The following is a 144,179-nucleotide window of genomic DNA, read 5'->3' on the forward strand; positions in this document are numbered from 1 at the left end:
CAACACAGATGTCAAACTTCATTTAATCAAAAGTTCATAAAACAGCCACGTAAAGTGGTGCTTTAGAATTTATCTGGAAAAATTAATTTAGGGTAATTAAGTGTGATAAAGTTAGCAAAAATGCTAAAGGAAAACTTACATACCTATTGTGTTGGTTTGGCACAATCACTAATCTGATGCCTCTGCATTTTTGTCAACATTTTATGAAGAAGGAATGTGAGCTCAGTGTCTTCTTCGGAGGTTTTCATGCTGCTTCCTTCAGTGGTTCTTGGTGCAGCGCCACCACAGGCAAAGAGGAGAACAGGTTTTTCAAATGGTTTGGCTTCTTTGACACAGTGCAGTGTGAAAGAGAACAGCACCAGCTGAAAATGTAACACATGTTGGAAATTTTGTTGAAAATGTTAAAACAGTTCCAGTTAAAACAGTACCAGTATGTCGTGTGTATAGGACAACATTGCTGGACGTGGTTAAAGAGCTCTCTTCCCCTCACGTCCTTTACACTTGTCAATATTTTGACCTCCAAAAGCACATACAATTCCCATGATGCAACACAGCTGACATCCTGATTAGAATAAGATGTGAATTCAGCAGCTGATTGGGTGCATAATGATACGCAGTAGTCACTGTTCTGTATGGGAATGGGACAAGAGCAAAAATAAACAAATACTATATGCTACACAGCATCTTAGGACAGCTGTACAGCTGTACAGCATTCACATGTTCTTAAGTTGTAATAGCGGTTCCATAACAGTCGCACAGCTTAAAACTTTGCCATTCAATGGAACAGAAGACATCTCCCACTTCATATACATCCCACCTTCCTGTATGCACAGATACATTCAGGGACCAACACTTCCTCAAAAGGTGCAATGCCTCACTCTCCGTTTGAAGCTACCGACTTCGAATGCAGAACATCTTCCGTCAGATTAATTGTGCCCCATACACTTTTAATTAAATGTCTTTGTGTGGTTCAATGCTAGTGATGTGGGAGAAGGTGCTAAGTACAAGAAGTGTGTCCTTGTTCTGTCTTTGACGTTTAATCAAAACCAGCCGACAGGATCTGGTGGAGCAAACCCAGAGATTATTCAGTGATTCTCAGCAGACGATAGCCGGTAGCATCTTTTGTGATGGAAAAAGATGCAGTAACCTGCAGAAAACCCTAATAAAGGATGATGAAAAGCCCGTTATGTGTGTGAGACACTCAACTCGCTTGCTCTGAATGGGGGATTTTGTTTGATTATTTTTATTCACAGAATTAGAAAATTTCATTTTCTAAATTAAAAAAAAATGAAATTGAGGACGTCCTCGTGTTTCTGGAGGATGTGAAGCCTGGTTGCCTGGATCACAGGTGGGCATCGAACTCCCTTCACTCCGGTGTGTTGTAGGGAAAGACTTGGGCGCCCCCTATCGGCATACAAAAAATCTGCCTTTATTCATGTTCTACCATAATATACCTATTTCATATTTTCTCTCTTGAATCAGGAAAAATGTGGATTTTACGATTTGTCCTGGATAAAGAATTGAAATATATATTTTTTCTTTTTTTACTTCTGCAGATAGGATAACAATAGCAGTTTAGACGTTCATCCTCAAGTTGACTCTTGATTCTCAAAGTGGTGCTACAGCCTCTTCATGTTGCTACTATTAAGAAAACTCGATTTTCTTTAAATATTAAAACATATAAAAGGTTATTAAGTAATTATTTATGGAGAAATTTGCTACAGAAGGAGATTATATGCTAAATCAAACTCTGTTCTTCACTTAACCTGGAGAAAGCCTTTTCCAAGGAACTGATGGTTCGTTAAAATATGGTTATGGTTATTATTATATTATTATTCTTAAATTGAATCCATGTTTTTTTTTCCTTGGGACAGCTAATTAGTCTTATTTTGGCACAAGAGCCAATCTGTGAATTTCAATTAAGCTTCCTAGTGTTTCCAGCTCTGCTTGTAAATAAACTTATTCCAAAAAAGCATAAAAGCTAATTTATCATCATCAGTAGCCTCATCAGGGGCATCTGCATTTGCCAAGTTGCCATTATGAAAACATTTAATTATCAGAGAAACGCTGAGATGAAGTAACACAGAGGTCCAGCTGAAAATTCATCATTCTTCTTTGAAAACACTTCTGTCGCCATATGTTTCGTTCCACTGCAGTATCCTTAATCTCAGAAATGTCTCCATCTGTTTCAAGGTCGTTGATGTAGATGGTGCCGTGGTAACGGAGGAGGGAGAAGAAAAGACACAGCGTCACAACAGGGTTAGAGCAGTTTTGGGCTTTTCACTATAGTTTAGTTTTATTTCATCGTGATTTGTTATTTGTCTAATTCAGTTAGTTTTAATTAGATTTTAGTGTGTTTTAGTTAAATATTGTTTAGTTTTCATTAGTTATAGAAGTAGTTTTAGATTTTTCATACTAAAACTAACCAAAGTATTGTATAGTAATTATCCTTACATCGATTAGGTAATGAATTCTCAACAGAAGATACCATTTTCAAAAAAAATTATTCAGTTATTCTTGAACATCTAACTGGAGTTTTCTCCCAACTTTTCCTGTCGCCATTTTGCGGTCCTGCCACCAGGGGGAGTATGGAGTGCCGTAATTTAGCGACAGTTGATGTTTGGGAGGGAAAAAATCAGTTTCAGTCATTTCCCATCATTTCAAGACTAATGGATAGATTCATAAACATGAAAACAAAGTTTAATAATTTCAGTAGGTTTTAGTTAGCACTATGAGATGGTTCTAGTTAGCTATAGTTTAATTACTTTTATTTATTTTTCAGTTCAATTTCAGTTTTTGTTATTTTATAGTTTTTAGTTAACTATGATAACTTTATATTACCGGACCTGGCCAGTTCTTAGTGTCGCTCTATAAAAGGAGTATAAATTTGTCTTGTTTTGTCAGAAGTGAGCAGCTTTTACAAGCCGTTATCAAAGGTGCTTTAAATATTTTAGCTATCAGTCTTCAATATTAAAGTAGCATCCTGACTCTAAAATAAAAACCAGGTCTAAAATGTCATAAAAAATCTAGAATAAGACCTGAACCTGAGCTGCAACGGTGTGAAAACAGGAACAAACTGAAATGTCGTTTCAACTGTGTTACGTTTTATTTCCGTCCTTTTCTGTAACAGTGACACGCTGACATTTTGTTCAACATTTGCTTTGCTGTAGCCCTGGCATACACACACACACGCACTCACACAAACTTCCTTCACCAATGTATAAAACCAACTAGTTTCTCCAACGTCTGAATCCGATTTACAAAGTAACAAGTAATCTGATTCTTTGACCCAAACGGACACCAAGACGTCTCACACACTCACACTCACACGCACACACACACACACACACACACACACACTACTGCTAGACAGTTTAGGAGCTTTGCTGTGGATTACTGAATGACAGGACCAGTTCTACACTGCAGCACACAGTTTAAGTACAACTTTTATTAATACTGGAATCATCACAGTGCATTTTGTTACATTAGCAGTGACTGAACAGAAAAAAGGGTCACTTTTACAAAAAAAAGGAAGACAGGAAAAAAAAAAGTTATATCAGTGACAAAGAGAAAAACAACCTTAGTAATCAATGAACAATAAATTAAAAGGAACATCGGAGGAAACGCAGGGAGACAAAACCACAGCGACTACTGAGGGGTAAGAAGGAGGTTAAATGATCGGGTGGAAACATCGAGTAAGCAGGTTTTCACTTGGGTCACAGTGTTCAGCGTGAACTAAGCAGCCCCCGTCGAAAATGTCTCCATGGTGTCTTGGGCACAGATTTCTCTAAAGAGTTCAGATCTTCTTATCTTTCAAGAAGTAACAAGAGAGCAAGAGTGACTACTGAGACGTTGAGTAAAGACAGTAAGACATTCACTTTAGTTACAGCGACAGTGGCACCTGGAGGCCCATTTGGCTACTTGGTTGTGGATGTTTGATGGGAACTTGCAGAGCGTTACATCATGAGCCCCCTAGAGGACATCAGTGAACCCTTATGTGGCCACTGAGGATCTACCTTTGTCATGTTCACTTCAAATGAGTGTCTAGCGGTGTGTGTGTGTGTGTGTGTCTGTGGATGTGCGTTAGGTTTGTTGAATGTGGGACTTCAAGAAGGATTGACAGATTGTGTGTGGGAAGTGGAAGGGAAGAACAGTAGGGGTTTTAACCACGTGTCCTTGTGGAGCACGAAAACTCTTTCTCTCACACACACGCATACGCACACAGCATTTTATATAGCTTAGGCAGATGGCTTAAGAAGCAGGAAGTGTCCAACAATTTCATGATGCTTCTTTTAGTCTCACTCGGAACACAAAGCGACCTTGCGGGATTTTGGACGAGCGCTGTAACGTCTTCGTTTGGACTAGCCATGTAATGAGCAGCGTCGCTTCAAAATGTACTTCCACACGTTTGTGTATTCATGAAACGCACAAATTATCAGACACAAATGTTGTTCCGCCAGATCTTTTGCAGCTGAGTTCCTCACAGCGGAAATCTTTCAGCAACCTAAAAGTCTCTGATTCCATGAGGGAGGGGGAGGCTGGAGATGGAGGAAAGTGTTAATATAATGACAAATCTCAGCTACTGTTGCTTTAATCTAGAAAAATCTAATACAATCTGCTTCAGTTCAGTAGGGTCTACAGGGACAACACTGGATGAAGTTCACAGGGTGTAATCAGAAACGTTAGAGCTGAACAACAAGAGGCCTGTTGGAGTGTAGAAAGAGGAACTGCAACACCACAGGACCAGGCGCTCTGCAGTGTGTTAATTAACCCTCACAGCGATAACTTTCTCTTATTTAAATAAACAATACTATTGTGAAGTAGTCATGGCTGAAAATATGCTAAATGACAGACATAAAGGAAGAATTTTGAAATTTCAGAAATAACTTTTAAAATTTCTCCAGAAATCAGATCAGATCAGATGTCTGACCAAATTTGATTGTTTCTGGATTATGGGGCAACTCTACCCTCGTTAGGTAGAACCACATCTAGGAGATCATGGCAAACCTAACTATATCATAGTATATCAAAGTAGCAGTTTTTTGTTTTTTTTATTACGTTTTGGGTGTCACTTGTTCTTAAAGCAGCATTCTCTCTTTCAACATGTGGACGAGGCAGATAAAAGTAATTTCTTTCATTATTCAAACGTTTCAGGAGAGCGACAGTTTTTCTCATTTGCAGGTATTTACAGTGGCCAGGATCAATGAAATTTAACAATTCACTTTAAGTCCTGCAGTATGTTTTAGTGCTGGATTTGGTTGGAGATCGATTTAAAGTTTCCATGCCAACATGTGAAGTAAAGTAAAACCGGTGGTGGTTCCCCCAGTGATTGTAAATGTAATTTAATTAATTAAAATGACAAATTATCTGTCAAAAATAGATATTGTAATGCATGTTCAGGTTGAGGCTTCTCAGAGTTTAGCAGCATGCGTTGCTGCTTGCACTTTTGAGTTGTTTTCTTTTTTTTAGCACAGAAGCTCACCGGAAAAAACCCCCAAAAAAAACAATAAAAAATCATATTAAGTTGCTTTTGAGCTGCTGCCAAGAAACATCTCAAAAAGCCTGATCAAAATTAATTAAAATGTAATCTAGCATAGAGATGGAGCGTTAGGCGTCCATCTGCTTGCCTGGAAAACGGCTCCCATTAGCACATCCACCAGGGAGACGTTTACCCCCGTTAGCAATTCCAACTCACACAACAGCCCACCCAGGATGCGTTAGCCACCGCAGCACAGGCCCACCGTTTGCACCTGTGCACACATGCAAACCAACAGGAAGTTAACAGACATAGAGGGGATTGGGTGAGGAATGAATGAGGAGGGGAAAATAAACTGAGCACAGAGCGAATATCCGCAGTGGGCGTAGGTGGAAATTAAGACTTCATCAGAATTATTTTTCATTAGCTTTAATAGACTGAGAGGCGCAGAGAGACCGACTACAGTGTTTTGGGTCTCCCGTCATCCACCATGACAAGCACTGTTTTGTTTTGGTTTTTTTAGCTTGTCTGCTGCACTGCCTCTCCGGGTGCACCGAAGTACGGATGGAGACGAGGGCTCAGGAAATGAGAGATTACAGGATGAAAGGCCTCAACATGGCGGAAAAGAAACACATCTGCCTGCTTTAGCTTGCCAAAGAGTGCTAAGAGCAATTTGAGAGTGTATGCTGAGTGTATGAGGCCATGTGGGAGCATGCACGGTGGCACAATATTTCTTTATGTTCCTTCCTATGTACAAACACGCTGCAGCTTTGCCCGACTTCTGGTTGGCTTGCTGTTATTTACATAGCAACTCAGAAAATGACAAAACTGGAGCAAAAATCGATTCAGCATGTTGACATAGGCAGTTCAGCACAAAATAATCCATCACAGATTTCCTTGGATTCCCTAAATGGTAGGGGTGTAATGAGATCTTGTGGAATAAGAGCCTTGTGATATTAAACCAACATGTCTGTCATCAACGTCTGGCTGTGTAAATATTATCCAGTAAACCACATCTGGATAAGTAGGTTTATTTTATTATTATGTAAAAAGAGTGTTCTATTCTGTTTGAGACTTTTAATTTGAAGCAATGGAGGAAGTAGTGGACAAAGTGGAAAAAAAAAAAAACATAGCTGATTGGGTTGACCAGCCCACTTAGTTATATAAGCACTGCACTACTTTTAAATAATTCCTGACAGCATTTTGGATAATTCAAAAAAGAAAAAAAAAAAACACTAGAGAGAAAGTGACAGATTAAGTCGGCCTGCGAGCAAAATCTGATGGGGCGGGGGGGAAAGGGATAAATTAGCCACAAGGGAAACACAATGCCAGTGAATTCCCCAAATGAGCTTTCGCAGGTCAAGAAATCTTCAGCCAGTAGTTGGTAAATCCCCTGCTCTAATTTTTTTTACACTCATTGGATCAGGAAATTAATAATGTTACATTTCCGATCTAATAATGGAAGCGGGCCGAGCTGGAACCTCCCCGTTGTGCCAGATGTGGCGAAGCTGCATGAAGTTAGGTTAGCTTACTCCGTCCCACTAGTCCACTGAATGTTCATTGTGTCTTCATGTTTTCTGAAACTATTATTCTGCCTAATGAATCCAGGCTGTGTGCACTCAGCTCTACTTTAAATTTTATTCTTCAGATTATTTAAAGCACTAATTTGTCAATTAGGTGGAAAAAAAAGAACAGCTTTAAAATGAGATCACCTCGCCTCATTTAGTATTTCAGGGAAAAGGTGAGAGCTCCTGTTGTTAAACCAGATCCTTAAGAGAAATAACAAAAAACTAAACAGTTTTGCGAATGAGTTATTTGTAAGTTCATATAACAAATTATGTAACACTTTATTTTTTTATGTAGATTCTTTTTCTCCCCAAATGGTTTTAAAAATAAGCCTTCAAAGAACAACAGGTGGAAACATTTAGCAGATGCTGCAGGAGCTTTAAGAAACGTTCAAATCAAAGCTATACACTGTGGAAGAACTTTAAGAGGGTAGTGATAATTATACAAAGAAAAGTGGTGTTTTAATGGATCAAACCCACAGTGAAACACCATTGTAAATGGAAATTCAGGCAGAATGAACTTAAATTGCTGGCCTCTGATTTCCACTGGGTACTTGTTGAAGTTTAACTCTGAAGCTCAGGGACTGATGTGGCCTTTTATCGCTGTAGTACATCCATCAATAAGCATGTAGATGTGTAGCGACAGATAATCTAAAAACATTTTAAAAAATCATAATTTTGCCTAAAAAGAAACATTTCGTAGGAATGGAATTAATCTGCTCTTGCCTTTATTCTCTCATTTAGTCGCCTCACAGCAGCAAAGTGGGTTAAAAACAGCCATACTGTGACAAAGATTAAAATAAAAGCAACGGGGGAAAACAAACCTTCTGGAAGCATTATTTTCATTTCCAAAATAAAATGGAACCTAATGAATGCTTAGGATAAAAAATAAATGAGTGCTCATATTAATGCTCATGTCCAGATCACTGCTGGAGACGTGTACAGACATGGTGATGAAAAGTTTATTAGCCTAGAGATCGACAGCCAGCCAAGGACACGTCCAAACACACACTCAGTCTCTGCGCCTTACATCCATATGTCACACAGCTTAGTTAGTTTGTGTTACAACTGGACTTTTCTCCTCTTATTTTTACAATAATTAAAGCAAAATCTAGTATTCCAACAGTAACAGTAGAAGGCAAAAACATTTTTTTTTTTTTAAAGTAAACTAATGAGATATTTTCTAACAACCCTTTACACCAGATCTGTGCTCCGGATTCATAGCACATACAGTTACATACATATCGTATGAACAGGCAGTGAAATGCTCATTCCACACATCTTTCCCTCTTCCTGTCGACTTTAAGAGACTCGTCCGTATCCTCCCAAACAGGCTCTACCTATTCTCAAATCTAAAAGATCAACCTTTCATAATGTTTTGTCCTGAGCTTAACCTAAGGATTGGCACAAAACTAAGTTGATCTGTGCTGGGTGCCTTGTTTGTCTGCTTTTTTCTTTCTTTACGTTTTTTCTTTTTCATTGAGCACTGAGAATTTATAAGCGAGTATCTCAATGCGAACGCTTTCTCATATCTCATCTGGAAAATATTTTGGCCAACATTCTTACACTCTTAATTATAAAAAATAGCCAAGTAAACAGTTTTTCAGTACTTTGGCTTTGATAAAAGGCTCATTCTTTACAGTGAACCCCAAAAGTATTCACACCCCTGTTTAATTTAGATCTTTTTTTTTTTTCATTTAATCAAAAGTTTTCTTCTGATAGGAAATTTAACAGACAGTTGTGAGCATGGCTATCTAAAAAGCTAGGAGCACTAACCCTAAGCGCTAATCATAACTTGCAGTTCCGCTAAGACTACAGCACTCACTACACCAACACAGTAGCAGAGGCTAATGCTAACGTGCTAACTTCAATTCAAATGACATCAGTCTTTGACAGACTACAACCCTGGAGCACCAATTTAATTTTAAAAAACAGCTTGGGGGAAACTAAATGCGATAAATGTTTTCAAAGTTAGCTGAAGTGCTAAACAAAAAAAAAATTGCTGTTATTAGCGCATTAGCGTAAGTGTGCCCACCACTGTTTACAGGTGTCTGAAAAGAAAAAACAATGTGAAAGAAGTATCATTTTTGAATAACTAATCTATTTTTATATATTTTATTGAAAAATGACAGTAAAAAATATTCATACTCTTATTAATTGCCAGTGGGAAAAAAAAATTAAAATTACAGAAGTCCAACCATTTTTATGACTGCTGACCAGCTTTCTTCACGCTTCCAATTGTACATTCACAATTTATCCTTGGAAATGAGATTCAAGTGCTTGATATTGGAAGGCCTCTTAATCATCACCCTAATCTTTTGCTCCCTCCACAGAATATATATCAGATTCAAGTTGAAACTCTGGCAGGGCCACAATAAAATGTTAATATTACTTCCAGTCAGAACAAAAGTTAATTTTAAAAGATTGCTTTTCCATCTAATTTGGTGATGTACCTGTCCCAAAGTACCAACTAACAAATAACACTATGGCTAACATGTTTAGAAGAGAGCTCTAATGCCATAGACATTTGATGCCTTTGTGTCTATAACAGTGTCCATGTTGAATATCTTTCTACATGGTAATCATACCACTTTTTTTTTAATAAATGTAAATATATTTAATTATACAAAACTGTTATCTTTTGAGACGTTTCTGTCTAACTTTCTATCAGAAACAAACTCTTTGGTTGAATGAAACTAATGTGAAGTCTGAATCTGCCAAGGGTGTGAATAATTAGAGGTTCGTCCTTACTTCAGACAGAAGTACGGCATTTTTAAGAGTTACTGTGTAATTACACTGCAGTGTTTAGCATTGAGGAACGTAAGTGACCCAGGTTCTGTTTTAAGATAGGGCTGGTTGAAAGCTTAAGTGTTTCATTCACTATTAAAAAATATATATACAGTTTCCCACAAATGAGCTGATATTTTTGTGTTGTGTTTATGAGCTCATTCAGCATTCTGGAGATCAGGTCCTGCAGCTTCCCTATGGTGTCAATATCATGAGATCAACTGAATTTTGAATGTTTAGCTTTTTCCAGGTTTTATTTCCACCCAATTACAATTAAGTTTGGCTGTTTCTTTTTTACTTGCACTCAAATGAAAAACATAAAGTGATGTGCCTTTCCTGAGATGGTGCTTTAATTGTTCCACTCGATGTGCTTTACAGTTTCGAAAGGTATTTTTCCATTTTAAAAGTCGTCAGATTTACATCTAGTTTTAAGGTAAAAGACAAAAAAAAAACTAAACTGATTAAAAAAAATCTCATCTGGATGTTTTAGGCCTAGAAACATATTTCCAAGAAAAAAAAAATCATCTCACTCAGCAAAACATTGTATTTTTTCCCACAGTATGTCTTCGATCCTTAAAATACCCGTTCAGGCAAACTCTTCAATGTCATTCCCATCCCGCCTCCCGCCTTAAAACCTGATCCATCTTAAGAAAATATTCATACATTTTCTCATTTAACCAATCACTCCAGTGCTAGCAGTCCTCTTCACATCCTCTTTACCTCTCTCTGCCTTCTTCTACTTTAATGTATTAAATCATCTCCTTAGGACACAGTCATTGCTTTCACTCCTCTTCCCCCTCCATCACTCCTCCACACATACAGCATGACTACAGCAACATCTACTGGCTATTGTACACTCTACTCTCATCAAAGTGCTTACAGTTTTTCTTTTTTCAAATTTTTTGTAATCCACTTCATTTAATAGAAAGAAACTGGGACAGAGAGAGAGAAAGAGAGAGAGGCGTATGAAAAACGCATGAATTCACAGTCGATGTGTAATTTAGCATTCCTGATGATTGCCTGAATGGGACAAAGGAGAATCTACAATCCTCCGAATCCAATCGCTTCCTCGAAATGAGAAAAAAAACACATTTATTGCTCCATTTCTGATTTCACTTTTTTTTGTTTGTTTTTGTTATTTTTTTTTTCTCTCTGCTTCTAGAAAATATATATGAATATATCTATAGGCCTGGAATAGGTCTCAGAACTTCCCGTACAGTGGTAACAAGGTAAACGACGTCACGATATAAACGAGAAAATACGCACACGACACAGGAGAAAAAGAAAAAAAATAAAGAAAAAAGCCCTGCCCTTGTTGGGTAACCGGCTGTCCCGCAGCAGAGCTCTACCCACCCCCTCTCTCACACACGCACACACACACATAATCAACCACATATACCCACACGCTCCATTTTTACATTTTCCGAGAAGCATACGAATGTACGCAGAAAGAGAGAGAGAGAGGGGAAGGGCAACAAGTACGGCTCAATGCCAACATTTTTTTTTTTTACATCATCGTGAACCAGATTGGCCCTCTGGTTTGTTAGCTCCCCGTACTCTTGCCAAGCAGTTCGATGGCCTTTTCGGCACAGCACGTCGTTGCCTAGACGACCTGGCTTCAGTTGAAGCCGGTCACAAGGCGATCTGAGTACCCCACCTCTCTGTCTCTCTCTGGTTCTCATCAGCCCCCTTCCGTCTGTCTTTAAAGTTGGATCGGTCAGCTGGGTTAGTTGGACAACAGGACAGGGAGACGGGTTCGGTGGTAAACAGAACAGAACCCAGTGCTCTTCTTTCTTTGCCTCCATTTATTTTCAAAATCACTTTTCCTATGAGTCACTCCGTCCCTGTCTGACGGTGTATAGAAGACAAACATGCGTCCAACACACAATAGTTATAGCGGCCTGCTAGGTCAACATGAAGTATTTCACTTGTACTCGTCAGCATCGGTTATGATTACTTATGTTATTGTTATATTAGACTGTATATCATTTACTCTAAAGGTGTCTTTAAACATTTTCTGCATGGATTTTTTTTTTACTTTATTCATCCTCTGTTATGATATAGCTTTTCCAACATGGTTATGTTTTCGTGTATTCACTAGGTGGTTGGGTACTACCACACCAACATTTGACCTATCGACTGACAACCCTTCGCATTTCTCTGCTGATCACAATATACGGGGAGCCGAGCGATCGTTGGAGACCGTTTTGCGAAGGCGAACTCCTCTCCTGATCGTGGTCAGCATGTCGCCGGACCCCTCAGCCCCTTCCGTCTGAGTTTCGCTCAGGCCACCTGGCATTGGGGTCGGGTCATCTGGGAGAGCGGGGAAAGGGAACTGACCCTCACCGAGGGCGTGCGCGCTCGCTACCAACTCGCCGATCTTCTCCACCAAACTGTGCCGGTTGGCCGCGATCATCTGCTCCTCCTCTGATCCGGCTGCTGAACCCGACACCATGCAGTGCTGCTGGGCGTAGACCTCCAGCGCTGCCCCAGAGCCCCAGGCGGTGTTGGGCAGGCTGAGGCGCTTCGGTGACGCCTTCACATAATCGAGCCCTCCTTGGCCGTCCTCGGCTCCGGTGAAGAACACACACTCTTCACTTCCCACTCTGACGGGGACGCCGCCTGCTTGCCCTCCCCCCGCATAGCCACCTGCACCAGGTGAGTGTGAGTCTGCGGGAACAGTGGGTGTTTTGACAGGCACAATGGGAGGTCGGATAGGGATGGGCCCCGCACTGGACAGTGTACGCCGCACCCCCGGTTTGGTTGATGGGGTTCGACGGATAGTAGCGGTGCCTGGAGTCCCTGATCCTCCTCCTCCACCAGCTCCACCTGGCTGTCCTGGTATCCCATGAACTCCTGGACCAAGGACCCCACTGGGCAGACCAGCTGTACTGGCTGGCCTTTTGGTCTGTATCATGCGCCTGTAGTTCTGGGCAATGTTGGAATGGCGAGGAATTGTAGAAGACTTGTCAAACTCTGCCTGTCCATCCGGGCCTTCGGTGTCTCCATTTACAGAGTAGCAGTCGTAATCTGAACCTGTTATTGGTACGGGTGAGACAGAAAAAGAGAAAACTGTGAAATTTTAGGTTATTCAGTATCTCTGGTCCCCCGCAATCGGTGCTCTTCCAGACCCGTGACACGTTAAGTTTCAAATTTGACAGAAGAAATTTTACTTTGTAATTTAACACCTTGAAATTGGGCCTCTGTCTCTTTAAAAGCTCCTGCTCTTTCTGAAATTCTGCCTTCAGGAAGTCATCACATCATGGCTTCTCTATTAATTCTTTAACATTTTTTTTTTTACTAGCATTTCACTGAGAAGTAGCTCCGATAATGAGCTCAGCAGATGTGCAGTTTGCTAATTGCTGCTGGCTAGTCTGAAGGAGCTGAGTGGGGGAGACCCAGGGAAGGGATGCTCTGTGAGGCTGAAGTTTGAAAACTGCAGCTCTGAGGAGGAGCTTTGTCCTCGAAGGCAGAGCTTGGTCCACTCAGGTGTTTTGCAAAGTTGAATGGTTGCCATGGAGATTAAAGGATTTCCCAAACAAGCATGAAAGAATAAACGCTCCAAGGTAACGCTCCAGACATGTTTTTGATGAGGAAATAACAATATAACTTGATGTACATGAAACATTATAACATTGATTTAACATAATACTGCCCCTTAAAACTTTTCTACATTTTATCCTTCTACAGCCATGTATTTCTGTTGTTCTTGACATTTTATGTAAACAAACACAAACTACTGCATAACAATGAAGGTGAAACAGAAGGACAGTGATGCTAACTTTTTAACGTTTTATAAATAAAAATCTAATAAAATATTACGTTTGTCTTCAGCCCCTTTGAGTCAGTGAAACAATCACAATTATAGCAGAAAGTCTTAGTTTTATTTTGGCACGTTGTTCCCAAACTCAGTCCAGATTGAATGAACATTATCTAGTCACATAAATTTAGTCTCAGATTTGAATCTAGCAGTTAATTGGCTGGAATCTATTGTACATCTTCCTATAACTTTAAGGTCTTTATCATTTTGTCACATGGAGCAAAAAACGCTTAAAGAAGAAGAAAAAGTGTTTCAGCTGGAAGAACTTGCGTCACTTTTTGGGTCATACTTGGTGTATTTAGTTAAAAAGAAAATCTGGATACACCAAAGTCTGCTTTTGAGTAAAAGTGAGTCAATAGATTTCTGCTTAGTATGGGATTAAAAAGATGAATGTTTTTTAATGTAAGAAGCTTTTAATTTGTTTGTAATCATTTTTGAAAATTAAAAAGAAAAAAAAAATCCATCAGTTTTAACCACCTGTGATGCCAGACCAGTTTTTCAAATTTTCAAGATCAGTGCAGGGTTGTATTAATACTGAGAATAATTTAAACACAGGTAGAATCCACCATTCAGGTGACTTCATTGCTTTTATTGATTGTTTTTTTTTAGGGATATTGGTTAAAAGAGGGGCACCATTACTCCAAATACATATCACATTTTTCAGATTTATGCTTATTAAAACTATTGAACTTTTTAGTTTAAAAATGAAAAATGTAAAAAAAAATGTTTTAAATGAATAAAACATCCAAGGCCAACTCATGCCTTTGAGATCCACTACACACAAAGATATGAAACAAAAAAATATACTGGAGTAAAAATTCTGAATCACACAGAGGGAGCCGTTAAAACAAAGAGGAAACACACCCATATGGGAATACTATTCAGTTTTATCTCAGTGCATTTGTTTCTTAGTTGCCGTCAAGCGAACCGTCAGGATCCATCAGTCAAGAAATATGCCCACTGCCTGGACTATTAAATGAATAATTCAATTTATCTATTGTTTGTAACAGAGGCGAGGGATTCAAGTGAAAGTTACTCCATAAAATACATTTAAACAACAACAAAAAAAAAACAGCTCAGCATTTCTTGATAACATCCACAGAATAGTTAAGACTGTTGACCGGTCTTGAACGCTGCAGCAGACGAGAGGCTCACCTTGTGAAGGGATGGTGTCCTCGGAGCAGGACGGGGTTGTGGTCTCCGTGCTGTAGCCGCTGGAGTACTGCAGGGAGTCCCGGCTGCTCTTCTGCTGCTCCACGCTCAGGCCCCGGGTCAGCACCATGGCCAGGTCACTGGCTGCCGGGGAAACCTCCTCGCCGTGCTGATGATGACACACAGGAAAATTAGGGCTGCCATGTTTTTATCGATACGTTATGGATGCTTTGGTGCAACCTGAGCCTTTAACACTGTGGGGATGTGGACAATGTAACAAGAGAATGAAAGAATTTGAGTGGAACTTGACAATTTTATTTCATTATTGCAATTTTATTGTGTTTTATTGATGGATGTCACTACTTTTAATGTATTCTTTTTATTCCAACTGATTTCATCATTTATTTTCCTACAAAATAAGATGCTGTTGGTGTGCAGCATTTGTTTGTAAAGTTCTATTTGAATACATTGAGACTTGCAAAAATGATATAAAGACAAATGAGAATCATTCCTATGAACGGTTTTGATAATGTGGGTGAGTAAGCTGTAAATGAAGCTCAGTCACTTCCTTCATTTTAAAACTATTTACACTAAGATCAGAACCATAACGTGCTAATTTTGATTAATTAATTACATAGATTTTAATACATTAATGTTTTTCCAGTATCAATCATGTTTTTTTTCTGTCAGGAACCTTTGTACTCTTGCATTTCTGGTACGCTCATGAATCCATCGCAAAAGCTATATCCACAAACAACAGCGTTGGACAACAAAGCGGCTTCTCTTGGTTCATTTTAGCTTCAAAAAACTGATCAGACTGCATGCTTACAATGCATTTAGACACAATAAAGTTGCATAATTTTTTTTTATTATTACATCCTAAAAAGAATTTATATTTTGAGTCGTTTGGCTCACTCTCTCCATGTCGTCCAGGGTTACCTTGGCAGCGATGCTAGCAGGTGTCATCCGCGGCCTCTGGCCCTCTTCTGGGTGTGACGCTGCGGCGTATCCATGGGAACCCGGCGAGCCCTCGCTCTCTCTCAGCCTATCCACCGGCTCCTTTCTCCTCTGGACCGGAGCGGCGGCCGCGGGCTGCTCGTACTGACCTGCTTTGGACCAGTCCTGAACAGTTGAGGGGAATTAGTAAACAGCAGGCAGACGGCAGAGTTACAGTAGCAAAAGAGACCTGTCTGCTACCCAGCATTTTGATACGCTTGCCTGAATGCAGAGAACATGGCCGAGTCTTGGTGTGTGTGCGTGTGTGTGTTTTGGAGCTTTTAAAGGTCATATGAAGACAGTTTTTTTTTGTTTTTGTTTTTTTGCAGAGTCATCAGTAGGTATGTCACACAACCAGGGAGGCAGGTAAGGGTAAATAAAAAAATAAATAAATAAAAGAAGCTTGCATGCACACACAGCAGCCCGTGATGAATGTTTTTAGAGAAGCAAAGCAATGAGTGAAAAACAAACCAGGTGAGGAAAATAATAAAGTCATCTGAACCCTGCAGAACATATCCATCTGGAACGGAGGGAAAAGGTGGAACTGGAGGAAAAACAAAAAAAACAAGGGCAAGTGCATGGGCAACAAACCTTCCACATGGGAACCTTTGATGTGGGAGAGGAGGAGCTGGATCCAGAGGGACGGATATAGGGTGGGGACGCAGGAACGGGAAGAATGACAGAGAGAGGCCTGGTGGAGCCAGAGTGAGAGAGAGCGGGGCGGAAGGTAACGAAGGACGAGCCAAACTGCGGGATGAGAGACACGGTCATGTCACCAGAGAATGGAAAAGCGGCAGGCAGACATGGCGAGGCAGCCAGCTGTGGAGAACATGAGAATGTAAAGCCGCAGTCACAGACACCCAGCCTGAATCTGAGAAGGGGAAAAGATAACCAGAGGTGATCCTAGCTGAGGGAGAAAGCGTGTAGAAGAAAGCTGCTTCACATGGCATGACTGTGTTAGGTGGTGATGGGATGTGTTAAACAGTTCAACTGTTATAACTTTGTTTTCAGCATAACAGTAAAACTAAAATAAAATTGCGTGGCGTGCATTTGTATTGACCCTTTGCATGTGATGTCACTCTCTTCGAAACCCCGCCCACTCAGCCATGATGGCTGTCTAAACAACCAATGTGCTCCTGTAAAGTTTGTCGAAAAATTTACACAACAGGTAACAAAATTGTGACGTGACAATTTAGAGGTTTTTGAAACGGGTCAATTTGCAGACACCAGCGGAACATTCATTTATTCCTGAGAAGACAACTGGATTTTTTTTTTTTTTTTTGCTCTTGGACTGTTTCTACAGGCAGGAGACATCCAAAGGTACAGAAACATGTAAAAACATTAACACTAAATGCAAAATGCTGCTATGTTTTGTACAGTTATGTCTGAGTGTGTTCTTTCATCAAATGGCATGTTTTGAATCCATTGTTCAGTTCGATTATCATAGTTGAAGATTAGTTCAATAATTCTTCCATCACAATTAATCGTTTCAGCTCTTGAGGTCCGTTTTCGCCTGCTGAAGTTGAAGGAGTTCCTCTGCTGTGAATGTTTCTGTGATTTATTTATTTAAGCTAGAAAAGGCTAGATTAATCAAATTAAACCATCACAGATTAAAGCCTTTACTCGGCTCTATCATTTGTCACATTCGCACCAAATAACCGATGCTGTTTGATGCGAATGCAGAAAGATGAAATGTTGAAGGAGATCTGAGAATTTCCCAGACATGAGTCACATTTCTTTCTTTTATTTTATTTCATCAAGCACAACTACACATGTCCAGATGGAGAATGTCACCGTCAAAGATCCCCTCATCATTTAAACAAGAGAAGCCCATCATCTGATGTAAAAGAAAAAAAAAAAGAGAGATCCAAAGTTTGTATGATTGTTTTTGCGACTCCCACAGTGTATGCTACACGGTTTCTGTCACGATATCCAGGAAGGAGAGCAAACAATCATGTTTGTCAGTCGAATTAAAGCGGGATCATGGAGGAAACCTCTCATGAAGGAGAGCTGTTGTGAAGAAAGCTTTTGCTTTGAATCCTAGACTTTTTTTCCTTTCCACCAGTAAATTATCAGCACAACTTTCTTCTACTGCACTTTAAATAATGTGCTTAAAAAAATCAAGTGGCTCTAAAATATGAAAGGGGGCCTTATCACCAGCTGAAGTGCAAAACACACCTAAATCATTATCAGTTGTTAACACAGAAGGTGGTTTTATTCCAAGCGAAGCAAAACAACAGCGACATTTAAAAGTGAACATATATTACATTCATTTCAACCCAGCACTTACGTCTGAGGGGCTTTTTTCCCCTTACCACTCTAAAATAAAATCTCTGCAGGAGAAAGCATTAAGCTCTGGGGAAGTCAGTGTCAGGTTTGTGTTACCTTTCAGAAGTCTGCCTCAAGCTGGTTTCACATAACAATAAAACCGGAGAGCTTCCTGCCACCGCTGTGAGTGAAACGTGCCATTTTAACAGCGTGCGCTGCGTGGCTCTAACAGCAACTTTCAGAACAGCCACAATTATCACAGTTGATTCAGCGCTGACAACCCGGCTTTGTTCTCCTGAAAACACGGATGTGACTGAATGAGGAGATGTTTTAGGTGAGAAAAGGAAACGGATAACTCTGACAAAGTTTATTTACAGCAGCCAGTGATGCGGTGGATTTCTGAAAAGCCCGAGGGTACGGTGACCCAGAAAGGTCAACAAAATGCAACAGCAAAAGCCACCGCTTTTAAAATGAATTAGGTTTGTCTCTAGGTTTGTCAAAGTAATTGATAACTTGATATAATTGAGCAAATGGGTAAATTATACTCAAAGTTAAGATTGTTATCGTTTGCTTTAAATCTTTCAAATTGCTGAAATTCGCTGTTTTAATTTTGTTTGTGTGTTTTAAGGAATTTCATTATGTTTTTTTTTTGTAAGTGTGATTTTAATTCTAAAATGTGAATCATAAATATCTGTCCTGAAGACTTTATCTCAAACAATTTAAGATTCCTACATAACATTTGCCTTTTGGAAGCTAAATGCTGCATTGCATCCTCATGGAAGAAAGAGACAGTATGAGGAATTTCACAATGGATTAAACAAATTACTTTCTACTTTGCCCTGGAGAAAATTAGGTATTTACTCTGAACAAGCTTGATTAACTTTTTTAAATCTGGACTGTCTTTTACATGTGGCCGGACCAAAATGATACCCAACTCAACAAGTGGAAAGAGGATTTGTGACAAGACAAACTCCCAATCTTTATCCTGATTGATCTGTTGGTGGGTCTGCTGGGTTCACTGACTAACCCCCCCCCACCCACTCTGCTCCTTTGTGTCTTTTTCGTTTTGTTTTGTCTGAGGTTATTTTTTATGTATGTGTAAATGAGTGGACATGTTCTTGTTAAAATCAATATAGATATGTTTAAAAAGTTAGATCTTACTGTAATGTTTGTGGTGTGGACCTCAGGTAGAATAGTAGAGTCGATGCTTAAATAAACAAATAAAAACTAGAAAAAAATAATTATTAAACTAATTTGTGTCAAAATCGATACAAATGGATCTAGTCACATTTGCCCAAGTTGTCTCATCTCTCCCAACAGCAGCGCTGCATTAACACTTAGCACTTATCTTTGAATTTTAAACTGTGCTAATGTAGCGAGTACAGCGACCCACATTAGCCCACAAGACTCGCATATCTGGTGTTTGTCAAACGATTTCAATACTGTTTGGAAGAACTTCACTTGTGAGGCAGGTAGGGAAAAAAAGGAAATCCAGATGCCAGCTGTGCTAATGCTACAAGCTAATGCTATGACACAGATGTTTTGAGAGCAAATTTGGTAAGTAAAGCTCCTCTATCTGAAACAGTTTATCCCAGAAGATTTGTCCCGACTTCTAAAGAAGTTTATTTAGTTTGTGTGTAACAATGTGGTATGTTAAAAAAGAAGAAAAACAGCCACATTGCACAGCATGGCTACAATACTTACAGTGGTGGGGGAGCTGCATTCACTGACTGACTGGCATGTTTCTGAAGCCTCTGATGATGCAGAGCTGGAGGATTTCTACAATAGAAAGAAAAACATTTTCTTATCTAGTTTATCAGTTCTCAAAACTTGCAGTGCCATCATTTTTTTTTAATTATTCTTGTTCTTTCAAATTCAATGGTTAAATTTTAATTTATTTTAACATTTCTTATCCATGCATATATATATGGGGACAGATATAGATATACAAGTATTCAAAATATCAGGGTATTTATAAATACCCTGATATTTGGATACTTGTCCATTAGCAAGTTGCAGAAAAACACCAAACAGTGTGTAGCCATGAACGAAGTCCTAGCATAGCACTGCTTTGTGTCTGACCTCATTTCTTCCCAGAAAAAGTCAAATCTGTTGGTTTCCTGGTATGGGACTCAGACAGAATAACAACCTTTGGTCACACTGACAAGAAGCATGTCTGTAGGAGTCAAGGTGAATTTTCACACTTAAAGACATTAGCAATTTTGCGCACATTTGTAAAGGAAACGCAGCTAATACTCTTAACCACACTGAGAACCGGTTGTGGAATAGAGGGATAAAGCTAACGTTACTCTTATGTCAGAAGCATAACACCAGTGAAACTGCATGGACTATTCCTCATTCTTCCAAGAACAGAATTATGGCAGTGTGATTTTTTTCTACAACTTACTAAAGGACAATTATTGATAGGGAGTATTAAGTTAAGTTTTTAAATGTGCATCTGAACAAAATTATATTGAATTCAGACTGTTCCTGTGTGCTGTCGTTGGTGAATGCACCAGAATTTCATACCTGACTGGTGATGTCAGAGGGCATTGGCGAGGGAGGCTTGGAATAGATGTTTGCATCTTGGGACACGAAGCCCGAGTCGTGGGAGGAAACACTGCTGAGGCGGTGAGCTGCAATGCCCCCTGGTGGTGGAGGCTGTTGAGGCATGCTGCTGCGGTGGCGATAGGAGGAGGAGGAGGAGGGTGAGTGTGGCTGGGAACCTCCTCCACCACTACCCACACCTGCACCTCCCCCCGACGAACGGGAGGCGCTGCTGTGGGCGCTGTTGACGCTGCTGCATGGTGAGAGTTCAGGGAGAGGTGAGGAGGGAGAGGGGGGGCAGGGCAGAGCGATGAAGGGGTGAGGAGTGTTACAATGCCAGATGCAAAAGCGGTTATGATCAGAGGAACGTGGTGGAAGGTAAAATTAGTTGTTTGTTAAAGTTTGGGAGAGTGAACAAAGAATTGGAGGAGGCGAGGAGAGAGTTTGCGATTGGTTGATGGGAATGGGTCCAGGAGTTTTTGTGAGTTGGTCGGGTTGGTGTAAAGTCACACAGCAGTCACAGTTAGAAGCAGATTCCCCAGAAAGTGAAGGGAACCGGGTGTGAAGCGTCCAGCAGCAGTGAAAGAGGGCAAATCACAAACCGGGTACAAGACAGAAGGTAGACAAGCAAAGATGGGAAAAGAGCACAGAGGAGGGTGGTGGGGTGCAGAGAAGGAAAAGGAGGAGGGGGAGGGGGTAAACAGAGAGTGTGTGAACTCAGGAAGATTCAGGGAATACAGAAACACTACAGGTGGAAGGGTGTGAATGTGTGATTTCCACATAACAGACTGATGCCCTAGATGTAACATACACACGCACACACACACCCACACACACCCAGGCTGAGAGATTATTGTTTTCACAATCAAAATCCTCAGACATCGGTTTCTGCTACGTGGGCCATATGCAGTGCTTTCATACGCCTTGACCGTTTTCAGATTTGGTCCATATCTAAAAACTGTGGACATTTAGAAACATGAAGGTGTTCTGATTAGACTGTCACATAATTTCCCTGTTAAATAAACTGCAGTCTGTCTGTGGTGAGGCACAAAGGCGCATAAATACTTTTGCAAGGCATTGCATTATTTACATCCAAGTAAAGCTGATGTTAAATTGGACTTTTGTGTTTTAATCTGCCTTTTCATGAGCTGTTTTACAAGCTTAAACTGTAGGAATGTTGGAGTTTAACAAAGATGGCGGCACAAACACTAACAATGTTCTGATAGACACAGACAGTACAAGTGAGACACCGACATCCAGGGAGGCTCCTCTTTCCAAAACTCAAGAGTTCTGAACACAGCACTGAAATACAGCTACGTCCTGGTTTTTTATGTCTGGCGTGTACGCATGTGTGTGTGTGTGTGTGTGTGTGTGTGTGCATGGGTGCGTGTGTGTGTATTTGCACCTGCACATGCTGCTCTTGCGTGAGCCAGAGCTGCTCGGGGACGATGGGGGGGTCTGGTAGGACCAGCTGTAATCGGAGCCCTTCAGATCCTTGATCACCTGCGAGAAAGAAAGCAGCGACTGTCAGTCCGTTTCACACACTCTTCCTGCGTTTTCTACCAACCAGGTGTTGCTGCAGTTCACCTGTTCACTGGCAGGGGGGAGCTTGTGGGGGTCAGTGGTCAGCACGGTGAGGTCGTCGATGATGGCCTGGAGGTGGGTGATCTCTCCCAGCATGGCGATCTCTCCGTTCTGGCCAACAGGACACAAACGAGGAGTGTGATGTTTGTGACCGTCAGAATCCAGCCTCACACACCGTTCAGTGAGGTCATGTCCCTTATGATCGACTGCAGCTCCAAACATTTCTGACTGAATCGTCGGTTTTCATTACCTGTGAGCTGTTACCAACAAAAGACTAAATATTTCCCTTAATGTGACGAATGATTGATTATGACTCTACATAATAGTTGAACGATGGAGTTTTGGGGTCACCACAGATGAAAACAAAAAAGCAGGGACTGCTGACATGGTTATTGTCAGCAGCAAACACCATCACTGCTCAGGTTTGGTGCTTTAATGTTTATTATCCACTGAAAAGGTTTGTGTTACTCCCACGCATTTTCACAGGATGGTAAAAGTTAGCATATATTTATGCAAACTTTCGCGCCACATTCATTTTTATATACATGCCGAAAATATGGTGCTGCATGTATTTTGTGCATACGCACGCTTTATATACGAGGCTCCAGAATATTTGTGCGCCGCACTTTTGAAAATTTCTCAACTTTTACTATGAAAGCTGTGCGCTGTTTTATACACGAGCCCCAGGATGCCAATCTAATACATCTACCACTGAAACCTGAGCGGACAGCTGTCACTATGTGGCTCAAATTTCCGACTTTGCAATGTCAGGGATTAGTCTTAATATTGTAAATGTATGAAAAACCATATTTTCCCTCTCAAATTTAACTTTTTAGTGTCTAAAAAGAAATGAAAACTACTCTGTAAACAGAAGGCAAACCCTGAATCTGAGATTTTATTATGTAAATAATGACATCAGGTTATTAAATAATTTAGATTTAACGTCAAACATTTAGTATTGAATAGCTCTGTGATTCTTTTTCCAGATGATTTGTTGTTTTTATTCATGAATAATAAGTGCAAAAATGTTTTATAAATGAAAAAAAAACCTTGAAGCTGAAATAGTCAAAAAACAAAAATCTGCTAGATCTCATTTGCATATTTGCAGAAAAATATCGACTTGTTTGCAGAGAAAGAAAAGTTCATTGGCAGCAGCAAAGCAGATTAACAAACATCGTTTCCCTCTTGATTTAGTGCTGATATGAAACGACTGAATAACTGTTACAATTATTCAGCTTTATTTTTCCTGATTAATTAGGAACCCTGGCTGAGTTTAATTTAATTTAATTTAATTTAGTACATGAACAAGGAACGTAAAAAAAATTATCTAGATATTGTATGACTAAAATCTGTGTATTAATTAATTTAATGCCTTAAACCATTTGAGCAGAAGAGGGCGCTGTTGGTATAAAATCTCCAGAATCCAGCAGTTTCTCGGAAAGGTTTTGCCTTCTACAGGTTTGTGTTCTTGTCCATCTATTTACACTTCTCTCCTGTTTTTCTTAAAGAAATGCTACTTTTATTTCCACTTACAAGTTTTAAATAATTTTCGATAATAAGCTAGAGATCTTTTCATAGTCAGTGTGTGCGCCAACTTTGCACCAAATTTAGTTGAACTATAATAATAATCTGGTGACCGTCGCATCCTTTGTTTTTCTACCAGGCCAACACTGAACGGTAAACCAGGGTCCGATCGGGCCGGCTTCCTCCTCACCACCACAGGCTGAAGGAAGCCGATGAAGGTGCAGAAGCGCCCCCTCTCCTCCACCAGGGCGCGGCGCACCGCCTGCTTCTCTGTCTCCTCCATCAGCAGACACATGTCGGTCACATCCTGCATGGCGCTGTCCAGCTGCGGCTGCAGGTCGCCTCGCCCTGCCAGTAAACACAGAACGCACTTTTCAGTGAGGTGGGTTGACACAGATCAGCACAGGAGAGCTGGAGAGGAGGACTGAGGAATGAAAGAAGGAAGGTGAGAGATTACATCTACAGCGACTTGCAAAAATATCCACTTCTATATTGTTTGAATTTTTTTTTGTTGTTGTTGGACTTTGAATAGGCCATTTCATTGCAGCTCTGGGTGTATCTTCAATGTTGTTGTACTTCTGGAAGGCTAAGCCTCAAGTGTTCTGCTGCTCTTCCTGAGCAGTTTTTCTGTCAAAAAGCATCCCCACATCATGGTGCTGCCACCACCGTGTTTCACAGAAGGATTAATGTTTTATGTTATTATCATATTCAGCCAGATTTGTGGAGTGCATGACCACTAGCTGCCATGTGGGCAGATTCTCCCACCTGAACTGTGTGCAGTAATATGTGCATCTTTACTGCTTCTCTGATAAATATAGTTTCATTAGCTAACCCTACATTTTTATTACATCAGAAAATCATTTTAAAGTATGAATACTTTGCAAGTCGCTGCAGCTCCAGGTTGTTGCCTCTTTGTACTCCAGTATTAAAACATAAATAAAAGCTAATCTTAGTGGAGGAGAACTTTACTCTGATGTGTTACAGCATCAGCACTGGTCCAATGCCAGTGTAGCATGGCTGCCGTTTGAAAAGTTACACTGCCAAAAATCAGCTATAATTTGGGTCATTTAGCCTTTCATAAGAAAAAAAGATATTTTCACCATGTTATTCATTCATTTAAAAATGACCCGGGTTAAAACTAAATATTTAATTAGAAACTGCAGACTTAGTTTACAAACTAAATATTTAGTTAACAAACAGAATAGTTAGCTTCAATCGGAATATTTAGCTAGCAATCTGAATAATAAGCATTAACTAAATATTTAGCTGGCGAACTATGGATTTAGCTTGATAACTATATACAGTATTTAGTTAGCGAGCTAAAGTTTAGCTTGCTAACTAAATATTTAGCTTTGATCTAAATACTTAGCAACCTAAATATTTATCTTTCTAACTATTTATTTATAAATGATATTATATATATATATATATATATATATATATATATATATATATATATATATATATATATATATAAATAACACCATCTTATTCCGTTAAGGCAGGACAAATAACCCAAATCGTAATTTTTTGCCGTATCTTTACAAACAACGCCCCGTAGTGTAGAGCCAAAACATAACAGAAAATCCAGATGCTGTTTGCTGGCTAGAAGAGTAAAAGTGAAATGCAATGCATAGAAAGTAAGACATGAAATGAGCCTCTGTAGTGTTACAGCATGCAACACAAATCAGTGCAGATGTCAGTACTATCAGGGATGTAATGAAAGAGAGAGTAGCAAAGGAGTGGCAGCATGACAGCAGAAAGCCTGCAGTGTCACTACAAAGCTCTAATAACACGAGATACAAAAGTCACGAAGGAGTCAAGGAGGAAGTTCCGTTACATCAGGCAACAAAGACGAGCTGCTATAGAGGATGAACTCTAATCCATCCTCAGGGGACCGAAACTTCGAAGAAAGTTGTTTAGAGACTGCAGTGCTCTAGAAACTTTTTCCATTTGAAGGTCAGGGCAACCAAAGTGTGAGAGGACACAGTAATCTGTGTTAATGCTAATGTTTATCAGCTAAGCTAAATTACAGAAATAGTGTGGTCTGGAGGACCAATCGCATTCATTTTCAGTTTAAAGTCTTACTTTTTCTCTTCATAGCTACGTTTGTTCATCTCTACAACATTTACTCATGATGTAAAGAACCCATCAGAATTTAGTTTTCTCTAAGTTAGCTTTGTTCTTAAGGAAAAGGAAAACAATGTATTTTGTTTGTAGCCCAGGAACATGATGCAACAAAAAAATGTTCTTACATTTTTTTTTGTGGTGATCTAAGTAAGAAAAAAGGCTGTTTTCTCTTATCAGTTATAAATAAAGATAATTTGATGAAATGACACCAGACTGTTGGCTAATTTCTTCCACTTAAACTCTGAGGTTTGAGCAGAAGGTTTATTCTGACTCCTTTGAGCCACAAAAGTTTCATCGCTCATCTAAAGTGACAAAGTCAAATCAAACCCTCTGCTCTCACGTCTAAAACAACGACAGACAGGATGACAAAGAGACTGATGCCGCAGAGCAGCGGTGAGTGACAGACCGATACTTACCCTGCATCTCTATTACAGGGAGACAAAATGCCACAGGGACGGAGGGACAGAGAGACGGTGGCAGGTAAGAGTGGGGAGGGGTGGGGCAGCAAAAATAGAAGCAAAATTGGGGGGAAAAAGAAGAAAAAGGGAGACAGAGAGAGAAAGAGGGACAGAGCATAAATAGCAGAACTTATTGTTAAGGTTAGTACAAAGAAGCCATCAGGACAGCCGCAGTGCAGCAGGTTAGAGCAAAACAACGCAGCAACAACCAAAAATGAATCCAGAACCAAATATATCACCAGGCTTCAGCTGGGACAAAACTCACACATGACTGTTCAGTTATCAGGTTACACAGGTCTGGTTCTGTGTAGAACCATTATCAACAATGATGTTTGTATTTCATAGTGACATTTATATTATGGAATATTTATTAGTTAATTATTTATTAATAACAGTATTTTTCTGTTTTTTTGTTGTTGTTTATTTAGCTCTCGCTATGATATTTTGAATCTATGAATTTATCTCAGACATTCCACCAAGAGAAAAACAAAACAAACGCAATTATTATTACCTTTAATTTGATATGTTTTTTTTTTCTTTTTCTCTCTTGGTGGAATGTCCGAAATAAATTCATACATTTAAAATACTAAATCAATATAGAGAGCTGTTTTGTTCAAAAATAAAAAAATAATGCTGTTATCAATGAAAAAAATATAAATACTCCATAAAAATATAAAAGTCATCATGAAATACAAACAACATAAATATATCATATAGAAATATTTATTGTTTCTTAAATTCCATTGAAGAAACGTCACAGATTAAATACTAGGAGTTGCAATATTATCAGTAGTCACCAGATGGCAGCATAAACCAACTAATGATTTTATTTCTATAGTTCAAACTCACAATCACTTCAGTTGGAAATTTTGGTTTCTGCTTCCTGTTTTTTGATAACAAGAGCAGCTTAAAGAGACAGTGCTATGTGTTTTATGGGCTCATAGTCCAATTTATAGAGCAAACAACATCTATAATTATTAAATATAACAAATGAAATTTGACTTTGTAACTTAACATCTTGAAATTGGGCCTCTGTCTTTTTAAAAACTCCTGCTCTTTCTGAAACTCTGCCTCCATGAAGTCATCCCAACATGGCTCCACTGTTAACCCATTTTAACAACATTTTCACAAGTGTTACACTAAAAAGTAGCTCATATAATGAGCTCAACAGATGTGCAGTTCCACCAGGTGTTGGTAATTGCTGCTGGCTAGTCTGAAGGAGCTGAGTGGGGGAGAGCTGCCCTGTAAGGGTGACGCTCAGAGGAGGAGCTGCGGCTCAAAGATGGGGCTATTTCCATTGTACAACTGAATGGTTGCCATGGAGATTAAGGGATTTCTCAAACATGGATGAAGGAATCAAAGCAACACTCCACGCTTGTTTTTGATGAGGGAATATCATTTTAACATGACGCAGAGGTCAAAAAAGCCGATATCACCTGATGCTGCCCCTTTAATATTGAGTCAGTTAAAATAAATGTATTCCTTTATTTTGATAAAGCTCTGGTGAATAGTGGTAGGATCCCAGAAAAAGCAATGCTGAAAAAAAAACAAAAAAAAACAAAGAAACTTGCTTTTCCAAAGTTCCACATAAAGATCATGACCGAGATCAGATCCAGAGCATCACTTCTGGTTACCTTTACGAGCCTTCTTCTGCAGCTTGATGGTGTCAGATGACTTCTTCTTGATCTCGTGGCGTGACCTTTTGTACTCTTGAAAGAGGAGAAACAGAGATGCTTTTACATGGGAATGCAAAGCCTCAGGGTGAAATTAACTTTCCTCGCGCTTCACATGTTAGCTTTAGCAGAACTGAGTCTGTGAACTGATCCGACACAAGCCTGTTGTCTTTTCACTGCCTGAAAGGAAAAAAATTACAGTTGGACACATGCTAAAGATTCTCATTTAAGTCTACTCATAATCAAACTATTTGACAGAAACCATAAATGTTAGAAGGGGATATTTGTTAGTTTGAGAAAGAGAGAAAGATAAAAATTTGGTGTCAGAATCCATAGTTGGAAATCAAGGTTAGAACAAGTGTGGTTGTAGTTAGACCATCTCTTTAGACATTCTACAGAAATGTTGATTGCACAACTTACAAAAATGTGATCTATCCATATATAAATAATATTAACCTGGCTGAACTGACATAGTTCTTGTTAATGATGGTCTGCCACGGCATTTTCCGTATTTAGGAGGGGAAAATAATAAGAAAGATCAGCATTGGACATACTGACTCATTACCAACTCTTACTAATTAGAGGAATTTTCTGACAAACAAAATAATTCGAAGAAATTAAATTATCTTTTTTAGGCTGATGTTCAGTATTCTCACAAAACCATGTAAAAAGAAAAGAAGCTGTGAAACTGATGTAATTAAACATTAGTGAACCTGCTGTAAGTAATATTTGAAGAACCCTAAAGGAAACCAGGATCTGCTTGTAAGACAGGTTCCACAACAACTCATGGTGAGTGAAATCTGTTCACATAGATGGACCAAAGTTACTACACCAATGATTTCTTATCGTCATGTGAGGGCTCTCTTATGTTTTGAAAATTGGCTGACAATTTAAAAATCTTGCTGTTTGTACCAGGCTTAAGTCCCAAACCAACAGATAAGGCTTCATGAATTAGCACATTCAGCTGGTTTCATGTTTCACCTTTGGCGTGGTCCTTATCCAGCTGGTTGGCAGTCTTCTTCCAGTCTTCAATCTTATCCTGGAGAGGAGTGATCAGACTCTCCATCAGAGCACTAGAAGAGACGCAGACATGGACAGATGGAAGGCATCAATCACTAGTGGCATCAGTAAAACAGAAGAAGAGAAATTCTTCACAATTGTCTAAATGTGTTGAGTCGGACAACAGTCTATGTGGTTTATCACTCCTTGTAGGGTAGCAGCATTGGTAACAAGATTTTAACTCTTCAAGTTTCATTTTTCATTTTTGTTTCATTTTTTTGTCAAAGTTAGGCAATTACTATGATATTACTTTATTAGTCTGGCTCAGATAATTAATAAAACACATGTTTGAGAGGAAATGTGAAATCGTACGAGTAATATGGGTTATGGGTATGAGTGTCTTTGCAAGGCACCTTTAGGTAATCGGGATTGCAACAATATTTTGGACTGACTTAGCCGAACTTTTTTTTCCTGCACAACCATATCGACAGTTAATGACCACAGTCATTAATGTAATAGCTTTTTGTTGTGGAAAAGTCATTAAGAAGTATGGAGAATGAACACAGAGGAAAGTGGTGGGTAGGAGTAGACTCTCGGAGAGGCTTCCTGAGTGGTGTATGATGCATACCAGTGGTTGTACTCAAATACAATCCTTGAAATGTGGAGGGGGTAAGCAATGCAGCAGACACCATTCATTCAGCAAGACAAGACAACAGCATGAGACGTTTTTGTTCCGACAGATGAACTGTGTATGACCAGTGACGCCGGGAACAGAAGGAAACAAGACGTCTTACTTCGTGAATTGGCGAAGTTTGGCCTCAATGCTGCGATGTCTCATGCACATCCTGGTAAGAGCTGAACCGATGTCTCTGGTCGCCCCTGGATGGAAAAGACAAGAAGGAATCAGAACAGGACACACACACACACACACACACACACAGACAGACACACACAAATGCAGAAAAAGTATTCTACTGTTCGTTTACCACAAAAGGCCTGTTTTAGTTCCACCGACCACAAATCTCAGGTCAAACCTTGCATTAAATTGTTAGCACGCTGTGTGAAGACAAGACTCATAAAGTCATCGCACATTTCAAACAGACTGACAGCTAAAGAGCTTTTGTTTCCTTTTACACTCAGCATTTATACAAGAGAGAGATCGGCCATCGTGGAGACGCTACACACACTCCCGGCTTCGCCCAAATAAAGCAGTGTCCCGTGAGGGGGCTGCTGCGCCCAGAGACCCGCTTTCATGTGTGGCTAACCTGCTACTGTAAACACAAGTCTATTTTAGGAGAATAGGTCTATATGGAAAAAAGCTGAGCAGAGAGTTTGATTCAATGGATGGCAGACACCGCTGACTTCCAAACAAGGTGCTCAGAGCTGCAGCAGCCACAGTAAAGTTGGACATGTTACTTTTTTTTTCAGATTATTTCTGAGGAGAGCTAAGGCTAAGAGTTGTACTGCACACAGCTCAAGAACAATAAAATGATCCAAACTTTAGGTGAAACATGCAGTGGAAAGTTCTGATTAAAGCAACAAGCAGGTTTCCTCCAGGTGTTACATGCTACATTAAAACTGGAAAATGACTCAATTTCTGATGACGATGCAATAATAATACGATCAAGCATCTTATAAACTGTCAAGTTTGTTTTTACTATGAGACTTAATTCAAAGTTTTAGTGGAGTTAATTGCAGTGTCTGTAATTAATTAACTGCATTTTGATCAAACTGTATGTATGAACAAAATTTTAAATTCAAAACCCCTTTTTGATGCTAAATTATTGAATAAATAGCAGCAAAGATATTTATTGTATTTAATCAGTACCAGAAACAGAATGCAAAGGTTCCGTCTATGGACTTTCATTATATATATATATATATATATATATATATATATATATATATATATATATATATATATATATATATATATATAAACTGTCATATATATATATATATATATATATAAACTGTCATATATATATATATATATATATATATATATATATATATATATATATATATATATATATATATATATGTATATGGCCTACTTACATATTTGTAACATGCGGTACCTTTCACCCTGATGATCCTAAAAAAGTGTAAAATGCTAATATTGTTTGACATGTATGAGCCTCATGCCAGCAGTGTCAGTGGGAGTGCAGACAGAAGCATTTGGATCTGAGCAGCACCACAGAGCCACTAGAATGGCTCAGTGACTTTAAATAAACCTGGGGAAACTTGATCTCAAGCAAGGAAATAAGAGATAAGAAAAAGCTACAACCGGAATTTCAGATTTTCTTCTTGCACAAAAAAGGGGAGAAAACCTGCTTCTTGAAAAGCAAAGTCTAAGCTGTGAAACCTTTTTAAAGTCAAGGGTTCCAGAGCAAAACTAGAAGTTTACACCTAATCTGTTTACCAACTGTTGACTGCAATAGTCTCAAACCTTCTGTAGTTTATTAACTCATAACAGTCACAAATGTCACTAATTTGATGCATTTAATGGTTCATGTATTTTTTCTTTTCTTTAAAATCAAGAATTTGGTCCAGCAAGTTTGAATTTATAGTAGATTGTTTTCTGTGACACTGAGGGTCCAAATATATAAAAACATTTACCAACAGAGTTGGTTGTTGGATGACTTTTAACTCAACATGGTGGCGACCTATTTACTTTAGTGATCAGGACTGACAGCACTCATTGGTTTGATCAATATCAGAACAATAAGAAAGTACAAGACATTCAGATAAGGTCAGAGAAGAGGAGACACTGAGTTCATCCAACCAAACTAACTCTTAATTTCAAACAACTGAACATGAGTACAAGTTGTTACAGATCCACTGAGGCTGAAACACAGTGTGAACTGGAAACTGCTGGAACCCCGGTCGGTACAACCAGTTTTTCATGATTCTGCGATTGTGGAAATTCACACAAAATCAACAAATCTGCCCATTTTTTGAGCTAATCAATGCATAATCATGAATTTATTGCAAATTTTTCACAGAAATGCTAACTCCTACCTGCAGGTGGCAGTATTACTTCTTCTACATTGCTATCTGAGCCTTTCTTGATGTCGAGTTACTGTCCGTGATTGATATAAAAGATGTTTTTTATGTCCAGTCTGTCTCCTTGTGCTTTTGTTTAGTTTTTCATGTAGATTTCAGACAGAATTTAATTATTAAAAAAATCACAAAATATTTCTGAAGCAGCACCACAAAACCAGCGACTCTGATCGGAAGAAATCACAAAAACAGTCGTAAACTCCTGGAGGGACTGACCGGTGCTGCTGTCTGCCGGTTCTACAGAACCACACACTGAGCAAGTGGTGACCAAGAAAGATGCGCCGGCTCTAAAATCAACACCCTCAACGAGCTCGACTGTAATTTGCTGCTGGATGACAAGTTATTGTCAGCACACTCAGAGCCCCAACAGAGATTTAATAATGGTGGGTGAGAAATTGCCCACATAATTCATGCAAAGCATCATGGGTTATGGGAACAGAACTCATTCATCAGACTTCTAGTGCCGTTTACCATTCAGGATAAGAGATGTAAATGACTGGAGCAGAAAAAATGGACAATAAGAGCTGGAGGTAAGACGGACTGTAGATGTTAGCTTCTGCAGTAGTGCTAAGATGGTTTTCACTGTACATAATAAAATATATTTGGTGTTTGAATAATTAAAATTGGCAAATCAAAGTGGTTTCAGAAGGGGTCTGTCGGTGGCTGTCCTCCCTAAAACCAATGGTTCACTGTATCGTAAATAACCATGAGCATAATGTTATCTGCAGTCTACCACAGACATGAAATAAAGTCCTACAAAAATATTAATGCATTCATATTTATTAAATGGGCCATCATCATCATCAACAGTGGTGTCCAAAGCAAAGGCCGAAAGGTTTTCTTTCCCTTGTTTAACACACCGGAATCAAATGATGGTTCATTAGCAGAACCTTCATATGACAGGACACCAGCTCTTAAAGGTACAGTACGTAAACCAGATGAAAATTAGCCTCTCCAGCTAACTCTGGCATATTTACATGACATATTCCTGTTGATTAATATGCATAGTCCCCTTAATAAAATTTAAAAAAAATCACAAATTCAAATTCACAAGTTATTGTTTTAATTTGAAACACACTGTCTGGTATTTCATGAGTGCCTTGCTCATTAGCACCTCAAAAATCTCCACTACAGTCATTGATCTGCCACAGCAGCTGGTCTGCTCATTCTAACCAGTAGCCATCTGATTAAAACAACCACAAAATATGCTCTCACTTAAGCTACCACATACCCTGAGATGCCACACACACACACACACACACACACACACACACACACGGAACTATTTGAGAGAAATCCTTCTTTCATAATTAACAAATTCTTCCTTCTTTCTTCTTGTTCTACCCGGCAACCATTCCTCCAGCAGAACCAGCCCGGCCTGAACACACACACACATTTGTAGACACAGACATGCTAGGAGGTATTCACCATGCACACCAATCAATTGCACACGCAACTTCAGCAGCATTTTGAGCTGTGTGTGTGCGTATGTGTGTGCGTGTGTGTGTTTGGAGAACCTGATTCACTGTGATTCCAGATCAGTAAGAGGGTGTGTGAAGAAGAAGGATGACGTGGGAAAGAAAAGAAACAGGAAGAGTCTGAGAAGGGATGAGAAAGCATGAGGACGAGCGGAGTCGTCTTGCACATTTTAATGAGCTCACTGCTGGAGCGAGAGCCATGGGACCTGAGTTACAGCCAAGTGTGTGTGTGTGTGTGTGTGTGTGTGTGTGTGTGTGTGTGTGTGTGTGTGTGTGTGTGGGGGTGTGTGTGTGTGTGTGTATGCGTGTGTGTGTGTGTTTGATCTCTGCATTTATGATGGTTCTCTTCCTGTTTCCCTGTTATTACCAGGCCTCTCAGACTCCATAGGAGATAAACAACTAGATGAGAACACACTATTCCCATCTGGTGCTACTGTGTGTGTGTGTGTGTGTGTGTGTATGTGTGTGTGTGTGTGCGTTTGTTTGTAATACCTTGTGGGGACGATTTTCCTGACATATGCTACGTTGTGGGGACCAGTCGCTCCTCGTGGGGACCTGAGCCTGGTCCCCACGAGGGGAAACCCTGTTTTTGGGTCAGGGGTCAGAGTTAGGGCTAAGGTATGAATTGAGTTTTGGTTAGGGTTAGGTATGTGATGGTTAGGGTTAGGAAAAGGGTAAAGGTAGGGTTTAGGCTGTAGAAATGAGTAGAAATGAATGGAAATCAATGGAAAGTCCCCACAAAGATAGCAAAACAAACATGTGTGTGTGTGTGTGTGTGTGTGTGTGTGTGTGTGTGTGTGTGTGTGGGTGTGTGTGTGTGTGTGTGTGTGTGTGTGTATGGAAATCAGTGCTGGAGGAGCATGAAAACAAACTACCATGACAAAAAAAAACAAAAAAAAAAAACTTAGGGAGCCGGGATTTAAACATCCTGCAAGTTTCTAACATCACAAAGTTTCAGGAGACGAGAAGAAAATAAAGCTCAGAGGATTCCAACCTGAAGATGAGGAATCACCGCATAGAGGCACAAGAATCTGAATGAGTTTTATTCAGAAAAGGTAAAACATTACAAAGGACTCCAGTCAGACAAATTAGTCTTGAAAGAAGCTTAAATGAGAAATATGTCATAGTCTTAAAAATCACTGTTTGATTTTTAAGACTAAAAATCTTAAAATTGATAATGATTTCAGAAGGTCTGAAATCCTTATCAGAGGCTCAGTGATTTTAAGACACTGAGCCTTACGTCCTTCTTCACTAAATTCAAATTAAAATGAAGTGGAGTCAGATGTTAGTGGTCGTAGGATTTCTTTTTAGCTTTGATATAAAACCACGAACCATTTCTCCCTCTAGTGCTAGACTGTCATGTTTGTTTTGGCAGTATTTTCCCAGAATGCCCTGCGCAATAGTCCACCACAGCGTGTGTTTGCTGTGCTCCCTTCATCGCCTTTGACAAACTGCTAACAGAAATTTTCATGGCCTTATAAGACCAGATAGAGAGTGCACAAACTTCACTGAGCTGATAGAGTTAAGGCAACTCCTTAGCAATTGTAGAATAATCTGACATTTAGCAAAAAAAAAAAAAAAAAATCTAAATGCATGATGAAAAACGGACAAAATTTTTTTTTACATGTTTTTAAATTTCCATCCTCCTTTGAATTAATTGTCAACGTTTTTATGCTGCCAAGAATCACAAGGAAACGTTTGAAACTGCTGAATGTCAGTCAGACAGTGACAATCCGCAGAGTGTCCACTAGAATGCTGTCACATTCTAGACATTCTGAAACTAAAGTACATATCAAACTAAAACACACACACCGACATAAAGCCTCATAAAATTTATGTTTTCCTTTTCAGGAAAACATGTCCTGTTTTCCTTTTCATTTTTCCCCTTTTCCTGCTTTTCAGTGTTTCCTGTCTGAATTTAACCCACCCACACAAAGCACTAAGTCATGTAATGGGCTATGATTTATAAGTCGTGTTAACAGAGGCAATAGAAGAATGAACTATAAAACCATACAGAACACAGAAATCAAGATTATTTCACCGATATACAGTAAATAAGCAATAACTTTCTATATTTTAGAAAATGTCATCTGCACAATGAAAGTGAGGAATAAAAATAAGAAGGAAAATTAAAAATCCATCATCTGTTTTGAACAGATGATGGATCTGTCTAGTATCCTTGTCGATACTAGACAAGGAAGCCTTGTCTAGTATCGACAAGGTACCAATACTAGACAAGGAAGTCTTGTCTAGTATCGACAAGGTACCGATACTAGACAAGGAAGTCTTGTCTAGTATCGGCATGTCGAGTCACTGAGAGGCTGAAGAGATCTGATCACACCGGAGTCTGACTTGGCAAACTAACCATTCATCCTCATCACCTAGCAACTGAATTAACTGACAGATTTGTTACAGTTTCCATGACAGCGCAAATCTTGCCCTGTTGCTAAGGCATGAATCGGGATGTTAGTTGCTAAGGTCAAACGGTTGGGTGTTACGGAAACAAATGTCTGTGTTGCAGTGGCACAGAGGAAGCGCTAGAACACAGAGCAGACAGGAGAAGATACACGCACACATGCAAACACATCTTCCTATCTTCTCAAGGACTTTACATTGACTTGCCTTCATATTTCATTTGTTTTTACCCTAATCTTAATCCTAACCCTAAAATCAGTTCACACCTGATAATGTTACAACACAATGCTGGGCACATGTGATGATCTTGTCAAATTTTTATAATCCTAATTCTCACATATAAAAGCTTTTATATTTTTTTGTTTTATTTTTGGCAAACTGTAGCTCCCAAAATGTTAAAAAGAGTTCATGGAAGCTGTGAAAATAAGAAGAGGGGAAATTAAGCCCTAATTGTTGTCAAATTGACAGATTTGAAATCAGTCTGAGTATCCTAGTTTCAAATGCCGTCTTCCATGCAGCAGAGCATGAACAGATTCATTGGAAATTAGAAAGATGTAACTGACAGATGAGTGGTTTAATTTGCCTGTCATTAGTATTTATTAACAGGGTCACTGCACACGCAAGCACACACAAAAAGTTAAGATAGCAGTTTGGGAGGGAAAACATGAACATTCTGCTTCTATACGTTTGGTACCATGTGATGAAGAAAGGGTTAAAGCCTGAGAAGGTGAGGCTGCAGTTACCAAGGTTACAGACGACTGCAGCAACCACCATGACGCCTACATCTGTGCTGTGACACAGCAACAATGCAACTCTGGGACCATAGTGAAGGCAGAAAGATGGAGGGAAAGAAACATGTAAAATGATGAGACGAGGGACTAAAGGCAAGAGGACGGACAGAAGCCAGGATCCCACAGGGATTAAACAGAATCATTCACAAGGTCTATGTATTTCTTCCACCACCAAAATTGAGACGGTGTTTTCTACACAACCACTCCGGCCAGATCAGACCGCGTCTAACGCAGTGACGTGCAAAACGTACAGTCTGAACTGTGGTCCAACGAGACCACATGCAGAAAACCTCCAAGAGCGCTCGCTGAAGCGAAGGGTTATGGTATGAGACATTATCCTGAAGCAGTAGGTCACACCAGGTAGAGGGTTGGGAGAAGTCTCTCTGAGGATGAAAGTCGTGATATCTGAAGATGCATTTTGGTTAGATATGATAATAAATCACATCATCAATTCGTCGGACCCCTACAGCAGTGCAGCATGGTTTAAACACGCTTCAGTGTTGGGACTGGAATCAGGGGAAGTATTTTTAGAAAGAAGGCCAAGCGCCACACTGATCTCATCACTTTTTATGCAACACAGCTGCAGTTTGCATGAAGTTGAGGTGTGCAGACTTAACAGCAGCTGTAGCATGGTGTGGACTTAAAATTGCTGAGCTCAGATTTTAACTGGTCCTTTTGAGGAAAACTTCAACAGCAGAACAACAGCATGAAATCCTTCACGCGATTTATTTTTATTTTATTATTTCTTTTATTTAACCAGGTAAAACCCCAATGAGAGCCAGATCTCATTTTCTATGTTAACTATGTTTGGAACTTTCGATGTTGAAAATTTATAGCAACGTTCGGACATCAAATGACACAAAGTGATACGTTGTGTGGGGAAAATATAAAATCATCAGATAAGCACAATCAAGATTCTGTGGTTACCAGTTTACCCAGTTCAACTGTTTATGTATGAAGTAGAAAAAGTGTAAAAATGTACAAAATTTTTCCCATTTATCCAGGCCCTGTCTCAGCTTGGAGCCATACTTCTCTCACTATGAAACCTAGAAACGAAGGAGCTTTTGGGAACAACCATCCAAACAACAACAAACATCAAAACACAACTTGAAAGCTAAAAAAAAAAGCCTAACACAAACGGAGAGTTCCCTGGTTGGACGTCAAGAAACTTCACGTGAATGCATAACAGACAGACATGCATCAGCCTGCGGTGCACAGAACGCCCTGGTCTCCAGTGTTATGGACATCTTGCATCAGTCTAAATGAAAATGCTACACAGCCCCCACATTTAAGGGAGTGTTGAAATGGTTCCCTTTGTGTGATAAAAGAAATGTACAAAACTTTAAATTTTTCAAAGACCAGAAGATACCGGCAGCAGCATGTGACTGCTTCAGGACTGCAGACACAAGTTGGCAAACATCAGCATTGAAGAACTTTCTTTAACACTTTAGGCAAAATATCACTGCCAGACATTTTCTTTCCCATCAAACACACACGACCAGATTTACACAAGTGTCGTGAAAACCAGAACTCTGGAACCACACACACCTGCCAGTCTGGAAAACTCAGGTCCATTTGCGAACAAAATTGTAACATTTGTTACATTTCAGCTGTTGTTGTTCTCCTTCCCACTGCAACTAAGTCAAAAGATCCAAACCCTTTGCACTAAGAACCACTGAACAAAACAACACAAAAACTTCTTTAAGACGACACTGGGTGCAACTTCCTTCTTTATGAAATGTGAATGAAATGGAGTGGCTTCAGATATTAGCTCCTGTAGCAGTTTTTAATAAAAAGATCATGAGCCATTTCTCACACTAGTGCTATAATGGTGTGTTTGTTTTGGTTGTATTTACCCAGAATGCCCTGCACTGTCATCCACTTCCTGCTTTTGGTGCGGACTCCGGCCGTCACTTATGCATTTGAACCGTACCAGAGTTCACGACCACCGAACCCAGACCGAGGTTTGTAGGCGGACCAGAGTTTGAATTTATCACACCTGTCCAAACTAACTGGACTATCTAGGAAAACGGACTAGAGTTCGATTAAAGCGGACTAACATCCATGATACTGTAGAGCTGTGGGTCTGCTGGGCTGGTGGATTAGACTAATTTCTGATGGATCTGGGAAAGAACGCATGTTCTCTGGCTTTGATTCCAGAGGCTTTAAATCTCTCTTTCTCACACAGGCTACTCACCAAAACTCATGTAAGGACAGACAAATGAGACAAACTGAAACAGATACACAGTCACTCCCCGGAGACCACAGCGAGGAGGAACTACAGTACAGGCCTCCAGACAGGACATTTTTACTGAAAAGTGGTGGGCTGTTGCCAAAGGACAGATTCTGTTACTAAAAATATCAACACAGAGAGCAAACAGCCAGGCCAGCTGGCTCTGACATCATTCAAGAAACCACAGCAAAAAAGGCCTTCAAACAGAACAATAACATTAGTAGTTAGCAAACTAGTTTTCTTGCTAACCCGCTAAATATGAACTTTATATTCAGGTATTTATTCTTCTAATCTGATTAAGGTCCAGACATTGTTCTCAAGAGAGAAATCTCAACACATTTCCTGGTCAGTCCAGAGTTCCTCAAGTGAATTCTGGGTCTGCCCTGGGTGTTTATCTGGTGAGATATGACTGGAAAACATCCAAAGGGAGTCATTGGTGAGGCATCAGAATCAGATGCTCAAACCACCTCAACTGACACCTCGCATATAGCCAGAGGAAGCTCATTTCAGCCACTTTTACCCAGGGTCTCTTGGCTGCTACCCACACGCCATCATCACAGGTAAGGGTTGGAACATCCACAGGCGAAAACGTCTTCCTCACTCCGAAAGACCAAAGCAAATCCCCCACTGCAGACGAGACCCCAATCTGTCAGTCGATCTCCTCTTCCCACACGTGATCACATGTGAAGAAGACGGGAGAAACAAACAAAAGGCTCCACAGACAAAAACCTGTCTGTCTATCCATCGATCTATCTGGTACATGTCTAGTACAAGTAGTCAAAAAAGCAGATAATTGGGATCATTAAACATCTTTTTGCAAAACGTCACAACCGAGTTCCTAAAATGAGAGGAAAACCTTTCATTGTGAGGTCAACCCATTAACAGATTTTCACCGGAGCCGGTGTTTGATGTTGGCGTATGTGAAGGTGTTTCTCTGCGCGTCGCCTGTTGAGTGGTTGATTTTACGAGCTGTCTGCGTATGGTGGCCTCTCGAGGCTCCATGACACACGATCTAAAGGAGCTCTCTGCTGCTCTGCCTACTCTAACAAATGCATTTTACATTAGGTTGGAGTGGAAGCTTTTGTTCCTCACATACTTTTATTATTTAGTTGGTCCTGTGCTGGTATTTTGTACCACATAAATGAATTCTCGTCAGATGGAAAGCTAATAAGGTTATTCTCTCGTTTGCATTAAAACAAAGGATGAGAGGGTAAGTTTTGTATAAGTGACAATTAAAGTGTTTAGAATTCTTATCCATGAATTTCTAAAATATCTGCCCAATGAGTGAGGCAGTTTAGTCCAAAAATATTATCTTTCAGGAATGGTTAAGTCAAAATCCAGGGAATGCAAGAAAAAAAAAATCCCCAATGTCCCCAACAAAGAATTAGACTATAGATTGTAAATGCATGTCACACTTTGCAAATTTTTGCAAAATTTTGAAAACCATGAATAATTTTCCTTCCATTTCACAATCATGCACTGCTTTGTGTTGGTATGCCACTTTAATTTTCAATTAATCAAAGTTTGTAGTTGTAACATGACAACATGTGAAAAAGTGTAAAGTGTATGAATATTGTGTCAGAGGATTGTCGCTAATAAATTTATGGTGTTTCCAAGAATTAAGAATAACAGCCAAAAAAAAATTGTCTGTTGTTTTTCAACTGTTTTAGGGTCATTTTGATTTGCTGAATCCAAAAATCACATTGGTTTTGCTCAATCAGGTTAACTCTCTCTGAATTATGGAGCAACATGAGCATCAAAATGCGGGACTTGTTCTCACATCTGGATCAGTTTCCTGAGAATCTGATCAATGAGTGAAGAGCAGGAGGAGAGATTCCATCAGGACAGGAAAGAGACGGAGGATTTCACACAATGAAGACGTAATGTTCAATTCACATGTACTTACCTTATCAGTGTTTATTATTCAACTTACAGAAATCTTCAAGTTTGTAACATTTAATTAATAAATTCTGTTAGAAAACAATTATTTTTCTCCTAAAACCTTTCTGTGGATGGGAAATATTAATGGAAATAAACTGATAATGTCACTAAAATGTCATCAATTTAGTAAGAAGATCAAATTTCTCTAAATCAAATTAGAATTAAAAACCTGACCTGACTGAGAAAAATGGATGTCATTTTTGGATTCAGGTGTGCAAAATAGTCCTAATTCAGCTGAAAAAACATATTTTTTTGTAACCCAGTGCGATCAGTGTACATATATATTTTTATTATGGTTTGTTCTGCCTGGTAGCCTGTTTTTCTTGACTAAAAATGTGTACATACTAGTGCACTTAAAAGTTGAAATGTCAAAGTTTGACCTAAAAGAGCTCTTGCTGCTCTTTTTGTTTTTTTTTAATCGCAGAGTAAAACATGCCACCTTACAAGCCAGCAGTTCAGCAGTAAAACAATGCTATTAAAACACTCCTAACTACCTGGTGTTTTCCAGCTGAACCCATAAGTTTGACACGTTGACCTGCCGATGTGTGTTCTTGGAAGGAGACCCTTTATAGAGTGCAAAAGCAATAAAAATACAGTCCGAAAATCCACCCTGGAGGTCTGGTAGCCCTGCAAAGCTGTCATTCAGGAAATATTATCTTTGTTTTTATGGTGTCTGATTTGTGCCAAGGCTGGTGTTAACAGGTATTTCTGAACACACAGTGTGAACGGAGGGGCGGCTCACAAACCCCTGCAGGGCTACCTGCTCTTTCTGATTTCCTCACAGAATCATTTGCATGTATTACCCACACAAAGGCACGAAAAACATAATTAACATACATGGCTGCACCCTAATTGGGAAAAGAGCTTGAAATTCACATCCCATCCCATGCCAGCCTTCGGTCCACATCTTACACACTGCTGCATTAAAAAGCATCTGTGAGCAAACAGAAACTCACCTTCATATTGGCATTTTGCACCTGCATAACATTTTAAAGTCATGGTGCATGACTTGTTCGTTCTACAGATGGGGCATGCTGTAACATGCATCAATGCGTTCAGTATATGAGCTATTCTCTGAGGTGTGGTCACTGAGTGTGGGTGTGTCAGAATGACAGAAAGAGGATTAGACTATTAAGTATGCCTGTGAATGAATATTAATCCCTGCTGGAATAGGAATGCCTCTTTAATCTTGGACTAATGCAATACTTACATCATATAAAACACTAGTAAATGTAAATTCAGTCAGCAGTTACACTCACATATCATTTCTGTAATATACCGTTTGGTATTCTAGGGATGCAATATACAACAATAAACACGTGAAATTGTTATTATGTTTAAGGTTTTATGGGCGATGTCTCATAAAAGCTATTAAGCTAGGTGTCCCTATATGTCTCACTGTTTATAATAATGTGCAACAACCACTTGGAGCCGTACCATGGAGTGCTGAGTCACACACTGCAGAGGTCTAAATTTAGTCTGGGCAATAATACAGAGAGGACTGAATTTGAATAGCACAAGCAGAGCAAGAAGACAACATGTCAAGACTCTAAGATGGCTCTATTTTTTTTTTTGAAACTTTATAAGTCACAGGTTACAGTTTCACCAAATGTTTCCATGTGAGATTTTACCATAAATTATGTTTTTATGAAATGTGTACAGCGTTATTAAGATAAAAAGAAAAAGACAACATTGCTCAAATAAAACTCAGGTTGTTTTAGAAGCATAAAAAAATGAATAGATAGATTAATATTATAAACGGCTGTCTGTTTCTTAACATGACAGATGGCATATGTTGGTGTACGCCAAAAGTTTTTATGTGTGCCTAAACATGAAGACATGTACCACATACTGTAGAAGACTAAATCCTCTGTTACCTTTTCCATTCACTCATTTAATAGGTTTGATACATATAACATAAACCTAGTGATAATTTCATGAGGCTGAAATAGGAAGGATTACCATAAGTTTGAGCCACTTCAGGCATTCAGTTAAGTGAATCTTCATCAGTGCTGACAGAGCATCTGCATGGCTTACCATGACATTAACAAATGATACATACGGCTCATTAATAGAATACTTAATATGAGTAATATTTGTGTCAGTTCTCTGGGGGTTGCTAATGTGCAGTATGTATGGCATCTCTATTTTGTGAGGTCAGTTTTTCACATTTACAAAACTCTGTGGCACTGTAGTTAGCTAGAAGATAAATAGTGGATTCTATAGAATCAAATAACAGCTGATTTTGCCATTTACCTTAATATGCCAATAAAATGCTTGGCAGATACGTCAGTATTGATATCAGGAACCATTTGCCATTAGCCAATATCTAGTTCAAAGTCATCTATGCACTAGATATTATCCTCACCTTATGAGGCTGTTTCATTATGGGCAAACGGTTTGAGTCTGAGCCTGGAGACTTTTTAAATAAAATATGATGTTTTCAACGTTAATGTGTGGGTCCTTGCCTGGTACTCCGGTTACGTAGAACAGTCCAAAAATTCGGGCCAGGACATTAACACGTTAATTTAAATTAATAGATTTTAACACATTGAAAATCATAAGAGGATTATCAATTTTTGGCAGTGCTGGAACATTTGTATTCGCATGTTTCTGCTATGCCAGTAAATTTGACACATAAGTGACATCAGCAAACAGTGACAAAGGAAAACAGACCTGCTTCTCTTGGCCCACTTGAGGTTAATTTGTGCTTCAATAAAACAATCTGATGGAAAGCCTATCAGTGAAGTTATTTGAGTCTAAAGTAGCATCTCAATGCTAAACATGTAGCAACAGCACAGCGCTAACATTTCTGAAGAAGTTCCATTAATACCCAGAAACACTGATTCCTGAAACACTGAAAAGCTGAATGGGTAAAAAACACTGCACCAATCTGATGCCTGAACAACATGAAAAGCAGATTACAAACAATAAATATCTCTGTTTCTAAGTTTATATTTCTAGTTATTCAATAAGTTAAATGCAAAAAAGGTTTTTAAATTGAAAAGGTTGCCTATTTAGTTGACATATAGTTTCAGACAAAAGATACCCTTAATTATGATTAATTAATTACAGACCCTGGAACTAATTGGTTGAGGAATTTCAATATAGTCCCACCAGCACCAAAAGATGAGGTGTGACTACATGGTTGTCTGTGTGTCTCCTGGATTGCAATGGACTGGTTTTTTCCTCCATCATACATTCAGGTCCGTGCAATCATCAAAAACCATTTGAAACCTACAACAAATATGGACTGAAACAAAGTCAGTGATTTTACTAATGTTTTAAACTGTTTTAAGTATTGGCCGGATTTCAATGTTTCATGTCGTCTTAAGCTCATTAAAGGGACATTCCTTCAGGTATTACTGAGGAGAGGAAACCCTGTCAGCATAAGCACACTTAACTTACATAAACTTTGGAAAAACACAAAGTCCCCCTGTAGGTTTCCCTCACAGATAACCCAATTAGTAGTAGGTTGTGTTATGTTCTTCAGATATGACACTCTCTTTTTGACAGAATATAATTCTTCTCCCCTTCATTACCTGAAACACACACATACACACACACACACACACACACGTACACGCATGCATGCAAGCACACACACACACACACACACACACACACACACACACACACACACACGCACACACACACACACACACACACACACTGCCGTCCACAATGAATACAAGGTCAGGGACAAAACTGCGAGTATACAGCTGAGGCAGCAGCAGCCACATTGGTTCTCACGCCTGACTGATGGCTGTTAAAGCTACGGGATTAACACCAAACTCTCACTCACATGCAGCACACACATTAATACACACACACACACACACATATGCACATCAACAGGCAAAATCCAGGAAGATATGCTTTGGTATTTTTGCACAAATAAGACATTTGCTTAAACTTTCATGACAAAAACAAGCAAAAAATCCAACATAATGCAACAAAAGACACTTCACACCAATACCTTCAGAACTCACACACACATGCAAGCACTCTTTCCCACATGCATCGTACTCCTCAAGCCGGCCTCTTGTCCGATTAAACAGGATTGGCCCCAGAGCAGCTACATTCAATCAGCTCAACTTCCCATGCTGACTGAAAGAGTGCACTGCATGTGTGTGTGTGTGTGTGTGTGTGTGTGTGTGTGTGTGTGTGTGTGTGTGTGTCAGTGTGTGTGTGTCCAACAGAGCATAGCTTGTGCTGTTGACCTCGGGGACAATGCTGCTCTGTGACATGAGGAAATGTCCACATAGAGCTGCCAGAGATCGAGTTTGGGACGGAGGACAGAAAAGGCTGGAGGACAAGAAAATGGGATGGGATTTGATGGGAAACACACGTCAGGACGTAGGAGACCAATGGCGTGCCGGGGAAAAGAGAGGAGGACAGAGGATAGAGCGAGAGACGGCGGTAGAGACAGGATAGAGGCGGAGAGAAGGGAGGGAAGTAGATGCACTCTGTTGCCGAGGCTTAATTAGAGACAATGATGTTGTTTGGTAACCCTCTCCACAACAAGAGACCTATCAGCCATGGCCTACTTACAGAGGAAGAGAGGTGAGAAGGAGAAAAAAAAACTAAGAAAGTATAAGCAAAATGATGTAAGAAAGAGACATTTAGGTGGTCGCTGAGTGTGATAAAGAAATGTGGCATATTTCTGTATGACTTTTCACAAATAAACTGGGACAAAAGAAGCTAAGTAATAAAACTGGTCTAAGGTTGCATTCACTGTTTATTCCGCTTTAATAAAACTCAAAGTTTGTTTGCCTAGAAAGTCCGGACAGGTGTGACTGTGCAAGCGATCACACTGATGAAGACCATAAAAAGCAAACTCTGGTTTGCAGACAAACCTGGGCTCAGTTTGTGAACTCTGGTCCAGTTTGAATGCAAATACGAACACCAAGCAGACCAGAGACCTCTTGAAACACCTGATGCTCAAAACACATTTGGTGTCAATGCACCGTCAAGCGTCTGCATTCAAAGTGCACATGCGTCAAACTTGAAGCATCCGACATGTTTTTGACACATGTAGTGCGTCTGGTGTGAACACACCATTAGGGACATCGCACATCCACGTAAGAATTAAAAACCATTTGTACAGTTTTCTATATGTGGTAATATTACCACATGGATCTGTGGTGTGTTTTCTTAGCAATGTTGGCAATGTTTTGAGGAACAGCACCAAAGTTTTAGGACAAATGGGTTTGACTTGATTGAAGATTTGATGCAGGAAATTTAAGCTGATTTCTGTTTGCTGCCTTCTAACTGGTTCTGATGTAATATCACTACTTGTACTGTCTTATATTTGTTTGCACACAATTTCAGTAAAGTCCAGTGGTTGCATTTGGGCTAAAGTAGAAAACAAAGCAAATGGAAGTGATTGTCTGTCGGCAATGATGCAGTGCAACTGGGACTTTATTTGAAATCATATGAGTCAAAGCCAACACACTTTTTCCATGAAGATATTCAAACAATATCTAAGGATGACTTCAGGATGGGAAGGTTAAAATGTTTCAAATTGTAACTGAGTCCAGATCTAAGTTTTTTAAAAATCTGTGGGATCATTTGTATGGCTCTGTGGACAACAGATGTCCTCTCAGACCTTTACGAGGTAGAGTGGACATATATAACCAAATCAATTAATATATGGGATGTTAATATACTTATAGCACACATAATCGAATCCTGAAGTTGAAACCTTTGGTACTTTTGAAAATTATTAGTGTTTGTGAGTTCACTGTGTGTGCAACAAGGTTACTGGATGACATCATTTATCATGGTCTCATTTTATTACATTAAAAAAAAACCTGGGATTGGTGAAGGACAGAAAACTGCATCTGGTTCAGCATATGCAAGCTTTAGAAAAACATCAGAGACTGATCTGTGATACTTTACAAATCACAGAACACTTTATTGTGGTTGTATTTAAAATGGACTCCATTACCCATGTGGGGTTAAAATAATGTCAGGACATGACTAATCCTCACTGTAACCAAATTATGTAGGCCAGAGTACAGAACCCTGCCTCGGGCAATTCTGTTGCATGATCAGCTGGATAAGATCAGAATCGGCAGTTGACCGTGAAAGGCATGCAATCTGTGAAAGGCAATTAAGCCATCTTCCTCAGATTTCTCCTTTCCTCTTGGCAACAACACGGCTATTTTTTTCTCTGCCACCACTTCCGTCCCTTTTTCTCACACACTCCTCTTTCTCTCCTCTCTGTTGCCAGGCAACCGCGCTGGTAAATGTGATTCAGCTCGACTGCGATTGGGCGAATTGTGGATTTGTTGCAGGAGTCAGGAAGAGAAAACGGGGAGATAACATGCATCGCACGCCGGAGTCGCAACTTTGAAGAGTCTCCGCTGTTCCAGCTAACATAAAAACGGCTTGCTGTGCTTTGTGGAAAGTCGACACTTTTTCAAGGACTTTGCAGAGAGCCAACATGTTGATGTGAAGCTGAGGTGGGTGGGGGTCTCTGTGAAGTAGCTGGTGGTGCTTGAAGGAGATAACATGCTGATTTCTCCATAAGGAAAACTTTTGTCTCTGTGTATATTTACCTTTGTATCAAGACGTCCCCATTTTGCCTCCCAAACAGAAATCATCAGTCAACCCTGACTTCAATGTCTGCCCCAAATAAACCGCAAAAACACAGAAATATATAACAGAGCCTGAACAAAAAGTCCTTTATTTCAGTGCCTTTGCAGAGTGCATTTGCGTCTCACTTTGTTCTGTTACCACAATGAACTCATCGAAGAATCGCATTTGGATTTTATGGAGTGACAGAAAAATGACGCATAGATTTCAAGTCATTTAAAAAAAATAATAAAAGACGTGTGTTTAGTTGAGCTCAGTTTATGCTGACACTTCTAAATAAAAACATAGACCTACCTAAACACATGGTCATCCAACAACGCTGAGAGACCATGCTTTAGTCAAAGAGGCAACCAGCTAGCTCTGGAGGAGCTGCAGACATTGGTCAGACACTGAGGTCTGAAAGTACTGCATCTTTTTTGTTGTTTTGACCATTTCTCATTTTCTGAAATAAATACTAAATTTTTGTTTGGAATTTCGTAGACATGTTGTCAGTAGTTCATAGAATAAAACTACAATGTTCATTTTACTTAAACATTTGTCTATAAAAAGTCAATTTGGAGAAACTGATCATTTTGGTCTCTTCATTTTTTTCCACAGCTGTAAATACATGCGTCGTCTATTCTTATACAGCAGTACATTGACAAATATAAGTACTAAAACTCCAAATATATGGGAATACAGCACTTAATGTATTTCATGCTATTTTCCAATATACTTTGTTATATTGTTGTTTCAGAAAGGTATACTCATTTGCATCGTATAAAATAATCATTTACTGTGACTGACATCATCTAGCAGTTTAGCTCCACTGTCCTATTCAGCATTTCTTGATACACAACCATGACAGTTTTAGATTCTTCATTACCAAAAATTAAATAACTTCCTTCTCATTGTATTTTAAGTATGAATGGAGTTCCATACATCAGTAAGCTGTTTACCCATCAATAAACTGGTTCCAAGTGAAATTGCTGCTTTGGTGAAGCGGCTGTAAACTCTTGTGAATGTGGCCCAGGTTTCTGGCAGACTCTGTGTCACACCAGTAGCCACACCAGTCGTATTAGTGGTTGTGTTTCTCCAAATCAAGACCACATTGGCCATAAACTCCTCTACTTCCTGCCCCCGGCTCTCTTCCTTTGGCTTCAATCAAGATGATAAAAGTGCTAGAAATGACTTTTCCAGTCTGTTTTCTCTCCAAACCTTAGTTTGTTTCTGCTCCTGTCTCATTTTGTAGAAAGCAGGGTTATTTTCATCTGCAGTTGGGAGATCAGTTTCCATCATAATGCACAAAGAGCAACAGAAGTTTGCGTCTGTGCATGAGGGCATCCAGACATGAGCCCTCTGTGCATTAATGAGATTTATGATGCTCATAATGAAAACTTGTATCTGGGTGCAGGCAGACAGCCGGGCAATAAAACCACCAGGCATTCTGTACCATCAGATAATCATCTCCATCAGTGCTGTGTCCTTCACAAACTAACACAGAAACATGCAGAAATGCAAGAACACACGCTTGTGCTTCATTGCTCTGTGTACGGCTAAAAGTGTACCATGGGAGTCTGTGAACTGGTCCAGTTTTACTGCTGCTGCTGCAGATCGGAGAAACACACAAAACAAAACATCTATCTAGAGAGCTAGCTATCTATTTATATAGCTAGACAGATATTTTGTTAAATAGCTAGCAAGGAGAAGACCTTGAACACCAGAAAAAATTAGACCTAGGTCTGCCATGCCACACCTGGTATGAACAGGAGCAGGACGTACAAAGAGACCCTACACTGTAAAAAAAAACGGCCTCATTTTACGGTAAAAAACTGGCAGCTGAGTTGCCAGAAGTTTACCGTCTTTATACAGTAAAATTCTGGCAACCAAAACTGCCAGTTTTTTACTGTATTTCTAAAATACGGTAAAATTCTGGCAACCAAAGCTGCCAGTTTTTTACCGTATTTCTAAAATACGGTAAAATACTGGCAACCAAAGCTGCCAGTTTTATACCGTATTCTGTAAATGCAGGATTTTACCGTATTTTTAAAATACGGTAAAATTCTGGCAACCAAAGCTGCCAGTTTTTTACCGTATTTTGTAAATGCAGGATTTTACCGTATTTTTAAAATACGGTAAAATTCTGGCAACCACAGCTGCCAGTTTTTTACCGTATTTACCAAATGCAGGATTTTACCGTATTTTTAAAATACGGTAAAATTCTGGCAACCACAGCTGCCAGTTTTTTACCGTATTTTGTAAATGCAGGATTTTACCGTATTTTTAAAATACGGTAAAATTCTGGCAACCACAGCTGCCAGTTTTTTACCGTATTTTGTAAATGCAGGATTTTACCGTATTTTAAAAATACGGTAAAATTCTGGCAACCACAGCTGCCAGTTTTTTACCGTATTTTGTAAATGCAGGATTTTACCGTATTTTTAAAATACGGTAAAATTCTGGCAACCACAGCTGCCAGTTTTTTACCGTATTTTGTAAATGCAGGATTTTACCGTATTTTTAAAATACGGTAAAATACCGTACTTCCTAAAATATGTTAAAAAAAATAAAATGTGGTTTTGCCGTAGTAAATACGGTCATGCTGCCTGAGGCATAATATCTACATGAGTGAAAAACACATCCAGACTGTATGATATATTGACATTTTATTGTAAACCCTCCCCCCCCCCAAAAGAAAAAACGTATGGTAAATTACTGGTCACTGTTCCTACCAGAATTTTACCATACAAATTATAGTACAACACACAAGGAAGTGTAACTTGTCAAGCATTTCTATACAGAAAGTTATAAAGAAAATAATTTCAAATTAAACAAAAATACAGATTACGAGTAATCCACTTAAAGAAACAATTTCTATTTAAAAAGTTAGTTAAAAAAAGAACTGATTCTATTTTCTGTCCAGTTTCCTCACGGTATTACTGAGATCTGGAAAACAAAACAAACAAAAAAAAACAGTATGTGTCCACATAAGAGATAACATATTGTAGAAGAAAAAATGGTGATAAAAGGATTCTTGTTCTGGGTTGAGAGTCACAAGTCGCTGAGATCAGACTTTGCTCAGGATGGTTGTAGTCTTCCCAGTCACAGGTTGAAATTGAGACTCACATGTTGTCAATCGGGTGTTTCCTCTCTGCTGGAAAACAAACAAAGAAAAAGTTAGAAAGATGCACTACGTGAACATCTTATTCGCTTAAATGTTTGTTTCACCTTTGTTGACTTGCATATGGACACAGGTACTTCAACCAGGTGGTGCGATCATTTCTGACTGAAAATTCAGTAGTTAAACCTTTCTTTGTTGTCAACAGGTGTGATCCTCTCTGCAACCAGACAAAATACACAAACAAAAAACATAAATAAAAACAAATATAACTGTTTTAGGCAATTTATGAAATAGATACTCACCATTTATCTGAGGATCACGAAGGCCAATAGGTTGTCTTCAACCATTTATGTAAGTTACATTTCCTGCAAGCTAGCAGAAACAAAGCTGTAAATGTGAACACTTTTCATACAGGCAAACAAATAGATACAGCTGAGACAATTTATGCTACATTAGTTTTCCTCAGTCACTTTGGTGCATTTCTCAAGTCATTGTTGGCATTTACAAAACAGTAAGCGCATTTCTCAAAACAATTTGTAGAAACAGGAAAAATAGCATTTGTTTGCTTTCAAAATCCTTAGTTCAGCTCTTAAAATTCTGTCTGTTAACATATCAGTGACTCAAAATAATAAGTTATAGTTTCTCTATGTACAGATAAGACAGTCAAATTGATTAGTCATGGGAAGAGACTACAAAAGGATCATTTACGCCAGTGTTTATCAACCCTGGTCCTCACCGCCCCCCTGGTCTGCATGTTTTAGATGTGCCTCTACTCCAGAACAGCTGATTCAAATGATTGGATGACAATCAAGTACTGCAGAAGCCTGTTAATCATCCAGAGATACAATTCAGGTGTGTGGCAGAAGGGAAATACCTAAACCTGCAGGACAGGGTGGCGCTGAAGACCAGGATTGAGAAACACTGATTTACGCTTTTGCTATAATTTATTCATGGACCATGCCTTGGTGATTCAGAAAGAAAAAGACAGAAATGCAGAGAACAAAAAAAGTAGAAAAGGAGCCACAGGACAATCTCCTCATGGAAAACTGTACAGTGCTGTAGAAATTACATTACATTTTAATTTCCATAGTCACTTTGTTCCTTAACTCCACTGAGGAATCTTTTTTCCTCAGTGGAGTTAAGGAATGAACAGTAGGGTGGGAGGACCTCCATCAGCATCATGTTGTGGGTCGCAGCCATGTCCTGATGTTGGACTGATGGAAACTGGCAGATGTCCTCAGCCTCTTCTGACTCTTCTTCTGCTTTCCTCCCAACTATTTCCTCCTCAGCCTCACTCCTCTTCTTCTCTCTGGCTGTTCACTCTGTCCAGATACTTGTTCATCAGTTCTCAGACATGTAACATTGTGTTGTGTTCTGGCTATATAGAGCATAATGTTGCCAACTGATGGTTCACAAGATGCACCTCCAATCTGTTTCAGAAAACTGGTTGATCATTGGTTGAGCTAATGGTTCATACACTGACCTGTTAGAGAAACTCAGGACTCACTTGGGAGCAATTTGAAAAATTCAGGACAGATTTAGAAAATAATAGAATATAAATTAATTAATATATGATTCACATTATGACAACTTTAAGACTTATGCATGTTAAGACTTACACAATGAACTGATGCTATTTTGGAAGTTGAGAATTCAACACAGACACGTTGTTGTCCTGTTGTCCTCATTTTCTGTATACACCCTTTATCCTCCGGGTCAAAATGACCCGTCTTCACTAAACCCCCAATATAAGCAGCTTAATTGAATTTTAAGCACCAAATTCTATCTTGTATATTGTCACTCACCACAAAATGTGTGAATACTTGACTTTTCCCTCTCCACTTGAATTTCTATAGCTTAAGAAAAAAAATGTGCAAAATGAGTTTCGAATGCATTTTTATTCATCAAAGTGACTAATTTTCTTTTACTTTTCTCCAGAGAACAAGAGGATGTACAATACAAAAATATGAAAAATAACATAACCCATTCAACTAATTGGCACATGTAGGGCAGTATGCAAGTGCACAGCCTTTGCAGATATATTTCTTACACCTGCAGCACACAGTATGTGTTTTACAGTCTGAGGGCAGAACTGACATCTCTTCCTCTTACTTGGCTTAGCTGGGGAAGTGGCTGTGGTAGATGGATCCTCAGGTTGATCAGGAGCTGCTGCACTCTGAATAGCTTTCACAACTGCTGCTGAGGCTTCTGTGCGGGGGACATGCTTCCTTCTTTCAATGAGTGGAGTTACAAGTGCCTTTCCTAGCTGCTCCAGGAACACCCTCCTCTTGTTGTGCTTATGAGACATCCAGGTTGGGTTGATCTCTATCCAAATCACAAAGGCATTGTAGGAGGACACATCAATGATGTTGTGGAAGATGACCAGGGGCCAGCGGGCAGTCATTCTTCTGCAGCTATATGCTCCAATCTTAGGTTTCTTCCTAGGTTGTCCACACCTCCTTTGTTTCGGTTGTATTCCAGGATGATGATTGGCTTCCTGTCCTCACGGTCACTAATGTCGCCGTCTTTGTGCAGTGTGCTCAGAAGAACTACATTCTTGTTTTTCTTTGGGAGGTAGGAAACTAGAGTGGTGGTGGGTGTGAAGGCAAACTTTGAGGAGAAGACCTCTCTCTCCTTTGACCCAAGCAGTGCAGGTGGGAGCTCAGGCTTGTTCTTTCGAACTGTACCAACCATGGTGATCTTCCTCTTCAGGAGCTGCTGTCCGAGTTCATAAGAGGTGAAGAAATTGTCACATATCACATTGTGACCCCTCTGTCCCTCTGTCACATCAAGCACAACTCGCAACCCCTGGTTCTTCTCTGGGCATCCACTGGTTGACTTCCCAGTATAGACTTGCATTTTCCAAGCATAGCTTGATTCGGAAGCCACCCATGACTTGATCCCATATTTTGCTGGCTTGCTGGGCATATACTGCCGGAAAGGACAACAACCTTTGGACAAAAGACATTAGCATCAGTGATTAGTATCAGTGTCACAGAAAACAGTCAAAGAAATCAATAGTGAAAATCACTTTTATTACAAATATGAAAATAGATTACCTCTAAATGGAACCAGTTGCTCATCTACTGTTACATCAGGCCCTGGATTGTAGAGGTAGGGCAACCGCTCCACCCACTTGTCCCATACCTCTCTTATGGCTGCAAGTTTGTCTGTCATACGTCTTGCTGGTCTTGATTCACGGTCATCAAATCGTATCAGTCTTGAGTAGGTGTGAAAGAGTTTGAGTGGCATTGTGGCTTGGAAAATTGGCCTTCCACTCTCTGCTTACTTCTGCTACTGATTGATCTGAGACACAACTAAAACTTTGTAACATTTTGTGGTTTGTAAATAACTCTGTGACCTTGATTTCAACTCCATTTGCCTCACGCGTCATTTTGACCTGAAGACCATCTTTGTACCTTTTTTGTACAGCTTACATGGAAATGAGAATAAAAGCAACACTGAACTTTTTCTATTGTCTGGGCCAATCTAGGAAAAGTCTTAAAATCTCAAGTTAAAAAAATTACATTTAGTGGATTTATGGGGGGGGGGTTTAACACAGTGGTGGGTCATTTTGACCCGAGGACAACAGGAGGGTTAACATATTTTGATCAAGACGATAAAAGCAAATTACAACGGGGGGGAAAGCATAGAAGTGTACATAACCAGCTACATGATGTACAAAAGCAAAACTTGCAAAACTAATTTTTTTGATGTGCAGAAGTGACACAGTAATTTGAAGATTGAACAGGTAGTTTTAGGAATTTCAATTCTGTTCTGAGAGATGCACCCAAACTGAGAAAAGCTGTAAAATATTAATATTTAAATTCTCTTATCTTAAAATCCATCAACTGTCATGGACCCAGTGACTTTAGTGCAAGTATTTTGGGGGTGAGAGTCAAGAGGTCAAAGGAAAATATTAAATATTATCTCTGATGCCAAGCTTTATACTTCTAAGTATTACCAAAGTATTGAAACAAAAGCTAACATGTTCTTCAGAGATTTAACTTGCATGCATGAACATTTCACACTCAAAGTAATTCAAATTAATTATTGAACCAAACTTGGAAAAAGTTGCTTCTGCCATTAACAATAACTTTAAGCACATGTAGTCTAAAGTAGACCAGAAATATAATCTATGCAGCCGTTCCTACAGAAACATTAATGGAAGTGTTGCATCTGTGAAGATTAAATGTTCCGTATAGTAAAAATATATAGCTGCAGTGCATGTACATAAACAGCATGGCTCAGAAACTACACATTTCTTTGTCAGTTGGTTAAAGTTAGCTAACTTCAGTTAAAACCGTGAAAGGGACTCACCTGTGATGTGTTGCCCTTCTCCTCCTGAACGTGCAAAAATAGCAGAAATTTGATTTCAAAGACAGTAGCAGCATTTTGACAAGGACCAGGCCTACTGGGCTCTCAGCACCCTAGTTAGCAACCTTAGTTAGCACAGTGACTTTACTGTGTTGAATCTTGCTGCTGATGCTGAAGGTTCAAGCAGCAATGCAAACTAGATAATTATTTGTTTACATGACTGTTTACTAACAGTCTCCATTTACTGTAAACCCTGCTATTTATCACAATAACAAAATGAAAAACTCTCTAGACCAGGGGTCCCCAAACTACGGCCTGCGTCATTTGGTCTGGCAATGCCGGATCTGGCCCGCCTCCTCATACCAGAGAGCATTCAGTGTATTTTTTTCATATATTGTATTTTCCGGTTTGTGGATTTTTCTTCAACCACCAGGGGCTCTTGAGCAGATGTGAAACTAACTTTCCCTCAAATATATACTAGTCAGTACCAGTCACCGTTTCACTCACGGTTTTTTCCATTTCCATTCTGGGTAAAAATCTACGAATGTGTCGTAGTCAGCAATCCCCCCCCCGTCGACAGTTTCAAAGACAGAACAGCACCCCCCCGCCGACAATAATTTTCTAAGGTATCTTTCTCCAAAAACTAAGACCGGCCCCCGAGCAGAGAAAGGAACAGCTATGTGGCCCTCGCAGGAAAAAGTTTGGGGACCCCTGCTCTAGACTATTCTCTACTAATAGCACAATATTTAAAACCAAGTGTGGGATTTGTGAAACTTCAATGATGGGTGACTTTACAACTTGTATGATTTTGGATAACACTAGAATTGTTCTTTATTGAAGTTTCACAAATCAGATAAAGGTTTTACAAATCCCACACTTGGTTTTAAATATTCTGATATGAGTTGAGAATAATCTAGTCCAGATTTGAAGAGTCTAGGTGTTGTAGTTTTTAGCTAGAGTAAATTAAAGATGCTGATTGTAGTGAAAAATTAGGTGGAATTGCCCTTTAGCCATTTCCCAAATTGGAAGCAGCAATTGGAAACCAACTTCAGCTTCAATGAAGCAAGAGGGGCTAACATACAGTTCTCTTAATGTTAATGATCAAATGCTCTCATAAATGATAGTGGCGTTGGCTGTAGGAGTTTGCTTTGCAATCGGTGGGTTGCCAGATCGATGCCTGGTCTACTGTTGAGATTTCAGTTTGGTGTATTAAAGCCGTGGAAATTATTCAATTTCACCTACGGTACCGTATTTTCCGGTCTATACGACGCTACTTTTTTCCTAAGCTTTGAACTATGCGGATTGTAGCCCGGTGAGGCTTTTCTGTGTATTTTTCTTCAACCACCAGGGGGCTCTCTAGCAGGAAGTGAATCATTAGAAGTCAAAATTGTAAATCAAAGAAGAACTCGTTGATTTTCATTTAGAACAACCACATGCTAGCAGCAGGCACGACGGAGAAATGTTTTCAAACTCATATGATGCAGCTTTTAAGTTGAGGACTGTCGATCTGGCACTACAGAGGGAAATAAAGCCGCTGCACTTAAGCTTTGTGTGAACGAAACCATGGTTCGACTTTGGAGACGTAGTGCTGCGTCCTTAATATATCCAGCAGATTTCATAGGACGCAGTTCTCTGCTGGGACCTTACGGAAAACCGAGAGCAGCTTCCAGTTTTTTTTTGTTTTGTTTTTTTTTTTTTTCAAAAAAAAAATTGAAGGTGTTAGTATGGTGAGCTCTATAGTCTGCAAAATACGGTAATTGGTTTAAAAAGATTTTTTGAAAAAGAATTAATTATCTGCAAATAATGCCATCTTCGAGTGTCTGCTGTAGTAGTGACTAGCGGCGTAATGATGTAATTTTCTTACCACTAGATGGCAGTAGGTACAAAGCATTTTACATTAAAACAAGAGAATTAGTGATGCATGAATGTTACAGGTAGCGGTGAGAGCATCGTATCTAGCTGTGACGACAGTGACGAAAAGACGGTGAAGCTCAACAGTAGTTGGAAAGAACATGGGTCCATTTCCCACAACATGTCTGTGTGAAGTGAGCTTCTCAAGCCTGGATACTATAAAAACTGAAACCAGAGAGAGACTGAGAGCTGTTGAGGAAGAGCTTTGTCTTTCTTCAATTTCTGCCAGGAAATCAGCTGTTTTCATCCAAACATTCACAGGTTTCACACTAGATGGGTAAAATATACAGATATTAACATTTTGTACATGCAAATCTTCATATTGTAACAGTGAAATCTTTCCCAAATATTATTGCTTCTTTCAGAATAAGAATTATTTTCTGTAATCTGGCTAAAATAATGCTTGTGGGTTAGTTTGTAAAACACTGAAGTTTTCTACAACTTCTTTAAATTTAACACCACAGTGTTGTGGCTGTTCAGGTGTATTTTTGAAGTGGACATGTTACGTGCAATTTGAAATAAGAAATGTAAAATGTAATAAAAATACATTTTTGTGTTTATTTGATTCCTATTCAAGACACTTTGATAAGAATGACTATATATGTAATATAGGCGACTACAGAGTATCTTTGTTTACAATTTTGGTTGGTGGTGTGCCTCGAGATTTTTTCAATTAAAAAAGTGTACCTTGGCTCAAAAGAGGTTGAAAAACACTGTATTAAAGGCATTATTAAAAAAGAAACCAAAATATCACACCAGCATTCTGTTCTTTGTAAAAAATTCTTTTGCAGTCTAGTTTACGCTTTTACATTGTAGATCTAAATATCAGCTAAATTTGTAATTTTGGCTGATTACTACTGTTAAGTTTAGGGTAATTAACTGCTGGCAATATTACAATTTTTTTATGAACTTTACAATTACTTATATTTTTACACTATATTTCTGTATTTTCTACATTCGTGACTGTCAAAATTACTTAGGATATATATTTATTCAGTTATGATAATGCCATGTATTTTCTACGGCAGTATAATGCTGTGAATATTACGGTCAGTAACTGCTGGTATTTTACCATTTTTTACCGTAAATTTACTGACTTTCTTTGCAGTTTCGACTTACGGTAGTTCTATGTAATTTCTACGGTAATGCAATGTTTTTGGATACGACGGTCAAAAACTGTTGGTCTTTTACCATTTCTTACCGTAAATTTACTGACTTTCTTTGCAGTTTCGACTTACGGTGGTTCCATGTAATTTCTACGGTAATGAAATGTTTTTGGATATGACGGTCAAAAACTGTTGGTTTTTTACCTTTTTTTACCGTAAATTTACTGACTTTTTTTACAGTGTAGAAACGTTCCAGTGTCGCAGTTAGACCAAAGTTATCGGATATATTGGGATTCTGATCACAATATATTGTGCATTTCATGTCATTACATATAAATGTATACTAAAAATACAAAACCTATGTCAAAATCAACAAAAAAGGACTTCATAAGAAGAAAAATCCAAATTCCAAGTTTTAGATTTATCAAATAAAACAAATAAAATGGAATTAAATCAAAATATGCTCAATAAAGTATTAGCTTAAAAATATTATTTCCAAAAGGTATTGTTGGACCTTTTGTGCTTTTTTTCTTCTAAAAGGAGTTTTTAGTGGAATTTTACAGGAAGGTTTGTCTTGTTTTTGTACATGACAAGAGCTTGGTATTTAACAGGGGTGTGTGGACTTTAGAGATGACTGTGTGAGTGAAGAGGAAGAGGGTGGTGACAGAAGCTCACAGATAGAATCAGGGAAAGAATGCAAGAAAATCTCCCAGTGAAATCATTAAAATATGTGTAATCTTCTGACATATGAAATGTTGGTCTCCTCCGTTTGTTGCGGAGTTAAGTAGCAGCAGAATGGAGAATTTCTCGCCATTCTAGTTTTCATTCCGTCGCTGTTGCTTTTTGCTCTCCCATCAGACAGAGAGAAGAAAAGTGGATGGTTCATCTGAGAGTGGCCTCCGCTTCACCCCCCAGTGGGGAATTCACAAACACTTGCACACCTCCTCCCGCTGGATTTCACCAACATGTTAAATCTCCCTCTAACCCACACACACCATCACAAACCCAAACGCAGCGCAAACTGCAGCTCCTGTCCTCCAGGCTGTCTTTGTTCGACTCGTCAACCTGGGATCTACACGGAAGCTAAAAAACACCCATAAATCCCACATGCTGTATTTTGTGACATTTTTCCATTCCACTAATTAAAAATACATCCGGGGGCTCTCTGTCCTCAGTTCCTCGTGGTTGTGTTTGTTTTTTCTTCTCCTTGTTCTCATCTTATTACTGACAATCCAACAAACACTTCTCTGGGAAAGTTTTCTGACCGTTTCCCTCCAGGCCTCCTTATTTAGCCCTTCTCATGCAGCCTGTCACACCAGCCTAATTGATCTGACTCTGCATCCCAGTATGAACAGATTAGCCCCAAATTCAACTCAGTTCTATTCAACTCAAGTCCAAAATACTTCATGTTTTTGATTTTAAAATTAGTCACATCCTAGAACCAAAGTCTTGGGTACAAGAGCAGAGCGTAGGATCGTCAGTACGCTTTGGGCTGGATTCAGATCCGCTGTAAGAAGAAGTGCTTTCATACAGCGCAAGGACAGAGAATCTCATAATTACTCCTGTCTTCTGCTTCCTTTCATTTAGCAGATCCATCAGAGAGCCTCACATGGTGAAAAAGAGCATCAGACAGATGCTAGCTCATGGAATGACTCATCAGTACCGGAAACTCAGGACGCCTCTGGTGAGCAGCGTGCGTCAGTAGAACTGCATCATTTGCGTTATATTTTCATGCATTTGCAGCAATGGAAGCACATTTGGTATAAGCTGACAAAGCTTAGAGACTTCCTGTCTGGCCAGTAAAAGCAGCATGAGCCTCTTCCTGCATCCTCAGTTGTAGGAGCCCACCTGGTGTGGTACACACACACACACACACACACACACCTTCATCCCACACACTGTATCACATCTGCACCTAATAAATAACAACAGCAGGAGGATTTCCCTGTGTTGCATCCTGGTGGAATACTAAACATGTCAACAGCAAAGGAAAACTTAAACCAGTTTAAAATGGCAAAATGCAGAATCCTTTAAAGTTCGGTTAGGCTGAAGTTTGAACTTTAGCAACTTATTGTGGCTAAAGGTTACTGTAAGATTACAAATATGATTTTGGATGACTTCATGCTCCCAACATTGTGGGAACATGGCAACCTGTTGTTCCATCATGACTATCCAACAGTCCATAGTAATATCCATAAAGACAAGAATAAGCAAGTTTTCTTGGGAATTGTATTGAGTCCTGTCCTCAATCCAAGGATATATTTTGTCATCATCTTGAATGTGAACAACATAAATGAGATAGCTGTAGATGTATAGGAAAAGGGAAAATGACAGACACTATTTCCATCCCAGGAGAAGAGGTAGAAGTGATGGAGGAAGATGAACACATTGTGTTCACTGTGAGGATGCAACAGTGAAGAGGGGAAAGAGCAGAGTACTTTTTGAGGACCCTTTGGTCCTTCAGACTTTGCACCAAGATACAGGTCTTCTGTAAGTCTGCAGTGGAGAGTGTAATCTCCTCTACCATCATCTGTCATCATTGCCAGGCTGGAAGGCAAACATAGCTCCTCAGGTGAGCTTTGGATCTGCCCTGGGGTGTCCTACCATCAGGGCAATAGTAAAAAAACCTCCAAATGAGGCCAACTGGCCAGGTGCCTCATCTGATTCCTCTCAACATGGGGGAGTAGAAGCTCTAGTCCTTAATCTATCTCTAAAGACTCCGTCATACTTCATCTCAAGTGCTGAGGTCGGTTGTCTTTGACATAGATGTATCATTGGATTTGCACAGAGGCACCAGACTGCCAAGCGTTTCTCGATTGATTTTTACACAGAAAGCACATGGGCAAAAACCATGAGTGAAACGGTCACTGGGACTGACTAGTATATATTCCATTGAGGGATTTTAGCTATAATATATTAATTTCTAAAGGCTCGTTTTGAAGTATAAGCTGCTACTTGCAGGCATTGCTTCAAAGAATTCAACCTGGAATGCAGCGTTCATAACAGACACGTGTTCATCTGCTCTACCGCTAGCAAACAACCGTACTGATTAAATAACAAAAGTCAAGCAGTTCCCTAAAAGTCCAACAGATGGCAGCAATGCGCCATGCAAAACAAAACACCCACAGTTTACAGGACACACTTCCTGCTAAAGAGCCCCCTGGTGGTTGAAGAAAAATCCACATATAAACCGGAAAATGCAATAAATTAAAAAAAAAAAATCTGAATGCTCTCTGGTGTTGTTCAGGGGGCCGGACCAAATGTGGAAGTGGGCCGGATCCAGCCCGCGGGCCATAGTTTGGGGACCCCTGCTTTAGCTACAGATATCCTATGAGGAATTTCAGTCAGTGAATGACCAGCTTTGTTCCTATCGTGTCTTTAACCACTCTTGTAGTTTTCTTTCTAACTTTGTAACCTTGTGTTCCTCTAGGCTGCTGTAAACCCTTTCACCAGTTTACTGAGCATGCTTCCAGGACCAACGACAAAAGTGGAGGAAAAAATGGACAGAAAACCAACAGTTATAGTATTTTGCACACATAGATGTTCTTCTTTAACAAACAAACCTACCTCTAGTGTTGGTAGCCATGTCTGCCACTTTCTGAAAGGCATCCAGGAAGGCCACAGCAGCCAGAACAGTGGTTCTATGTGGATAAAAACAAATTTTCATTAATTATATCAGATCAAAAATCAATACAGGAAATATCAGACAAATATCAGACTAATAGAGTAGTCATAAAGTTTACTATTTATATCTATTGAGGTCTTTACCCAATAAGTCATTGTCTTCCAAAGGAGCTTGCTTTGGAATATGGCAACACAAGCTCCTTCAACTTGCTTTGCCATATTCCAACCATATTCCATATTATATTTCCATATTCCATAAACTTCATGGTGTTTAATTGGCGGTCTTAGTCACAAACATAGAGAAACAATGTACAGCAGTGATGTCTTCAGCCCCGCGAATCAATACTTTAGGAAAACTTTGTAGAAAAGCTTTTGGGATGAACTCTTTAGCAGCTTTGCACGTCTTCTTTCACAATAGCTCAAGCTCAGTCATAATAGATGTGACAAATCTTTGACAATTAATTTTACTGTCTAGTCACACAATTCTCACCTGGGTTAAGGTCTGGACTTTGATGGGCTTGTTCTGACCAGCATAGCTCCATCCATTAGTTCCATCATTTTTTTTCCATGTGTCCTAACTACTGACCAGAGAAACATTCTCAAATCATGATCAGTACTTCTTATGGCTTTTATCCAAGAATACCTTGAGCCATTTTTTATTTGCAACAAAGGCAGGATTTGCTAACGGTCCTGCTACTGACAGGCTCTTCCAACCAAGCTTGAGATTTCTGCAGCTTCTCCAAAGTCAGCATCATCTCTTCACTTTACAGTCATGTGCTACTTTGTAATTCTGTGTTCTGTAATTCAAACAGAACACACTGAAGTTTGTGGTTGTAATTTGACAAAGTGTGAAGAAGTTTAATGTATGTAACTACTTTTGCAGGGTGTTGTGTGTTTTATTTAGAGAGTGGATCTCTTGGTTTCTGCAGAGCTTACCGGAGCTGGGAATGCAGCTTGGTGGCCTTGGCGCTGAAGTCCTCCCACACAGGATAGGAGCACTGGCAACACAAATAGTCAGATGAGTTATTACTGACAAACATTTATTTAAAAAGTTCCTGTACATTTATTTTCTCTGCAGTTATGATACAGAGGGCGCCAGAGTAATAATAATAATAATAAAAAAAAAACATATTCAGTTACAATGGATGATTTTCTTTTGGACTTTATAAGCAAGTATATTATGTAAAAGGTTTCCAATTGACTGGATCTGGTTGGAAACATTCATCCCCAAAGTACCACTAAAGCGCTGAAACATATTTCAAACAAAACTGGACAACTGCAGTTTTCAGATATGAATTATATTCTGTGCTATCCTTTGACCTAATGCAACACAAGAACATTTAACAATCACCTTTTTAAACATTAAATTCAACATACAAAAACATTTCTCATGAATTACTGTTTATGTCGAGAATTGACAAGTTGCTATATTTATTCAATTATTTTTAAATTTGCAGAAGAAAACTGTAATAATGAGTTAACATCAGTGATAAGCTAACATCAATTTCTAAACCAAACAGGAAGTGCTTTTTACTTTGTAAAACCATATGCGTGTTTGGTATTATGTAGTTTGTATTTAGGAATTATAAAACCATTAGAACATTCATCGAAAAATCAGGATGTAGGACGTGTAATTCCAAATAAATTCCTAAAATATGACCTTTTCCTTCCTTGTTCAAACAGATAATTCAAACGTACACGTCTGTGTTTCTATTCAGTCAGAAATGGCTAACACGATAATTTCTCATCGCTCTATTCTGTTGCATCTTGCTCTACTTATCTGCCTTGTTTTCTACTTCATTTACTCAATTCCCTGTTTTACATCCTCAAAAGCATTACCACAGACTCACATATAAACACACAAACACACACACAAACACACAAATCCTTGGACTTCCATCAAACTGAGGACTCTGTATTGGCTTTCATTCATTTAGTAACTGAATTTATGCCCAGACATTTTCCATAACCATTACTAGTCTGTTGCTAACCTTAACCAAAATGTAACTTCTAAATCAACAGAAGTTCAAAAATAAAGGAGGTCCAAGAAAAGATCCTCACTTTGCACGAACGACCTTTCTTTGTTGGTAAAAATGGTGAAAGTGGTCCTCTATGAAGCATATACAAGTACACACACACACACACACACACACAAGTGCACGCACAAAAACATATGCCAGTGGTACACTGTACCCACCCCCAGCTTTCACCCTTCATTCACCTCTTCCTTTATCTCCCCAAACCCCTCCGCTCCTTCGGGTGCAGTCATCTAATCCATCTACCACACAACACGCGTGTGCGCTCTCACATGCCTATAAACACATGCATACACACACACACACACACACACACACACACACGCACACACACACACACACACAGTGTTCGACGGCCACTGGCACTAAGCGGCATCAAAGGGCTCGACGAGAACATTCCTGGATCGTTAACACAATCTGGAGCTGAAGGTGTGTCTCTAATGGATGCATCCCCCATTCTCCCAGCACTTCTTTAATCCACCCCCCCTCCTCTCCCTCTCTCCCTCTCAGCTCCTGAACATATTACATTATACTTGCTCTAGGTTAACCTGCAACCTTGTTAAGTGCTTGCAAATTGTGTGCGAGGGGAGAGGGGTGGAAGGAGAGGGGTGTCTATGTTCAGTGTGAGGTTCAAATGTCTGTAGGGGATATAGAGGATCTGCAGACAGAAACAAGTCAAACACTGGACTGATTGGAAATGTGAAGGTTGAGTGGAGACAGTAGGAAGGAAAGGTGTATCTATGCATGCGCATGTGTGTGTGTGTGTGTGTGTGTGTGCGTGTGTGTGTTGGGGGTGGGGTTTCCGGTCTGGATGTCAGACTCTTCGTACAAACAGCAACGGCTGCACACTCTTTGATCCGGTGTGTTTGATGTGGCTTAATTTGGTCTGAAATCACAGTCGTATGTCCCTGTGGTACTGTACTGGAAGGCACCAACCCCCCCCCACCCCCCCATCTACCATCTACACCACACACACACACATGCAGATTCATCCACAACACTCCCTTTGCAGGGTGTTTAAAGCAGCCAGTGGGGCTTAAGCAGTGGGGATGGGAGATAACACAGAGTGAGTCTTTCCAGCTTTGCACTTCATTTGCATATTTCTAGCAGCTCCAGCCGACTACAGCGCATGGCGACCGAGTAATGTGTGAGTGTTCTGGGTTTATCTGTCCCCCCTCTGACTTAAATCTGCAAGCTCAGTTCATTCTGTTATTATCTGGAGCTGGTAACGGGATCCGTTCTGAACGATGCGCCAAACCAAATAATAGGATGTGTCCCGATAGTTTTCTCAGTCTCCCAAAAACAACTTGATTTATGCACTGCATAGATTCCAAATATCAGGGAAAAAAAATGTCAAAAATATTCAGAGGTATTGTTATAAAAGTTGAATAAGTGCTCTTCAAATCACCAGGGTTACCAGATCAGACTGACCGTTTCCAATCCAAACACAACGTAAAACCTGCCCTGCTCCAAAAGAACAGGCAAGTGCCAGTCTGTAATGAGACTCGTGTTAACAGACATGTATAGTTCACACACACACACACACACACACACACACACACACACACACACACACACACACACACACACACACACACACACACACCTACACACACACACACACACACACACACACATGCATAAACATATATATATAGTCTGTGACCAGAGCCAGAACCAGCACTCTCTCTCACACATAACTGGGGAACTTAGAGCCTCATGGTAGCCAAGAGGCAAACAGCATCAGCATGTTAGAGAGTGAGAGGGAGACAGAGAGTGTGTGAAAAGCTTTGGGATTGTCAACTATTACATCACCACTTCCTGTGTCACAAAAAAAACCCACTCAGCACAGCATGGAAGATTACCTCCTGAGAACACACACACAGATGTGTACTCCGTACTTGGAGTATGTTCCCTTTTTGACATACAGCTAAAACTTATCCTACAATAATCCCCCAGCACAACGACTCTTCCCAAATTATTGTTTGTTTCACAATAAAGAACTCTTGCCAAAAGTATTAAGTTTTCTGTAACCACTCCATCACTGTGTGTGTGTGTTGGTGTTGGGGTGTTTTATGGTATACCCTAGACTCTAGGGTATACCATAAAACATCTGCCACTCCATCACACAGGACAAATCACAACTTTTCTCCCTTTTCTTTTGTTGTCTTTGCCACATTTCTATTTCACCCTCACAGAATCTATTTGTCTTGTGTTATTTGAATTATGTTTTTTTTTTTCCATTTCTTGACCATCAGCTAATCATTTCCTTCAATGAGACAGCTCATTCTATCTGTGCTTCCATTGTCTATTAACTGGTAGTTATCCACAAAGGCCTGAAAAACAAACAAAAACAAAAACATTTTTGATATTGTTCATTCCCTTCTCTCCATGACTGTCTGATGTAGTAACCATTAATTTGCACACCGAAATAACATTGCTCCGGGGATATGCTGTAAGATTTATCCCGCTGTGACTTTTCTTAGCCAATGAAGACATAAATATAGCACAAATAAGGAGAAACTAGGGAAACAAACAATTGTTAATAGGCTTTGTCTCTCTGCTTTGGGATTGATATGCTCAAAAGATTTGACATGGTTGGTAAAACTGCTTCAAGGACAATGGAGACTGTGCAGGGAGTTAAACTGCTCTACTAATGTATGGGGAAAATGTATCAGCAATTTGAGTAGGGAAAGACTGATTTACTTTGAGGTGTCATTTGATCAGTGAACATAATTTTTAGCTGACGTAGCACAGACCCATTTAGCATCCAAACAGAAGACCACCTTTGACTAAATCCACCAAAGGATTACAAGTGACCAACCTAAAATCAGATTCCACCGATCTTCAGTTAATGTTGAACAGTAGTGGGAATCAGGAACCACAAAGAATGCTCCAGAAATTTGAAATCTGGACACATTGCATGAGATTTACAAGATCAAACTGAATTTATATTGCTACTTCCTTGTCGAAATAGTGTTATTAAAACTGGTCCTGTTCTAATGGATGTTACTAGTAGCTAAACTGGGTTTGCGCTGAGCTTATGAGTTTTTCTTCTACCCAGCACTCTTCCCTCTGCATTCTCCAATGCAGAAATCCTTCACTTTATCCCTACTATGACTTTAGCCTTGTGTTCTGTCAACGGTGCTGTGGCCTAGTTCTCATAGCATCAGTCCGCCCAGTCTGGCCAGCCTTCCATTGAGAGCCCCACTCCACCACTCACTACAGTGGACGGAGAGCTTACTGTCTCCTCTCATTCTTTTGTTCCCTTTGTTTCCCCCACAGCAAGACAGAAAAACAGAGGAAATCCAGCAAGAGAGACAGAGACAGAGGCAGAGGGGGAAAAGGTGGAGACGGGCAGAGAGGGATGTAGGGATTAGCTCTTTTTTTTTTTGTCAAATAACCAAACCAATTTATACATTAAAAGACATTTGCAAGAGTCCAACAAAGAGGCTAATTTCAAAGTGCTTCATATGCATAATGGACTGCTGGGGAACATTCTCAAAGAGGATGAAACATAATTTTATGAAGGTTTTCCATGGCTGTGTCCCTGTACTCCCCTCAGGTCTCTCAGATGTACCGTTTTGTTACTGTTCTCCCATCACACCAGCTTAGACTTCCTTAAGGGCCTCCTTTCATTTAGATGATAGTCTGATATTTTTCTTTTTCTCATGATTCAGTTATTTATGTACTTCTGTTTGATTATCATAAACCATTACTGCAATTGCACACTTATTAGAGACCATCCATCAATCCATCCGTAGGACACTGTCCTGTGGACCAAAGGTGAACGTCCCACCAACGCTTTCCATTCTATTGTTTTCAATAACATGAAAAACAAAACACAATTTCTCTTCCTCCGAATGTGTGAACTCGTATAGTCATTCCTCTCTTCCATGACTACTATGTTTACTGTTGCTGTTCAAAACCACACAAAACACCAACTTAAGCTAGAATGCCCATTTTTTACATATTTGGGTAACACCACCATTATTCAAAACTTTTAAATCAATTTCAATTTTATTGCAGTTAATCTCACATTAAAATAAAAATCAGAAAAACATGATTTGTTTGGTTTTTGTTAGGTATAGATTTGTTTAGTCCATTATGCTACCGCAACAAAAAAAGTTTTTTTTTACACCTCTCCACCAGGGTTGCCAGTATGGAGATTGTTGTGTTTGGTATCGACTGTGAACACTGGAAATTACTTCATGTATTTCTTTTGTTCGTAATTTCCTCCGCTTTAGTAAAGACCTTCCTCAACCTCAGAGGCTGGAGATTTATTCCAAAGAGAAAAAAAAACACAAATCAGCACAAAGCAGAGATGAGACAATAAGAAAGAGGCTCTCCCCGTTGCATAATTGATGAAGTGGAGCCGTTAATTCCAACCTAAACACGGCGATGAGACGAAAGAGGAAACCATCTGTGTGTCACCACTCTTAGCTGCCATATCAGTAAAACATCTGCAAGCTGTGGGACAACAGAACAGATGAATGTCATGTAATACATACTGCCGTCCACAGGAAACCATCAATGTGCTCCATCTTAGTAGCAGCATTAGCTACCAGCGCTCCACAGTAAAAGGGCTACTGATCCTAGACTATAGGCTTAGGCTACTGGTAAGCATTGCTTATATGACAGCTGGAGAACAAATCCAGAAAATATCACTTTTTTTCATCACACATAACTGCCATGACAATGACATACAGTAAATCCAAACACAGGGAAAGAAGCATGGCGTCATCACTGCATGGAAAAGTGTCATAACCTCACTGACTTCACTCTTCATGACCTAAACAATCTTGTACAAGATCCAGCTGTGGATCTTCGGTGTGAATTCAATCACTACACCACAATTCTCTTAGTACTTTCCCCTCCAGACTGCCCCTTTCTACACTATGTAAACCAGTAAAGTTGAAAGTCACTCCTCAACAGCCAGAGTACTGCATGTCTTCAGTGTTGCCCTGATTTCAAATACCTGGACCAGAGGAATGGCTCATTAGCTGGTCTCTGCAGAGCTAAGTGACATATCGAGGAAGTAATTCAGCCATCTGGATCATCTGTAATGGTGCAGAGACACATCCAAACACTAAAGGATACTGTCACTTGAGGACTAAAGCAGGACATCCCTGATATATGCCAAAAGCACATTCCAACAACAATGCTACATTTATGCTACCATAGGAAATGCTCACAATGAGCCCCACACCCAACCTGGCACAACTCTTTCAAGCCCCTTCTCCATAGCAGTGTCTTTAACCAGTTCTTACCAGTCCGTCCCGGCCAGATTTTTAGAACCCAGTACAAGCTGGGTATTGCGCGCAAATGACTTGATTGGCAGCAGACTGCATTTGTTGATTGCCCCATGGATTTACGTGAAGGCGTGAGTGAAGGTGGTGCTTGCAAACTACTCTAACAACAACATCTCAATCACCATTTTCAATCCACTTTGAGACCATAATTGTTAGCTAGAAGGTGTACTGCAAATCGATAACTCCATGGACAAACCTTGAGGTCCAAACTTTTTTTTTTTTTTTGACATGGAAGAACACGTACATTGTCAACTGGACGGGGACAAACAAATACTGGGACATTTTCTAGAAAGGGCACTTCATCATCAACATTACATCATGTGAACAGCTCCTGTATACACGTCACACTCATATTCATGCTCACATAGTGAGGAACACTCTGCCAATGGAGAAGCACCCAACTTGACTAAAACCTAATCAAACATTACCTGACTAGAGTGAGATTTGACAATGGAGAAAGAGCTTTAGAGTTATGCTTTGATTTGTTTTTAATAGTTTATGTACATTGTGATATTTCATTATTTTAGCAGGTTGGTCTATGCATGTTGTTTTATATGTGTTATGTGAATAAATTTGACCTTGACTTAAAAGGTAACTGCATGTTCAAGTTCCAGCAAGCCATGCTGGTGTGCCAGTCTCCAGCTGATGGTACCGCTGCTCCCTGCCACCAGGGTCATATGGACCGCAATACGCTGTGATCACAATAATAAACGAGGTTCGGTGAACACTAGAAACCTCTGTGAAACTCTCACATTGTTGTAATGCGTCATACAAACACTGACCATATTCTAATTGACTTTTGATGTTTATAGTGCAGTCTTTGTTTCGTAGGAAGGCTCCTGAAAAGCAGAGTTTGGACAAGATGCTGCTACTGAAGTCCGTTTTATTAAACCACCCGGCAACACGGTACTGTCTGTGAACCATTTCACATCTGATATCTAGAGCATGAAGAGACAAACTTTATTTCTGGGATGAACGTAAGAATATTGAATTGCAGCACTCAGCGTTATTCTCTATGTCAGCCTGTTCATAATGATCAGTGTGTTTTACAGTGAACAGCTGAGCCTGATGAGAATGCTTTGACAGGCCCGACAAAGGGCTCACTGACTGAGGCTGCCTTGGCCGACTCCCAAGCAGCCTCCATGCCTCCAAACCAGTCCTCCCCATTCATCTCCCTGGACTCTAACGAGCCTCGGGGCCCTAGCGACCTCCGAGATTTTAACAAGCTCTAATGAGGGAAATGCTCCTTCGCATGTCCTATGACTCTGTTGTGTTGTCCCGCTGGCATTTGGGGGTTGAGAAAAAGGGTTCAAAACGGTGTGATTTCTAATGGAAGCATTTACAGGTTCAGTCAGGCTCAAACGGTACAACGTTATTAATGTCCTTGTGACTTTATTTGTCTGCTGCTTCATGAGAAAGTTTGTTTGTGTCTTTAAGCTTCATATAAAACTGCTTTGTGTTTTCGTCACAAGTTGTCAGCCTGTGGTCTGAAAGCATTGTCATGTAACCCACCATTGTTTTAGTTAAGATCACATAAGGTTGGGCAGAAAGTCTAACATGGTCACGTTCATACGCTGCGTCACCAGCCCATGTTATCTTAGACTTGTAGTCTGCCTATGGTTGGAACTTGGCAACAGCAGGAGAGGAAGTGAAGGAAGCCATTCAGTCCGTGTTGCTCACGCTTCCAAAAACAGAGCAATCAAAGTTGAAGCAAGAGGAGTGTTTAAGACATTTCATTGCTGGAAAAGCTTCATAGCATTGCTTCCTTCGCGATCGAGTTGGCATAACGTTTGGCCGAGGCGGTCTTCACGTTTCGGCCAAACGTTAGCGGTTGGGTAGAATCAGGCTAAATGCGAGACATTCCAGAGTGCTTTACACATGTCTTAAACAAAGACCTTCAAGCTTTAAAAGACTGTTGTTACATGGAGTTTCTTCCAGAGCTAGAAACTAAATTCTACCTGCTTAATTTAGTTGTAATATTTTGAACAGAAATGCATTTTGACCTAAAGCTATTTTGTGGTTCTTAACCAATAGCAAATTTTGCATCGATTTAAGAATTGGTGTAGTATAATCTGTTTCTTATTGCTGGTCAGTACTGTGGCAGCAGCATTTTGGATGAGCCTGAATGATTTGTTTTACAGCACATGTGTCAAACTCCAGGCCTGGGGGCCAAATCTGACCCGCTGTAGCTTTTTATGTGGCCCTTCAGACTCCAAATTACATCAGTGATTTTCACAAATCTGCAAAATTCACAAAAAAATCAACAAATTCTGATTTTACTGCAAATTCTCTCAAAGTTGGTCAAAAACATTGAGTTTAAGTGACTGTAGCCTCACCTGAGGTCAAGTGACATCAGGTGAGGTTTTTATTACTTGTATCCATAATTGATACAAGTAATAAAAAGTCAACTTTAACATCATACATTAGTGCAAATTTCATAAAAATTCCTTATAAACATTTCTATATTGGCACCATAAAATCTGCAATTTTGTTTAAAAAAAACCCCACTAAAGCAATCACAAAATCCTGGAGGAACAGTTATTTATTGATATTTTAACAATTTAATTGGTTTTTATCAATAATGACACAACCGGCCCAGGTTTTTGATATGGTCCAAAATGAAAAGTACCTCTGTTTCACAGAGACACTTCGATAATGTAACCTACTGAAATTCTAAGCATTTACTTAGTTTCTCTCTTCTGTCTTGAAATGAAATCCTTTATTCTGGTAATGTGTTTCACCAAGAAAGTGAACCACACCAACTGAAAATGGAACAAATGTGGCTCTTTGGCCCTCAGTGGAATCGAGGTTACCGGTGTGAAAACACTCAGTAACAGACTTTGTGTGGTGTCTTATGTTTAGATTTGACTGCAAAACAACAACCAAGGTTTCTTACGTGCTCTGTGGTCTGTAAAATCAATAGTCAAACCCATAATACACAGATAAGTCTATCTAGGGCCGGATTGGTCGGACCCAGGACTGGGTCAGCAGTAGAACCCTTTGGGTTATTTTTAACCTGGTATTTATTAGGTTCTCATTTTGAATTTGCCTTGTGCCTTGGCATTACTAAAAAGTGAAATACCTGACACATATGTTAGATTTCACTAAACCAAAACTAAGAGATGATAAGAATATAACTTTTTTATATCAAAGTCTGTATAAACATCAGCTCAGAATAAAACATAACTTACATTTTGTGCTTAACAATTACAGAGATCCATAAATTAGTGAAGATTGCAGCGACGTTCAGCATGAAGAGACTTTGCTGGAAGGATCTGAAGTTAATCTGTTTCAATCACACTAGCTGTAATTACTTTGTGGGTTTTAACATGCGATTTAAAAAAAATGGCTTCTCAGTTAGGATTGAAACACAAGAATTTGGCGATAGGCACCTCATTACATTTTGCTTATTATGAATTAAACCTACATACATTCTCTTATATAGTCAGTTTTTTTCCTTATAAGAAACTTTGTCTTGTCACATCAAGTCAAGTTTTTGTGGTCTGCTCCCTTCAGGCTGCTGATCTTTAGAACATGTCTGTCTGTCCTGAGAACCAACAGCTGGATGGACAAACAGGAGCAACATGAACACTTCTGAGCTCCCTTCACTTTCCGTTGACACCCAACGGAAAGCGAAACCTTAAAACCTGCTACTTGGTGGGAATTACCCTGGACCACACACACACCAAAAACACACCAGTGATGGGACTAATGCCACGCTTTCACAGAGCATCTTCAGTCCTGCAGTTCGACACAGAGTCATGGGACATCATGTTACTGGCTTCTGAAAGGACGGAACACAATGGTCAGCCTCAGACAGAATACTGACCCCTTTGCTTCCAGGTCTTTTGCTCTGTTGAATTTCTGTCTGTCTGGTTTAGCTCTTTAATGAGGAGGACCAGTCTGAAACAACGACTGCTGCCAAACTTCATAAATTTGCTTCCCTGGTTCAACTGAGAGCTTTGGGAGTCATGGAAGGCAAAAACCATCAGGGTGATACCCTTTCTTTCGCAAGTTTTTATGCAAGTTTGACAAAACAAATTCATCTGTTTATACCCTATCTGCAGCCCCTTCCTACCTCAACTCATATTAAGTATGAGCAGAAATGCCTCTAGAATCAGATTTTTAGGCATCCAGACCTGCAAAAAAATCAACTAATAATCAAACTATCAGTTTTTCAGAGTTCATCACTGAGGATAGAACAGTGGAGAAATTGAATGTATGAAATGCAAGTAAGCGATAAATGAAAACCACACAATTAACATTAATATCATATATATGATGTAAGAAAAACTGTCAAGTTATGAAAAACACAGTTTAACTTAATCCACTGCATCTCAGGTAAGTTTTGCTTCACAGTTCCAAATTTATTTAAATTGTATAAAGAACTATAAACAATAAACAATGACGTTCAGTTCTTATTATTCAATTTCACTGTTACTTATTTTTGGAGATGTTGGTTTACGCCCTTTTCCCGTTTGCTTTGGACTGAACCTCATTTGGCTTAGTGGACTCTTATGAATATGAGAGATTATGATTCCTGATCAAATCATCAAATAACTATAGGCGACCCACTGCAAGTAGAGATTATCTGTAAAGGTCACAGCAGGTAAACATACCTTCCTGTTGGATAAAGTTTGTTATTTCAATTTATTACACATAGGTTTTCTGTATAAATGCCTTAAAAGCAACACCACAAGAAGTGCTGAGTAACTTTTTTTGAAACAACCAGGGACACTTTCAATATCTGTATCAATAACACCTTCCACCAGGTGTTTGCTAATTGCTGCTGGCTAGTCTGAAGGAGCTGAGAGGGGGAATCATGTGAGAGCTGGTGGCTTGGAAACTTTAGCTCCGAGGAGGAGCTTTGCAACAGGCCAGATCCCCTCTGGCCTTTTGCACAGTTGAATGGTTCCCATGTAGATTAAAGAACTTTTCAAACATGCATGGAAGAATCAAAGCAACACCCCAAGTATGTTTTTGGTGAGGGAATAAGATTATAACATAATGTAAAGCTCAAAAAAGTCAATTTTACATAACTCTGTAAATCTGGGATCAATACAGAGACATGGATTCAGCAGCAACCTTCAAAAATCATTGTCAGTTTACACTGACAATGATTACACTTTTGATATTACCTGAAATGACATTCAACAAAAAGGAAGACAGAATTCTAAACTCAGCAGACCAAATCAGTTCCCATCTCGGGGATAAATCTCCTCTCTTCTGTTTTTCAGATTCAGAACTCTTCTGATAATGGAAATGTTTAATTATTGCTCTAAAACAAAGTCTCTTCTGAGTTTAAAGTGTCTATATTTTAGCATATTTGTGCCAATATCAACATGATAATCTCTTGTGTCCGCTGCAGACAGCTGACCCTGCGCAGGGTATAAGGTGAAGGGTCAAGTGCACTTGACCCTTCACCTTATAACCCCAGTGACGTGGATGTAATACTAGAAGATGTAGAAGATATGCACAACAACCAGCAACCACAGATAACTAAAAAAATACCCCCAAAAAATAAAACAAAATGCTAGTCCATACCAGAGACTGTAAAGCATTGACTCTCTGGTTTAGTTTCAGAAAGCAGGTCACACAGAACGCATACAGCAGAGTTAGGTGGAGGTCCTGCTGAGGCACGGAAGAGGAAGGGAGGAGTAGGGATAGAAAGAGGAAGATAAGGAGAAAGAGGAAGAAAAAGTGCATTCTAATCATCATAAATCTACTCTGCTGACAGCAGGATACACACAATATGAAGCTGTTTGACCCAAACAAGAATCTTCATGTAGCCTTGGTCATTTACACATCCATTATTTGACTGATTGTTCTACATTTCCAGACTTTCGTTTTTCAAAAAGTAACTCTGCATTGTTGTGTCGTAACTAGTTACATTTACTTCAGTAATACAAAATAAATAAAAATAAGTAAATAAGTATTAAAATAAGTATTTTTACTACACCGTACTTTTTACCTTTACTTCAGTAGTTTTATGTAGTATCTCTACTCTTACTTGAGTCAAATGTCTGGATTCTCTACCCACCATGAGTAACTTCACCGAATGAAGAACAAAAATGTTTTAACCAAAAATTCACCAGACACAGACACACACCTGCAGTTTTTGTTTAAGTTTTATTAGTTTTATATTGAAAGAAACTGATTTGGATTTTCTTTTGCATAAATTTGACAATTTGTGTTACGTATATAAATTACTGTAATTTTAGTTCTTAAACCACCAAAATTTCCACCTAGCTTTATATTTTGTTCCGTCTGATTATGTAATTTTTAAATATTAAATGATTGATAATTTAATCAGTCTACTTGAGTAAACATTTTACCAAATACCTGCAGCATCAGTGACTAGTTGGTAGTAAACAAGCTAACTCTTGTTAGCATTAACAGCTATTAACACATTTCTTCAGATTTTGTAAGCTCAAACACTTTGTCAACATATTTTCTAAAAAGGAGAATGAACAGGACTCTGTGTGGTACATTTTAAATACAATGCACATAAGCTTAGTTTTTATTATGGTGTCCATCACTAAGTTTTATATTCAAAGGAGCCATGCTGGGTCTAGAGGAAACTCCTGACTTAGAGGAGCCTTGTTGTTATATTTTACCGAAGTTAATTCTGAAAATATCTGTTTCTGACAACAAAAAAAAAAGTGTGGGGCTTATGTGAACCAAATTATTCATGTAATGCAAATGGATGAGAACATGAAATACCTAGAGGTAGAAAAAAAAAGTTCAAATCTAGTTGCAGACATATGTGAAAAGATTTGTCAAGATGGCAACTGGGATGGCAAATTTTTTGCAACATGCAGTCCAGTTACTTCTATGAAGTATGTGTAACTTATTGTGTGCTTATGTTTTGTTTAGGGAATGTGTATTGAAATAGAAGGATGAAGTTTAGATTTCAAATCCTAAACATTGCTGTATTGTTTCACTTATTTATTTATTTATTTAATTTTATAAGCTGAATGGTTCATTCATGTCTGGACATTTTAAATAAACATGTTCGGGTCTGTAATTAAGCCGAGAGCCAGAGTCAGTGAATAATCTTCTTCATTTTGAATGCCAAAACATTACGCCAACATCTGATTGCACATTTGTTTGCACTTTTACGGTGATTTTTAGAGAAAGAATCAAGCAAAAATGGAGCTGCTGACATTCACTTGTTGATGTTTTTTCAGAAATGTTTCCCAATTCAGCAGCTGGTTAGTCAAAGTATTCTGACATCAGCAGTCAAAAACGTGCCCTTTGTTCAGAAAACCGGTAAAGAGTTTTTAGAATCCTTCATTGCATCGGCTGAAACCTTTCTTCTGTAGTGAGCTGTAATCACTGATTATAAGCACATTGTTTCCAGCTGAGGCAAGAAGACTGAGAAAGGCTGATGACTCAACGATTCTCAGACGCTCACCGATGCTGTTCCCTTCCTGGGACCCGAGGAATTCAGCCATTCCAAATTAGGGCAGTAGTTTCTTATTTAGCCCTAAGACAACTGACCCACATCTTTGAGTCTGAGCAGCAGAACATAAACAGGGAGGCTATTAAAGCTCACATGAATAATAGATGAAACAAAGACTGAGAAACGGAGAAACAGAGAGAAACTGTTCAAGTGAAAGGCTTTGAATAAAGACCATATAATTGGGGCATGCCATTAGCAATGCATAAGGAGAGCAGTGACTGACCTGCGAAGCAGGTCAGTCACTGCCTCCATGCATTGCATGGCAGGCACCTATTGTTCTACACCCAATAGAACGCCTGGATATTATTATTATTATAACAACTTCTTCCATTACCGTTAATGCGGCTCGTACCGCTGCGTGCCCACCCACAAAAGTGGTATCAAAACGTGTGTCTCGATCCCGGCATTGGAGCTATTACTTTTATTGGGGATCGGAGTTACGACGGCGACGTAAAAAGCGAAAAACGAGCGAAATTTCCAACTGCCGAAACCTTAGAGTGTAACTGAAACCAACTGCCGCTTTTTAGAGTGAGAAAAAGAGTGGAATTTTGACCCCAAAATAATTTTGAAATTGCTCTCATGGGTGCAAAAATTGCTCTATTGGTATGAAAGTCGGTCATGACATTGATACGAATGCCTGCTCTGGTAAAATGTTTTCAAAATTTCCCTAGGGCTTACGGTTTTCTGTCCAGGTGCTTCAGAGCAAAGTTTTGGGACAGGATAACTGACGTTCCTCCCCAGTGTTTTACATACATTTCTGAAAAATCTCTGAGCTCAGCGCACACCATTTTTCTCTCATCACTGCAATTACTGTGATTGAGCTACAGATATGAATCGCGGTAATAGATGAGATGAGAAATAGCCCTCTCATATGCTTCAAACGGTTTTTAGATCGGACTTACGGAACCCGAACGGGAAGCAGTCGTTCGGACTGCTTTTTCCATTAAAACTGACTGGGTGTCTCATAAAGATAGATAAGTCTGACACACACAGGGCACTTTCATCACTATAGCAACAGAATGCAGAGAGGGAGAACTGCTGGGGTTTGGACTACAAAGACTCTGTAGTTCTAAATATGGCGGAACACTTTAATACTGAGGGCAGAGCAGAAGGTCAGAACTACAACATGGCGGAACACTCAATGATTACAGAGGAGGGCTGAGCTGGCAGTTAGAACTACTTCCTGTTTTGGGCATTATACAGGTGGATTAACCAAACCACTGTTACACATTGGATTAGTGTGGTTATGAAAATTAAGTTTACTGAAAGTTTCAAAATAAAACTCTGAAAATTGCACTGACAAAAGTGCATCGCCGTAGGCGATGCAAAAATGAAAATCTTTTTTTTATGTTTTTTTTCTCAGGATAGTGAACTGCCTTGCGCAGCAAGGCAGTTCATTAACATTAGCATTTCATGGTTGTCTCAAAGATTGAAATCCTTCCCCAGCTTTCTGTCTCACACACACAGCAGTTGGCTGAGGGCCAATCGCTATAGCAACAGAATCCAGAGAAAGGCAAATCTGCTGGTTTGGACTACAAACCAGCAGCCATAACTGCCATAACTGTAGTTCTATCTATGGCCAAGACTCAGTTAAAACAGAGGCCTGAGCAGCATGTCAGAACTACAACATGGCGGAACACTCAGTTATTACAGAGGAGGAGTTGGCTGGTATTATAAACAACTTGTGCTTTGAGCATTATATAACTGATTTAACCTGATCACTATTACACATGAAATTAGTGTGGCAATTTCAAATGAAGCTTATTGAAAATTTTCAAAATAAAAGCCTTGACAATTTTTACATCATGTAATTGCTCTTTTTACATACATTTCTGCAAAAAGTTCTGAGCTCAGCGCACACCATTTTTCTCTCATCACTGCAATTACTGTGAATGAGCTACAGATATGAATCGCGGTACTAAATGAGACGACAAATAGCCCTCTCATACGCTTCAAACGGTTTTCGAATACGTATCACGGTTCCCGAATGGAAAGGAGTTGTTCGGACAGCTTTTTGGAGTGAAACTGGCTGGCTCAAACACATAGAATTGTTTCTCCCCCTGTCTGGAGAAACACAGGGGGAGGCTTGATCACTATAGCAACAGAACACAGACAAAAGCCAAACTGCTCCTTAGGACTACAAAAACACCATCTTTGTAGTTCTAAACACGATGGAACACTTTACTACAGAGGCCTGAGCAGAAGGTCGGAAGGTCAACATGGTGGAACCCTCAATCATTACAAAGGAGGGCTGAGCTGGCAGTTAAGAAGTACATAATGGTGGAACTCTGACTTATTACAGAAAGAAGGTGAGCAGAATGTTATAACTACAGACAGGGCAGAATGTTCTGGGCATTATATATGAACTGGTTTAACCCAACCACTGTTAGACATGGGATTAGTGTGGCCATTTAAAATGAAGCTTACTGAAAATTTCAAAATAAAAGCCTGACTATTCCTCTCAGGCCTTTATTATGTTTTTCTCTCAGGTTAGTGCAGAGAGAACTACAGATTTAAATCGCGGTTCCATCGGAGACAAGAAATTGCCCTCTTATATGCTTCAAAAAGTTTTCGGATTGCTCTTATGGATGCTGAACAGTAAGCCGCTTTGATCAGAAAAACTAACTGCTTCAAAGAGTTGCTGCACTCCTCTCATGCTAGTGCAACGCCCTAGGCGTTGCAATAATATTAAGCTTTTTTCGCATTTTTTTTCCTCAGGATAGTGAACTGCCTTGCGCAGCAAGGCAGTTCATTAACATTAGCACAAGATTGTGCACAACATTAGCACAAACTTTAGCATTTTACTGCCCCCACTAGTGCACTGCCTTGCGCAGCAAGGCAGTGCACATCCTAACATCCTAACATCCTACATGAATATTAGTCTTCACGCTAATATTAGCATTTTGGCTTATGCATTAATTTCAACATACTGAATGGTACAGGTGCAGTTTAGTCAACATGTTTCTGACTCACCACAGGTTATTGACTACATTGAAGCTTTCTTTAGCATTAATGCTAATTTTTTGCATCAGAACGCTTGATTAAAAACCGACGGGCACACTTTGGCATGCCCCTTAAAATTTCTGCGGAATTTTCTAGTTATGTAGATACTATACTACACTCTTCTATGCCATACTATACACTATGCTATTTTACACTACACAATAATATACAACACAACATTATGCTATACTATATTATACCAATATATAACACTATATCATACTATAATATACTATTTGTTTCTACATTATGTTGTATTGCATTATACTGCTATTTTACACCTCTACTACTACAGAATACACTGTGCTGATTTTACACTGTACTATACTACAGTATATTACATATTTCTATGCTGCATTACATTGCACTTTATTGCACAAACATATGACACTACACTATACTAAAATATACTATACCATACAATTCTACACTATACTATGTAACACTTTAGCATAGTGTGATATAGCACACAATACTATAGTGTATAGTATAGTATAACACTATACTATAGTGTGTTATAGTACACTGCGCTATAGTTTACTATACTAAAGCATAGTACTATAACACAGTATAGTGTTATGTACTCTAGTGTATATGCCACTATACTTTAGTGTTATATAAAGTATAATATATAACACAATACTGTAATGCACTATTATATTACACTATGCTATTCTATGCTAGAGTACACTATGTTATATTGCACTATTATATCCTATGTTACACTATACAATACTATAAATGGTAAATGTACTTGTATTGCACTTTATCAAGTCCAGAGAACCCAAAGCTTTTCACACTACATTCATTCAGTCATTCACGCACAACAACATGCAACCAAGCAGAGTCCATAGCCACATTCCCAGTCCTCTACATGCTGTACCTGCACTACTAGAGCAACTTAGTGCAAAATCATGTTTTACATGTTTTCTCATTATTATAGGAAACATTTATAAAAACAAAGAAAATACCTTTTTTGAAACAGACCAAAATCAAAAATTGTATACATCATGGTACAGACACCGATGCTCTGTCAGTGCAGAGGTCTCGCTACACTATTTAAAGTAACTACCCTATGGTAAACACCTGTCTGGATCTCTAAGGTATTCAGGAAAAATGTTTAAGGGCACCCAGAAATAAAAAGTTAAAGTAACTATTGTTGTTTTATAAAGGTTTAAGTGGCACTAGTGACCTTCATTCACCAGCAGGTGGAAAGGAAAAATAGGAGGGAGAGAAGGGTAAGACGTGCAGTAAATACCCCTGGGCCAATCAAACAGAGAAACTATGTTGACACCAGCCTCTGTGGTACACCTGCTCTGTCACTGAGCCAAGAGACGCCCCGTAAAATGATTCTATTTCAGTCATTTTTCATATACATATTCAATTCTCAAACATACGCTGCTAAATAATCAAATGGTGTAAGACACCATCCTTCCAGTGTTTTCTGTTTAAGTGCTGTGTGGAAGAATAGTTTAGCATTTTCAGAAATTTGCTCAGAACTTTGTGAATATCTTGCTGATGTCAATAAAAACAACAAAACACAATTTCACAATTCCGGTGTTTCCATTAAATAAGAAACACGTATAAAATCACATGTGAATAAGTTTATAGTGATGTTATTAAAAAAGTGCCTCACTATGATCCTTCAACTACTTCCTGTCATATTCTTCTTCGTGGTTTGTGCCAGTGGTAACATCAGCAAGGATTTGAACAAGTTTTTCCATTGCAGTTTTGGAAAATAAACAAGTTCCAATGCGACCAAAAAAAAAAAAAAAAAAAACATGCCATCCTAGCACCAAAACTCTCTATTGAAAAAATAATTTATTTGTTTGCCCATTGAGCAAACTTAGTTTTGAAATGTAAAACTGTGCAGCTATATGATCAATGATCAATGAAAACACAGCTACCGACTCTTTGTTCTTCATTGCAGAGTGTACGGCTATTTGGAGACAAAGGAAGATCTGAGCAACAAAATGCCTGGAAGCACCTGGATCCTTTTTTTTTTTTTTTTTTACAGATTTATCAAACTGCTTCAATCGAAAGCCTGAATTAAGTTTGAAAATGTCGCAAGAAAGACAATAAAAATTAAATGCAAATAAGGTACGTCTCCATGTACTGATTGGAACAAATCAATTAGGCTATACAAAACCTAAGTTGGTCAGATGTTGATGCTATATATGGATGTAATCAGCTGTCAAACTAGCATGGTTCACACATCTCTGAAAAGTGGACAGATTCCTCCCCTCCGAACTGAAGGTTTGGACTTTTGGTGCCTCTGATAAGGCACAGAGCCACCAGTGGATGGGAGCCTTCTCCACATCAGCTCTTATCCTGGAAATCTGTTTCCATCTCTATATTAGCGCATCAACTCTTCATCGCCATAAGCCACCCCAAACAAACGCAAAAACGCTTTAGCAAAACTGAGAAGGTTAATTAGAGTTTTGCTTTTTTTTTTTTTTTTTTTTTTATCAAATATGTGATATTTCAAAATGTGCATAAAAACGTGAATGGAAATGGGGCTTATGAGGTTTCTTCTGTTTGCAGGTTCTGTAGGAAGGGATGACTGTACTCTGCTGGAGGCTGATGGTTTTTATGTTCACATCTCAGTCACAGATTTCTATTAGTAAATACAATACTTTAATGTTTTTAAGAACTCTGAATAACTTTGATCTACAGATTGAATAGATTCATTTCAAACCATCTTTGGTATTCATAAATCACTGATTCTGTTTGTGAATACCCCCACCAAAAAAAGATCAAGTTGAGTGGGTTTGTTGTTTTTTGGGCTTTGGGAGATATTAGAGATGAGCTTGACTAGACCACTTAAACCTGAATTATTTTTGTTCTGAACTATGGCTGGCAGATATGGACTCAAAGTTTTATTGCAACATTTTTTGGTCATATTGCGATAACGATAAAGTGATGATAAGAACTATTTACAATTTTTTAACATAACTGATCAGCACAGAACTCATAGCCCCACAAATACAGACACTGCACTCTTGAAAAACCTCACATTTGAAATATTCTTCTCTAGGAAACCAGTCACATAGAAACGAGTGGTTTGTATCAATAATCTGCACAAAACAATCAGCTGTGGGTGTTGATAGTTCCCTTTTCTACCATTAATCTGCCCCCAGTCAGAGAACCGGGGTGGTGCTGGACCCAGTGGCCTGCTGCACATAGAGACTCACAGACAGACAACAGGAGAAGCAGCAGACTGGGATCACGTCTGGCGGCTGCGCTTCCTCTCGCCTTCTGTGCGTTCCTGCAGGGAAATCAGTGACGCTGCACTCTCACTGAGACGACACACACACCCACACACACAGTCTCTCCTCTCCTAACGCTGATGTCCGAAGATGATGTGCATGTATGGTTAACACGTGTGCGCCATGCAGAGGAGGAATCTGATCCTCAGAGCCTCTGAGGTAAATGGACTAATAGGCTCCTAAGGAGACCCAGTGGCTGGACGCATGTGGGCCCCACCGAGAAAAAAATAAAAAAGTTAGACATCATCACAAGATGTCAGACACTGGGCCCAAATATATATATATATATATATATATATATATATATATATATATATATATATATATATATATATATATATACACACACACACATATTATCTGGGGCTTCTGGGTAGAATGGAGGTGTTTAAGGATCACGTCTGAAAACGTTTGCGTTTGCATTTACATGCGCAGGCAGTTCTCTATAGGGGAGTGCGAGTGTGTGTCCGTGGGGGTGCGGGGTTACACCACCATCACTTTGCTAAAACCAATCCGTCATGATGTCATATATATATATATATATATATATATATATATATATATATATATATATATATATATATATATATATATATATACATACATATATACCATGTGTGTGTGTGTGTGTGCGTGTGTGTGTGTGTGTGTGTGTGTTTGCGTGTGTGTGTGTGTGTGAGTGTGTGTGTGTGACAGAGTGTGAAACGTCGGCTGCATTCAGATGGGGATGTAGATTCCACCAGGCGCATCATCCGGAGCGCAGATCCGGTGACAGAGGTCTAAAATAAAAGCGGCGTATATATTTACCTTCATGTCGTTCACTATCGCCTGGAATAGACCCCCGAGGGCCCCGCATTCCTTCTCCACTGTCTCCATGTTTGCCAAATCCACCATTCGGGGGGAATCTGAACGGGCGCACAGCAGCTGCGCGCTCCCAACACCCAGCGGGAGAAAAAAAAAGGGGGTGGGGGGGACAAAAATATCCTTCTCTCCCCCCCCCTTTAAAAAAAAAAAAAAAAAAATGTTATTCCACCAAAACGCGGGGCCGGGATCTCCGGGTTTCTCCTTCACCTTCACACCGACTGACCGGTAACAACGGAGGCTGCGGGGATGAGAGGAGCGGAGGAAGAGGAGGGGTGAGGAAGGATGCCGAAACAACAAACGCGTTGCGCCTCGCGGTGTCCTTTAGGCTTTCTCCTTAATTTATTTTTTTTTTTTTTCTGGAGAGATGGTGTTCCTCCCTCTCCCTCTGCGCCTCGGTGTGGCTCCGGCTCGGTCAGGCGGCGGGCTGGTACCGTTCGGATGGCACCGAGGAGACCACGCTCATCTTGGCGCAGCCGGCGCTACGCAGAGAGAGTCGGCGGGGACGCATGTGAAGGCAGCGCAGTTGGGAACTGGAGGGATGTGTCACAGAGCGTGCGCGTGCGTGCGTGCGTGTGTGTGCGCGAGCGCGTGTGTTCGTGGTTATGTATTTGAGAATGTGTGTGTGCTCGCATGTGACGGCGGGTTGTGATTGGTGCAGAGGCGGTGGGCTCAGCGGAGCGGGGAGAGCAGCCAGTAATACGATCCATGAAACTGCAAGAGTAAAAAAAAAAAAAACAGGAATGGGGGGGAGTGAATGTGGAGGTGGAGGGGGCGAGGCTGGACAATCCTGGATGGCTTGTCACATGATTGTGGCCAGCTCATACACACATACACACACTTACACCTGATCTCCAGAAGAAAAGCCTGTGGGGGTGTAGGCAGAGCGCAAATGTTTCACTCAGATTTGAATTCATAAACCATCACACACAATTGTTTATCACATCATTTAAATTCTTTTGTTTCTGGGAGATGAGTGAGGTTAGACATCCCAAGGTCAAGGTGAAAACACTGGGGTGAGTGATGGTGTCTCCACTGTGGCAGCAGTCTGGCTTTAGAACGACTATCCCCTGGATCTTCGTTCTGTTTCTGATTCAGACATTTTCACGTCTAAACTTAAAACTTATGAGGGCTTCGACGTCTTCAGGGCATTTGAACCAGTAGGAAAGTCGCCTCTTACATTATTCTAATCGATCAATCAATTAATAGATCAATCATGGAAGTGCTCATGTGTCACATCTTAAATAGTCCCACAATGATGATGTCACTGAGGAGGACACGATCATAGAAAACAATACATTTATCGATAAATATTAACACACACACACACACACACACACACACACTTTTTTTTCCTCTTTCGCTGCACAAATTTTAACTCACTTTGCTTCTTACTTTAAAAAATGTTTTGTTACTTAAAAAAATACATTCCAAATATATGACACATGAACTTTTGAAGTTTAAACCTTGTAGCAGGTGTAGTGAAAATGACAGTAAATATATAAAAGTTCAGAAAACAAATGAAGAGCCCACTGCACTGAACCCCATTGAAAACCTTCTGTTTATTCCACCAAATATTGATTTCTGAACTCTTCCTGAGTTAAAACATTAGTATTGTTGTTTCTAAAGGAATTTGTTTTCTTTGCATTATTTGAGGTCTGAAAGCACTGCATCGCCCTGCCAGCATGCCTAGGTGGGCCCCATGTGGGGAAAAGGAGGGCAGACCATATGGGTCCCATATGGGTTTGTCCGCGGGTTCCACGATGGCCCCACATGGGTTTGCCCATGTAGGGCCAGAACCCACATGGGCCCTACATGGGCCCTATATGGTGGTGGCCCACATGGGTTTGTCCATTTAGGGCCCATGTAGCGCCCATGTGGGCTGTGGCCCTACATGGGTAAACCCATGTGGGGCCATCGTGGAACCCGCGGACAAACCCATATGGGACCCATATATCAGCCCTCCTTTCCCCCACATGGGTACCACTTAGGCATATCTTTTTTATTATTTTGACCATTTCTCATTTTCTGCAAAGTGTGCATAAACTTTTATTTATGCAAATAAATAAATTTTTTGCTTGGAATTTTGTAGCCACGTTGTCAGTAGTTCATAGAACAAAAAAACAATGTTCATTTTACTCAAACATATACCATAAAAAGTCAAATCGGAGAAACTGATAATATTAGGTGGTGTCTTCATTTTTTCCAGAGCTTTATTAAATCATTTTGTTGAGGATGTCTGTTAGAAACCAAACCATAGGAAAGTTTTAGGAACTACAGTTTGGATTTTTTTTCCCTAACATAAACTGCAGTAAACCTGGAATCACATACTGGTCCTGTGTAAAGTTTCGGGAACGTTGGTCACACTGCGGTGACATGAAGCCTGAACCGCCTGAACGGTTCCGGCTGTCCCTCTGAGGGATCTGGTCCCTCAGAGGTTTGGATCAGAGGCAGCGAGCGTTGGATGGAATTTTCTTGCTTCCTAGTTTGGCTTCAGGAAAAGAGATTTTGTCGTCACATGATAAGCTCATGATAATTTCAGAATGCGGCGTCTGGATGTAACCCTTTTCTGAAAATGGTTTCAGTTCCTTAAAAAAGAAAAAAAAAAATCACTGAAACCATGAACTTTTTTGCAAAGAAATTCCAGCCTTGTGAGTTCAACTGGAACAGCAGATCTCTGATATTTGTCTTGGAAGACTCAGATTTCAGTCGGCTTGTCCAGAATTAATAAAAATGTCAAGCATCCTTGTTTTGGTATCAACATGGCAAACTAAGCTATTCCTGGAATAATACACGTTCTACATTTTAAGCTAACACTATATGTTCTGCATCCTGTGAGATAAATAAAAGGTCAGGACATATCATCTGTGCGTGCATGGTCCGATAAAGTATTTCCTTAACTTTTTTTCTAACTGTTCCATCATCAGTCTCCTCAAAGCCTGCATGCAGTTGTTCGTACTGCAGAACAGACCTGTCTTACTTTGCAGGAACTCAAGGAATCAAGCTGAAGCTTTTTGGTTCCCTTCATCTCCAGTGAGTCCTTCCATGAAAATGACTCGTAGCACTGTGGAAAGTAAACACACTTCAAAGAGGAATGAGAATGGCGTGCGTGCGTGTGTATTAACAGCTGTGTACAGTGAGGTGACCGATTCCAGATAGGTTCAAATCAATCTGATCAGGGGGGTTTTTCTGCGTTCCTAACGGTGGAGCTGATTTTTATCTGGAGAACAGTCTCACTTAGTGCTCTGTTTCCACTCAGACACACCAAAAACCTTTTTTTAGTTCATTTTTACTTCCTGTATGCTTGAAATAAAACAACACTAACTTTTCAACAAGAAAAGAAGCTTGTTTTAAATAAACATTTCCTTAATAGTGATGAAAAAGTACTAGTTCAAAGTGCAATAATCTGCCTGTGGAACTAACTTTTTCATCAATATTAGGGAATTATTGATTTAAAAAAGCTCCCGTTTCTTAGTAAAACGGCACTTGTAAGTTTGATTTGTCTCATTTCAAGTGCCTAAAGATGCACTAGAATATAGACCAAAAATATTTGTGTTTTTGCAGTGTGTTATTTCTCAAGAGCACCATAAAAACTCATAAACTCACTCAGCCACTCTGGGATGAAAAGCCAACTTGTCTGCATCAACAAATACTTATAACAACCTACACCCACCCAACAAGACCAACCAATCTTCTTTCGGAGATATTTAGCTGCTTAAACTCGCTGGACCTGAAGGTTTTGTCTTATTTATCCTTTTCTCTGGAAATTATTTCAGCTTTCTATCTTACTTTGTGTTTTCTTGTACCACGAAACATAACAGAAGTAGATTTTCAGAGCTGTAAAGCAATAAGTCCTTGAACTGGAATTGAATGTTTCAGCGCAGAGTGGTATTCACAAGCATGCAAAGTGGAATCCACCACCATACTGGTGGTTCCCTGGGTGAGGTCAGAGGTCAGTTGTGCTTGAAAGCAGACGACTCAGCAGTCCTCTTTGAGAGGAGGCAGCAGAACTTGTGTAAAACTGACACAGAGTACTAAAAGCAGAAATGAGATATGACTCTTAACACAGCAGCCTACAGGCTTACATGCTCTCCCCAGCTGCTCATCATTTTAGGGAAACTGATTTTCATTAGCAAGAGGCTGGTTTAAAGAAAATCATGAAGCCTTCAGTGACATAAACATAATTTTGTAAAACAAGACTGAAAACATCTTGGCGTTACAGGCAGGATAAGCCGCTGACTTCATAGATCTGACAGGCTTAAGGGAGTAAAACCTGGACAGATCGTCAGTGTGTCACAGGACAAAGCTGAATAACCATTTAAAGCTAGCAGTCATGATTTTGGGCTGAGTACCTGGAGAAAACATGTGTACTGAGAGAACATGAAAACTCCATAATTGGGAAACTTACCCTCTTTTACGAAGTTTGCATATCACTTTCAAAGTTACTGAAATCCATTTTCTTCTCTGTATTGATGCCCAGTTTGAAGGTCAACACACTGTTTTCACCACCTGTAGATGCCTAAAGGCTTCAAATGACTGACTCACTGGCTGGTTATGTTGACAGGCAATTGAACAGGTGTGCTTAATAAAGTGGGCGGTAGATTGTGTGTGTTTTTTTTTTTATCAATATCAATAACTATTGCAACAGAAATGATTGCTTCCTTATTTTCTAGAAAAACATAAAGTAAGTGAGCCACTTCCTTATTGGTAGAAACAAAGACATCCATGTGTTTTGTGTATTTTAATCTTGTTCTGACTGAAATTCAGCAGTATTCTTTAAACTGACCATTTTCTTATAGAATTTGTCATAATGATCCACTTCCTAGTTAAGGATACTTAACCAGAGCATGGACAATAAAGAGAGAGAGTAAGGCTACACTGTAAAGCCTTAACTCTTAGGTTTCCATTTTTGCCGCTGTTGCCACAAACTCTTGAGGTTACATTATTTTTGAAAATTATAGGTTAGGCTGGCATAAACAATAGGCTCGGTTTAGGAAGGAGGACTGTCTCATGTGCCTATCTTGGAAATAAATAAGTTGTTTCGTAACATGACTTTTTGAATAAGCTGAACGATTTATTGCGTTTCTAGTGTGTCCTATAATTTTGACACTGTTTTTTTCCATCTGGCAGTGTTTCATGGTCTGCTCCGTTTTGAGGTCAGAACAGCCGAACATCCATCTCCATCCCATCCTGTCCACACAGAGTCACATCAGACCTCCATCAACTGAACATTCTTTTGTCACTGCTTAGCCAACGTGTGTATTTGGGACCCATATGTGCGAACACTGGAACAGAACCATGAATGGTTCAAAACAAATTTGACTGTATATGAAGGTCTTTACTAAGTTTGTAATAGGCATTAAGAAACTCAGTTCAAATAGAGCAACACATAGGCAACATATAAATCCCCTGGTTTACACAACATTGTCCTGCATTAAACCTGCACTTTGCTGCCAAAAGTGTTTCACACACTTTTGAACTTGATCAACTTCTCATTTTTATTCCATAAAGTCTAACATGATGTCGGCCCATCCTTTGCAGCTGAAACAGGTTCAGTCTTTCTGTGAGCGTTTTCCACAAGGTTTCAGAAAGTGATTATGGGAATGCTTAATGATTCTTCCAGAAGAATATTTGTGAAGTCAGACACTGATCTTGGATGGGAAGGCGTGGCTCACAGTCTCTGCTCTTATCCCTCCTGGAGGTGTTAGTTGTGTCAGGTTGAGGTCAGAAGACTTGCTCTTGAGCAATTGAAAAGGCCAAATGAAATTTGGAGGTCTGTGGCTTCTGGCTATGCACTGAAAAAGAAAATAGTTGAACCAACTTAATTGAACTGCTTCAATTAGTATCAAGGAATTCAATTAAGTTTATCAGTTTAACTTGACAAATTTAAGTCAGTCTTACTCAAACCATTTAGTTTACTTCAAATAAGGAAGTAAACTAAAAGAGGATCTTTTTTGGCTCAATCAGCCTTTATTTGAGAGTAGTTGGACAGGAAACTGGGTAATGACAGAGGGGGAAGACATACAGCAAAGTTCATCACGCTGGAATTGAACCTGCGACGGCCACGTCGAGGACTGAGGTCTCCTCGAAGAAATACTTGGTGGAGAGGTGAGTTTTCCTCAAATAATTTAGAGTCACTTTCCACACACAGATCTGCTATTAGACGGGACTCAACTGTAGTTTAAATAGGCCACTAAGTAACCTATGGACAGTCCCTTATGAGACTCCATATGTCAATATTAAGTCTGTGATTTGTTGCTTCCTTAGCAACAGTCTTGAAGACGAATGGTAACAAAACTTAAGTTCTCCCCTAACCCTGGATGTCATAACTTTGATGGAGCTCTGCTTGAGTGGCGAGCTAATTGCTAATCTTCTGTCTTGGTCAAACTTGGTCTGATTTTTAGACTCTCTCCTTCTGTCTCCTGTCCCTGTCAGTTCCAGAGTGAGTAGTTCTCTCTGTGCTGAGTAAGACCCTAAAATCCTTTAACCGTCTCACCAGACAAAAGAGAGGGACGTGGGAGGAGTGGAGATGAGTACGAAGCAGAAACACACGGAGCTGAAGTGAGGCACAGCAGGAGGCTGTCATAAGAGGAGATAAAAGGGGGTTCAGCAGAAACCCCAAATTTTCTTCCTGGTGTTCCCCTCCTCCCCTGCGTGGCAGCAGAATGTAGGTCTGTGCTAGCCTACAGCCATCAACAACAATCAGTTCTGCCCCAGTTACTGAAGCGTCTCACCGTCTAAACATGCATATGTCACGACACGGAGAAATACACACAGGCAGATGCACTGTGACATGTTTTCAATATGCTTCCAGACACACACATACACGCCCACATGACACACCCACAACACACCCACACAGACATATGTAAACATTTGAACATGATCATGTTTTCACAGTTTTAACCCAATAAGGACGAGGCTAACCTCAGTTAGCTTCACTCAGGTTTACAGTGACGATTTAAAGCTGTTACAACTAGACAGCCTCACGTCACCGTCTAGTTGAATTTGATGTGCCCTTCTTTTCCTTATTGTCAGTGTTTTCTACTGTTGCTCCAAAATATAGGACAGTTACTGTGTTAGTCAGACTTTCCTCAAGAGAAACCCGTCAACACATCAGGGCGAAGCAAGCATAAATTTATCAAAATGTATTCCCTGAGCAGTATGGATGGCCCAAAGCGTCTTCTACTGGCTGCTTACAGTCAGCACCGCTTCCAGGTCAGCTGCTGGTTGCATCCAAACAAAACACTTCAGATCAGCCATGTGAGGTAAATGTTTGCTGTGTCAGAACATATTTGGCCAACGTGTTTCCATTTCCCCTTCAGCGCATTGAGAGAGGAGGGTTTGTTTAAAAACCTAAAGGCCAGGACGACTGACCCCTTGGAAAGGCAATAAAAAAAAATACATTTTGAAAAGGCTAATTACAAAGAAATTCTGTGAATTACTACAAATTCCACAAATAACCATTTCATTATTTCCATTTTAGATATAATCTTTCATATTTTCTCCCATCAGTCAAGGAAAATAACTAGTTGGCCACTATAATGAAAGCTGACAACATGTTCTTATGTGAGTCACTTTAATCACAACTGTCATCCATGTTGGGGCGACATTCCTCTGAATAAACCATAGTGAAGAGACTCATCATACTCATATTTGAGGAAAGTAGAGGAGAAAAAAGACAAGTTCCTCTTTTTAATCCTAATTGATCATTTTTGGTTGTTGTCATGGACAGAATAAGACAGAAGGACAGTGACGAGGATTACAGCGTTACACTATGAGCCCTTGTGTTTAACAACAAAAAAAAAAAAAAAAAAAACACCACACCACCTAATAAATGAAATCCAGCAGCAAACGTGAACTGATTCATTCAGAATCATGGCAGCCACAGAGGCTGCTATGCAGAAAGGCAGACGTGTTGCATCCCAGGGGAGCTGATTAGGGTACGACATGTCAGACACTCCCCTCAGTTCCTCACCATGTGCCATGCCAACATCGGCGCTTTTCTGCCTATAGATCAGACTCTCTGCTCACATGTGAAGCAAAGACATTTCCTCCATGCACTTGGTTATGGTGTTACCATTCCCTTATTCAGTTTGATGAATAATCCATGAACTGGATCTGGTGCAGCACTTCAATCTTTACATTTTGGAATCCAGTACATAGGGGGAAAATGCATATATACACACACTTATCATGCAGTCTTCAGCTGGTTTTCTGTCTACACAGTATTCAAATTAGAGAGTCACATGTAACTTACTAAATCCAGCCAGCCATCCATTTTTTTAAAAGTTTTGTTTAACCATTATTTTACCAGGGTCTCCCTTGAGAATTTTTGAGGCAGACATGACCAAGAGGTACACCGGAGTACAGTGTACAAAATAATAAAGGTACAAACAATCAAAACATCATGAAATTCACTCAAGTACCAACAACAACAAAAAATAAATAGAGCCAAAAGTAGAACATAAAATAATTTAAAAAGGGTTTAAAATGGTGAGAGGTGAGGTGCAGCCAGTTTCACAGGGCAAATTTTCTATATCCCAACTTTTAAGTAAAACATAAGAAGGCATGGGGAAGAAAGTTATAATAGTACTAAGGTGTTCTTCCCAAAATGAAAAAAAAACCCCAAGGGAATAATTATTCTAATTGGTGGTATGTTAACTGACAGGTCGTCTGACTGGTTGCCAGATAAGGCTGATGCCAGGTCACCAATCTTGTCATCAACACCAAGCATTAAGACTCAGTATCGAAGATCAAGCAGGACTATTATTATTTCAATACCCATCCTCCTCCATATCACACTGTACCTCACAACGACTTTGTTTGTGACAGGTCCATGGATGATCAGGGGTCTTTTAAGCCCCTTCAGATCAAAGTTCCCCCAAATTGTTTTTTGGGAGAACAGTCACAACTGTGTGATTGTCAGGACAGTGTGGTAAAAGAAATCTTTGATCTCAAGGAATTTTATCTTGTTTAGATAAAGCTTGAAGAAGACACACAATACCTGGAACCCTGTCTAAGGGTCACTTCTCATCATATCAGTTAATCCAGTACAGGGTTGTGTGTTCTTCAAAATGCCACCAGTTCTGTGGTGTAAAAGGTGGTTGACATTTAAATGTGCAACATTTGCCATAGTCTGCATAGTCCAGCTCATTTTTTCACAAGTTCGCTGTCAGTGTTTTAAACATCCAATATGTTTTGGCCATCTTGCTGTTAATTTTATTGGAAGTCCAAAAAGAAGGAAGTTGTTCCATCCGTTTTCTAGAGAACACCAGTATCAGTGCAGTGACAGATAATCTCACCATGATAAAAAAAACAAACCCACCACTATGCTACAAAGTAAGCACAGTATTTTGATGTTTGAAAGCCTCACCTTGACACCTCCAAACGCATTTCATCATTTTTTTTCCTAAGTCGGCACATTTTAAAGTCCATATTGATGTTAAACCTGACCAGAGACAGTGATACTGGTATTCCACCATCTTCCAATTGATTACTAAGACAGGACTTCCTGGTTTCTGGATGGCTCCTGATGATCTCAGGAGCCATCCAGAGATCTTGTAGCCAATTTCTTGAAAATTGGTTACAAGAAAATTGTAACCAATTTTCTTTCATCTAAAGCTGGCAGATGGGGAGAGAAGATAGAAACTTGGTACAACTTGGAACAATGATTCCAAAACAGCCTGTTAAGCATCTGGCATTTCCCCTGTCCATGCCAGCAACAATGTAACCTAAACTGGATCAATAACACACACTGCACCTCAACTGTTAATAGTCCCATCCCTTCACTGTGTGTCTCATCACTCTCAGATATACAGTACAGAATACTGTCAAAGCAATGGTAATTTAATACTCCTACACAATCCCATGCTGTCAAAAGACAACTGGAAGCGTTCGATAGATGAACTCCCAGAGAGCAGACTCGGCCAATTTACATTCAGTAAGTCAAAGGTAACAAAAGGTAATGACTGCACAGAATGTCTTCCTTCATTCAGACACGTTGTCTGCTGAGTGGCCCAGATACATCACACCGTCTGGGTGCAGCACATCAGCACAGCCTCTGATCAAAGAGCAGAGAGGAAACACAGAAACTGTGCCAAGACTAGAGAGAGAGAGAGAGAGAGAGAGAAAGGGTAGAAAATAAAACTAAACACAAAGTCACAAGGGGAAGTTTGGGGGAAAACATATTTGTCATGTAGAAGAACATTTGAAAGTTGAAGAAAAGAGTGACAAAGATAGAGATGGATGTCAGAGGAAGAGGCTATGGGAGGATGGTGAAAGCACCGCTGGGAGCCTGATGATCTGTAGGAGAACTGGTTTGGGACTAAGCACTTTCATTTTTAAATGCACTGTAGTTCACGTTTTGCGGCTACAAAGAGAGTTCACAACAGCTACGTCCGAAGAGACGGGATCTTAATCGCTTTCAGAAGTTCTGAGTTTGGTGTTGATTACAAGTTCATGGAGCCAGGGAATGTCAGACCCTACACATGAAAGCCACAAGCAATAAGACAGGAATTTGCCAGTTTTACAGCCGTGCCACAAAAATATGCTTATTAAACTGTTTATATTAAAAAAATGTAAGCAATATAAAGATTGTCAGGAATCTTCTCCTGTCTCCAAATGTTCCCATTCTTATCCCATGGTGTCAAAACAAGGATATGATTTTGCAGTGGCTAAATAAAACATAGAAAGACTCTCAAAGAATTAAGCTGTAACAAAGAATGTTTTAGCTGGAAAGACTAAAATTTAATGACTTGTGGGTCGTTGTCGCCATGCATGAAGTCCATGCAGAATGTGCGTTATGAACTTTAAGCGTCTCAACGCGAGACCTCGGTTACTTAAAATGTTTTTGATAGTTTAGCTCTGCCCTCTTGTGGTCAGTTTATGCAAAAACAATCTGCTGAAGTTTTATTAAGTTTTCATTTTACTGCTTCATTGCATTTTATAGCGTCACATGATTTAGATAAAGGAAAACTTTAGAATAACTTTGCTCTTCTGGCCATCTTACTCTTAGATGTTTCCTTTAGAAGGTGATTTCCTACATCTACTTCACGATTTTCAATAAACTTTACTGGCAACCTTTAGAGTCTAAAGTTTAGAGGCTCAACCACGACATATTGACACTTTATGAGAAAGTATTAAAAACAAGAATTTCCTGTTTGCTGAGAAATAATGTTTCCGTCTAATCCGCTGGTGTTTCTATTCTGTCCACTGAGCCAATGTTTTGTGGGTTTCCATTTTAGCATGTCTTGTGTGGAAGAAATTCCAATGAATTAACAGTAAGTGATGATAAGGTAAAAATAAATAAATAAATAAATAAATAAATAAATAAAAAACATACAGATACACATACTAAAAGCAATAATAATTTAAAATGATAAACATTTTTGATAAAAATAGAAATAGAACAATTAGATTCTGGAAAATCTGTAACATTTATACTAGAATTAGTTGCATAAAGTGCAGTTCTACAGTTTGTTCCATGTACTATATTATACTATTTTGTTTGTTTGTTTGTTTGTTTTACTTACATAATGCCATTCTTTCAGCAAACATTTCAGCACTAGTATGGGTTGTGTTTTTTGCTGGTTACATAGAGAAGATTATTCTTTATAATATTTAGGAATGTCAACAAGCTGACACGAGACTGAATTAATTGTGCCAAGCCCTACTGTATCCGGCCAATCCCTTACTAGCTTAATGCCCTAATTGCCAATCACAACAATGCATCCCTCCCACATTCTACTTTTCTTTCATACACTCTGACGCTGACCATGTTGAAATAATTCTTAAGTTCTCGGGCGCTCATGGCTCCAGTCGCTCTTACCCAATCAGAAGACAAGAATCCAACCCAGTTATGAGTCTGACACAATCTCATTGGTGTATTATCCAAACGTAGTGGCCTTATGGGCGGAGTCTGTGGCGCTACGTCGAGTTCCGTCTAGCGGTTAGCAGGGAGGTTGTAGTCCAGTCTGCCTCTGTAGGAAGGAGGAGGACAGCTGGCTGCCTTTTATATCCAAACTTACAGCACAGAGGTGAGTGATCAACCGCACAATACAGCATATGTAGAACATGTTTTTCACTGTATTATACACCAGTATGCATTTATAATAATGACATAATGTCTAGAGCTATGACGTGCTGGTGACAGTCAGCTGTCTTAAATTCGACTTTAGTTAAAAAAAAAAGATAATAAATGCGCGTGCACAAGCAAATAAAGAATGGCCCATAAACCTGACAGCGTATTCCTGCCTCATGCGTATAAAATAAATGGTGTTTGTTGAGCATTACGAAACCTGTCTCCCCTCCCTCGCTCTCAGTGCAAAAACAAGAAGCTACAAGGACGAGTCATTTCCCCCTTCTATTTATTATTTTATTACACAAATTTAATTACAGTAAAACAGTTTATTAGTTTGTTGCGCTTCGTCTTTAGTCTGACCTATATATTCACTGCTTTCAATGTACGCGTTGCTCGACTGTTTCATAATGTATTAACTCAGAAGGACACATTAGGGGTCCGCCTGCTGTTGTAGTAAAACGTAATTGAGTTCGTGATATTCAGTTAAAATGCTTTGTTCAGTAGTTTAGTAGTAGTACTACTGTGGTTGTCTGTACGTGTTGATGTGAATGAAATTATCTCTGAAGAAATGCACTTTAGTTCCACTTTATGACCCTTATTATGTGAACAGTGATGTTTACCTTATCAAAATGACCTTAAAACTCACTTAACATGTACTGTGGGTATTCTTAAAGGTAATACAATGAAAAATGAAGTTGAAAAGCAGTTATTTTTCTTTCGTTTGTTACTATGTTTATTTAAAAGGGACAATCCATATGAATTCAGATTTTGCCATATGATGGTAATTTCCATCTGCAGGCCCTGGTTAATATAACAAGAGTGCAACATTAAACCTCATGATTCAATAAATTTCAAAAGTAGTTAATAACACATAAAGTACTTTCAGTGATGGGTATAATGAGAACACAGGGGAACTGCTAAATGAGGCCCCTGATTTGGAAGTTTGTTATACTTTGCTGACATTTGTTGCTTGGACACTTGGTTGTCACTGATTGCGTACAAAGTACAGGACGCTGCTGCAAGATGGATCCTAAACCTGATAATGTGATTCTCTCAGCAGAGGTGAAGGCTGCAGAGACCATGGAGTCCAAAAGGAGGCGCCCTCAGCACCATGCCAATGGAAAAGGGTCTGAAGCTGTGGAGAAGTCAGCACAGTGGGGAAGAGCATGGTGAGTAACTGAAGCTGCACAGGCTTATTTGATCCAAAAGAGGAAAAAAATCCATTGACTTGTCCTATTTTGTGATTCAAGAAAGTTTTACCTTGTGAAATAGTTTCACAACAGAAACACCCGATAAAATCCATTTACGTGATATGGACCAGTGTCCTGCAAAAGTACAAATTAATCCTGAGCTTGTTGCACTTTATGTCATGACAAATGTTTGTGTCATGACATATGTTTATGTCACTTTATGTCTTTATAAAAGACAAACTTAAATTGATTTTATATGATAAATAAAAAACAAAATAGGGCTTTAATGCAAAGAACGTAACATATCCATATATCAGCGTTATCCTACCATTAACCCCGCCCCCCAAGAAGATCACAACATTTGAGCCACACCTTTTGCCCTTTTCACAATCTTTCGAAATCGCCAAAGTTAACAAAAGCAGGTCGAAAAGACGTACTTCTACTCTGTGTCACTGATGCTCACATATACTGAGTCAGCTGCGTTCGCATGCGGTGAAAACACACATGGCTGTCATGACAAGCACTGCTAATCCTCCTCATTTGATTTGAAGCTATCATGTTTTGATAGTTTTTATGATTAGTTTTTGTTTTATAGTAATTAGTTGAAACTACATACCTTTTCATGTAGAAAATCTTCTGACCCACTTCCTGTGTTTCTGATCCGTTCCCAGGGAGGTGGACTGGTTTTCCCTGATCGGTGTCGTCAGCCTGCTTTGCTTCGCTCCCTTCATCGTCTTTTACTTTGTGATGGCCTGCGATCAGTACGAGTGCTCCATCAGCCAGCCTCTGTTAGAGCTGTGCCAAGGAAAGGCAACTTTGCTGTCCATCTGGGCCCGGGCCCCCTCCTTCACATGGACTGCTGCTAAGATATACGCCATATGGGTGAGCTTTCAGGTAAGTAGAAGAGGGGTCAGGCGCTGCCTCACACAGGAGCTTTGCATTTTCTTCAAACTGAAATAAAGCATCTTGTTCTTCAGGTGTTCCTCTACGTGTGTATTCCTGACGTCACCCATAAGTTTATTCCGGGCTACGTGGGTGGAGTGCAGGATGGAGCTCGTACCCCTGCTGGTATATGCTTCCTCCTTCCATGAAACAGTTGAGAAAGAAATGTCTTATTTCTTCTTAACGTATATTTGTTTTCTTCTTCTCCCAAGGTTTTATTAACAAATATGAGATCAACGGGCTGCAGTGTTGGATCATCACCCATGCTCTGTGGTTTGCAAATGCCAATTATTTCCACTGGTTTTCTCCTACCATTATATTTGACAACTGGATCCCCCTGTTGTGGTGTACCAATATCCTGGGCTATGCTGTGTCTACCTTTGCCTTTGTAAAGGCCTACCTGTTCCCCACCAATGCTGAGGACTGGTGAGATCAGCTGCTGAACTCCACATTATCTCAGGTATTATAAAGGTAACACAGCGTTTACCCACTTGCTTTCTTTGTCCCTTCACAGTAAGTTTACAGGGAACATATTTTATAACTACATGATGGGAATAGAGTTCAACCCTCGCATCGGCAAGTGGTTTGACTTCAAGCTGTTCTTCAATGGCAGACCTGGCATTGTCGCCTGGACCCTGATTAATCTGTCTTACATGGCCAAGCAGCAAGAGCTGTACGGTCATGTCACCAACTCCATGATTCTGGTCAACGTGCTGCAGGTAAAATAGAAAGATCAGCTCCTTAAAGCTGCAGTATGTAACTTTATAAAAAATAGTTTTTTTTACATATTTGTCAAAACTGTTACCTTTCTTTTTTGTTGTGAAAAAAAGAAAATCAAACTTATCTGTTCTAACCAGAAACCAGTCAGAGCCAGGGGGTGGGCCTCAGTGCTGTCAGTCACCCTCAGTGTGGAGCTACTCATCCCTCCTCTACCTCTCTTTTTTCCTCTCTTCTATGCTACTGTTAGCAGATCGTGTTGTGAATGCTCAGGGTAGTTAGCATAGCCACCAAAGACAGCAGCTAAGCAGTTTTCTGTAACAGTAAGTTGTTTCTCCGTCATTAGCACTTTGAGCAGCGCGTACATGAAGTTGATTGACAGCATTAACACCCTCCTCTTTGCCCTGATTGGTTGTTTTTGTTCAGAAGCGGTAGTAGCTCAAGAAGGAGGTGGAAGAGATTGAAATTTTGACAGATTATCTGTCTTATATTAAATTGTCATGACATGGTGATAACTTGGTGATATGTCAAAAACCTCATCTTTATAAAAGTGACTTACTACAGCTTTAACACCTTAACTCATAAAGAGTCTGGAGTCTTCATGAACCCATTGACCATCATGTGAGTGTTTCTAGAAGCACTAGAAATTGTAGGTAATATCTGTAAGACCTGAACTTTGAAGTGCAATATGAGAACATTTAGTCTGCCACCAGCACAAAGTTGCTGCCTGAGTTACATGAGCTGTGACAAAGCTGCTGTTCCCTCACTGATCAAAGCTTCCTATTGGGAAGCTCTAATGGTTACTTTGGATCATCTTAATCTCTTCTCCTTTACTTTTCTACCTGATTCAGACTACTGAATCCGAACTAATTCTAAATTGAAACATCATATGTAGAGGTGTGCCGATCGATCTCCTCTGCCTCCTCTCTGTGTTCTGCAGAATTACTCTGCTCAGTCAGAAACAGCCAATCAGAACCAGCATTAATCAGCTAGCCAAGCTATCAGGAAGTTTTGATTCAGTAACTCAGAATTGTCTATTTTGATCAAATCTGAATTTGACTTTAAATGAATGTTTGTTTTTTTACTTGACATTATTTGATAATGTCAGTGTTATGAGATTGATTTGACTTATGTAATTTAGGCTGTTGAGAATATTACTGTTAAATATTATTTTACCGATTGCAGGTTTTCCAGTTGTCCTGTGTCTACCTTTGATGGAATAGCGGCTGTATTTTGCCTGCAAAAACTTAGCATGTTTTATGTCTAAGTTAGGTGAATATATTGCTAGATCACATAGTATCATTTATACCTAAAGCAACAAATTAACAGCCAATCCAGATTATCAGCAATGATCAGTGATCAGGCTTGATCGGAATCGGCAGCAAAAAACCTGATCGGAGCATCCCTAATCATGTCACATGAACAATGTAGAATAGTTTTAATTTATTTGATCATTTATAATCATTATAGAACAAAACCCAGGATTAGATTTGCTTTCAGCTTGTTGCATTATTCAGATTTTTCTATATAACATAGCCTTCATAGTTATGGCTACACAGGTTTTTATCCTTCCCAGTATAATTCATTCAGCACTAAACTAAAATAAGAAGTGAATGTTATATTAATAATGTCGGTGGCAAAATCTGTTTGTTGCCTCGTAGGGGATTTATGTGCTGGATTTCTTCTGGAATGAGGCGTGGTACCTGAAGACCATTGATATCTGCCATGACCACTTTGGGTGGTATCTAGGCTGGGGGGACTGTGTGTGGCTGCCATACCTCTACACCCTGCAGGTAACACACACACACACACACACACCACAAAGTCTCCATGTCACACTAAATGGTTAATATGTTGTGAAAAGGTTTTTCTGCAATAAGTCAACTAGAAAAGTGTCAGAAAGCATCTGATAATCAACATGGGAAGAGTTGCAACACTAGGCCTGTCACAATGACACGATTACCTGGGTGATTAATTGTCCCAGAAATTATTGTGATAAATGATAATATTATTGTTATAAGACCATTGCTAATAGTATAAAAATAACATATTAGGCAATGACAATTAAATAAAAGAGCAGTTATCTTTTGAGAAAACTACCCTTTTAAGAAAACTGTCTTAGTTTGCTATATTTTGCACTGTCCTTTAGTATTTTTGCATTGTACCCGATCTAGAATTTTTTTCAGTTCCGGGACAGATACAGATATTAATATTGGATCGGTGCATCTGCAATATTTAGGGACTTTTCAGACAATCGAAACGGTAATGGCTATAATCAGAATAAGGAGGTCCAGCTTTTTAAAGGTTAGTAATACCACTCATTGGTAAAATCCCATTGAGTGATCTCTTTTTTTCCCCCATCTTTCCTGTAATTGTTACAACTTTCCCTGTTAATAGAGCAGATTATAACAAAGGAACCCCATAAGATACTTGGTGGGAGGGGTTTATAGAAAAATACAGAGCAGTCCTGCAAGGAAACCTGATTGGGTTTCTGGACAGAACTACCATGTATTACTGTAGTCCTGACTGCACATTCATAGCTTACCAATAGTTTAAAATGCACTGTACATGAAAGTTGACTTACACTAACTGATCTTACTCGTGGCTGAAAGCCTTAGACAGTTGATGTGTTGTTGATGTTTCTGGCTCTTAGGGCCTGTACCTGGTGTACCATCCAGTCCAGCTATCAGACGCTCACGCTCTCGCCGTGCTGTTGCTTGGGCTCGTTGGGTATTACATTTTCCGCTCCACCAACCATCAGAAAGATCTGTTCCGCCGCACGGAGGGCGCCTGCTCCATCTGGAGGCGTAAGCCCACCTACATCGAGTGCTCGTACCTGTCCGCCGACGGCCGCAGCCACCGCAGCAAGCTTCTGACCTCGGGGTTCTGGGGAGTGGCGCGCCACTTCAACTACACTGGCGACCTGATGGGCTCCTTGGCATACTGTGCTGCCTGTGGCTTTGGCCACATTCTCCCATACTTCTACATCGTTTACATGACCATCCTGCTGGTCCACCGCTGTGTGCGAGACGAACACCGCTGCAGCAGCAAGTACGGGAAAGACTGGAGACGTTACACCGACACAGTACCTTACAGGCTGATTCCTGGACTGTTTTAAAGAGATGCAGAGGAAGAGTTGGAAAAGCTGGTGAAATGATGAATGCTTGGTTAAACAAGATAAGCTTGGCTCCTCCCACTGAACATTCTCCTCTGAACTTCAGACTCTGCACTGCAAACTCATCCCTATAACCCACTGCCAAATGAAGACAGTTCGATAGTTTTTGGTTTCCATGGAGCGTCAGTGTGCCATCATGCAGGACATTTGATAAAAAGATGTATTTTTTTTAAAAAACAGCCTCAGCAATCATCAGAAACAAAGTTTCTTGTTTAAAACACTAAACGCCATGTGCTTCAAAGTGAGGGTCACAGCCCCTGGGGAGGAAAAGGGCCATTATAACTGCAGTTTACTCATTTGTATTTGTGAACAAACAGAGCTCAATCTCAAAGATCAAACTCAGACCATCAGATTGTAGCTATGGTAACAAAGCAATCTAACTATGAAGATTGTTCTTTGAATTTTTACAAAGTAAACTTGCCAGCTCCTTAAAATCTTACATTTAACATTTATCTATGCTGAAACCATTAAATCAAATTTAACAACATTGATATTCTCAGTATCAAATGTTACATTTATATTTCTGTGGTCTGTGTTAAAATATTAGCATTTATGGGGCCCCTGAATCCGCAGAGGGCCCTATGGAGCCGCCAACTTAATTTGGATTAAACAGAAGTGTGAATAATTGATATTCATTTTAATTGTATTTTTTGTTTTGTTTTTAAGACTAGTTGTGAATAGCGTTTCATGGGCGATGTTTTCCCGTAACATATAATTACCTAGTAATATTTTTACATTTCCTGTCTACTTAACATGTTTTAATTAAAAAAAACAGGAGATGGACCTCCTCAGCGCCACGACCACCAGGCTTAGCAAGTTTTCTGGGGGAAACCCTGACAGTGGATGGGTGTTTGACAAGGTGGGGGTGTAAAATGTTCTTACAATTAAATGGGGAGCCAGCAGAAAAGAAGTGGGAACCACTGAGCTATAGGATATCTGGGATGAAAGGATACATCTCAATTTATCAGCCTTTTCTTTTAAAACATTCCGGATTCAAATTTGTGTGATGCTGATAATTTTTTTTCACTTTATCAAAAATATATGGATTCTTGTTTGTAATAATTATAATGGACTCAAGCTGTAGTGGGCTCTTACTGCTTGAAACCCTTTAAATGTCCTGAGGACAAGAGGACTTACATGTTATCTATTGGTCCCGTTGGATAACATCAAAGTTTTGAGGGTGACAGTTTTCTCAACCAAATATCTTCCACCTTTACTGTACTCAATGTCACTGTTAGATCTAACTTAATTGTTCTTAATTGTTGAGTCTCATTTATGAGAATCCTCCACATTATGTAAGTCATAATAGTTACTGAGTTCATGAAAACTCAATCAAAATTCATCCACATTCCAGCTACAAGGAAATGTTTTTCTTTCAAAAAAAGTATGTTTCCTGTATTTTACAATTTCTTAAACTGACATTGCAACCATCCAGCAATAAACTAAAAACAGATCTTTTAAGTTCAGTGATGATTTTGCTTTGTTTTCATACACTGTCATTAAGGAAATCTAATAAACATGTTCAGGCTTTTGTTTTTTGTTAGACACTGACATCATTAAGGCATAAAGTCAGTCTTTGTCATTTTTAGTGTTAGCACTAGAGGGCAGCAGATAGCTTTTCTTCAAAACGGAATAGCATTTTTTCATAAATGTTTCAGTTATAAATGCATAAAAATAATTTAGAGTTTGCTGATGCTGCTCTTTAATTGACTCATCCTACAATTATTACACTGTTGTACCATAAAATGAGTGAAGGACTAACAAAAAGCATTTTAAAAGGCTGCACTATTAGTTCTGTTCCTATACATAATCAGTAGTGGAAAAAAATGGTTTCTGATATACACCATTTAAATTATAAGGTTTTTGTTAGTTCATTGAAATCCAAGCCAGTTATAGTTATGTAAATAGCTTTGCTTGCAAGAATCTTAAGAGTTTAGAACATCCCCCTCTGGTGGTCATCTTGTAAGCAGCGATATCGAGTGAAATTATGTTTTACAAATACAAGCTGAAGTGCATGACAATAGGTCAAAACAGAGACTAAAGGTAACCAGAGACAACGTAATGGAAATAGTACAGTTTTGACCCAGAATGAGAACCACAACCCAGGTACAGTTGAATGAGTTTTATGGACAGCAACTGCATCATCGGCACGGCTTTCTGGACAGACTACGTGAAGGGCATAGGTTGGTTCAAATTCAAAAATACTGTATCGATTCCAAAGATAAATTAAATGAGTGTCACATTATAATGAGTGATGAGTGATGGGCAACATAAACAGAAAGTACTGTGCAATCAGCAAATGAATAGTTACCCGACAGAAGTGGTTTCCACCATCTCTTTGGAGATTTGGACCATGACGGACTTGAATCCTCTGTGATGCAACAGTGAAGGAGTAGAAAGTGTCCTTTCTCCGGGGATTGTTTCAGTCACGGAGAAGACAATGTCACAGAGTTCGGAAATACCGATACCAGGGTGAGTAAGATGAGACGCACTAATGCCATGAGCAGGGCTCACCATGGGAAAGGCATGGTTGTCAGTCCGCAATCCCATAAGGTTGGGGAGACAATCTTGGTCAGCAGCAGAGCAGGCAAAACAGATCAAGAAACTGTGACACTGTAATCAAAGTCAAGGTGTGATAAGTAAGTTTCAGAGCGACAATCAGAGTATCTCAAAAGTACCTTTGTGACAAGTTTGCGCTGAGTGAGTGCAGAGCAGGAGTCCTGAAATCCAGGCCAGGGCTGGTGTTCTGCAGCTTCTAGATGTATCCCTGGTCCAACACACCTGAATCAAATGGTTTAAATACCTCCTCAGTGTAGTCATGTTCTCCAGAGTCATGCTAATGACCTAATTATTTGACTTGGGTATTTAGAGGCAGAGACATCTAAAGGTTGCAGGACCCCAGCTCTCGAGGCCTGGATTTGAGGTCGACTGATATACACAGCGGCAAAAAGTCAGCGGAGTTGGGAGGGGCAGGGAAGATCATGACAGACAATCCTTACCGGACTCATTAGGTTGATGCAATCTGATGGGATTACAGTTTGGGTATGCATGAGGCTAGGTCCTGCAATTGCAATTGCTCGGCATTTGTCCAGATGCTACCCGACTGTATGGGCGCCCTCACGTACTCATCAGTCCTGACATCAGCTTGCTGCAGCATCTCTCAAACCTCATCATGTTGAAACATTTCACAATAAAAGTACACAAGCCTTATGCATACGCAAAATAAAACTGCTGTTAAACTCTGTCAAGTTGTGGGTAACCTGGGTTGTCTGGTAACCTTCACTCACTCTGATTTACTGTTAAATCTCCCAGTAATTCCCTGTTGTATTATTCTGATGATGTCAGAATGTTTGCCCTCATTTGCCTGTTCATGATATGCCAGGTACATGTTCTTACAAGTCCTTAACTTGATGCTAAACTTATTTTCTTTTGCCAGAGTGTGCACATTGCAACTATTACATATAACTTGTAAATGACTGTCACACCACAATACTCTCAGTTAAATCTCTTAAAACTACAAACTCACCTCCCAAAATATCGTTTTTTTTAAAGACAACTCCTAATGATCTGTCATACCTGGCAGCTTATTCTGCTGTGTCAGCGCAATCCAGGCCTGTATCCTGGAGCTCAAACCTTCAGCAGCTTTCTTCTCAATATCATGACACATTATGGATGTAAATTAGTTATGGAAACAGAAGGCGTATTGATTCCTCTTACCTGCGTTGCCATTTGCGGCTGATTCATTATATTGCATTATGTAGAACCAAATTGCCTTTGATTGTTGTCTCAGGCCAACTTCTTCACCGATTGCGACCGAAGGCAAGGAGGAGTTGCCCGTGTCTGAGTTCACTCATTGTCAAATTGACAAACAGCTCACTGTGAATGGAAATCTAGAGATCTTTATGCGATGACACTAAAAGCTAGACTATTGAATTTTCCAACGAGGGGATCATTCACCCATCCATATAAACGTCCAGTGTACACAGTAACCATATTGTCGGAGTGCCCCTCAATTTTGCAGCTGGACATTTTTCTTTAGTGAAGGGCAGTTGGGGGTCACAGAGTGGAAAGGAACTGTAGCACAGCGAGGAGTGGGAATGAATGACACAGATACTGAGAGGCGACAGCAGAGAGGGAAAAGCAGAAGGAGAAATAAAGTACGCTCAGTGGGACACTTGGAGCTGGTGCCACTCCTCAACAAAAGTTGGCTTGATTTCCCAAAAGACTAAATTAGTTTTTATTGGCAGCTGGGGTGTGTACGTTACTGCTGGGTAATAGTTATAAGGTACAAGGAAAGAAGCACCACAGAGAGAGGAAAGTGGATGATTCGTCAGCAAACTGCAGTCACTGATAATTCATCTGAACCCAGCAGAGTGTTTCAGTCCACAGTGGGGATATAATCACATTGTGGCTGCTGAGGTTGGATTGACTAGCTGATTGCGGTCGGTAGCAGAGGAGTCATTTTAACCATCATAGCTTTGATTTCTTTTACTTTGGATCAGATGGTTGCACTTCATCAGTCGTATTTTCTCGTTTCTTGTTCCTAAACACACGAATATGAAAAATAAAACTTCCCTGTGGAGCTCCAAATCCTGACTCTGAGTCAACAGTCTTTCTAAGCTAATTAAACGCTGGCATATGCTTTGAAACTCTAAATTTTTTATTCATTTTATTAGTTTCAAACAGTGTCAGCCAAGGTAACAATCTATTATGACTTCAGAGATCCAGATTTACTTTACATGGGTTTCTAAGGTGTCATGCTTTTTCATGAAATTTTTCAGAATTAAATATGACAATGCACGTTGCATTGATTATGCGAAACATACATACAATTTTCCAATTCATTTAAATACTTTGTGTACCATAAGTAGTAGTCTGAATGCCAACTTTAATGTTTTAATTTCTTTAAATTAATGACATCGATTTTAACCCGTTAAAAAAATTATCTCAATACTTCGTACATACTTGGTTTTCATGCGTTACTTTACTTTGTTCAATAACTTAGCAGCAAAAAAGGGTTTTGAATTGAAAATTTTGTAGATTCAATTGTGATTAATTAATTACAGAGTTTGCAATTAACCCCATTAAAACATTTTTTAATCAGGTCCTACCTCTAAATTATTAACTCATTATTTCAATAGTTGTTTTTTTTTACATTGGGCCAGATGAGTTTTTGGAGTTTTTTTTTATTTTTTTTTTTATAAATGAAATTATCAGAAAGTGTAACAAATCCATAAGTAAAGTAAAAAAGAGATGGAACCTTAAAAAGGGCAAATACTTTTTAACTGGAGTATTTTAGACGGTCCACACACAACAACATGGCCGCCGAAAAGACTTTCAATCCAACTGCCTCCATTTTTCTTCATTCTTCTGAGAGAGCAGAGAGAAAGCAACGTGTTCTCTTTGTGTTCTGTCATCCATTACGAAGCGGGAACTAAATTGAGAAAAGGAGTTTATGAAAATAAGGTGATAAAATCCTCCGACTACTTGTTAGTCACCGAGAAAGACGAATTAAAAAGGATTAGTAGACAAAGCATTAGCGGGATTAAACCGATTTCTCTGATTTCAGCTCAAATCCGCAGCAAATAAGGTGAATAAAAAAAGATTGTTTGGAGATTATACGGTTTATAACAATCCTGCCTCTGAGGTGTGGGGGGCAGCTGTAAAACCAGCATGAGCTCAATTGCCTTTAATTAACATGCTTGGAGTGAAAAAAAAAAGAAAAAAAAAAAGCCAGCGGCCTCCTGCTGCTGCTAACTGTGTTCACAGTCTGACATTCAAACTAACAGTGTACAGTCTGTAACAGTGAGCCAAACTCAGTCTGACAAAACTGCAGAAGAAAGTAAATAAAAAAACAATACCAGGACCTGGAATGGTCACAATTTGAATTCAGGGTACAACAGAACAAAAACATCTACAATAAAAACGAAACAGGACACAATATCTGCCACCTGGTTTCTAAGCATCACAGCAGTTAAATGTGAAGCAGGTGTTTACTTTCCACAAGGAGGGGATTTTTGGGGGGAAATGTTTGGTTACTGTGGAGACAGACAGTTATGGAGGGAGTATTTGTGGCAGAGCTGTCTGAGTGACAGCCAGCTGTCCAGGGTAAAGGACGATAAACTGGCACTGACGTTCAGGTGCAACGCGGCCAAAACCAGCAGCGCCTCTCTGACCAGATTTTTAATAGACCCGGAATCCAAGGGGGAAATTTGTTTGGCACAAAGCGTCATGGTCGTTATCATAATTTTTATAGCTGTCAGAACAAGGTAGATGATGGGAGTCCAAGGTAATGTCTGTATTAAAAATATAATTTATGCCAGATGGTATCTTTAATTATTTAGTAACGAAAGTGAATTGTAATCTGAAGAACAGGGCTGAGGATTCAACGTTATGAATGCAGAAAGCTTAGAGGGGGAAGAACACTGAAGTTACACCTCAACCCTGACTGAGCTTTACCATCGTCCTCATGTCGTCTATATGATGTAGAAAACAGGATTAGAGATGGATTGATACAGTCTCCAATTAAAGTTAAAAACAAAACAAATCAACAGAATTGTGATAAAATGTCAAAGGAATATAAAAAACTATTTTATTTTTCAGACCATTTCCTCAATGGTTTTATGTCGTTGCTTTAAGGAATCACTCTGATCTGGCAACATCCTCTGTTTTCCAGGTTTTATTGGTCTGTGTGTTTTTATTGTTTTACTTCCTTCACATTTTATCCTCAAAAGCTTTTAACATGGATTTTACAGTTCTTATATTGAGGTTTTGCTGGTTTTGCTTTCGAAGCGGTTCTTTAATTTACAGGATGGGAAATTTGATTAAGACTTAAAAGAAACATTTTGGTGATTTTAAATCAAAACATATCGTTCTAGGAAAGCCTGGCCTAGAATGATACTTCCCAACTCAGGTGCTCAAAACTTCAAAACTCACTATCCTTATCGGTGCCACACCAAGACCTGACCAGCTAAATGTTACCAGACATCCAAACAGCTAAACAGAATGAATGCAGAACTCCACAAACTCTGGGATGACATCTTGTAGAATTTACTGACATCTTTTTTTTTCTGTGAAACTGTAACAGGATAAACAAAGAAATATATAAGTATAATAGCTGCGATGATGTCAAATCCCTGCATACACTATTTCCGTACACAGAGGTGGTCTTTAGTGAGCTTAGCAACAAATACAGCTTGTGTCAAACATAAAAATGTATAATTTGCTTCCTCTTTGCTACTTCTACTGCTTTTTTGATAACTAACCAAGAATGACCACTAGATGGCATAATTTAGCAAAAAAAAAGACAATAACCGCAAAACAGTGAATGTAACACGAGTCACTGACTGTTTGAGGCTAAATTTTTAGTTAGCAAGCTACATATATTTAGCCCAGAGTTGAAGTTTTAGTTTGGACCCAGATATTTAGCTTGCTAGCTAGATATTTAGTTTTAAGCTAAATATTTAGCTAGTGAGCTTGCTGATTGTTTAATTATGTAATTAGAAAGCTAAATATTTAGCTAGCTAATTACATTTTTCAGTGTGAAACTGTAACATTTGTAAATAAATGAATAACATGGTGAAAATATAATGACTTTGAAAACTGAACCCCCTTTTTTTCTGTCATGACAGGCTAAATAACCCAAATTTTCGCTGTGTAACTTTACAAGCAGCACATCCTGGAAGGTTCACCATACTCATATAGAGCAACACAGAAACACACTAGACAAATAACCAGGAACCAACACACCCAGGCCTGAGGGTAAAGTAGAACTGCCTAAGTTAGCCCAAATTGCGTGGTTTTGCTCTGTGGGATCAGTCTGTAGTTACTGGAGAAAATCCTCCATGTATAGGGAGAACATCCAGGAAGACAACAGGCCAGAGTTAGAAACCAGGATCTACTATAAGGCAACAGAGCTACACCATGTCCCACTGTGTAGCCTCTGCAATTCCCCCATACACATGTATAAAAAAAACTTGATCAACTAGTCCATAATGCTCGGTATGCACAGCTAGGCATATTGTGTGTGATTCAGGATGAGCCTTGCACTTTTCTCTCACCAATTAGCTGACTGCTCTGAACTGATCTAATGATAACTGACACTGCAGCAGCACCTCAAACGTTCCCAATAGTTTTCTCTTTCATAAATCACAAGGGCAATGACTCTTCCATTACCCATAATCACACTTGCCGCAACCACACAACATTAAAATGCTGCCATGTATCGATTGTACAAGATGACAGCAATCCAATGCGTTGTCTTTTCAAGTGTCTCAAGTAGAACTAGAAGGTTGCTCAAGTCAGCAGATTTAGTTCCACATGCATGCTGTCAGCGTTCAGTTTTCCTGCCTTTTGTTGGCAGTAACGTTGTGTTTTAACCCATTTTCACATGTGAACCACCAACCTCTCCTCTAACATTGAGCCTGGGCTCTTCCTTGCCACATTATTAGCTTTGACCTTTGCATGTCAGCTCCAGTGTTGATCCTGAGCCAGAAGAGCCCTGCCAGAAGTTGGGCCAAAAATAAAGGGCTAACACATGTTGCATTTTATGAACAGTCCAGCCAAGGATTGTACATATACAGTCATATAATCAGGCCTGTGGACAATGTAAAACCCAGAGTAGGCCCTCAAACAAAAATCCCCCTTTCCTCACTTAATCATTCCTGTAATGTATGTTACTTCATCCCTTTAATGCTCACATATTCCTACTGCCTTCCTAACCTCCCATCTGGGAGAATCTAACTACATCCCCTCATCCGTACCTTTAATTTGACCTTTCTCACTGTCATGACTGTACTGAACCTTCTGACCACCATATGAGCTGAGCTCTTTCGCTCAATGATAACTCAGACTGTCATTCCATGTAAAACAAATGTTTTACTCTCCATCCTCAGTAGCTGCGATTCCATTGACGATATCATTGTTCACATTGGAATTACGATAATAAATTTGCTTAAAAGGAAACACGGCAATTTTGAAAGATTGGAAGGAAGGAAGCGCTAGGAAGAGGTGGGTTTTCAGCTGATCGAATCTGGCCGTGTAAATTTTTAAGTTGTTTAATTAATTGTTGTTCTGGCAAAACTTATATGAGCACAGAATGCAATAAAATGCAGTACACCAATTTATCCAGAGTACACTGATAAATTGTACACCGATAAATTGGTGTACTCTTAGATTAAGAGTAAGCCTTTTAGTGATCATCTCAGTACTTTATTGCATTTTGTGCTCAGAAAGCTTTGCTGGCGATAAATTGGTGTCTTTTTATCAGGGTGATAAATTGTCCCCAATTTTCTATAATTTTGGAGGTCATGATCAGCCGATAATTAGATGTGTAGCCCATCTTTTCCACTGATCCTATCTACCTCGGCAAACGTCTAACTATCAACCACTTTCCTTTTAAGCGCTGCTGTGAGAGAGGTTTGACTGACTTATCAATTTTTTGGTCTGAAATGTTGCTAAAAATAGTTTGGTCACTATTATTATTGGGCAAAACTGGAATCGGCAGGTCAGGCTTTTTTAAAGATCGGCAATCGGCCATTGAACAACATCCCTAATAATCACTTAAAATTTACTTGAACTTATTTCCTTTTTTTCCCATTTCAGGCTTTTTTTTCAGCTATGTTGACAACAATGTCAATCTGAAGAAGTAGACATTAGCGTCTGACGACTCCGTGGTGAAAAGTGTTGGATGGCAGTCCTGATGTTCCTCATTTACACCAAACCGGGGGATTCTGCGTGTCATAAGCCGCTCAGTGTTTCCCAGAGACTCTGGATGAACGGGACTGCATCAAAGTCTGACCTAGCTGCAGAGCGCAGATCAGAAGGATGTTGAATTTATTGTTATCACTCACTCTGCGCTTCCTTTCTCCACTTCCTTCTTCCTCCCGAAACAGCAGCACTGCGAAGCAAAAGCCCTCGTTTATAAGTCTGTGTGCTTTTGTTTATGTTACACATCAAATTATTGCCTTTTACTGACCTGATTTTTTTAAAGCTAAACTAAGATATCAAAGCTGATTTGTTCTGAATTCAGATTGCTCAACACAATGGCCCTGCCCTAATGGCTCTTTAAACTTGTGTATTGTGTGTGAGTGTGTGTGTGCGTGTGCGGGCGTGTGTGTGTGTGTGTGTTTATTTTTTTAAACCCAGAAAAAGGCCTACTAATTCCGTTCCATCTTTAGCTCCATTGTGGGTGAAAACCTGTTATCTGTCTCAGCCTGTACATGGCTGCCTGTACAGTATTCCTGTGTCCATGTGCCGGATTGAAAGGTCTCACCAAGACATTAACGAGTTGACTGTAAAGTTGTTTTAATAGACTTTAGTTTTTTTCCTGGTTCTTTTTCTTCCTCATTCAGCCAAGCAGAAGCTGGACGACGTAAAATTCTTTAAACTTTTTTTTAAATTCTCGATTGTAAATTAAAAGACAGCTAAAAGGTTTCACTATTTCGTTTCATAGACTTTCCATTTTTAAACTGACGGCTTAATGAGACTGCATGTTGGGGATTGAACTTTCTATTTATCTATTCATTATAACGTCAACGGGAAGCTTAGAGAGTTCAGATTTTTGTGCAAACTCCCATCTTTGTCTTCTTTGGATTGGAAGTGTCGAGCTGTTTATTTTATTTATTTTTTTTCTTTTCATTAAATTATTTACATTTCTGCATAGTGTCCAGTGGGTTCACATTGACACACCAGGAGACATGGGGACACACTCGGTATACACACCATTTAGAGCCCATCCACATGCCAGATGCTGCTCTGGAGCGTTGTCACCCTGACAGATCAAAGGTCTGTTCCATCAAGACAAAAACAGACTTTAATTAAAAAGGCTGGAGTTATTATGTTTGGTATAGTCTGCTAATGACAGGATTCTACAGTTACTTATTTGATGGTGCAAAGGAGGATGTTACCTAAAATCAAGAAAATTATGGACAACCCTGACCATCGTGATTGTCATCAATAAAGTATTTTTGAGTTTTAATTTTTAATACCATCCAGCAGTGTTGTGGTACTCGAAATTGGTCTTGGTCTCGATACCGGTCTTAAGACCATTTTTTGATGGTCTCGGTCTCGTCTCGGACTCGACCGCATTTGGTCTCGGTCTTGTCTCGGTCTCGGGCGCTGAGGACTCGGCATTTTATTTCAAGACCAGTCGAGACTGCAACTGTGAAAATATTACTAAACGTACAGCATACTGTCCAGTTTATTTGTTAACATCTTTGTTTTCAGTGGATGCAAAAGGCACCGATTAAAATCCAAGCAACTACGTGTTTCTCCCCCTCCCCAGCCCCCTCCCCACCTTTCACTAGCGTGCGGCGCTCCAGGACATGCGCCGTGGTTTTCTCTCAGCGGCAGAAAATGTTTGTCTAATCATCAGTAATGGAATTTCGCTGCATAAATAGTAAGAAATCCGATGGCCACAGCTAACTCAACATCACTTCGCTTTCACAGATGGTGGGGACAACGTCTAACTTTTTTCGTCACTTAGAAAAGTAGCTCAAAGAAGGTAAGCTCCATTAACGTGATGTTACCAAAGCTAGCTGTACATTGTACAGCTAGCTGTGTACAGAGACACATGCATTGTGATGAAAAATGTGAAAAATGTTATCACTCACTGCGCTGAATTATTGTGCGGAGGTGTAGACTGACTTGTCGCATATATGGGACAACGCTATGTCCAAAAGTCTGCAATATAGTGAGGTGACATTCAGAAACAGTCGATTCTTCTCCACGGCTCTTTACTTATTAGATAGGACTGGAGTGTCACTCACTGAGAGCCGTTGTTCTATCAGATAGCCATACGCTGTCAGAATAGCATACATGCAGTGAGTACCATGCCCATGCATGCGCATTAAGAAGTCCGACCGTCAGAGGAGTTGTCAGTTCACCATACGCAGCAAGTTATGACGAAAATAAGTCATTAAATTGTTTTCAATGATAACTATATAGATATACATGTGTTGTCATGGTTTCAAAGTGTATTTAAAGCAGGGTCTGGCTGCTGCTGGAGTCAGCTACAACACACGCCCGTGTAAAACTCACTTAACCGCTAAGTCAGGATGCCATACAACTGTTAATAACAAAGTGTATGACGATCTACGTCATGATTCTATGTTGCTGATTAAATAAAATCATATGGATGTGGATGTCTGAGCTAAGCGTACGACTATCTGACAACGTATGCTGATCTGACAGAACACCGTGAGTCCGTGCTAAGCGTATGACGATCTGACCTGACAGAACACCCGTTCTTTGTTCTTGTAATGCTCTGTGTACACTCCATCATTATCTTATTAATTATGTACGTTGATATTTAAATTAAATAACTAAAACACAAGAACGAAAGAGCACGCAGAGCACGCACATTGCTATTGATTGTTTTTGTTCAAAGTGTCAGCTGTAATGTCTGCCATGGTGTCAGACTGCCTGGCTTCATGTACTGGGATAGAGAGTGAAAACAGTCACGATGAGCGCCTTCTGTTTGGTTACTTCTTGCTTGTTGCTCCTTGGTCAGTGTTCATAGTTGAGCGTTATTTACCGTCAGGGCATTGCCTCAATTGCTATGTTTAATGGTGCAGACAGTGGTGGTTTCTTATATGAGCAATATGGGCAAATGAAATGCCCAGGGTGTTATGTTTTTAGGGATGACACGAGACCATCACACATTTTAGTACAGAAATGGAATATTTAATATTGGTAAAATGTATTAAGAATTTAATATCTAGGTGTTCTTATGGGAATATGGATCTTTCAGTTTATTTTGAGAAGCAATTTCGATCATATTTTACATTTTATTGTGTCATGTGGCACAGGCCGCTGGTCTTGGTCTTGACTCGGTCTCGACTCCCCTCGGTCTTGGTCTTGACTTGGTCTCGGACCCCAAAAGTCTTGGTCTTGTCTCGGTCTCGATACACTCTGGTCTTGATCTTGTCTTGGTCTCGGGTTAGGTGGTCTTGAACACAACACTGCCATCCAGCATCTTGATTTAGATCAAAGTTGTCCATTTTGGTTTCATCTGACCAGACGGACTCATGTCTTTGTTGTTCCGTTAATGCCACAGTTTGGATTTCTCATGGTTCTCTTTTAACAACTGCTTTCCTGATCCTATCAGTCAATCACATTTGTGTGCACATACCAAAGAGCTTTACATCATAGAAACAAGAAGTCATAAAACAGAATGTGTCAAAGTCGACAATTGAGAAACCAGTGACAGATATTACATTTTGATGAGAGCCATCATCAAGATCATCAATACACGTCAAATATATTGATCAAAGTTCCAATTATTATGGTTCAAAAGCAACTCTAAACAGCAGGATTTTTAGTCTAGATTTAGATTTTAGTGAGAACGCCAGCAGCAGCTCTAGCAAAAGAATATTTTAATACACTCTCTCTCCCCCTCTCTCACCGGAAATGCTGGAAAAATTAAAGGTCATGCTGCTAGCATATAGTCACAACTCATAGGCAAAACTGACAGCATTGCCTACCACAAACAATGACCCGGGCGGAACACGGTACGCTAAATAATAAAACATAATTTATTGAAGTTTTGAGACAGATCAACTTTCCTTGAGGAATTTTAATAATCGAGTTACTGGAATCATTCGAGGAATCGTTACAGCCCTAGTAGATGCAGTAATCAATGTGACTAAAGATAAACACATGGGTGAGTTTATCTAGATCTTACCGGGACGTTAGTTCAGGTGATAGAAGGCTGATTTTGTAACTGTCTTTGTGTTTCTGAAGGTTCTTATGCTAATGCTTATGAAAGTTTTATGCCAATTCTCATAAAAGCCACTTATACTCTTCAATATTAATATCAACTTCAACTTTGTAGCACATTTTCTGAGTAGCACCTGCCTGTTACCTAACCCTTATTATTCTCTTATTGCTTTTGAATTTGGCATAACTGACAGGAATATTTCATTCCAGTGTTTTTTAGGGGTTATTAACATTCTTAATTAATCGGTAGGATTACTATTTTTTGCCATTATACAGTATTTTCTCAATCAATCCTAAAAGGTCACATCAAATCAACAGGAAGTCTGTACTTTAGAACATGAAAGACCATTTTTTGTGGTCTGGCCTTCCAGCCGGCAGCTGCCCCAGTGATCTACTGACTTGGCTTTGGAAGTGAGCCGTTTTTAGATGGAGGGCGTGTTGCTGGATTTACGCAGCTAATGGCAAACCAGCTGCTGCCATGAATAGCTGAATGAGCCCTCGTAGTTAATATCTCCTTCCAGATCAGTGTCACAAGAAATGTTACCAGTGAAGGTTAATATCATACAAAGGGAGTATGACTTTAACTTCTGCTCCAGCTAACACACACAAACACACACACACACACATGCATAAATACACCCATTCATCAGCTTCCTCTACCACTAGGCTGGCAAAATTCCCTTTCCCTTCCAAACCCTATCTGCCATTTAAGTACCGTGTGTGTGTGTTTGTGTGTGTGTGGGAGCGTCTTCCTGTGGAGGAACAGTCCCTTGCCACATATAGTCACATTTCCACACCCTGCTCCATCCACACCCCTCCTCATTGTCCCATTCACACTGTGATAGTGGAGCAGACGCACTTACAGGTTAGTGTGTCAGCAGAACCTGCTGTTACTGGAAGTTAGACCGTGGGTGGAGCTTGATGATAAAGGGTGGAGGAGCTGTGGGCATAGAAGCCATTGATGAGAATCTGGGGGAAAAAAGAAGATTAATATCTGCCATTAATGACCAGCAATAGTGGAGTACTCCCTATTTAACCCAGAGAAGGATTATTTTAGTTTATTAGTAATATTAGAAATTGTGGAGTACGTACAATTTAGATCAATATTATACAGCCCAGAAATGGAATCAGAATTAGAAGATCTACGAACTTGAATCCAGAAATACTTAAGAGGAACATCACTGCTTAGTTTATATTACTTTTAACCCAGAAAATGATTTAGCTCTCTTTCTTCTTTTTGTCTTTCCTATGGTTTGTTATTTTGTTTGTATTTCCTTTTAATTAATGTAAAGCACTTTGAATTGCCTTGTTGCTGAAAATGTGCTGTATAAATAAAATTACCTTACCTTACTGTTGAAGTCATGAAGTTATTAATAATACCAATGAAAATGATTGTCATGTCATGCTAACAAACTGTTAGCATAGCATTACACTTATGCTAACATCATTCAATAACTAACATTAGTCACTTATTGCTGAATGATAGACATTAGCTAATAACTTAAGAAGGAAAACATTTATGGTTTTCCAAATATTTTACAAATAAAACAGGGGTTTGTTTTACACTAATGCCCCTAAATGAAATCTAGCAATAACTTGGTTTTTAAAGTAATTAAATTAGTAAATAGAATCCACCTGTGTAGATTCTGATCTCAGCAGTGGCAGCCACCGATAACTACAACATTCGTTTTGCTAACACAGTGCTACCCCAACATGGTGTTTGGTGGAAGCCAGCCTTTTCACTCATGACTTCAGTTTTGTAATTAAGCAGAGAGCGTCACAGGAAGGAAATAGCGAGGTAAAAAGTCTTCACCCACTTCAAAATAAGAGCATGGATATAAAGATTAAACTACTTGAACAATTGTCAGCAGTCGATAACTAAAACCTCACCACAGACGTTGAACTTTAATCAACTGAAAATTTGCAAAACAGTCAAATAAAGTAGCGCGTTAGATTTTTTTTCTGGAAAAAATCATTTAGCAGAAGCTAAAACAAAGTCAAAGGGTACACACTTTTATACTGTGCTTTATAAAAGTTGGCTGAACATGTGAAAACCAGCATCAGCAGCAGTAAAGAGAGTTTACTTTTATTAAATCGATTTTTTTTATCATCATCCTGCTTCCTTCAAAATTCTGTTAGAACCCTCGCAAATCAGCTGGACTTGCTTGATGCAGAAGAGATTTCTCATGTCAGACATAAAGACCTGGAATCGAGTAAGAAGATCTTCAAAGACAGACAGAAAAAGAGATCTGTTTGGATTAACAGCTTTAAAACTAGATAAAAGAGTCACAGAGACATATTAGCGTTCCTGGAATCAGTGGCCAGAGGGAGCTGCTGTGTGTGTGCGTGCGCACGCGTGTGTGTGTGTGTGTGTGTGTGTGTGTGTGTGTGTGTGTGTGTGCGTGCGTGCGTGTGTGTGTGTGTGTGTGTGTGTGTGTGTGTAGGTTTGGGGGTATTGTTTTACATGTGTGCGGGTGAATCCCTTCATAAATCTCGGCTGATAAGTGGAGATACCGTGTTTAATGCATTATGACAGCTATGGATCCGGCCGCTTTCCAAAAAAATTATGCATGTAAAAATCAATTAAGAGCCTTTAAATCCAGCATGCAGCAACGTCGGTACAAACGACGTTAACAGCAATCAGTGTGATAATCAAAGCTGCGCCTGAACTTCCTGCGAGCGCAACAGCTTCCTCATCATTCCTCTGGGGCGCGTAGCCACGGTGACTGATGGAGAAAGAGCTGATGCAGAGACAGCGCAGCAGCCGGACGCCGAGACGCTCGTTCTTCTTTGCTCGCCCTCCTGTCAGCTTAATATAATTATCTGAACTGACGATGTCGGAGTAAAAAGCAGAACCCCTGGAAATGAATCTTAGTCCACTTAATCTTGTGCCTTTACACTTGGTGCCTTTCCTCTCTTTCTGCCTGGGCAGCGATTCATTTCATTCAGAACTGTTCCTCTCAGGAACAAACTGCGTGAAAGTAAAAACAAAATCAGTTGTAAAAAGAAGATTTGATAGGGATTTATCATGTTTTATTAGCTTTTGGATTGTAAAAGAACTAAAATACTACTTTATGTCCCAGTTTTAATCCCATTAGGCGAAGGAAGGAATCATTTTGCACGGTTGGAACAGTAGTTAGTGATGTGGCCCCACAGCCTGGGGGCCCTATGGACTCCAGTTTACCCGAAGTTGCCCTGAGTTGTGTTTGTACCTCAGTGGTTGCTTGGTTACCACCCTACTTCCTGCCTGCTGGTGGTTGAAAGTGACCTCCAACACGGTGGACCTTAGCAGTTAAACAGCAGGTTCATTTACTTCACACTGAAGATGAGCATTTCATTGCAACAGGTTTACAGTAAGATGAGGAGGAATGTTTTACAGCAGGTGAAGTAGATCTAAATAATTATTTGAAATCCAAACATTCATTTTAGTTTATTTTTAACATTTATCTTAAAATAATAAATGTTTTGAAAAATATGAAATCATGTAACTGAAAAAAAAACTTCTTATCTTTTAATAACCATTCTTTTTCTGAGTTTCTGCTTTGTCTTTCAGAGAACAGAAAGACAAAATGTAATAACTCTTGTAAAAATAAAAAAGCAGTAAGGTGGACTAAGACGTTCACACAGTCACAGTAATTAAAGGTTTTCCTGAAATAGTGAGTTGTTTCTCTGCCATTAGCATGAGGGTGATTGGCAGCACTACGACGTCCTCCTGTTTGAGCAGTGCACTTCTTTAGACGACTATATTAGCTCATGGAGGAGGTGGAGGAGATTGATCTTTACACAGATTGTCTCATTTTAAACTGTTACTTCATGGTGATAGCTTTAACAAATATGTAACAAATATGTACGCTGCAGCTTTAACTGTAGAAGTTTACTTTGGCGAGAAAGCCATATTGCTGTCTGCAATGAAGGTGGACAAAGTACAAAGCAGAGCGAGCAAGACACAGAGAAGAGCCAGAATGGCTGCATTCAAGGACACGTCCTGTTTGTGCTTTTTGTCACTCGTCCAAATTTCTGCTCTCTGTACTTTAAGTGGAAATAAATCAACCAACTCGACTGTGTGCTGAGGAGAATCAGCTATGTTTGTGTGTGAGTGTATGAAATAAACTGGGAAAAGACTCAACCTTTGAGCAAGGCACAAACAGCCTTCATCTCCTTCCTGGTCTTTCTCAACCTGCAGACCCCAGTCGATTAGCGGAAGCAGCAAACCACCTGAGCTAAACCTGAAGGACGTTCTCAGTGGCATCATTAGCCTCGACTTGTGCCCTCCTCTTGCTAATTTGGCCAGCTTTTTTGTTTTTCTTGGAGCATCTGTCAAAAAGAATCATTTCTATTTTCCCTCTTGCCAATCCATTCATCAGTCTCTCCTGTTTATCCTCCCCTTTCGCCCACACCGGTCCTCCATTTCTATGTTTTCATTTAACTCTGCAGCCGAGTGTATCGTGGTGAATGCTAATAGGTTCCCACGCTCACAAGGTACCATACACTGAAAAGTAAATGACTACGTGTGTGTAAGTGTGTGCTCGTGTTTGTGTGTGTGAGTCGCACTGGCCGGTCAGTCCACAGTTCCATTAGCCAAATGGAGTTTCTATTAAATTAGAACCCCTCCCTTTACTCTATCTCTGTCTGTCTTTCTCTCTCTCCCTCTCCCTCAATCACATTAGTGCTCTTATCCCATTTGTAGAGGCAGCACAGGCAGAGAAGAGGAAGTTGTGGGTGCAGCGAGGGGTGGAGTTATGATCTGCAAGTACATCAGAAGAAGGACGAGCCCTTGAACAGGGAGATCCATATGGCAGGAAGCTGACAAGCTAGAGTATGTAGATTACATACTCGTACCACAAGTTTGGTAGGGTGGATATGGATAACAAACTTCACATATCGGTTAGTGCAGCTGTTTATAATGGAACAGGTCCATTAACAACTCTCTGACAGAAAAGGCAGCATTAAAGACAGAAGAAGATAGAGGACACTGAATGTGTCTTTGCATGCTTGTTTGTCAAGAGAACATTTTAATGAGCTGCATTTGTTGATGTCTACAACCACAAGAGAAGATGGGTCTATATGAAAATTTTACCATACAGTTTTAGAAATAAATCTGCAACAGATTACTGAACCTTGGATTGTCCTCATGGAACCAGATAGCCTGATTAAAAACCATCCTCTTGTTCTACGCTTTGATTTTTACAAAGGGTCTTTAGGAGGCATGAATGATTGGATTAGGGCTGCACTTTGCCTAAAAACATTCCACTGATGTTATAAAGAAAATTTTGATTTTTCCTCAGAATTAACCATCCTGCAGTCTTAAGAGACAGGGACAATTGTACTCTACTAGCACTAACCCCGCATGCGCTTTCACAAGGTTTTTTTTGTGCAGTTTTGGGAACTGACGGTCTGACAGAAAAAAAACAAAATTTCCCCACTGTCAGACTGTGGCATCTGCCGCACTACTGCAGAATGTTGCACTAAGACCACAAAAGGGTTAAATGAAAGACAAAGAACATGCAGTCATTAAGTTTTTTTAAAACACATTTGCCCATATTTGCATGATTTTAGGTTGACAAAAAGATTGAGATGGTAGTTGCTGGTGTCATATAATATCTACTTTTTTGTAGCATCAGCTTACCTTATCAACAGTAAAAGATACTCCAGGCTCACTGGTTAGTTCATGTAAAAGGTCATAAGGCTTTGAGCACTATTTCCTTGGTGCAGACAGATGTACAGTGAAGTGGAAAGGGCATTCCTGGCAGAATATGAAATATCAGCTTTCAAAGTGTTTATAGGGAAGCACAAAACACACTAAATAACTTCAGAAATGCTGCTGCTCCTGTGATGTCTGGCACCATCAAAGAACGGCGTCCTTAACTCTGTCAGGATCTGCTTGATCTGTTGTTTTGTGATGAAAAACAGCAAAAAAAAAAAAAAAGTTACATTCCTCAGATTTATGGATGAGCCTGGGGTAGAATTGGCTCTGATATCCAAGGATTCTTGGAGGTTAAGATTGCAGCCCAGAGCAATGCCAGAGCTGTTGGGAGAATGTTTGTACTGAATCCAAGTAAATATGACAGTAACATTCCTCCATATGCTCTGACCTTCATGTCCTGTTCCAGTCCATCAGAAATAATTCCAAACTTTATCACACCTTTTCACCCAGGCTGTGTGTAAGACATTATTAAACTGCATACAGATTTTTCAAATATTTATTGAGAAAACTGTCCGATAGGAATTGATCAGGTGTCATATCTCATGTTATTTGGACGCTGTGCTCCTGTTATTTCCATGTACGGATTATTTATTTTCCTTCATTCATGTTTGTTCCCTCAGTTGGTTCAGTTATTCTTTTCATATGATGAGTCTTGTCATGTTGTACTCCTATTCTGTTCTTAGTTTTATTTATTCTTTGTGATGGTTACAGTCAGATTCATTTCCTAGTTGCCATGTTTGTCCTCCCTTGCTGCCTCGTGTCAGTCTGCTGTTCACTTCCTTCCCCAGCTGCTGGTGGTTTACCTCATTAAAGCTCACTCATTCCTTCCCAGATGCAGTCAGGTTCCCTATTGGTTCCTCCCTCTCTCAATCCTCAGTCCACCTCTGGTCTCATTTCACAGCTGCAGTCTCCATTTAGTATCATCTTCTCAGTATTTGAGCTCCTCATTGTCAGAGAGTCGGTGCCGGATTCTACTGTTGTTTACCTCATGGTCTCCTGTGTCCTGTTAATCATAAGTTACTTTTCATCATTAAACTTGCCATCATCTCTTCGCCTGGCTGTCTGCATTTTGGTCCACTTTCTACACATTTTAAATCAAGAGCGCTACATTTAAATGTATGATGCTTTCTGTAGCTGTGCTTCCATTGACCATATAACTGCACAATTTGACATTTTGAATGAATTTAATTAATAGAAACACACCATTTTGAAAAAGCTCTTGTCTTTTGATAAAAAGTTTTGCCGTTATGATGAGGTGTGGTTTCCAAAGTGGAACAGAGGGTTTTTGTGGCTTTATTGAAACTGGGTTAATTTGCAAAACTGCAATGGAGACACTTTAATTGCATCACACAAGTCACATGTTTGACAGCCTGATGTTGCCAGGAAGAAGAAGATGACAGGAAGTAATTGGAGGATCATGATCATGTTAGTTACATTTCTCATTTAATGGAAACACCACAACTGCAAAATTGTGTTTTTGACATTAGCAGACTATTGGCAAAGTTTTGTGCACATTGCTAATGGAAACGCAGCTGGTGACATTTTAATGCGTGCTCTGCAGACTGCTGAACGTAACGAAGATGTCTATTGAAACAGCATTTGGGTAACTAGGTCTCTTATCACCCAACCCTGTTATCAGCAAAATGGTTAACCGAATTTGATGCACCAGCTTTAAGAATTGTTTGTACCAAGGAACTTTTATAACAAAAACAACATAAAGCACATCGTAACGATGTTATGTACCTCATGCTTTATGTACATAACATTTGTTTATGTTCATGCGCTCTTTCACAAATCTGAATTTGTAGCAGCTGAAGTTCTGAAAATGATCATTTTCATCTTTGCTTCAGCCTCACCATCCATGTCGATTATGGCTTATGGGTCAACGACAGACATGTTCTGGGTAAAATATAATAGGGTGAACAAGTTGCAGCTGCTTATGTTGACCCACTTGTTTCTGGTGTTCTGCATTATTGTGTCGGTTCTCATGACCCCTTTAGCTTTATATACTCCAGATGTTCACTATGTGGGAATAGTAAATTGCTAAAAGTTTTTATAAAACTTGATATGTTGTAGAATTCTACTATAGTAACTCATAATTTTTCACTTGCTGTGTTTTTGTGTTGAACTTTGTGCCCACTGTTAGGGGGGAGTGTTGAGCCCCAAAGGCACAATGGGCAACAGGTGCTCTTCTTCTATGCATTGAAAATTGAAAATACAGAAAATACAGTCAGAACAGAACCAGTCCAGAATGAATCTCCTCCTTGGTGATCATTTTCATTAAAGTGGCCAGAGTTTTATAAATGAAAAGAAAATGAGAGATCTCATATACAAATAGAGTAAGATCATACGTAACTTTCAGTTCTAATCAAAAAAAGAAAGATCAGAAAAGATCTTTCTTTTCTGATCTAATATAATTAGATCAGAAAATCTATTTACTATAATTTCACATTATATTAAATGTTTTTTTTTTTTCATTTTTCATGATATCATAGTTGAACAGCGATTCAGCATAAGATCTTTTAAAACATGTGACTACAGAAGATTTAGGGTCTGACCAGTCATGAACCTTAATGCACATCACTGAGTACAGTAAATCGTTCAGTATCTTTGTGTGGGATCATACAGCCAACCAGGGACGACAGAAATCATGACCATGCAGGAACTTAACAAGAGCTGCAGTCAGACAGAGAGTCATGGAGACAGAGTGGAATGGAGACGTGTTAAATTGAGACAATATGTTCTTGGAATGTATAATTATCTGTGTGTATCTGTGTGTGTGTGTGTGTGTGTGTGTGTGTGCGTGTGTGTGTGTGTGTGTGTGTGTGCCTGTGTTTGTGGGTGTGGGCGACATTGACCCATTCGCCAAGATGAAAGGCAGGTCTACATCAGCAAGAGCCATTCTAATAATGACTGTCTTTGTCGCAGACAAACTAATGCACCACTGGCGTCTCCAGTGTCCTGTTGTATTTCTGAATGTGTGTTCATGCAAACACAAATGACTGAGTAAGGATGCAAGGCTCCTAAATTGTTCAAGGTGATGGCTGTTGTCCATGCACACTGTTTATAAGGCACCTTTTGCAGCTGGAGGGGTACTCTGTTATGGTGAATGTTACAAGCCTCACACACACTGGCACACACACGGAAACACAAACACATACTCTTTGGCACCTACACAAACACACATGTGTGCATGCTTCAGAGAGCCCTTACTGCTAAATAACTTCACCGCAGAGACTAGACTGAAAGGTTACAGGTAGTGACCTCATTGCTCACCTCATTTGTGCCACGCCTGTGGCTGGTTGCTGGCTAATCACAACCATTTTGTGCAGCTTATCTGAATAACATGACCCACATCCCTCATTCCTTTCTAGTTTGTTGCATAATGACTTTCCTTTGCCAGATGTTCTTGCCAGCTGTTTCCTATTGTTTTTTTCTCTTATGTTCAGAATGCCACTCAAATAAAACTGAGAGTAACTAAGAGCCACTTTGCACGATATTATAAATCAAAAGGTGCTGGTGAGGTTTTCTGATATGTATTAACACAGTGAGGTCTGTAATATGTTTGTTGGAGCATAATGGTACCAAATTAATGCACTTATGTGTCTGAAACAGACTTTATAATGGTCGCATAATGCCCAGGCTGCAACTCCCATCATTCCCACAAAGCACTGGCAGCGATCCCAGTAAGTTATTGCAATATTAATAGTACAACTCCTAGAAGCAATCCATCCCATCGCCACTCTAGCAACAGCTAAATTAATGCTACCATGTGGTTACAATGGCAAAGCGCCACTTTTCACACACCAATAAATTTGTCACCACACTTAGAATTTTTGCGCATAGAAAGTGGCATGGACGCCCCTGGTGTAGGGTTTCCAGTTGGCAAGATGTGTAGGGTTGAACTGCCGCGTGACAAAGAGAACAGCGCAAGCTCAAGGGAAAATTTGCCTCAAGACAAAAGCGACAACGAAATAGAGTGAGGATGTGTAAGTGAAGCAGTTTAATTCCGACACTGTAGAATCCTACTGTATTGCTTTAAGTGCACAAGAGGAAGACAAAGATAGCGATCAAAGACCCCCAAGGGCGGCTACCAGACGCCCAAAATGTCCAAACAAAAAAAAAACAACTGGGGTGGACGGAGGGGTGCCAGATGGGGGGCCATAGTCCAAAAATCAACGAAAAACAACCCATCGGGGTGGGCGGAGACACAGGAGGCGGACCACTCGTGGGAGGTCCGGCGGACGTTGTCGGCGCAGGAAGCGGAGTCAAGGAGGCAGGTCCAGCGGTCTCCGCCGGCGCAGGAAGCGGAGTCGAGGAGGCTCGGACAGACCGGCTGCAGGCTCTGGCGAAAGCTCGGACGGAGCACAGGGAAACTCTGGAGGCTGCTCACTGGCAGCGGGCACGGGACACTCTGGGGTGAAAAGTCCCTCTGCCGGGGCGGGCAATGCTACCAGCCGTGCCGCCTGACGACCAGGGGCCAGCCTGGCCACCTGGAACCCCATGGCCAACGGAACTGTGGAACCCTTTTATAACCCATACATATAAATGTACATTTTTTTCTTTTTAAAGTTAGTTGGTACAGTTCAATAGTAAATAAGGGTAAAGGTCATTGTCAATGTAACTGTCATTGTGTCAGCAGTTTCTCTACATTGTCCCAGATTGTCAGTGTTGATGCAAGGCTCTTGTTGAGATTTGAACCAGGGAGTATTCATGTTCTCCCCAACCACCCACTGGTGATCACTGAGTACTTTGGTCTTCTCCCTTTGTCCAACATCCAACGGTATCATTGGAAACTGTAACTGACCCATAGGTGTGTGCACACATGCCTTTTTATTCACCTGTTTGCCTCTGTGTTGCCCTGTGCTGGACTGGTGACCCATTCAGTGCGTACACCTCCTCTCAGTTACCACTGTGGGTAGGAACCACTCAAAGCAGTCACAGAAAATGGAGGGTTGGATAATAAATACCTCAAATCAAGACATCATGGCAACCAAGTGACTGTCCAACATATGTTTTGTTATCACGATGACTACAAATTTAAAAAAGTCAAATTGTTATGAGAAGCATAAAATTATCTTGTGTGTGTCAGGTACATTCCATTGTGATTGTTTGTGACGGAGGCATCATTTTGTGTGACACACTTTTGCATTGTCTGGGCTTTTGACTCAACACTGTTACTTCCAGTCTTTTTCTTCCTAAGTCCAAACACTTGGATCTACAAAAGGTATTGCATTGGCTCTCCCCTTGAGAGCCATCTGTCAGCTCTTCTGCCTTCATAAAAGCAACTAAGGGCCACCTGGAGCCTCTCAGTGACATGTGAGGGATGAGATGTCGGGTGCAAAGTCTCTGGGAGGTACATCTGAACAGGATCTGATCTGAGAAGGTGCTTTATCTGTAGCTGGGTTCTCAAGCAGACTGAGTTCAACAATGCAATGTTTTTATGTCAGAAGCAGATTTACTAGATGCTCACAATTGTACAGAATGCAGTGCCATTCAGAGAGGTCAGACACTGGATCTACAATTACATTAAATCTTAAATGGTGGCATATTTTTCCATTTTGAAGCATTCAGCTTCTATGCACCACAAATCTTGAACAAACTTTCAGAAAACTATAAAACAGCTGAAACACTGAGTTATTTAAAATCTAGACTATAAGCTCACCTGTTTAGATTTGATTTTGTACCATAAGTGTAACATTGACCAGCATATTTGATATATATTGATGATCTTGGTGATGGCACTCTTCAAAACATAATGTATGACACTTGTTTCTTATAGTGTTTTTTATGATTTTTTATTTTTGTGTTTTTATCATGTAAAGCACTTTGAACTGCGCCTACAAAAACTGCTTTCATTTTCTGATGAGTGATCTTTACCTCTGCCTCCTTTGTCTCTTCTGAGTAGACATTTTACAAACTACTACAATATGAGACTGTGATAAAAAATAAAAAAAAAACAGAAAAAAAACACTATATTTTTCTTCAGTGGTTGAAGAAAAACACATACGAATAAAAGTGCATGCTTGTGGGTCAGTTCCAAGCTGCTCTGCTACTTGCAGTGAAGTATTTGGACACTCTAGCACCAGAACCTTGTAAATCTAATCGTTTACATGCACATCAATGGTCAGCAAGTGTATCCAGATTACTCCCAAATCCCACCATCCCCTCTGGGTGCTTGACTTTGCAATTATTTGGACAGTTCCAGAGAGAACAAAGGCTCCATTATCATTGATGCAGCATCGGTCGATAGTCCTTAGTTACTGTATACTGGCCTTTTGTCATTCACCCAAATTGCTGTGAGTGCCTGCGTGCATGCGCACGTCTGTGTGTGTGTGTGTGTGTGTGTGTGTGTGTGTGTGTGTGTGTGTGTGTGTGTGTGTGTGTGTGTGTGTGCGCGTGTATGTATTTGCTCATGTGTTGATTCTCCCAGGGTCTCCTGAAGGACAGGTCATGGGAATCAGACACAGTAACAAACAGAAAACACAGCTGGGCTAAGATGACAAGAGGATAGATATTTCATCCTGGAGAATATGAAGACAGCACTTTCAAAGCTGGCTTTCACTAACAAATGTTATTCACACTGACAACAAAAATTAAAAAAAATCAATAATGTGTACAATTGTAATACACATTATTGTAGTAATAGTTTAGCTTTTGGATTTGCTTTCAGTCCCTGTGTCCCACATGCCCAGTGATACAGAACATGTTCAGCCTGAAGAACTAAAAACAGAACTATTGTCTTTTCAGTGATTTGCATTAAAGTCGTAAAAACATGGAGCTTGTCTTATGCAAATGTCAAATGTGTGTGCAGTATGAATGATCTGATACTGCGATCATTCAGCCTGTAACTGTGAAGTTACAAGCAAAAAGATCATCTATATAATGAGTCTGTAAGATTAAGTAAGGGCTATAGTTTTTGTTCATTCATAGAATCACTTTTTTAGAGCTTCTTTACATTTCTCTTTTACGCATCCAAAAAAAAATAATCACCAAACCAAAGTCAATGTGTCTAAGAACAAAAGTAGTGTGTGACATCTAGAGCATTTCTGTTTCAGATATCTGTTTGAGAGAAATTTTTCACTCAGACTTTCAATGTATTTTGTACAAACCAATAGTGTTTTAAGTACCACTGCACAGCAGGTTTTTACCTTTCCAAGTGAGTTACTCAAATATGACAGAATACAAATAAATAAATAAACCCTCTAAAAATAAATAAACTACCAAGCATGCAGATGCAAATATGCTAATCTATGAAGAATCTATAAATGAGTGGAGAGACAAATTCAATGCAACTTACTCAGAGTTGTACGTTGTAAAGTCTGATGACTACAGGCAAGAATGACTTCCTGTGGATCTCTATGGTGCGTTTTGGTAAAATAAGTCTCAATATTGATAATATTCTGGTCATTATCTATAACATACTGTGGGTAATTGTTATATTTATACGTAGAAGTTTTTCTGATAATGTCATTTAAAATGTTGCATTAAGATAATTTTAATTATTGCACAATAATGTACTTTCTGTGATCAGTTATATTTATTTTTGTTATTGTTGTATATCCACAAAAAGAGGCAGAATACGTCATCATTTAGACAAGTGGAATAAGACATGTAAACATGACATTACTGAGGTGTGCCTCCCCCTGCTACCCCACTTAACCTCAACTCCATGGCAACCCTCCCTCCAAATGATCCGAGAACAACTGCAATAATGGAAGTAGATGATTGAAAAATGTAATTATAAATTAGTCACAAATTAATAAGATTACAGAGTCGTGTTGCACTTTTTCTCTAACCAGAGTGAGCTTAGTTTCCGTCACTTCCCTCAATCCTCTGATCTAACAGCCTAAGATTAATGAAGGAAACCAACACTGACACGTGTGTCTATCCAAAATGTCACTTCATGGCATTTAAACAAATAAGATTGATCACTTTCAACGCAGCAGGCAGAGAGATAAACAGAGAGACGAATGAAGGGGAAGAACTCCTTCATTAAGTCAGCATGGAGAACACAGAGCTGGCAGCTTCTACCTGCAGCTCCTTTATTATTACGAGCCGACGTTTTCAGTTCAGTTCGCTCCACTGAGACCTGCGACATTAACAAGCTGCCACTCAGCAGCGACGTGTTTCTGTGTGTTCTGCACATGTGTGTGTTGCTTCATCATTTATTCTACAACACCTATCCATAATGAATTAGTATGACCTATAACCCCTCCATCGAAGTGGCTGCATTGCGGCGTTGGATAACTGAGCCGGGTAAATCATTTACCTGGACTGTTGGTGCAAGAACCCAGGAAAGGTTTTCACAATGCCTTACTGGAAAAGAAGGCATTGTGAAAATGGAAAAGAAAAGAATATTGATTAGGATTTCCCACAGCACACACCCTGAAAGCTGCAGTTGGTAATTTTTACATATTTGTTAGAATTGCTACATTGTGACCTCGTGAACATACTGTTTACTTTTTAGTTTACACATTATGACTGACTTCGACAAATCTTAGAAACGTACTTTCTTTTCTTTTGTACCTTTTCTTTACTTTCTTACCTTAATGAATTAGTTTACAAGGATTACTTGATTCTAGATAGAGGGGCTTGTTCAAATTGTTTATTGTTTTTAATCTGTTATTTAGGTTATTCAACCATTGAGACAAAGTGTTTGTTCCAGCCGGAACCTTTGCATTTAAAAAAAAAACACACACACTAATTGCTTTAAAACGTTTAACATCTCAATCATTAATTTCTTGAAATTAATTCATTAAAATCCTGCTCTACTTAAATCGTGAACTAATACTAACATAAATTAATGAAATCCCAACTCAACACTGAAAACTTTTCTAAGGTTTTTACACACAACACTCCAATATGAGAAAAATCTAATATGAAGTTACAATACTTCTGCTGAACTAGAACACTTTCCAGGGGTTTTTAATATAACTTTTTTTAATCTCCTTTCATTTATTTCCTCATAAATAATTATGTTGCGTGGGAATGGTGCTATGCAAAAAAAAAACAAAAAAAAAAAAACAGCCTTTCATTTTCTGGCGTTCAGCAGTGCTTGCTGTTGGTTTTCTTTTTCTGTTCCCTCCAAGCAAATAAAGTTTATTTTTCCTCCTCATCTGCTGCCTCCTGTCTGCTGTTCTACATTTGGGTCCTCTATCCTTATCTCACTTTGTGATAAAAGCACATATCCACACCTCTGCACCTCTCCACACAATTCCTTTCTCAGTTATTAGGCATGCTGACAGACAATTCTACATATGCGAGGCCGACAGCCAGACAGCTGAGTGACAAGCTGATGGGATAGTTGGAAGGGAAAAAAAAGAAACTATTTTACCGAATTCAAATAGATGATTTTCCTCTCAAACATATAAACTTTGCAAAACTAAACTCTAACTTTTACATAACATTTGAGGTAACTTTATTATTGTTGCTGCCTCTTTTATTTTTTGCTAGCTATCAGGGATTTTGGATTTTCTTTAACCAGGTACTAAACATTTTTAATGAAGCCTTCATTTCTGTTTTAATCTTATCAGTCTGATGTAATATTCTCATTTTAAATTGATTAGCTGACAGCAGAAAATTATCATGATTGGTAGAACTAGCAGTATGAAATATTAGTCTTTGTCAGTCTCTATAATGTGTTTCTCTTGGTAGAATATACTTTATTGATTACGAAGGAAATCAATATTGATTACCAAGGAAAAATTGCATATATGCTGACAGCTTGTGGTTTTATATATATATATATATATATATATATATATATATACATATTCCCTTCTCACCCTCCGTGGGTGGTCTCTCTCTTTCATCCTCTGAGCTCGGGTCCTCTACCAGAGGCCTGGGAGCTTGAGGTTCTCCTCCAGTATCTTGGCTGTGCCTAGAACTGCACATTTCTGGACTGAGATGTCTGATGTTGTTCCTGGGATCTGTTTGAGCCACTGCTCCAGTTTGGGGGTGACTGCCCCAAGGGCCCCGATGACCACAGGCACCACTGTGGTCTTCACCTTCCAGGCCTTCTCCAGTTCCTCTCTGAGGCCCTGGTATTTCTCCAGTTTCTCGTGCTCCTTTTTCCTGATGTTGTAGTCACTTGGTATTGCTACATCCACCACAACGGCTTTCCTCTGTTCTTTATCCACCATATATATATATATATATATATATATATATATATATATATATATATATATATATATATATATATATATATATATATATATATATATAAATGTAATATTGCAAGTGATTTAAATATATATTAAATGAATATGTATTCTAAATAAATAAATAATAAGAATATGCATGGAAATATATCTATAAATAAATCTATAAATTAATGATGATGGAAATACTGAAATAAATTGACTTTTTAAAAATATTCTAATTATTGAATAGGTCGGTATAAATGGATGTGAAAAAAAAGTCAAATAAAAAGAACATCTGACATCACCAGCCAAGCATTCTGGGTGTTGTAGTTTTTGTGACACATATGCTCTAGCAGACACTTGGAACAATCCCAGGGCCAAATATAATTACACTGCGGGCTAAATTTGGCCCACAGACCTGAGTTTAACCCTCACGCTCTCATACGTTTCTCAAGCACAACTTATTTCATTCTGAACCCAAATCAAATCCATCAACTTATGGATCGGAGGGCCCAGGTTATTATCTGGGCCCTTTACCTAACAGGAATCATTACGTTAATTGTACCCTTTGCACATTTTACTTGGGGACCGTTTGGAACCATGGTGCTCAGCTAATAGCCCCTGGCTTCCCCTCTTGCCCTCATCCATCTCGTCTTCTAAACCTCTTTCCCTCCCCAGGGTCCGTCTCTGTTTGACCCTCCCATCCATCATGGGTTTGTTCTTGTTGTCTTTGCTCTGTCCGTTCTTTCATAGATCTCACTATAATGTAAGTGGAGGAGCTGCACTTGAAGACTAACACGCTTTACTCATTACCAACCACATACTAAACACACAGCAGTAAATAACAGTCCAGGAGTGAGTGAGTCAGAGACACATATCGTACACCACTTCCTGTGGGGTGACTGATGCATCCTGAGTGTGTTTAATGGATGCTGCAGGAGAGCAGGCATGATGGAGGCGGCTCTGAAAACTAAGTTAAATCCTGCTGGAATACGATCTGCACAGCAAACAGATCACCTGTCAGCCGAACAGGCTGCTCTCGCTGCTCTGTCTGCCGCACGTTTCAGATGTTTGCCCCACTTTTCCATTTTGCGACGTTGAGTCCCAGAGCCCCCAAAAACAATGACGTAAACTTCATTATGAATGTCACAAGGAACAGAATCAGCATGTGTCTTTGCTCACAATTATTTTAGTCCAGAAGACATAAAGTTAAATAATGTTCATTTTTTTAATGTCTGTCAGCCTTGCTTCGACTGAACTGCAAATGCTAGAAAACTGCCAGAGAGGAGGAGAGTCAACTGAACCGGGTCTAAAACTGTGCACTTTAAATATTTACATTCTTCTCCAGCGTTCCTGTTCTGAATTCTGTGAATCCTGTGTGACATGTTTTCAGCTATGACACTCTCCGTCAACAGAATGTGTGTCGGGAATTCTCTGAGATGTTACATGAAGCCGGAGCTTCAGGAAAACATCTTCAGAAACACTGGGAGATTTTAACAGTGCTTTAATGAATGGCTTTTCTGAAACCTTATTTAATAGGTAGCGGTTTATCTTTGTTTAATAAATATCTGCTTAAAGGTTGTTATTTTGAAAAAGTACATTTAGTCTGACATAGATAGATAGATAGATAGATAGATAGATAGATAGATAGATAGATAGATAGATAGATAGATAGATAGATAGATAGATAGATAGATAGATAGATAGATAGATAGATAGATAGATAGATAGATAGATAGATACTTTAATTTACCTTCAGGGAAATTGTGGTTCAGTCTCCCACACAGCACCAATACATCAAATCCTTAAACAATTTTTTTTAACATTAACATTTAGCCTGATTCTATAGTTCCTCTGTTTCTATTGTACTCCTGTTAGCCCTCCTTCCAACCTCCAGTGAGGAGTTGAAGATGTGTTCAACTAATTTGTTGTGTTCTAATTTATTGAATATGACTATAGAGACAGAAATATTTTCGTACCAGTTATTCGTAAAATGGCTGAAACTCGGTCAGGTTGGATGGATAACATTAATTACAGTCTTATTGCTGCAGAAGAAAAGCATCCCCAAAGCATGATGCTGCCACCACAGTGTTTCAAAGCCTCATCTTGTCCGTTGTCTTCCTTGTCTTTTGTCTTTTAGCTCCTCAGAGTGAATGAGGAGCTAACGAGATTTTAATTGACAAAACTAAAACCCGCCTCCTGGTTCTGATTGGTTGTTTGTCACATATGATCTGTCTCATACCATACTGTCATGACTGTAATAACTTAAACAAATATGTAAAAAAAAAAAAAATATATATGTAGCTATGTACTGCAGCATTCTCTTTATTTCCAAAGAAATGAATGATACCTTTATAATTTTCAATAACTTAAATATTGTCTATAATATGAAGTGCATGTATGCAAAAAACAAAAAACAAAAAAACAACAAAAAAACATTAATTAAAATATTAAAAAATTGGGGCCCTTTCCAAAAAAGATGGCATCCTGGGCTACTGCCCCTGAAAACCCTTTCTAAAATCTGGCCCAGTACATGCACACACACGCACACACCCACACACACACAGAAGACACAGTGACAGTCAGCCCAATAAGGAGAACAGGCAGCAGAAGTGCATGGCTGTTTGACCTTTGACTGAACCGTGGTCAGTCTGCCAGCCAAGGCCCGCAGTTCCTGAGCGTAGGCTGAACAGCTCCGCATAATTACTACTCATATGGAAATCCTACGACGCACAAGAGCACTGCGGCGCTCCAGAAGGGTAGGCAGGCTCAATCTGATGGAGACCTGTAATTACCATAAACGGGGATGAGAGACACAGAGGGATAAAGATGAAATGCAAAACGTTTATTGTCTGATGAAGTGGGAGGGAGTAATTACAGAAAACTAACCTACGCTGGAGATACAGATCAATCTGGAGGAATCAAAGGAAGGGAGTGTGTTTCAGGAAACAAGTGGAGTGATATGATGATCATCCATAGAACAGAATTACTGTCTCTAACCCCTAACCTCATCGGTGCTGCAAAAACTTTGAAACACAGAAAAACTCTGACTAAATTCAGCACTTCTTTTTTTTTCACTTTTGTAATACTGAACAGTTTTCAGAAGTAACTGTTAGGTCTAGTCCAGTGGTCCCCAACCTTTTTATTACCGCAGACCGGTCAAGATCTTAAAATTGGGGGAGATGAACACTCGGATAAGGCTTCTACTTGTTGATGTTCCCGCTAAAGCCTGAATATGCCCAGTTTGGGTTGTCTTTGCCCTTTTATCACAGCCTGTGGGGTTTTCCCCGACTGGGACCTGTTGAATGTGACAGGTAGCCAATCAGAAAGCGCGGTGACGTAAGAACAGAGGGGAATCCCAAACAGCTGACATATCGCCCAACTGAGAGTCCGGTGGATATTGGAGATGATATGTGGAAATGTGTATTATTTTATGTAAAGGTCATTATTATATATTAATAATGACCTTATTAATTTTGCAAAGTTAAAAATGTTAACTATGAAAAAACATATTCACCTCCAAATCATAGTGCAGCAAATAGAGCGGCTGCTTCCGTCGTCTTTTATCCACCGCCTTTTCTTTTTATTACGTCTTTTATCTCTTAAAATGACTCCACAAACTATCACTATTGCTTCTACATCGTCATCCGTGTTTGGTCATTCTAAATTCCCGCGTGCTATGTTGGGGGTTTTACTGGATTATCCTCTGGAATCGGGAACTTTGTGACTGGAATCGGTTCGTGTGGTGTGGAGAATCGGCCGACAATCCTTAAATCTTGCTGTCTAAACCAGACTTAAGACTCACAAGCTCTACTCATCTCCTCTTGACCACTGCCCAAACGCTCTCTGACTCTGGTCGCTATGGTAACGTTTATATATCCCTTCAAAATAAGATACAGATGCGCCACAAAAACGAACATTTTACTTTCATGAAAATTTTAACTCACGATAATGATTAACAGGAGCCCTGAGCTTGTTTCTCTGCAACGAGACGGTCCCATCTGGGAGTGATGGAAGACAATGACACCCGAAGTGTTGCTTATATCCACAGCCTGCTTGGTCTCTACGTGGCGAAGCAGTTTGAAGCAGCCGGTCGCCGCATGTTACACAGAGCGGCTTGTAATGTTTGACTCACCTACCGGTCCGGGATAAATCCATTCTCCTGTCTCTTCTCTGGGCCTTTTCCCCTTTGCAAAGAAACTTTCCAAAGACACCTGATCTGTTTCTTACTCATTTTGCTGCTTGTGGGCTCAGTGTTGGCGCGCAAGTAACCGAGAGAATCCGGTTAAAGGATTTTCAAAATAAAAGATCCTCCAGACTCAAATACATAAAACGGAAATATTTAATTATTTCTTGCGCGGCCAGGTACTAACTGGCCATCGCCCTGAAACCTGACCTGGTTTCAGGCCGATGGTGAGACATCTCTTAGCAATCACTGCATCAATTAAGACAACATGACTGTAAATTAAGGCTGAACTTACAATTATATAAAAAGAGATTTTATTTGCTGTCAGTTGGTAATAAATGCAGTAGAGATTGTTAGTTTGAAGATAGGTTAAACATTCAACGTACCTGTTTAATTCTCTTTAATCAAACTCTAGTTCGTTTGCCTTCAAAGTGAACTCTGGCCCGCCTAAAACCCCCAAACTCTGGTTGCAGTGAACTCTGTCGCTGTTCAAATGCTTATGCAGGAAGTGGACTATAGCGCAGGGAATTCTGGGTAAATATAACCAAATCAAATACTAGTGTCCACTGCTAGTAGGAGAAATGACTCAGTCTTTTAACAAAGGCAAAAGTGAAATCCTAAGACCGCTAAAATCTGATGCTACTCCATTTTTGTTTATATTTTGTGAAGATGGAAGTTGCACTTTTTGAATTTTGCAATTATAAGCTGAGATGTTTTGGTCCATCACACAAAATCCAACAAAAGACATGGAAGTTTGTGGTTTACTCCGTATAGTGCTGCGGTGGTTTAACCAAATCTAACAAACTTGCCTAATTAGAGTTATTTGCTTATCAGCTTCCTGCAGGATGCAGTTAATGCCACCCTCTCATTTTGCTCTAGCTTCCAGGATTTTCCCAGAAGACTTTGTGGTAGTTAGCGGATGTCGGTGCATCGAGGTGGAACATGTTTCTGGTGATTGTGGATAACAATTAAAGTAGCTTGTTTAGCAGATTTATCCTTGTTAAACAAAGTTAATAAATAAATAACATAAACCTGCTACTATTGATTTAAAAATTGCAGTGCTTGCATGAGATACAGCACTCGTGTCTCTGAGCAGGGAGTGTGCAGTCTTCTACACTCCCTGTCTCTATGGTTACACTGACTCATATCCTGATTGGTGTGATGGGAGGATGTGGGTTAACTAATGCTTCCTATGGGACATTCTGAATGAACTTTGTGTGGTGCTCTGTTCAGACTGGCACAAAGTGCAGAGTGATGGGAATGATTCACTCACTTAATAAAAAACTGTTTCATCTAATGATTTATGTTGTTTGTCACAGATTTATGTTCATTTTTAAACATTCGAAGGGTGAGAATTGAGCAATCTTTTAAGCTGAGTCCCACTTAAAAGCTTGCCCCTCAGTCCTAGCTTTTAGCTTCTGAGAGTTGTCATCATGTCCCAATTGTTTGCAATTGGGACAAGGATACATGTACAGTTTTCAGGGATGCACTTGTGGGTGTTTTGAGAAATTAAAATATTTTCTTGGTTAACATAGTTTTACTGACACAGGGTCAGAACTTTAACACATTAATTTTGATTAATTACTTACAAAGACTTTAATGTGTTAAAAAGCTTAGAGTAATTTTTCTTTTATGACATACAATGGTTCCGGCATTTGCACGTTTCTGGTACGGCCGTAAATCTGACGTGCAAAGCTGCTTCTCTTGTTTCACTGGGAGTTCATTTTTGTTTCATTATTAAACTATCTGATTGGACACTGGAATAGACTATTGTTGTGTTAAAGTTGTGCTAAAAGGAGTTAGCCTATTAGCTAAGCTATTCAAGCCTAAAATAGCATCTTAAATCTAAACATGTAGGAGCACAGATGTCCCCGATGCTAATGTTAGCATCCATAGTTTACAAACAATTCACTCCTGTATGATGATTGAAGAGTCTAAATAAAAACATTAAATATCTTTGTCAGTTGTTGACACTGTGTTCTATGACTGCACTTTGAAATGCCTTGTTGCTTAAATGTGTTCAATGAATAAACATGATTTGATTTATTTGTTGTTACTTATTCAATAATTAAGCAGCAAAAAAGATTTTTGAATTGAAAATATTACTTATTTTGTCAATAAATGGTTTTCAATGAATTACAAATAACTCCATTCAAAATTTTAATCAAGTCCCACCGGTAAATTAAACAAAAATTTGATTATAAAGATGTGATCCGACTACTTTTTCTGACATCTACATTACCTCCTGATATCTTGCACCGTTACATTTGCACATGACTCTTTGCCTTGGCTAGTTAGTCTCTCAGCACTTTCACTCTTCATCAGCCTTTTTTTCACTTTAACAAAATAAACATTGACTATTGTTTACTGACTGGGACCATAAAACACAGAGGACTATCAGATTTGAAAGCGGGCCGCCCTCAGAGCATTAGGTCAGGACCAAGCTGCCAATTTCCCCACAAATCATCCTGCTCTCCTCCTTCCTGCTTCCCCTCCCATGGACGTGTTTGTTTTGCTTTGACTGGTGAGAGTGTGGTGAGGATCAGGTCCTAAATATCTGTCTTTACTGCCAGGCAGGCTGGACTAAACAAACCTCCCACATTTCCCTGCGTGTGGAGAGGAGGGACGGAGGCTGAGCTGTTTCTTATATTTTGTCCCATTACAAACAGAATTTAAAGGTATTTTATGTTATGACATTTAAACATGACAAACTGTGCCAAACTCACCCAGCAGTGGTGGTCAGGTGTTTCTAAAATGCCTTTTCTACAGTAGCTAACTGAAAAAAAGGCAGCTGTACATGCATGTGCAATGTTTGACCTATCGGTATGGAACACATCAAGCAAACGAAGTCACCAAGACAGTCGACTTGTTGATATTCTTGTGGGAACATTATATAGACAAAGAGTGAGAAAGAAACAAAAATTGACAGCTGTGAAAAAAAATCAACAACCTGATGTCGACAAAGAATGTATTTTGAAAGACAAATACATAATATTCACCAACTTTTAAAAATATAAATTGTGCAGTGATAGTAATAGCCTTGTAAAAACAGCCCCTTGTTCACTTCAAACAAAATTGATGCCATCATTCACGACTGTTTGCTGTTTGCTGATCGGCTCGGTTAAAATTCAGCCTGAGAAATCGAGGGACATGGGAGAAATGCCAGATGGAAGGGAGATGATAACTGTGTGGAACTGCGTAGGAAGGCGACGACCAGTTGAGATTTTGTTTTTACTTTTTATTTTGATAGGGTTATACCCACATGTGACCGTGTCACTTTTTATATTCTTACATATAACAATAAAGAAACTATGATAAAAGTGATGGTAAAGCTTGTTAGGGGGAAACTGCAGAGAACATAAAAACAATCCCCAATGTTCAGCTCCCCTCAGACCCTCCTGCCACCTCCAGCTGCCTTAAAGCTGATCCAACTATTTTTGGAACATCATGTTTGTCAGCTTGTGTTTGAAACACCTTTGTTATTTCTCCTATCAGTGCCTGAGCTGTGGCAAATGATGTTTAACAGCTAAGTCTCAAAAAAGAACCTGAGAGTGCGCGGCATCAGGATTGTCTCTTTGGAAGCTCATTCAAAGGGAGGAAAAAGACGCAGAGTTTCTTTCCCTGCAGCTCGCGTTTGTCAGCGAGAGTTACTTTGGGAAAAATGAGACAGAATTATTCATGGGGAGGATTCTTCGCTCTGACAAGAGCGTCTTTCAGAAAGTCCCAGGCTGCGTAGCCGAGGCAGAAAGGTGCCGGCGAGTCTCTCTACGTACATTATGTCTGATAAATCTGACTTGTACTCAGCGGGGGGGAAAACATCGCTTCAACTCAAAGCAACAAAAACATACAGACACCCACACTCAGCATTGTGTGAAGCACACAATATCTTTTGTCCTCTAGGTCACTGGCTGTGCTGTAATTGCTCTGATGACAGGAGAGATGGAGAACTTGGCCTTTAGTTAGTTCTATCTCTTGAGATCTCAGTTTATTATGAGCCTCATTTTAGCATTCTTGACTTGCATGCTCATTTTAAACTTGACGTTTACATATTCTGACAGCACTAACCTCAAGTGCAGCTTCACTGCAAAAGACACAAAATCTTATCAAGTATTTTTGGTCTAGTTTCTATTGGAAATATCTCAGTACACTTGAAATAAGACAAACATAACTTACAAGTAACTTTTCAGCAAGATATAGGAGCTTTTTGAAGTCAAAAATTCAGTAATATTGAAGAAAAAGAGCTAGTTCACTGGCAGATTATGTCACTAATAACATGCATAATAGCAGCAGTATTAATTAAAATCAACTTTTTTGAGCTTTACATTGTGTTATAATATTATTCTCTTATCAAGAACATACCTGCAGTGTTTCCTTGATTCTTTCATGCAAGTCCGTTAATCTCCATGGCAACCATTCAGCTGTGTAAAACGCCTGGATAGACTTAGCGCCGCCTTCCAGATGTAGCTCCTCCTCAGAGCTGCATCTTGAGGAGCCATGTTGCGATGACTTCCTGAAGTTTCAGAAAAAGTTCTTTTAAAGAAACAGAGACCCAATTTCAAGACATTAACTCACAAAGTTACATTTAAGGCATATTTGATATATACAGCATTTTTACAACTGAAGGTACTTTTGAATGTGCTATTAAATGGAAAACACATAATACTGCCCCTTTAAAGCACTATCAACTTAAAACAAGCACCTGTATCTTGCTGAAAAGTTACTTATGAGTTAGTTTTGTTTTATTTCAAGTCTATTAGGGTATTTGCACTTAGAAAGTAGACCAAAAATACTTGGTAGGAATTAGATTTTTGTAGTGTTGTGTTTGCTGACGGATGAAGGCCTATTAAGATAAAGATGTTGTTCTGACAAAACCTCTAACCGTACATACTTCATCCTGCCACACCGGCTACCCCAGCCAGGCAGAGTGTGGAAGCTCTATTTTTGGCTGATTGCTGCCTCTCTGCTCAGTACTGTGAATTCAGGCAGCAAATAAGATGCCACACGGCAAAGGTCGCGAACCAGACGGGGAAATATGCTGCTTGTACAGCCGACTGTCCCCTCAGGAAACTCAACAGAGACAATTTTCCCCTGGATTTTCTCCAGCTGGACACCATTACATTTATGAGCTTCTTGCTGCTGCACTTCCATTACATGGAGCTTTTACCATCAGAGATTTTCCTGTGGAGTGCATCACCAAGGAAGCAGTTTAATCCGCACCGACGCAGCTGCATGATAAGAATAGATGAAGATGCAACAGACAGCTGACTGGCACGATAAATAGCCTCATAAATCCACCCCCCTACTGGCTGCTGACGTGTGTGTGTGTGTGTGTGTATGTGTGTCTCCGTGGGTGCGTGTGTATGTGTTGTGTAGGTGTGTCTGCATGACCCCAGGGAGGTAAGTTAGTGGTCATAATAGCATTGGTTGCTAGCTCGGTATCTGCCCGCATTCCTTCGTGAGTCAAAACAGCACAAACATATTCCCTGCCAGAGTACAACTTGAGAGTTGTACTTAGAGTGGTGTCTTATTTAATTATTACCCAGCATGCACTCTGATCATGTCTGTTGGTAGCTGTTTCAAAAATATGGCTCAGACTCTGTTCGGTCCCAGAAGATCAGAGCAGAGTTTGGCTGTTTAGGTAGGAAGTTAAAATCAGTCTAATTCTGAAAATCATTATGGCATAACTGCAAACCTATCCAGGTAAAAAGAGCAAAACATCAGAGAAGCACTAAATAGATCTATGGTTACTCTAGATGAGCTGCTCAACTCAGAGAATATTAAGGCCTCTGGAGACTCTTTACTTTATTTGGAGTGTTGAAATCGGTTCTTAGGTGAGAAATATGGCGTCATCTTGTACACATGGAGTCATCTTCCTCCCCTTATTGACACCAGGGCCGCATTGAACAACTGGTTTGTTGTTTGATTGGCCAGAAGGTTGTTGCTGTGTTTTGTGGTCCAATATGAGCGCATTAGCAGAGCTCTGTAGAGCTGGACTGCATGCTAGTGAGGCAGTTTCACCATTTAATTCAAGGGTTTAGGACAAGGGACAACTCTACCAGTTGCAGGACTCTGGCCCATGAGAACTGCGGTTGAGAACACTGCTATAGAATCTTTCTGAAGAACTTCAAATTCAATTCAATTTTTATTAATCCCAAAGGGATTAATAAAGTATTTTATTGAGCAATGAGTTACTCATTGTAACTCACTAATTTAGATTCAAAGAGTTACTGACGATGGTGATGGCTGTTGGGAGGAAAGATCTCCTGAAGCGGTCTGTACTGCACTGAATCTGAAAACACCTTTGGCTGAAGATGTTCTGCCTTACCAAGACAGTCTCGTGAAGAGGACGGTCAGGGTTGTCCATCATTTTCTTGATCCTGTGAAGAATCATTCTTTGCATAATCATCTCCAGAGATTCCACAGTCGTCTCCAGAACCGAACCAGACTTCTTTATCTGTTGAACCTTTTTAGGTCCTTGGCTCTGATGCTGCTCCCCCAAGAGATGACGGCTAGTTCAAGCTTGTCCAAGCTCATTTTTGGCTGGAATAGAGTCACCAATTACCCAAACTGTAGACTAAATATATAGCCAGAATCTCTTCAAAGAAGAAAGATCTCCTCCCTCACCATTCTTTCCCTTGGCGGCTACAAAAAGAAGGTTGCCTGCTAGAAACTGAAAATGTGTTAATGCAGTACATTCTGGGATTTAAAGTTTTCTACCAGTCTCTTTGTTCTCAGTGTGTAGCTCAGCTGAATTCATCGACTTGCGTCAGTGAACAAGAACTTTATACTACATGTATATTGAACCTAATGTTGTTGAAATTTAACCTAAATCTAGAATTTCTCACATAGACAGCGAGCAAGCGAGCGGTCATCTGTTAACTTGGAGGATACAATCGGAGGAATGCTGCGGGCCAGTGGGCAGGATCTGATGAAGCAGCCGGAACGAAGCCTGAGCAGGCAGTGAACGAGTGGGAGTGATGGGGAGGAGATGAAACGAACCAAGAAGTGATGCTGCCATGAAAAAGATGAAAATGTGTTAGAATGAGAGCAAGCACACAGAGGCGAGAGCTGAGGAAGTTTTTCTTCCATCAGCGTCTGACAGTAGAGGAAGAAGAAACTGTTCCTAATCCAGTCAGGCAAACTGATTAGCAGCTCATTAGAATCAGCTGCACATAGTAATACACTTCCTAAATTAATTTGGCCTTATCATCACAAAACAAACGAGTTTGGACAAATAATTCTGACGCCACTGCTAATCTAATGTTACTTAGAATAATATTTCTCCAAATAGAACCGTGCTCCCTCAAAGCAATGGCTTCTTGTTAAAAACAGGATGTTGGCACTTCTGATCTATTTCTGCTGAGAGAGCAGTAGATATTCCTTATTCTGCCTCGCAGCAATCCTGTGCAGCAGCAGATGCGAAGTAATGCTGACTGTCAAATGACTAGAACAGCACTTGATGGCTCAACCTCATTCCCTCTGGTGTGTTTAGTTTATGGAGTGCCCATCTGTCTGCAAGTAATGGGGCGTTTCTGTCAAAATGTTGAATGCGGCACCTACAGGTAGTTTGACTGGGAGAGCTTTATTGTGCTGCAGGACGCTCGTAGAGGGAAAGTTTGGATCAATACGTATATTTGGGTTTTTTTACTTCGAGGAAAAGATCAATATCACTTTCACATCTGAGCAAAGAAGTGCTGTGCAAAGGCCATTAGATGAAGATAGTGTAACGCTCAGACTAGCAAAGGTCATCTGTCTGGTGTCATGTCCAACCTTCTGAGATTGTGACTCATCTGGGCTGGTTGTCCATCTGTCTAATGCAAAGCTTGACTAAAGGGGGGAACCTGATCTTTAAAGATCAGGCACAAATTTAAGACTTACAAAAAAAAAAACACACAGGAAGAGAGTTGTGGAACAACTTCAAGATTTCAGCTGCCGCATTCATCTCTTCTTTGGAGAGTCTGGACTTGGAGTGACCTTCACAAAGCTGGGATCTCAATCAATCAATCGGGTTGTTTTGGATAGCACATTTCAGCAACAAGTGCTTTATATCATAAAAACACACAAATAAAAAGTCATAAAATAACAAACAGTCACCAACTGACAAAACAGCAAACAAACATTGCAGTTTGCTGAGTGCCATCATCAAAATTATCACTACATGTCGTATATGTTGTTTTTAACATGAATATTGACTCAAATCTGTTAGAACAAATACTAATAAATTATATGGAGTTATGAATTTAAGAAAAAACTATTCTACATCTAGCAAATAATAATTGTGGTAATCCTAATTGTCACATTAAAGGAATTCAGCTAAAGCATCCATGCTTCTCATTTCCCCCTCCATTCTTCTGTTTGCTGCCTGTCTGCTAGCTTGTTTAATTCTGTTCTGCTCCTTCTGAACCTGCTTGGTAAATATGATGGTATCTCTGGAATTGCTGGAAGACAAGCCCCCACTCCCACTCAAACCCACAGTGGTTGGTCCCTCTAACACTGCATTGTAAGGTGCCACAAGCTCCACATGATTCCTCCTTAGTTTCACGCAGACGTTGTGTGCTTATGTGTGGTTGTCGGCAACACCCTAACAGGTGTTGTACATGACTGCAGAGCGTTTGGAGAATATTGTTTCCAGATGCTAAGTGCGTCTGTCTCTGTGTGTTTGCCATAAACCTGCAATAAACAGTTTTTACACACACAACCAACAGCTTGGAGGCAGACTGGCCAACAGCCCATTTCATGCAGTGTCCACAGGTTTTGTGTTCAACAAATTTCAAAGCTCAAGATCACAGAAATGTGGTTTTGCCTT

General features: G+C 39.6%; 2 protein-coding genes across 5 annotated transcripts; one reads left to right on the plus strand and one right to left on the minus strand.

The window, feature by feature from the left end:
* Window positions 1-3,087: 3,087 nt before the first annotated feature.
* Window positions 3,088-88,517, minus strand: LOC106918234 (protein MTSS 2-like). 3 transcript variants are annotated; one of them, XM_088004109.1, is made up of 15 exons: window positions 83,457-84,772; window positions 62,501-62,562; window positions 61,508-61,581; window positions 29,774-29,858; window positions 28,962-29,053; window positions 27,942-28,016; window positions 23,910-24,067; window positions 22,199-22,306; window positions 22,017-22,114; window positions 20,594-20,864; window positions 19,769-19,843; window positions 16,388-16,543; window positions 15,740-15,922; window positions 14,804-14,969; window positions 3,088-12,864 (listed from the first exon to the last, which is right to left on the minus strand). In XM_088004109.1, the coding sequence occupies exons 1-15, from the start codon at window positions 83,541-83,543 to the stop codon at window positions 11,996-11,998; spliced, it is 2,559 nt and encodes an 852-aa protein (XP_087860235.1). In that variant the 5' UTR covers window positions 83,544-84,772; the 3' UTR covers window positions 3,088-11,995. The 3 variants fall into 3 exon arrangements, with proteins under 3 accessions (XP_087860235.1, XP_087860234.1, XP_087860233.1); XM_088004108.1 differs by lacking the exons at window positions 16,388-16,543; window positions 83,457-84,772 and adding an exon at window positions 87,919-88,517; XM_088004107.1 differs by lacking the exon at window positions 16,388-16,543.
* A 6,921-nt stretch (window positions 88,518-95,438) lies between these two features.
* Window positions 95,439-103,077, plus strand: dhcr7 (7-dehydrocholesterol reductase). 2 transcript variants are annotated; one of them, XM_014972934.2, is made up of 8 exons: window positions 95,439-95,548; window positions 96,653-96,761; window positions 97,454-97,676; window positions 97,760-97,850; window positions 97,937-98,150; window positions 98,239-98,443; window positions 100,103-100,234; window positions 101,095-103,077. In XM_014972934.2, the coding sequence occupies exons 2-8, from the start codon at window positions 96,673-96,675 to the stop codon at window positions 101,557-101,559; spliced, it is 1,419 nt and encodes a 472-aa protein (XP_014828420.1). In that variant the 5' UTR covers window positions 95,439-95,548; window positions 96,653-96,672; the 3' UTR covers window positions 101,560-103,077. The 2 variants fall into 2 exon arrangements, with proteins under 2 accessions (XP_014828420.1, XP_014828421.1); XM_014972935.2 differs by having other exon boundaries at window positions 95,441-95,548; window positions 96,650-96,761.
* Window positions 103,078-144,179: the final 41,102 nt, after the last annotated feature.

This window comes from Poecilia mexicana, unplaced genomic scaffold, assembly GCF_051168715.1.
Source record: "Poecilia mexicana isolate PSO_F unplaced genomic scaffold, ASM5116871v1 scaffold_3, whole genome shotgun sequence".
NCBI lineage: Eukaryota > Metazoa > Chordata > Actinopteri > Cyprinodontiformes > Poeciliidae > Poecilia > Poecilia mexicana.

What these genes read in the sequence shown, in the direction of transcription:
- LOC106918234 (XM_088004109.1), bottom strand. Translation starts at nt 83,543, where the DNA reads ATGGTGGATTTGGCAAACATGGAGACAGTGGAGAAGGAATGCGGGGCC. An exon ending in GCTTCCTTCAGCCTGTGGTG is followed by an intron (nt 22,307 to 23,909) that starts GTGAGGAGGAAG and finishes CCTGTTGGCCAG; the next exon opens with AACGGAGAGATCGCCATGCT. An exon ending in AATGCAGCTCCCCCACCACT is followed by an intron (nt 16,544 to 19,768) that starts GTAAGTATTGTA and finishes CTCATCCCGCAG; the next exon opens with TTTGGCTCGTCCTTCGTTAC.
- dhcr7 (XM_014972934.2), top strand. Translation starts at nt 96,673, where the DNA reads ATGGAGTCCAAAAGGAGGCGCCCTCAGCACCATGCCAATGGAAAAGGG. An exon ending in CCATATGGGTGAGCTTTCAG is followed by an intron (nt 97,677 to 97,759) that starts GTAAGTAGAAGA and finishes CTTGTTCTTCAG; the next exon opens with GTGTTCCTCTACGTGTGTAT. An exon ending in TGGAGCTCGTACCCCTGCTG is followed by an intron (nt 97,851 to 97,936) that starts GTATATGCTTCC and finishes TCTTCTCCCAAG; the next exon opens with GTTTTATTAACAAATATGAG.